Source organism: Pseudophryne corroboree, chromosome 8 (assembly GCF_028390025.1).
Source record: "Pseudophryne corroboree isolate aPseCor3 chromosome 8, aPseCor3.hap2, whole genome shotgun sequence".
Lineage (NCBI taxonomy): Eukaryota > Metazoa > Chordata > Amphibia > Anura > Myobatrachidae > Pseudophryne > Pseudophryne corroboree.
Genome location: NC_086451.1, coordinates 298977745 through 299086995, shown reverse-complemented (window position 1 = coordinate 299086995; position 109251 = coordinate 298977745). Strand labels below are relative to the sequence as shown.

Here is a 109251-nt window from a genome sequence, read left to right as displayed (position 1 = left end):
ATTATAGGCCAAAGCACTGTCCCAGCATACTTTATAGGTTGAATGTTGTCCCACACCCAACCAGTGGTCCCGTGACCGCCGAGTGCATATAGAGGATGTCTTGTCCTCCTCCCTGTCTTCCCCAAATATAGTCAATGGTCTGATTTGCGAAATGCATACATACTTGTGTCTAGGTCACCGATTATGGTATGAAATATTTTTTCTTATGTTAATAATTGATGGCAGTTATTGTTTACTGCCAAAGGGTGGACTGTCAAAGTCAACAAAGAAACTAGTGACTCAATCATGAATGAGAGAGAGACCCCTCCCCCAGAAACTAGTTAACACATTTTGCTGGTCACACAGGAAGGTAGTTCCTGTTTCTTTTGGTCTCAGAGTTAGTTGCTTTTTGGTCTCAGAAGAAGACGAAGTCTCAGCATGATTTTACAGAGGAGAGAGAGAGAGAGAATCATATGGAGACATAAACTTATATGAGAAAGATATTGTATTGTATTGCTGGCATGTAACTGAAACTGCATATAACTGTATGTAATTGTATGTTCTAACTGTTTACTGTGTGAGTTGTATTCATGTAACTATAGGTATTCTGTACTTTGTAATATATATTGAATCCATATCCTTTTAGCAACAAATATATACATCAATGAGCTTTGGAACTCAGATAATGTGTGGGTGTATTGTTTTCTCTTATGGGATACAGTGTTTTGCGATGTACAGTGCACTTTTATCGTATATGGTAGCAAGAGGTGCAGGCATTTACAATATATATTAGAGCGGGCATTTTAAATATTTGTGAGAAATCAATTTGGCATTCTTAGATGAGGGCTCTTACGGGATATCAGGGTCTTAATGATGCACTGTACATTATAAATGTGGCTGTAATTGACCGGGTCCAATGGACGCATTGAGAAGCTGATGAAAATAACATTCACGTTAATGTATTTTTGTGTTATCAGTAAGCCAATGATATGAAATTCAAGGGACAATGCGTTTCTCATAATATTTAAGATGCTAAAATGTATTTTTATTGTTGCAAAACAAGGTTCAAATAAGTCATATTGTGTTTGATTCAGATTGGATTGTTTATCTGTTTAAGTAGGTTTAAAAGTATATTTAAAAGTTGCTGCATAGCCTTGATATAGTGTTTTTTTTAAACTCACGCCTAAAATAACTTCTGATGCTTGAATGATGTGTGATTTCTTTGTGACAAAGGAAGCCGCATGGTCTGTCCTCCATTTTGGACTAACCACATGGCCTGTCCACCATTTTGTGTAACCCTCATGGATGTGGAAGGGGGAGGAGCAGCTGCCATTTTGGGAAGGTCATTTTTCTAAATGGCTGATTTTCAGTCTACTCAGAATAATCAGCTTTCCTTGGTCACATAAAACACCATTTATGAGTTACCAATGCATTTATTTAACCCATGCCATAGTCAATTACAAATAGTTTCAGCTGGGCCTAGTGAAAGTTAATAGTGAGATGAATACTTAGTGTAAGAATTACACATCAGATATAAAAATACGTTTGTTTTTTTTCTTTTACCTCTAGGATTCAGTTAACTCTGCTTGCTAGTTTAGGATAGCCATTGAAATGTTAATTAACCTGTCCCACTACCCTCTTGAACAGGCATATTAAATGCAAATTAGAGACTTTAAAGGAAATGCAATCATTCAGTAGGTGTGTACTGTGTGGGGGTTCTATGAGAGTCAAGTGATATATATTATATAAATATATATTATATATAATATTATTATAATTATGTGTATATTTATATCAATGTATGTTCTGCAAGATGGCTATCCAATCTGAATCATATCATTGAAATTATTGATTATTGCTAGAGTCATTATAGATCTGTGTGAAATAGGATACATTTGTTGCTATATAGGTACATTTATAGGTAAATCTGAAATAACAGTATTTTAAGGAAGTAAGCGTAAAGACACAAACGCAGTTTTGCATAAAAGTTTATACAGAACAAGTTGTGTCTAGTGGGCAATAGTAGTTAGTATTGCTCACATTTATAGAGCTGTGTGATTTATTGCAGACGCAGGGTTTTGTACACGTGTCTCAGACAAAGTACGAAACTACACACACAGCGTAAGAGACACGCACGGTCGTGTGTTTTCGTGCAAAGTGCGTAAGAATGCGGGCGCTAAGTACAAATTATACAATAGTGTCGTTTAGGTCAAAGGTGGGATAGTAGACATTTAATACAATAGCACATAACTATCAGATTTCAAAAGCAGGTTACTCTAAATTTAGTTTAAAAACTGTATTGCCTCTGGGGTAAAGCTGCCTATCTGAATGAATTTAAATTTTCTGTACAGAAAAACCAAAGTGTATTTGAGTGAGTGAAAGCGGAGCGAGTGGAACTGAACCCAGAAACTGAAGTGGTCTGAAGTGGTAACACTGGGTTAGCAGAGGCCCGGTGGCGTAGGGTTCGCTACCCTGCGTTATTAGGAACTGATGTTGTCTGAAGTGGTCTGAAGTGATCCCATACAACTGAAGTGGTCTAAAGTGGTCTGGAGTGGTCTAGGCTAAAGTGGTCTACAGCAATTGTAGGGCATATAGATAACTAGTATCTATAGGCTGTGCTATTGCATCGCATGTCCGTTTGTTCTGCACAGCACAACGTGATACCATTGTGTCATATGCGCTGTGGAAGAGCATACGCCGACGCAATTTTATAGACAAAGGGGGTTTTCTTTGATAACGTCGGGAAATCTCCCTGGTGGGCTTCACTGGAAAGGGTGAAGGATAGTTATCTAATTTCTCTGTTTTTCACCCTACAAACAATTCCAGTTGAAAGATACCGAAAAGGAATTTTTCGCTGCCTCTCTCAGGAAAATATTCCAAACAGAACTTCCACCGAAAGAAATTACGGTGTTGTAAGGTCTGATAGGAGCCCTAGGTTGGGTACATTGCCTTCGCTATTGACAGTGTATGGTAGTACTGGCCAACGTGGGCGGAGAGCGGGTGGAAGCGCTCTGAGAACTTTCACCGTCGCCTTATATTGAGTATTTTGGTGATTGTGGGAAAAGGCCCACAATTATGGGAGCCAGTTGCTCAAGTAAGGGACGTTTAACCAGGGTTCAGGTTGAAGAACCGCGGCCCAGGGGGTCAGCGAAGTTTAAAGGAAAAAGTATTATGTGTGGGAAATATGGTCCACACGCTGAAGACTTTTTGTCTGAATGGGAATGTATGACTGACAAAGATAGGGTACCATTCCCTAAGGTGAGCAGCTTTGAACCAAAGGTATTGCAGAACTTAAGGATAAGAATATGTCTGATAAAATCCCGAAAACAAAGGGTCAGACATACAAATTGTTTAAACCTGTTACAGCAAGAGGGGTTGGTGAGTTTGATCCTAAGGTATTGCAGGTGGTTTGTTTAACCAAAGTCATATAAGACAAGAATGGAAATATAAGAACTGTTTGAACTTATAGCAACAATAAATAAGTAGGAAGAAAAAAAAAAGAGAATGCAAGTACACCGCCCTATGTAGATGTGGAAGCAGTTACGGCCAGCATACAAACTATAGAAAATAATAAAAATATGAAAAAAATGACTGTAACCTATATATGTACTAATGAATGTTGAAGTGTTATTTAGGAGGACAAGGTGACCTAATTGTTTTCAGCCATTTCTCATGCACCCAGAGGAGTATCCAACCGGTAAAAGAAGAGCAGTAGCCTGTGGGGGAAGTGGCTGAGACCAGTGGAACAGGTAAGTATGGTATCATTCGTGTACATATATAGTAAAAAATAAATAAATAAAATAAAAAAATCAAGAAAGTAACGTCAGAAATGGAAAGAAAAAACCTGTCCGCACATTAGTATTTGCCAAGTGGTAAAGCGGACAGAGACAAGGTAACCCCAGGGTATTTCTTTCAGTTACCATATAAGAAGTATTCATTCCTAGTAATGCCCCTAGTAAAGATGAGCTTGGAAATGTTTGTTGAACCATGTACAGACCCTTAGTACGGGATGAGAGGGATTGAATGAAATACTTTGCATGACCTAGAAGCTTGTTAAACTTTTTTTTGTTTTTGTCTCTTGCAGAAATAGAAAAACTCTCCATCAGGATAAGACCACTGGTAAACACTAATTCGGCAAATGGGAGATGGCCGTCTCTGTGCAAATGGACGGGCTCAATAAGGCATTGAGTGTCAGGGTGCAGACTTCCTTGCAAAATTGGAAAGGTCACAGTAGTTAATCTTAGATAGTGTGCTATTAAACATCACAAGAATAATGTTAGGCGCAGAGAACAACAGGTGGAGAGGTTGAGGATGGTAAGTATACTGGCACATACAGGAAAGACCCATCAGTCCAAACCCCAGATCCCAAATGGTCAATAATATGTTACACTTGTAGGAAGGAAGGGCATTTTGCCAGAGATTGTAGGAGTAGTAGGACACATAGTCAATATAGATCCCCTAGACAGAAAACACAAGCCACATTATTAAACACATAGACGGGACCAAGGGACCTATAGTAAGGAATCATAAGCCATATAGAAAACCCAAAATCGGTTAATGGGAAGAACAGAATAAATGCAACTTACTAATGTTACATTTCACTGTTCTAGATGCATGTCCATCACAGGTAGAGGAAATTAACTCACAGATACCGGGTTCCCTATGAACTTAGGATGGACAGGACACTGGATTGATGGCTGGGATAGTCCCAGTAGAGATAAGACACACAGAATTTTTTTTAAGGGGAGTAGACCAAGTAGAGAATCACTTCCCCGTAGTGCCCAATCCAGTTGTCAAATTTTTATAAAATCTTCTTCACCTCTACAAACTCATCTGTCACCAACCTCTATTATGTTTCTCTACAGTTTTCCTCTTCATCTTTTGCGTTCACACAGGGTGGTACAATACATGGACCCAAGTACAGTTCAAACTCCACATGCCTAGGTCCTTCAGAGTATATCTCAACAGCACGATGACACCAGTATTACTGCAGTGTGCCTTGTAATGCACAAAGGGTGGAGAATGGGAATACTGGTGAAGGGAAATTTTGTATAGACACTAATATGTCTGTTGGTGAATGGCAAACCTGACATTTTCTTTTTCCATTTTCTTCTTCCAGATGTTTCTTTTTTCTTTTTTTTTCTTTTTGAGTTATGCTCATGGTACTCTACATTGCAAACACACGATAGTTAAATTAAGATACAAAAATGTGTGTTCCCTGCAGGAAGAGGCAGTCTGGAGGACAAAGGGGTATGGCCAGGAGTCCTCAGGACTGTGGGCAGGTGGACACGGTACGCCAGTAGCCCCCAGAGCATACCTTCCAAGTCTAGCTGAGGTGGCACATGGTCTGAGTCATCTAGGCTGATGAGAGCCTACTGGCGTGCACCAGGATTCTATTCTCATGTAGGTAAGAGAGCAATGACCTGTCTTACTTGCTTGAGTGTGGCTGTAACCTATGCTATGTAGGAAGAACCACGAGATCCCTTCACACAAGGTTTATGGAACACCGTCGTAATATCTTGAAGAATTGCACCACACATAGTGTCTCTCGACACTTTAATGATGCGCACTCCAATAATCCCAGTAGCCTCTCCATTGTATGCTTAGAACATATTGCACCCACAGCTAGAGGGGGGGATCGGTTTAGAAAATTATGTAATAGGGAGGTCTACTGGATGCTGAAGTGTAACTCTTTACACCCTGACGGACTTAATGAGACAATAGAACTCAATTCTGTAATATAAACATTAGAATATGTACCCCCTCCCTTTATCTCCTATTTCTCTCTCTATATATTGTGTCATTATCCAAATAATAATCCCTATATATTGTGATTGATCTTATGTTTTCTACTTCAGAAGAAACACTTGATATGGATAAAACTGTCCCCCTATTGATTTCACTGTGTGATTCCCCTGTGTGACTTGTTATAATGGAAAGTTGATCACCATTCCAGTGATCAATACATTATAATAATATTCTTTAAATACTATTATGTTACCTCATAAGTGAATGATTTATAAACCTTATTGCATGTTCCTAAGAGCATTTACTATTATAAGTACGTTTAGAACTTGTGCACTAAGTAAGAATGATTGCTATAGAGCTACATCTCAGATTGGCAGATCTATTACTATATTGTTCATTTTTTTGCTCTATCTACTTGTTACATGAGATTGTGATTCAGCCGGGTTGGTGCGCGTGCGCGGGCCGCGTTGGTCCGTGCTCACTTTGTTCCGTGCGTCCCGTTGCCATGGTGCAACGCTCGGGCTCCGATCACGTGACTAACCACGTGTTTCGGCGTCGCGTGCCGCGCGGCATGGTGGGGGCTGACGGATAACTACGGTGGGTGCGGGAGTGCGCGCGTCTGACGCATGCGCACCAACAAAGATCAATGACGCTTTGAGTCAGACTAGTCATCTGACGATTAGCAACCAATCACCTACAATAAACAGATCATGTGACGAATGTAGTCACATGACCGGACTGGAGGATGTTTACATTATAATTAAAAGGTACTTCTTAAATACTTTCTACTACTCGTTCTCAGATACAAATTGATATATATACATGTGGGACCAATTGCAATATGAATTGTGTGTTACTTTTATATTTTTGGACGGTTAGGTTTTTGCTGAATAAATTGCTTTTCAGGTGTCTATGATTACATCTAATTGCTCAGGGTTTATAAGGAGCCCAAGGACAGCACTCTAACATTCACTCCTGAGGAAGCTGGGTGTCAACACCAGCGAAACGCGTCGAGTTAGAGGTTACAGGATACATCCTCAAAATCATCCTCAACACTGCTGGACTTTGTCATCATCACCCACACGGCACTAATTGGACAGCATTTCCCTGGACATTTCCATCTGTGGAGAAAATTGGAGGTTTCCCTGTCTGCTTGAAACGCTTGCATTGGTATGCTTAAAAGGGACTTTCTTCACTCCATTGCTTTCATCAACTCTCCCACAATAAGTTTATGGACATAATTCCAGTGGAAGTCCTAGCCGGGGTATGAATTAACATATGTTGAGGAAAGATGTGGATGTACCATTTTACATGACCATTTAAATTCCTAATCATGCTTTATAGGCATCTGTGATTTTATGATATTATTTTTATTAAATTTATTGTATACTTTTTTCAACATAACCTACCGTCCTGAAATTATTTTTAATTAGAATATAATTTTTTACTTTTAATTTTAAAACTTAGCGCTGGTGAATACTATTTATATTGCCTCTATATTTCTTTGGGGAATTACCACCCCCTACACCAGCAGCTTCTTGACAGCGCACTCTATCTCTTTTATACTTACTTGCTTGAGGAAGAATGTTGGCAAAGCAATATCAACAGAACCATCCCATATCCCTCCTGCAGACGGATATTTTCAGGAAATACAAATCGACTTCGTACAGTTAACACCCTTTAGGAATTATTGCTATGTATTGGTGTGCACTGATGTTTTCTCAAACTGGGTAGAGGCATTTCCTGCCACCACGGATGCTGCTGTGTTTACCGCAAAGAAAAAAATTGCGCAGAAATTAGTGTGTAGATAATGGTACCCCTAAAGGTTTAGCAAAGCTTGAAATTGTACTATTGTGATCATAGATACTGCCACTAGTATTATGTAGCTTCGGAACCACTCCCAGATCTTCACTTAACGAATCACCCTCTTCGAAATTTGTTTTTATTTTGGTTTTGGTATTTGTGTCTTTTTTGGTTGTTTTTGGAAGACAACCTCATTTCATGATTGATCCACACAATGATCAGAAATACACCAATGAGGTGACAGTACAGTACCTTGTTGAGATGAGCCAGCATTTGAGAACTTGACAAAAGAACTTGAAACTGTTGATTGCTAGTATGCCAAATGCTAACTGTCTTGAGTGTGAACCAAGAGACTGTGTGATTGTTCTTACGCTTAGGTTGCCTAATAGACAGGTGGGAAGGACCATACCAAGATTTGATGACCGCACTAAAGGTCGCCAAAAGAGAGACTTGGGTCCACTCGTCCCACTGCAAGAAGGTCGCTGACCCGGAGAGAACTCTTGACAAAGTAGTTTATTGCTCACATTCATCGAGTTTGTGTGTTCGAAGTGAACTGTGTGTTAAAAGAGCAAGGTGGAGAGCAAAGTGAACTGTGTGTTCCAAGTGAACTGTGTTTTCAAAGAGCAAGGCAAAGAGATTGCAAAAGTATCACCAGAGACTCTGTTCCATGAAGACTGAAAGGCGGCACTGTTGGACACTACCTGAGCGTACTAAAGGACTGCAGAAAGACCAGTCATTGTAATTGATTTGTTATGAACAAGAGTTGTTTTGTTCTATTTCAATTTTTTCTCTTTCCGCTGACAAACATTTTCTTTCAGGATATTCTATTTTTGCAAGGTTTTTTATGAGGAGTTGAGTGTGGGACTGGAACTGGTTCTGTAGGAAAGAGTGATCTCCTTATAGGATCCCAGGATTAGCCGATCAGTTTGTTAAAGTCAGAGAAAAATCAAAGTTCTAGTAGTTATGGAGTTCAGAGGTAATCAGGAACAGTCAGACAATGGCTATTCACACATTGCAGATAAAGAGCTCATTAATATATGTGGAAGAAAGGTTTATGAGTGGCTCTCCCCGACTCCGAAGGTTTATGTTATTTAGGAAGGACACTACTTATAACCCTTGTTCAATGATTAAACAGACCGAGCATACGTTCCAGAAATGGAAACAATGTTCAGAAAATGATAGGTCATGAAATGTAGATCATGAAAATTTTATATGTCACTGTCACGATTTGTTTGTGTCTTTTTCATCTACCCAGCAGAACCTCAATTGAATCCAAACATCAGTGTACAAAGATGTAGGTACATGTATGTGTGAAATGTTCGTCGCAAATCAGACATTATAGGCCAAAGCACTGTCCCAGCATACTCTATAGGTTGAATGTTGTCCCACACCCAACCAGTGGTCCCGTGACCGCCGAGTGCATATAGAGGATGTCTCGTCCTCCTCCCTGTCTTCCCCAAATATAGTCAAGGGTCTGATTTGCGAAATGCATACATACTTGTGTCTAGGTCACCGATTATGGTATGAAATATTTTTTTCTTGTGTTAATAATTGATGCCAGTTATTGTTTATTGCCAAAGGGTGGACTATTAAAGTCAAAAATATTACATAAAGAGAACATACAAACTACACACATTTAAGTCGCTATACTTGCAAATACGCGCAGCGAGCACAGTCATATATGGTAACACACGCATTTACACGGACATGCCACAGAGATGGATTCGACACTTATTTCATACAGTACATAATTATAATAATATCAAGCGCCAGACATCATGGTGATTTAAAATTATATGTCATGAAGTAATGTCATGTATGTGTATTATTTGAACGAAACCAGATACACCTGTCATGTTTACTATTAAAACAAGCAGATTGGTGTGTAGATTAATTTGATACTTGTTATTAAGTTGTAGGACATTGCAGCGGATAATTATGATTGAATGTATAAAAGCTAAAATCACATTTATTTGAACAATAGAAGTTCCAAACAGGAAACTCATGCCAGCCCCTTTGGACGTCCCCAAGGGCTGAGCATGTTCAGCACATACAAAGAAACTAGTGACTCAATCATGAATGAGAGAGAGACCCCTCCCCCAGAAACTAGTTAACACATTTTACTGGTCACACAGGAAGGTAGTTCCTGTTTCTTTTGGTCTCAGAGTTAGTTGCTTTTTGGTCTCAGTAGAAGATGAAGTCTCAGCATGATTTTACAGAGGAAAGAGAGAGAGAGTCATATGGAGACATAAACTTATATGAGAAAGATATGGTATTATATCGCTGGCATGTAACTGAAACTGCATATAACTGTATGTAATTGTATGTTCTAACTGTTTACTGTGTGAGTTGTATTCATGTAACTATAGGTATTCTGTACTTTGTAATATATATTGAATCCATATCCTTTTAACAACAAATATATACATCAATGAGCTTTGGAACTCAGATAATGTGTGGGTGTTTTGTTTTCTCTTATGGGATACAGTGTTTTGCAATGTACAGCACACTTTTATCGTATATGGTAGTAAGAGGTGCAGGCATTTACAATATATATTAGAGCGGGCATTTTAAATATTTGTGAGAAATCAATTTGGCATTCTTACTTACATAGCGCCCCTGTCGTTTGTCGTATACTGCTAAAGGCATACATGCGGGATAAGCGGTATCAGATAACGTGTGCTGATACCACTTCTCCCCCCATAACAGAGGATCATACATCGGGGCCTTTATCTCTCGCCACTTTATCTCACTCCAAGGCTTAGTACATAAACCTCTTAGCTGGGGTGGACTGACCATCTGGCACTTCTGGCAAATGCCAGCCTAAAATCCTGGCAGAGCAGCTCTGCTCGGCTGCACGGCGCAAAGACAGACAGGAGTGGCTGAGCAGCTGTGTCACAGTGCTCTGCTTAGCTGCCCAGGACACAGAGACAGGTGCTGGGCAAGCAGCTCCACTCCCCAGCGCTCTGTTTAATCGCCCAGCATACAGAGAGATGGCGGAATGTCGCAAGACCAGGCCCCCAAAAGATGTGACCACACCCCCATGAGTCGAGGACACACACCCTTGTGTGCGAGCACCTTTGGCGTGTGCACAGAGCAAAATGCCTCAGTCTGTCCCTGCCCCTTGGTAAGTAAAGTTGGGTACACACTAGGCAATATGCTCCATGAGTGATATCGTATAGCAGAGGTTCCCAAACGCGCTCCTCAAGGCACCCCAACGGTACTGGTTTTAAATGTATCCATTCTTGGACACAGGTGACTTAATTAGCACCTAAGTCAATTTGATTTAACCATCTGTGCTGAGCCATGGATATACCTAAATCCTGGACTGTTGGGGTGCCTTGAGGACCACGTTTGGGAACCTCTGTCGTATAGTGTTTCCCCTCCCATCCCGGGCCGCCGACATAGGGCCTAATTCAGACCTGATCGTAGCAGCAAATTTGTTAGCAGATGGGCAAAACCATGTGCACTGCAGGGAAGGCGGATATAACATGTGCAGAGAGAGTTAGATTTGGGTGGGTTATATTGTTTCTGTGTACTGGCTTATTTATTTTTACACTGCAATTTAGATTTCAGTTTTAGCAGACCCCACCCAAATCTAACTCTCTCTGCACATGTTATATCTGTGACCGTCCGTACCCCCCCCCCACCCCCCGCCTGCCTGCAGTGCGCACGGTTCTGCCTATCTGCTAACAAATTTGCTGGTACGATCAGGGCTGAATTAGGCCCATAGTGCATACACACTCTGTGATATTGCAAACAATATCGAACAGTGACATCATGCCGAGGCCGGCCCGAACTTGCAGCTTCTGACAATATTGTCAGATTGAGCTGCATGTATGGCCGACAGTGGGAGTCATTAACGACCCCTAGGAGCAAGCATCGGGCATCGCTCGTAGCATACACACTGGGCGATATTGTAGACAATAGGGTAAAAATGAGCGATATTGCATACAATGGGGGTAATTCAGAGTTGATCTCAACAGCAAATTTGTTAGCAGTTGGGCAAAACCATGTGCACTACAGGGGGGGGCAGATATAACATTTCCAGAGAGAGTTCGATTTGGGTGGGTTATTTTGTTTCTGTGCAGGGTAAATACTGGCTACTTTATTTTTACACTGCAATTTAGATTTCAGTATGAACACACCCCACCCAAATCTAACTCTCTCTGCAAATGTTATATCTGCCCCCCCTGCAGTGCACATGGTTTTGCCCAATTGTTAACAAATTTGCTGCTGCGATCAACTCTGAATTAGGGGGGTCATTCCGAGTTGATCGCTCGCTAGCTACTTTTAGCAGCCGTGCAAACGCATTGTCGCCACCCACAGGGGAGTGTATTTTCGCTTTGCAAGTGTGCGAACGCCTGTGCAGCCGAGCGGGATGAAAAAGTTTTTGGCAGTTTCTGAGTAGCTCTGGACTTACTCAGCCCTTGTGATCACTTCAGTCTTTTTGGTCCCGGAACTGACGTCAGACACACACCCTGCAAACGCTTGGACATGCCTGCATTTTTCCAAACACTCCCAGAAAACGGTCAGTTGACACCCACAAACGCCCTCCTCCTGTCAATCTCCTTGCGATCACCCGTGCGAATGGATTCTTCGGTAAATCCATCGCCCAGCAACGATCCGCTTTGTACCCGTACGACGCGCGTGTGCATTGCGGTGCATACGCATGCGCAGTAGTAACCTGTTCGCTGCGCTGCGAGAAACGGATCAACTCGAAATTACCCCCATGGCCCCATATCACCTAGTCTGTATGCACCTCAAGTTCTGGACTTTTTAGTGTTAACTTAAGAAGAAAAGTCTTGTTAAGTGAATACAATAACACTGTTAGTTCTGTTCTGTCTGTAGGTATCTATGCAGAAATGAGCAAACAAAAATGTCAAACTATTGATTGATTCTACAATGATTACTAAAAAGAGTATACAGTATAAATGAACTTGCTGCATGTACAGTATATGCTTTATATCATAGTGTGTTTACTCCTCTTTGCAAGATGTACCAGGCTGTAGCTATGCAACAGAGTAGCCTATTGTGACCAACCTCTCAAGGTTTTCCGACTATGCAGTAAAGCTGCCATTGGCTGATGTTCAGGTATCCTTGGTTACAGCTGTGTTCAAACACAGTTCCCTGCAACTCCATACAAGCTGCGACACATGAACAGAGGACACACCATTCACACCCAGTTAGCTGAAATAGCTGGTAGGTATTTATCTCTTATGGCACATTCAGCAGGATAATCTGCTGCTTTGGAAATCTAAGGTTAGGTAGTGCGAATGAGATATAGTATAAAGTAAATACATAATATTTTTTATTTTGCTAGTCTGGAAACACACATTTTCAAATAAACCTAGATTTGTTTATGGCTTTGAGGCCATATGTTGCTTTCCATGATGTTTCATATATTTGAATGAAAGATTTGACGAATAGTGTCATTGTACTTGTACACACTGTGGGGCATATGTATCAAAGCTTGCAGAGAGATAAAATGGAGAGAAATACACTACCAGCCAAGCAGCTCCTAACTGCCATGTTACAGCGTGTGTTTGATAAATGACAGTTAGGGGCTGATTGGTTGGTCTCTTCCCTCTTTATATCTCTCCAAGCTTTGAAACATATGGCGTTATGGCTTTGATGGCTAATTAAGGTATGATTATATAAGGTATCATTATGTTATCTATAGATGGCATTGGCAATAAAATTCCCATTGTTAGCGGTGGCGATACAATCCCCATTGCCGACAATGAGGACCCATCACAGCCTTTCTGGCTTCAGTGGTGCATTTCCAGCATTGCTTGATCATCGCCATGCCCTGCGAGGTTCAGGGATGGCAACTAATCAAAAAGTCGTTGGTAACCATGTTAACATTTATAATATTGACACCATAATGTCATCATAATGCTGACATGGTTCAAACTGTTGACAGGCACTAGGTTGACATTCTCAAACTGTTGACAACATATTTGCCTACTTTTGAAAAAGCATTTCAGGGAGATTGTGAAAGTAACACCTATCAGCGCGGGCGCGTACTGCTACATCGGAGAGGCGTGTCATTAAAATGACTTACATCCAAATGTAAATGAGCCCCAAAGTTAGTAAGATCTATTTGTTGAAGAAAAGACACTTATATTTTGCAGGATTTGTTTGGGTTTTGTGTTTTACAAGAGGTTCCATATACTGTAAGTGGCCACGAGAAACCTTATCTAAAACGCATGTAGCCATAGGGATCATTGTGCCTTATAACCAATGCAGAGACATGGCACTGATGAGCCCATTTGAATGTATGGATCTCTGATTTCTTTCCCCCCAAAAAAATGTAACAGCTGCATAACGGGGTTAAGGTGCAATCAGGGAGATTGCTGGTCTATTCAGGGAGTGAGGGAGATTGCTGCTATTACAGAGAGTCTCCTGCAGAATGAGGGAGGGTAGGCAACTATGGTTCACTGGTTCACAATGACCATGTGAATTGTCAGCAATCTGAGGATGCCGGCGGTTAGGTGTAGGTGCTGCCGGGAGGTTTTGGGTAATGCAGCGGGGGAGGGAGGGGTGATCATGACTGTGTATTGGTCGACATAGTCAATAGGTCGACATGATCAATAGGTCGACATGGTTAATAGGTCAACATGTACAAGGTCAACATGGAAAGAGGTTGACATGAGTTCTTTGTTTTTGGTGTAGTTTTCTTCGTAAAGTGACGGGGAACCCCAATTAGTGCACCGTGTCCCCTCAGCTCGCTCTGCTACCGCTGCGCTCGGCACAGGTTACCGTTCCCAGTTGTAGTCCACAAGAATCGTAAAGTATGAAAAAGTTAAAAAAATGTGAAAAACTCGACCTAAGTGCTAATGACCGTAACTCATACTCACCCTGTAAGAAATAATCAAGAAAGAATAATTGTGAAAAGCGATGGTATTTAGCAAGACAGTGATATTCAGCTGAATTATTTTTGTTTTAGTCTAAAACAAGCTGTTATAACGATACATATATCACAGTCAGTGATTTCTATACAACTAGAACAGTACAAAAATTATTGTTGAAACATTTCCCTATTCCAGGGATACACAGCAGTGACGTGCGGTGGGGTAAGCAGGTCCCGTTGGGACCCGCTTGGCCGGGTGGGGGGTTTTGTGTTCACACGGATCCTGTTCTGCGGGATGCTGCAGAACAGGATCCGGCCAGTGACACACAGGATTTCAATGTAACACAGTCCTGTGTGAACACATACATTGAAATTCACATTCAAATCTGAGATTTGGCGGGATTGTTCACATTGAAATCCCGCCATCCTGCCATCCGGCCCTGCGGTCGGATCCGCCGGCGGCGGGACTGCCGCAGATGTGTGGGCGCCCATATGCAGTCTCCTTCCGGCCAAGCGGATCCCGCTAAACGGGACCTGCTTGGCCGCTATGTGTGGCCATAGCCTATTGCTGCAGTAAATAAAATAGTTAGTTTGGCCAGAAAGTTCGAACAGTTCTGTGTGATTTAATCCATCCCATATGTGGCAGCCAAAATTAACTGATTAGTAACATGCAATTTGTTTTAGAGCTTGTAAAATGTTCAGCAAGAAGGTGGTTAGTATAATTGGTAGCAAGCAGCTTTGACATATATATATATATAGATATAGATATATATAGATATAGATATATATATATATATAGAGAGAGAGAGAGCTTTTGTATGTATTACCCTTTTACATGAAGTTGCTCCGAATCTGAATTCCCAACCACTGGTGCCACAACCCAAAATGGCCTTATCCAGAAGATGAATTGTCCTGAGGAACTTTCCTCTACTCTATTTTGGATGTCCATCAATCTTCAGTATAGAGCATGTGGTTAACAGCAACCGCTGTTATATTGAACTCGTTGCCCCCATGGTAGGTGGGCTCAGAGGGAACTCCGTACTCCAAGCTCTCCGCTGCACAGCATAAATCAGGCTGCTCCCGCTCTGTGGCGTGTATAGCTATCACCTGTAAGGCATGCACAGGCCAGCTCTCAGTTCCAACGTGTGTTGATGATGCATTTCCCCGCCTACGACATCAGCGGCTTCCTTAGATCTACTCTGTTTGAGTCTCTCCGTCCCTTTTATTCTCTCATGTGCACTCAGTATGTAATCTAGACTCCTCTCCCAGCTGTATAAATCACGGGAGAGGAATTTTCTACCTTCTTCCTATGAATCCCTTTATAGCTTTCATATTATTCCATCACAATATATACAAAATATCCACATATAATGACCACACAAATAAAGAAACCATATATATAGCTGAAACCTAGTCTTTTTTATTTATGTTCACACCGTTGTGCAAATCCTACTCTCAAAACAAACAAATTTATACCATATTTATCCAATTTAGTTTTATTTATATTTATATCTTCTTGTCTCTAACGTCCTAGAGGATACTGGGGTTCCATTTAGTACCATGAGGTATAGACGGGTCCATTTGATAGTGTGGACTGGCTCCTCCCTTTATGCCCCTCCTACCAGACTCAGTTTAGAAAATTTGCCCGGAGGAGCCGGTCACGCTTATGGAAGCTCCTGAAGCGTTTTCTGCATTTATTTTATGTTAGTTTCAGGCAGGGCTGGTTGGCACCAGCCTGCCTGCTTTGTGGGACTTAGAATGGGGGGACGGCCCAACCTCTTGAAGGGTTAATGGTCCCGTTCCCCGCTGACAGGGACGCGCAGCTCCTCCGGAGAGACTCCAGATTACCTCAGCGGTTCCAGGAGGTCATAGGGGGGGTGGGGGTCCCCTATCAGTGTACTTAGTCTGCAACCCAGCTAAGCTTTGCATTAGCGATAAGGGCGCGGTGGGGGCTGTGTCTCCCTGAAGGGCTCTTTGTGGGTTAATTGTGCTTAACCTCTTCGTGTGTGTGTGTGTGTGTGTGTGTGTGTGTGTGTGTGCTGTCACATTTACATTATGTCAGGCAAAGAGTGTGTATCTTGTACAGCGGAGTGTTCCTCTTCACCAGGGGGCTCACTGCTGGGTACTCAGGGCAGTGCACCTTCCAAGAATAGCGGGGCTGAAATGGTTTGGGTTACTACCATTAAGGGAATGATCTCAAATATTTCTACAAAGCTATCCCGCAATGAGAAAGAGACGGAATTCTTAAGACAGACTGTGTATGAGTTTATGAATAGAGACTCAGTCCCTAAACCAGCGTCTCAATCCTCTCTCATTTGTCCGCAAAAACTATCTCTGGCCCATATCCTGCAGTCTGACTCTGACGCTGATGGGTCAGACATGGAGGAGGGTGAGGTGGATTTGGAGGGTGGGGGGGATGCTACTCTGTCACAGGGAATTGAGGCTCTTATAGAGGCTATCAGGGATGTTCTGCAAATTCCTGATAAGGTGTCAGAGGAGTGTGAGGAATCTTAGTTTAATGTAAAAAAGAAGTCCTCAGTCACTTTTCCTGCGTCAAAGAAATTGAATACCCTGTTTGAAGAACCGTGGGTTAATCCTGATATGAAATTTCAAATCCCTAAAAGGTTGCTCTCATCTTTTCCTTTTCCCCTAGAGGAAGATCCACCAATAGTGGACGCATCAGTCTCTAGGCTGTCACGTAAAATTGTATTGCCTGTCCCCGGGTTAAAGTGAGCCGGAACGGGGCGGAACTGCGTTCCGTCAGTTCCACTTGGAGACGGAACACAGTTCTACCTCCTCCGGCTCACCTAACCCGATATGTGGCCGGCGCTGCAGGGAGATGCCGGGCGCCCGCTGAGATTGTGTTACCAGCGGGCGCCCGGCTCACTCTCCACATCGGCAGCTGGAAGCAGGAGCTCAATACTGAGCTCCGGCTTCCGGCTCTGTCAGTGTGCGCTATGGGAGAGATGTCATGATGTCTCTCCCATAGTGCCAAGGCTCGGGCGCCAGGAAGACTTCTGGGGTCGGACGCGGGAACGGGGCACGGTGAGTAATGTGATTTTTGTTTTGTTTTTTTCCTTTCTGTAGCGGCGCATCTACTGGGGGCAAATTAAGGGGGGCATTACTACTGAGGGGCGCTACTGCTGTGGGCATTATGTGTATTAGAGGGAACTCCATACTCCAAGCTCTCCGCTGCACAGCATAAATCAGGCTGCTCCCGCTCTGCGACGTGTATAGCTATCACCTGTAAGGCATGCACAGGCCAGCTCTCAGTTCCAACGTGTGTTGATGATGCATTTCCCCGCCTACGACATCAGCGGCTTCCTTAGATCTACTCTGTTTGAGTCTCTCCGTCCCTTTTATTCTCTTGGGACTTGGTGCACATTTGCACTCAGTATGTAATCTAGACTCCTCTCCCAGCTGTATAAATGGGTTCACTACGATCTGCCGGCGGCCGGCCTCCCAGCGACCTGCATACCGGCGCCGGGAGGCCGGCCGCCGGCTTACCGACAGTGTGGCGAGCGCAAATGAGCCCCTTGCGGGCTCGCTGCGCTTGCCACGCTACGGGCACGGTGGAGCGCTACGCGCGCCACACTATTTTATTCTCCCTCCATGGGGGTCGTGGACCCCCACGAGGGAGAATAAGTGTCGGTATGCCGGCTGTCGGGCTCCCGGCGTCGTTATGCTGGTCGCCGGGAGCCCGACCGCCGGCATACTGAAGACCACCCGTATAAATCACGGGAGAGGAATTTTCTACCTTCTTCCTATGAATCCCTTTATAGCTTTCATATTATTCCATCACAATATATACAAAATATCCACATATAATGACCACACAAATAAAAAAAAACATATATGTAGCTGAAACCTAGTCTTTTTTATTTATGTTCACACCGTTGTGCAAATCCTAATCTCAAAACAAACAAATTTATACCATATTTATCCAATTTAGTTTTATTTATATTTATATCTTCTTGTCGCTAACGTCCTAGAGGATATTTAGTACCATGAGGTATAGACGGGTCCATTTGATAGTGTGGGCTGGCTCCTCCCTCTATGCCCCTCCTACCAGACTCAGTTTAGAAAATTTGCCCGGAGGAGCCGGTCACGCTTATGGATGCTCCTGAAGAGTTTTCTTATTTCCCAGGGATACAGGCTGGAGTTCCAAGAGCTCCTACCTCACAGATTCTTCAAATCAGGCTTACCAGCTTCACAAGACGCAAGTATTACTTTACAGCAGGCCATCCAAAAACTGGTATAGACTCAAGTCATTGTTCCAGTTCCACCTCATCTGCACAATAAGGGATACTATTCCAACTTGTTTGTAGTAGCGAAACTGGAAGGGTTCGGTATGACCAATTCTGAACCTCAAGTCGTTGAATCCATTCTTAAAAGTGTTCAAGTTCAAGATGGAATCTCTGAGAGCGGTGATCTCAGGTCTGGAGGAAAGGGAATTCCTTGTGTCTCTGGATATCAAGGATGCGTACCTTCACATTCCAATCTGGCCGCCTCATCAGGCTTATCTACGGTTTGCACTGCAGGACCGTCACTACCAGTTCCAGGCCCTGCCATTTGGTCTCTCCACAGCACCGAGCCTGTTTACCAAAGTGATGGCAAAGATGATGCTTCTACCCCGCAAACAGGGAGTGAACATAATTCCATACCTGGACGATCTTCTGATAAAGGCGCCGTCCAGGGAGAGGTTGCTAGACAGCATTGGTCTCTCAACCAAACTTCTCCATGATCACGGGTGGAATCTGAACCTTTCCGAAATCTCACCTAGAGCCAACTCGAAGTCTCCCATTCCTGGGAATGATTCTGGACACAGAGTCACACAAGGTGTTCCTTCCATTGGAAAAGGCACTGGTAATCCAGTCGATGGTTTGGATGTTTTGAAGCCAACCCGGACATCGGTGCATCTATGCATTCGAATTCTGGGAAAAATTATGGCCTCTTACGAGGCGCTTCAATACGGAAGGTTTCATGCAAGACCCTTCCAGCTCGATCTGTTGGACAAATGGTCCGGATCGCATCTTCACATGCACCAGAGGCTCCGTCTGTCGACAAAAGCCAGAGTCTCCCTTCTGTGGTGGCTACAGATTTCTCACCTCATCGAGGGTCGGGAGTTCGGAATTCAGGACTGGATTGTCACAACTGAGGGCCTGAGCTGACGGGAGGCAGCCTCAGTTGTAGGGGCTGAGATGTAGTGAAACCTGGGAGGTTGTATCAGACCCCTGGAAATGTAAGTTACACGTAGAGAGATTGCCCGAAGGCGTGACCACGACAACCAAGATAAAAGTCAATGATGTTTATTTGACAAACTCCATGCAACACAGCAGTAATAAAAGAGAAACGTAAAATCAGCAGTATTATACACAGTTCCTGGGTACTACAGGATGGCAATGGCCACAGGGCTCTGGTAGTATGAGACAGTTCTTATTATCCTCTAGATGGAAAGTCCTTACCAGGCCCGACTGTAGTAATGGAGATAGCTCAGGATCATATCAGCTGATGTTCCAGGGAAAGCTGGGCTGCTGTAGATAAAATGGCTGCTGTGGGTACTGGTTGGAACCAGACAGATGTAGGCACGGAGTGGATACTGGCTGGAACCAGATAAATGAAGCTTGAGAGCGATGAAATACAGATGGTAAATGAAGCTTGAGAGCGGTGAAATATTAGTACCGGTGGTAAATGGAAATCTGCAGAAATGGTACCGGCACTTTAAGAAGAGCTGATCTCTGCTGGAAGCTAAATGCTGGAAGCAGGTGAATCTGTAGCTGGAAACAGATGAGTCCCAAAGGACTGGAGAGTCAGGCTGCACCGCAGATGGTAGACTGGAGCGGGTCTCTTTAGTGGAAGCTTGGAGACAGGAACTGGAACCTGGAAAACAACCACAGGAGAGAGACAAACTGGAACTAGGTTTGACAACCAAAGCACTGACGCCTTCCTTGCTCAGGCACAGAATACTTATACCTGCAGCAAGGAAGGGATTGGCTAGGCAATTATGCAGATTTCAGTGGAGCAACGGATTGGTGGAAATGGAGCAGGTGACAGAATCCAACATGGCTGCGCCCATGCAGTCACCCGGAGGGAAAGTTGGTTTGATAATCCATGTGGAAACTTAGCAGCAATGGCGGCGCCGGCCACAGAGGACAGGAGACGCCAGACTGATGACTGCACACTAGAACCACGCGGACGACAGCGGAGGCCGCGGCTGGCATGAGGCGCCACACTGACATCCTGTACACTGAAACACAGGAACGGCGGCGGAGGCCGTGGAGGACGGGAGACGCCATTCAGGAAGTAAACATGGCGCCGCTGTGACAGCGTCTCAGGGTGACAGGAGAGGGAAGCAGAATGTGGACATCAGTATCACAGATGAAATCCGGCCCTGGAATGCTGAGCCAGCCTCAGGAGGCATGTGAAAGGCAAGTAATGGCGTCCAGATACCCGGATCGTGACAGCACCCCCCCCCCCCCCCCCTTTAGGAGTGGCCCCAGGACACTTCTTTGGCTTTTGAGGAAACTTAGAGTGGAAATTCCGGACCAAGGCAGGAGCATGGACATCAGAAGCATTGGTCCAAGAACGTTCCTCAGGACCATAGCCCTTCCAGTCAATAAGATACTGTAATTGACCGTAACGGTGACGTGAGTCCAGAATCTTGGCAACTTCATACTCAACTCCCCGTTGAGTTTGGACTTTCGGAGCCGGAGGAAGTGTAGAATGAAACCGATTCAGGATCAGCGGTTTCAACAGGGAAACATGGAATGTCCTGGGTATTTTCAAGAAGGGAGGTAACTGGAGTCTGTAAGCAACAGGATTGATGACTTGTTCAATTTTGAAAGGACCGATGTAACGAGGTGCAAACTTCATGCTGGGAACTCTTAACCTCAAATTCTTCGTGGACAACCATACACGATCACCCACCTTGAGAGCAGGAACCGTTCTACGCTTCTTATCAGCAAACTTTTTGTACCTGAACGATGCTTTGAGCAGAGCCGCTCGTACATTCTTCCAGTTGTTTGCAAACTGACGCAAGGTGATATCCACTGCTGGAACAGAAGTTGCTGGAAGCGGTTGGAATTCTGGAACTTTAGGGTGGAATCCATAGTTAGTGAAGAATGGTGTTGAAGAAGATGAGGAATGATATTGGTTGTTATGACAGAACTCGGCCCAGGGAAGTAGTTGAACCCAGTCATCTTGAGAGGAAGACACATAGATGCGGAGGAAGGCCTCCAAGTCCTGATTCACCCTCTCAGTTTGACCATTGGTCTGAGGATGGTAAGCCGTGGAAAACTTTAGTTTGACTTGGAGGACTTGACACAAACTTCGCCAGAATTTGGCTGTGAATTGTACTCCTCGATCTGAGATAATCTCTTCAGGAAGACCGTGGAGTCGGAAGATCTCTTGTATGAACACTTGAGCCAACTTGGAAGCTGACGGAAGACCGGTGAGAGGTATGAAATGGGCCATCTTGGTGAACCGGTCAACTACCACCCAGATGGTATTAAACTTGTTGCACGTAGGCAGGTCTGTAACAAAGTCCATCGACAAATGGGTCCACGGTCGACGGGGAACAGATAATGGAACCAGTTGCCCCGCAGGCGACTGGCGGGAGACTTTGTGTTGGGCACACTTTGGGCAAGAGGCGATGAACTCCATGACGTCCTTATTCAGAGTTGGCCACCAATAGGACCTAGAGATAAACTTAAGGGTCTTTTGAATGCCTGTATGTCCGGCAAAACGGGAAGCATGGGCCCAATGCATGAGATTCTTCCTTAACACCGGCTTCACAAAACTTTTCCCTGGTGGGGGCGTAGAGTCCATCCCTACCGTGGAGAATGCCAACGGATTAATAATAGGATGCTTGTCTGAAGACTCTGACTCATTTTCTTGCTCCCATGAGCGGGAAAGGGCATCGGCCTTGCGATTCTGAGAGCCCGGACAGAACTGGAGTTTAAAGTCGAACCTGGAAAAGAAAAGTGCCCATCTAGCCTGACGAGGGTTAAGACATTGTGCGCTTTTCAGATATAAAAGATTCTTGTGGTCGGTAAGTATAGTGATTGAATGAGAAGCTCCCTCCAACAGATATCTCCACTCCTCTAGAGCGAGCTTGATGGCTAGCAACTCCTGGTCGCCAATGGCATAGTTGCGTTCAGCTGGGGAGAACTTCCGGGAGAAGAAACTGCAAGGATGTAGATGGCCATCTTTAGCCCTCTGGGATAACACCGCCCCTACTCCAACGGAGGAGGCATCCACCTCTAAGATGAAAGGAGAGTCGATGTCGGGCTGTTTCAGGACTGGTGCAGAGATGAACCGTTGTTTTAATAGATGAAAAGCTTGCATAGCTTCTTCAGACCACTTGGACGGGTTAGCACCCTTCTTAGTCAATGCAGTGATAGGCGCCACAATGGTGGAAAAATCTCGTATAAACTTTCTGTAGTAATTGGCGAACCCTAAGAACCTCTGGACCCCTTTAAGGGTTAAGGGTATCGGCCAATTCTGTATTGCTTGTAGTTTCTCAGGATCCATCTCTAGTCCGGAACCGGACACAATGTAACCTAGAAACGGAATGGATTTGACTTCAAAGACACATTTCTCTAATTTGCAATAGAGATGATTGACACGAAGACGGGACAGAACCTCCTTTACCCAGAAACGATGTTCCTCTAGATTATTGGCAAAGATGAGGATATCATCTAGATAAACCACAACATGGCGGTATAAGATGTCTCTGAAGATCTAATTCACGAAATGCTGGAAGACAGCTGGAGCGTTGCTCAATCCAAAGGGCATGACGAGGTACTCATAATGTCCATCACGGGTGTTAAAGGCGGTCTTCCACTCGTCACCCTCACGGATCCGGATGAGATTGTAGGCACCCCTCAAATCCAACTTTGTAAAGATGGTTGCTCCGCTAACTCTATCGAAGAGCTCTGTAATCAGGGGTAAAGGATATCGGTTCTTGATGGTAATGTCGTTCAAACCTCTGTAGTCGATGCACGGCCGCAGACCACCATCTTTCTTCTTTACGAAAAAGAAGCCTGCGCCAGCTGGAGAAGAGGAAGGTCGGATAAAACCCTTCGCCAGGTTCTCTTTGATGTACTCCTCCATGGAGTGCGTCTCAGGCAGAGACAACGGATAAGTTCGGCCTCGAGGTGGAACCTTCCCTGGAATGAGATCAATTGGGCAGTCCCATTCTCTATGAGGAGGAAGGATATCAGCAGAAGCTTTACTGAACACATCCGTGAAGTCTTGATATGGAGGAGGTGGAACATCAGACGACCTGGAGGAGGGAAGAACAAACAGGAAGTACCTTAAACAAACATGTCTCAGCACAGGAAGGACCCCATGCCAGTATTTGCGTAGTCGTCCAGTCAATCGCTGGATTGTGGAGACAGAGCCATGGAAGGCCCAAAACCACTGGATGTGTGGCTCTTGGAATCACTAAAAAAGAAATAAATTCTGAATGAAGAACTCCCACTCTCAGACGAACTGGTAGAGTCCTTAGAGAAATAACTGCGTCAAAAATCTTACTGCCATCCACTGCAGTCAAGGAAATGGACGAGGGAAGTCTCTCGGTGGGTAGGGACCACCATTTAACATAGGCTTCAGTCATGAAATTCCCAGCTGCTCCGGAATCTAGGAGGGCAATGACGTTCCTATAACGTTGAGCAATTTGAAGCGAGACTGGGAGATTACAATCATGAGGAGGTGGAGAGGAGATCATCACTCCTAGCCGGCCCTCTCCCTGGCGAGCTAGGATTTGAAGTTTCCCGGACGTTTGGGACAGGCATTGATGGTGTGAGAAGGAGCTGCACAGTAAAGACAGAGAGACTCAGAAAGACGTCTTCGGCGCTCAGCAGGAGATAGACGGGAACGACCAATTTGCATGGGCTCATCTTTAGATGGAGACGGTTGACGAGGAGGAGGAGCAGAAGATTTTGGAGCAGATGATCTTCCACGCTCAGTTGCTCTTTCTCTGAACCATAGATCAACTTTCGTGCAGAGTGAGATTAGCTCATCTAACTTAGAAGGCAAGTCTCTGGTAGCTAACTCATCCTTAATACGCTCTGATAAGCCATGCCAGAATGCAGCATACAGGGCCTCGTCGTTCCATGCCAGTTCGGATGCCAGGATCTTGAACTGTATAAGATACTGTCCTACAGTACGCGATCCCTGGCGTAAACGGAGAATCTCAGATGAAGCTGAAGTTACCCGGCCTGGCTCGTCGAAGATACGCCTGAATGTTGTTATAAAATCAGAATAGGAAGACAGCAGGGTATCAGACTTCTCCCATAACGGTGATGCCCAGTCAAGGGCTGAGCCACTGAGAAGAGAAATAATGTAGGCAATTTTTGTACGATCACTGGGGAAATTGCCAGGTTGTAGCTCAAAGTGGATCTCACACTGGTTGAGAAATCCCCTGCAGAATCTTGGAGATCCGTCAAATTTTGCTGGCGTTGGAAGATGAAGACGTGGAGCAGAAATGGGTAAGGTGGGTGGGGTTACAGCTGGAGTCACTGTGGGTGACGCACCGGACGCGCCTGATCCACGGAGGGTTGTCTGAATCCCATCCAGCCGAGTAGAGAGATCCTGGAGACAGCGGATGATGTGGCCCTGTGCAGCCTCCTGATGTTCGAGTCTGGCTGCCAGTTCTTGTACCGGCCTGGCCGCTTGATCCTGGTCTCCGGCTCGATTAATTTGGTCAGTGCTTACTGTCACAACTGAGGGCTTGAGCTGACGGGAGGCAGCCTCAGTTGTAGGGGCTGAGATGTAGTGAAACCTGGGAGGTTGTATCAGACCCCTGGAAATGTAAGTTACACGTAGAGAGATTGCCCGAAGGCGTGACCACGACAACCAAGATAAAAGTCAATGATGTTTATTTGACAAACTCCATGCAACACAGCAGTAATAAAAGAGAAACGTAAAATCAGCAGTATTATACACAGTTCCTGGGTACTACAGGATGGCAATGGCCACAGGGCTCTGGTAGTATGAGACAGTTCTTATTATCCTCTAGATGGAAAGTCCTTACCAGGCCCGACTGTAGTAATGGAGATAGCCCAGGATCATATCAGCTGATGTTCCAGGGAAAGCTGGGCTGCTGTAGATAAAATGGCTGCTGTGGGTACTGGTTGGAACCAGACAGATGTAGGCACGGAGTGGATACTGGCTGGAACCAGTTAAATGAAGCTTGAGAGCGATGAAATACAGATGGTAAATGAAGCTTGAGAGCGGTGAAATATTAGTACCGGTGGTAAATGGAAATCTGCAGAAATGGTACCGGCACTTTAAGAAGAGCTGATCTCTGCTGGAAGCAGGTGAATCTGTAGCTGGAAACAGATGAGTCCCAAAGGACTGGAGAGTCAGGCTGCACCGCAGATGGTAGACTGGAGTGGGTCTCTTTAGTGGAAGCTTGGAGACAGGAACTGGAACCTGGAAAACAACCACAGGAGAGAGACAAACTGGAACTAGGTTTGACAACCAAAGCACTGACGCCTTCCTTGCTCAGGCACAGAATACTTATACCTGCAGCAAGGAAGGGATTGGCTAGGCAATTATGCAGATTTCAGTGGAGCAACGGATTGGTGGAAATGGAGCAGGTGACAGAATCCAACATGGCTGCGCCCATGCAGTCACCCGGAGGGAAAGTTGGTTTGATAATCCATGTGGAAACTTAGCAGCAATGGCGGCGCCGGCCACAGAGGACAGGAGACGCCAGACTGATGACTGCACACTAGAACCACGCGGACGACAGTGGAGGCCGCGGCTGGCATGAGGCGCCACTCTGACATCCTGTACACTGAAACACAGGAACGGCGGCGGAGGCCGCGGAGGACGGGAGACGCCATTCAGGAAGTAAACATGGCGCCGCTGTGACAGCGTCTCAGGGTGACAGGAGAGGGAAGCAGAATGTGGACATCAGTATCACAGATGAAATCTGGCCCTGGAATGCTGAGCCAGCCTCAGGAGGCATCTGAAAGGCAAGTAATGGCGTCCAGATACCCGGATCGTGACATGGATCCTGTTAACCATGGACGCAAGCATCAGAGGTTGGGGAGCAGTCACCCAGGGGGGTGCAGTTTCAAGGAAGATGGTCAAGTCAGGAAGTCACCCTTCCAATCAACATTCTGGAACTCGGAGCCATATACAACAACCTTCTGCAGACCTCTTATCTTCTTCAGGATTGGGCCATTCAGGTCCAGTCAGACAATGTAACGGCAGTGACATACATAAACTGACAGGGCGGAACAAAAAGCAGAGCAGCGATGTCAGAGCTGTCAAGAATTCTCCTCTGGGCAGAAAAAAACGCTGTGTCATTGTCAGCGGTCTTCATTCCGGGAGTAGAAAACTGGGAAGCAGACTTCCTCAGCAGACACGACCTGCACCCGGGGGAGTGGGGCCTTCACCCAGAAGTGTTCAGGTGCTTGACACGTCGGTGGGGATATCCACAAATCGACATGATGGCCTCTCGTCTCAACAAGAAGCTCAAGTGATATTGGCCCTCATTCCGAGTTGATCGCTCGCTAGCTGCTTTTAGCAGCAGTGCAAACGCTAAGCCGCCGCCCTCTTGGAGTGTATCTTAGCTTTGCAGAAGTGCGACCGAAAGGATCGCAAAACGGGGTTACATTTTTTTCAAGCAGTTTCAGAGTAGCTGCAGATCTACTCCTTCCTTGCGATCACTTCAGTCTGTTTAGTTCCTGTTTTGACGTCATGAACACGCCCTGCGTTCGGCCAGCCACTCCCCCGTTTCCCCAGCCACTCCTGCGTTTTTATCTGGCACGCCTTAGTGTTTTCACACACTCCCCGAAAATGGTCAGTTACCTCCCAGAAACACCCACTTCCTGTCAATCACTCAACGATCAGCAGTGCGACTGAAAAGCGTCGCTAGAGCTTGTGTAAAACTGCATCGGCTTTTGTGAAAGTACGTCGCGCGTGCGCAGTGCGCACCATACGCATGCGCAGAAGTGCCGATTTTCAGCCTGATCGCTGTGCTGCGAACAACAGCAGCTAGCGATCAACTCGGAATGACCCCCATTGTTCCAGGTCGAGAGACCCACAGGCAGTGGCGGTAGATGCTCTGACGACTCCATGGGTCTATCAGATGGTGTATGTGTTTCCTCCACTTCATCTGATCCCAAAAATTCTGAAAAGAATAAAAAGGGAAAAAGTTCAAGCAATACTCATTGCTCCAGACTGGCCAAGGAGGGCCTGATACGCGGAACTTCTGAAGATGCTCCTCGAAGATCCGTGGCCTCTACCTCTTCGCAAAGATCTTCTGCAACAGGGCCCGTTCGTCTATCAGGACTTACCGCTGCTATGTTTGACGGCATGGAAGTTGAACGGCTGATACTAGCCAGAAGAGGGCTCCCTAAAAAAAGTTATCCTGACTATGATCCAAGCGAGGAAGGGGGTAACGTCTAAACATTACCACCGTATTTGGAAGAAATACGTTTCTTGGTGTGAAAGCAGACCTTATTCTGCGGTGGAATTTCACCTGGGACGTTTCCTGTTTCTGCAGGCAGGTGTGAATGTGGGCCTAGGTCTGGGATCCATAAGGGTCCAGATTTCTGCCTTTTCCATTTTCTTTCAGAAACAATTGGCTTCTCTCCCTGAGGTCCAGACATTTTTTAAATGTGTTCTGTGCATCCAACCTTCCTTTGTGCCTCCCACCAGTGACGTGCGGTGAGCTTACCAGCTGGGGAGGCACTGGTGGCTAAACACCCCTCCCCCCCATGAGAGAAAAAAACAAGTGCAGTCCCCCCACACACCACTAACACCAGCACCAGGCTGAACCAGCCAGGGGGGGTAATGCCATAGCAGGGGAGACACTCAGTGTGGGGTCCCCCTGCCATGCCATTAAACACCATTACCAGTCAGCCCAGGGCTGGAATTCCTCGGAAAGTGGGGCCCCAAAAAAATAAAAATTGGATCCCCCCTCCTGAGCAACAACTAGCACTGGGCTGATTGCCCAGTGCTATGCCCCGCACCCCTGGTGGCGGTGTGTGCGGGGTTCATTGTTAATATTGTTCTTTACAGGTGGCCTACAGTTCCCAGCAAGCCTGCCCCAGCATGCTGGCACTTGGAGAACCACAACTGCCAGTATGCCCGGACATAAATGGCCCACTGGCACCTGTGGTCCACCTGTATAAAATAGTAATATTGTTCTTTACAGGTGGCCTACAGGTCCCAGCAAGCCTGCCCCAGCATGCTGGCACTAGGAGAACAACAAGTTCCAGGATGCCCAGACATAAAATGCACGCTGGCACCTGTAGTCCACCTGTAAATAAAATATAAAAAAAAAACCTCTACACGTTCTTTAAAAAAGTTTTATTACACTGGGTCTTCACCTGGGGGCGGCGCCCTTTAAGCTCTTTTGCATGGCCGCCGCCTTCCCAGGGCTTCCGGCGTCTTCACCTGGGGGGTGCCACCTCCCCAGGGCTTCCGGCGTCTTCACCTGGGAGGCGGCGGCCTTTAAGCTCTTTTGCATGGCCGCCGTCCCCCCAGGCTTCCAGCATCTTCACCTGGTGGGCGGCTTTTGCATAGCCGCCGCCCATCCAGGACTTCCACGGCGTCTTCCGTCTCCAGGAGCTCTTCACTGCTCCTCCTCCGCCGTCGGACTGACAGCCGCTGCCTCACGCTGACTTATATAAGTCAGCGTGAGGGGGCATGGCGATGACGCGGCGAGCTGTGATTGGCTCGCGGCGGCCATCTTAAATTTAAAAAATGATGCTGAGGCGCCCTGACTGCTGCATCCCGCCGCCGCTACCGCCGCCTGCATCTCCGCCGCATCCCGCCGCCCGCACCTCCGCCGCCCGGCCCGCCGCATCCTGCACCTCCGCCGCCACCGCCGCCCACACAGTGATTGACAGCGTATCCAGTGACGGATCCGCTGGCCAATCACTGTGGCCTCACTCACAGGGGCCTGCTTTCATAGGTTGAAAGCACGTCCCTGTATGAAAGCGGCACCTCTAATGGAGCCGCTTTCCCATGGTATTTCAATGGGCTTTTCCTGCCCATTGCTAGGCCCCGCCCGTGCCCGGCCCCCGCTCCCATATCTTTCCCCATTCAGTACGGGAGCCACCACGATCGGTGCCTCCCAAACACATTTTACACTGTATAATCATGAGTAAAATAATAAAGGAGATACTTATGTGTCATAAGTATCTTCTTTGTATTATTTTACTCATTAATGACAGGGAAGGCACTGCCTCCCCTGACTGCACGTCCCTGCCTCCCACGGCACCTTGGGATCTCAGTTTGGTGCTGCAGTTCCTCCAATCGGACTGGTTTGAACCTTTACAGGAGGTGGACGTAAAATATCTTACGTGGTGTCAAAGTCGAAAAATATCGTTATTCTCATGCCTTGTACTAATCCCATGCGCTTGCCCGCTGCACGTGCACATTCTCTCCCGTGCGTGCGCATATTCACAGTTGCGTGACGGCGCCTCCACGGACATGCACTCAAGCGCGTGGTATGTGCATTTACGGTAGGGTTTGTGTGCATCTGGCGGGCGACTCAATTGTCACATAGTAAATCCAAATAGTGTATTTTGTAGGTTATGGTCTCCTTAATAATATCAGTAAGTTTGTTTAGTGTAACTGGTTCAGGGACAGAGAAATCCATCTTTACATGATACGAAGGGTCAGACAGGTTTTGAGCAGTGGTGTTTGGTATGCAACGGTAGAGTATATTATAAGAAACATTCCGGTATTGGTTTGAGAGAAATTAATCGCTCCTGCGAATAGTTATGTCTATAAGAAGTTTATGGACATTTACTATATTTGCAGTTCATTATCCATGCGGCGGGAATCCTGAGATTCCCTCCCACCTGAGCAGTATGAAATAGTCACAGCCCACCTGTTTGAATCAACCTATGACCTTTTGTTATAATGTGAAGACAGATTCCTGTGTCCAATGAACAATGAGATTGTAGGCCCCTTTGTAGTGTACTGTATGCAGTGTATATAAGGCAGCCAGTTTGGGCCAGCTCAGTCTACTCTCCACAAAAGGTTTTCATCACTGACTAACTTGAGAGCTGGTGACCAGGACTGCGCAGCGATCATTCCCCAGTGTGTAAGTTTTTCTCTGTAACCAACTTGTTCTCTGTTTGTATTTGCCATACTATCTCTCTCTCTCTCTCTCTCTGTTATTGTTACGCTGTTGTATATTGTATATGTGTAGTTATTATGTTTAGATATTGATGTTGGTCTGTAGTGTATAAAATGTTAACTGTATTTTCCCTTTTTACATAACTAAATCTCGTTAGTAAAGGTTTTGGAACCATAGCAAGGTATTGTGTGTTTATTACATTGCTGAGAGTATTCAGAGCGTCTCAATCGCTCAAGAGGCTTTTATATAATAGAGGTTAATTAGCATTGCATTGTGTTCACATTACAAAACCAAGGTTTACAGTATAGGCTCAGCCTTTCATTGTGTTGCATACAAGGTTTACTGTGTGTCATCCTGTGAGCGTCTGCGCCGCTCGTGTTCCTCTTGTGGGCACAGCGTCCGCTACGTTAGTAGCGTAGCATTACGGTACTCGGACCGCCTATAGCGTGCTCGATACCAGCGTGTCGCTCGTGCGTCTCGACCACGGCCTAGCGTCTGCTACGCTAAGTGCGTACCCTTACGGTACCCCGTACGCCCATTGCGTACTGAGTCTCTTACCAATATATAGTGAATGTTATAAGATAAATATTTAGCTTTATCAGTGGAAGACCGTCACACTGTTGGTCCTGGCATCAGCAAAACGTGTGTCGGAGCTGGGGGCTTTGTCTCACAAGAGCCCCTGTTTCATTTTCCATGAAGACAGAGCTGAACTCAGAACTCGTCAGCAATTTCTTCTGAAAGTGGTGTCTGCGTTTCACATCAACCAACCTATCGTGGTTCCGGTTATCACCGACACTTCCGCTACTTCAAAGTCTTTGGATGTTGTGAGGGCTTTGAAGATATATGTAAAAAGGACAGCTCGTCACAGGAAGCCCGACTCACTGTTCGTACTATATGATTCCAATAAAATTGAGTGTCCTGCTTCAAAGCAGATAATTGCTCGCTGGATCAGGCTCACTATCCAGCATGCTTATTCCATGGCAGGTTTGCCGGTTCCAAAATCTGTACAGGCCCACTCTACTAGGTTGGTGGGTTCTTCTTGGACGGCTGCCCGGGGTGTCTCGGCTTTACAGCTCTGCCGACTAGATACTTGGTCTGGTTCGAACACTTTTGCTAAGTTCTACAAGTTCGATACTTTGGCCTCTGAGGATCTTCAGTTTGGTCAGTCAGTTCTGCAGGATCCTCAGCACTCTCCCACCCGGTTTTGGAGCTTTGGTACATCCACATGGTACTAAATGGAACCCCAGTATCCTCTAGGACGTAAGAAAATATAGGATTTTAATTACCTTCTGGTAAATCCTTTTCTCGTAGTCCGTAGAGGACACTGGGCGCCCGCCTGGTGCTTCGTTCTTCCTGCACTATTACTTGGTTAAGTATTGTTGGTTCAGCTGTTGCTGTTCCTGTTTAAAGTTGGGTTAGCATTGCTATCCTCTGTTTGTGTGTGCTGGTTCGGAAACTCACCACTGTCTTTATCTATCCTTCTCTCAAAGTATGTCCGCGTCCTCGGGCACAGTTTCCTAGACTGAGTCTGGTAGGAGGGGCATAGAGGGAGGAGCCAGCCTACACTATCAAATTCTTAAAGTGTCCATGGCTCCTAGTGGATCCGTCTATACCCCATGGTACTAAATGGAACCCCAGTATCCTCTACGGACTACGAGAAAAGTATTTACCGGTAGGTAATTAAAATCCTATTTTCATTTCAGAAGTTTAGCGAAGGAATGGATATGCACAGAAGGGGCCTTATCTAAGAATAACTGCTCATATACCCTCAATGATAATACACTGCTCAAAAAAATAAAAGGAATACTAAAATAACACATCCTAGATCTGAATAAATGAAATATTCTTATTAAATACTTTGTTCTTTACATAGTTGAATGTGCTGACAACAAAATCACACAAAAATTATCAATGGAAATCAATTTATTAACCCATGGAGGTCTGGATTTGGAATCACACTCAAAATTAAAGTGGAAAAACACACTACAGGCTGATCCAACTTTGATGTAATGTCCTTAAAAAAAGTCAAAATGAGGCTCAGTAGTATGTGTGGCCTCCATGTGCCTGTATGACTTCCCTACAATGCCTGGGCATGCTCCTGATGAGGTGGCGGATGGTCTCCTGAGGGATCTCCTCCCAGACCTGGACTAAACCATCCGCCAACTCCTGGACAGTCTGTGGTGCAACGTGGCGTTGGTGGATGGAGCGAGACATGATGTCCTAGATGTGCTCAATTGGATTCAGGTCTGGGGAACGGGCGGGCAGTCCATAGCATCAATGCCTGACACACTCCAGCCACATGAGGTCTAGCATTGTCTTGCATTAGGAGGAACCCAGGGCCAACCGCACCAGCATATGGTCTCACAAGGGGTCTGAGGATCTCATCTCGGTACCTAATGGCAGTCAGGCTACCTCTGGCGAGCACATGGAGGGCTGTGCGGCCCCCAAAGAAATGCCACCCCACGCCATTACTGACCCACTGCCAAACCGGTCATGCTGGAGGATGTTGCAGGCAGCAGAACGTTCTCCTTGGCGTCTCCAGACTCTGTCACGTCTGTCACGTGCTCAGTGAGAGCCTGCTTTCATCTGTGAAGAGCACAGGGCGCCAGTGGTGAATTTGCCAATCTTGGTGTTCTCTGGCAAATGCCAAACGTCCTGCACGGTGTTGGGCTGTAAGCACAACCCCCACCTGTGGACGTCGGGCCCTCATACCACCGTCATGGAGTCTGTTTCTGATCATTTGAGTAGACACATGCACATTTGTGGCTTGCTGGAGGTCATTTTGCAGGGCTCTGGCAGTGCTCCTCCTGTTCCTCCTTGCACAAAGGCGGAGGTAGCGGTCCTGCTGCTGGGTTGTTGCCCTCCTACGGCCTCCTCCACGTCTCCTGATGTACTGGCCTGTCTCCTGGTAGCGCCTCCATGCTCTGGACACTACGCTGACAGACACAGCAAACCTTCTTGTCACAGCTCGCATTGATGTGCCATCCTGGATGAGCTGCACTACCTGAGCCACTTGTGTGGGTTGTAGACTCCGTCTCATGCTACCACTAAAGTGAAAGCACCGCCAGCTTTCAAAAGTGACCAAAACATCAGCCAGAAAGCATAGGAGCTGAGGAGTGGTCAGTGGTCACCACCTGCAGAACAACTCCTTTATTGGGGGTGTCTTGCTAATTGCCTATAATTTCCACCTGTTGTCTATTCCATTTGCACAACAGCATGTGAAATTGATTGTCAATCAGTGTTGCTTCCTAAGTGGACAGTTTGATTTCACAGAAGTGTGATTGACTTGGAGTTACATTGTGTTGTTTAAGTGTTCCCTTTATTTTGTTGAGCAGTGTATATCCAATGTATACAAGGTGTTATAATGATCATATGTCATCTCTGTTTATTTATGCCACATCATATATTTGCAAAAAAACTCACTCCAATTGACCTAATTACAATAGGTGAGCATTAAATAGGGGTTAATTTCCCCATGAGTAAATTTTTGATGCAATGAGAGAGATCATATAAAGCTTATTTTCACCATATAATATATTCTGGCATGATAAATCCCCGCTCCAATCAACCTAATTACAATAGATAGAAATTAAAAGAACTTGCTTTCCTCATAAATAGACTTTAAGTATAATGAGAACTGGCTACAAAAGACATCTCAGGTGCCAAGGAAATCTACAACCAGATCAATGCCCCTCGTATAACACAGACAGTATGTAGGGAGAAATCAGAGGGTTAAATAAAACAAGAAATATAAAGGCATCAACACACATTCCTAGCTACACATTATTTAACTCCACAGTGTCGTTGAGGCCATATGGCACCAAAGTGTACTGTTCAGATGATATATCCAAAAAGCCTCCCTCTTACATAATCTATTAAACCTATTGCGACCCCTATTTGTGCATTTCTATTGCTTTAACTGTGATTTTTCTATTCAAATCTGACTGCTGACACTGGAAGACATGACTCGAGAGAGAATGTGTCTTGATACTTTTATTAATATTACGGAAATGCTCCATAAATCGTATGTGGAATGTGCGTGTTGTTCTCCCGATATATTGTTTATCATGTAAATGACAAACGTGGATCTGCAATTGAGAAAATTCCTTATTTTAAAGGTTTCTGCAGTAGTAAAAGACACAAATTCAATCGTCTTTTTCATTGCATGTATACAAGTATTATACTGGATGGGGTTTTTGGAGTCTGCACTGGACCAGATTGTACATTACTTGATACATAATTATAATACCATTAAAGTAAGAATTTTGACCAACATATAGCTGCCAACTTCGCCTAAAAAAGCTTTTGGGGCAGAACAGGGTTGGCGGTGCTCCCGGACATTATTTCAGAAGAAACTATTTGGAGGTTGTTTTGCAAAGAAGCAAAAGAAAGACTGTTTGGTATGTCTCTCTGGGGCACACTTTATTTAAATTGACTGAATAATGAAGTTATGAAACCATAGATTGTATATGAAACATTAAAACTTAACTTTTAATATATTCTACAGACGAAAAAAATATATAATAATAATAATGTAAGGAAAAAAATTAATTAATTAGTAATGTAAGGAAAAAAGTGTTGCTGTATAAATCAGCAAAATAGGTTAAAACAAGTATTAAATAGCATATGTAGATAACGATATAGTGATATGTCACTCGCTAAGTTAAAAGTGGGTGGCATAATAAAAACAATTTGAAAAAAAAAAAAAAAAGTGGGTGGCAGAAGGTTTGTCTATACACCCACTGGATTTTAAGCGAGTATTACTGTTAGACATTTGTCCAGTGCGAAAATAGAAATTCTTGTTATCTCTATCAATTTATGATTGGATAAACAAATGTATATTTCATATGAGAGATACAAGAAAAAACGGCTTTTATATCACCGGACTCCTATTAAAGTGGTCAGCTGTAATGTGTATTCTGCAATGTTAACTTGCAAATAAGTTTTGCTGATCGACAAAAGGTATATACCTTAATAAGACTACAGTACTGTCACGATCCAGGTAATTCTTTATCAGTATTTACCTTCCAAATGTCTCCTGAGACTGTCCCAGTGTTCCAAGCCTGGATTCCATCTGCACTGTCTGTGTGCAGGACGCTGCATCTCATTGTCTCTAATCTCCTTACTGTGATTCTGGCAGCATCAGGGTTAAGTTTCACATGCAAGTTACAAACAATCTTTCCCTCCAAAAGCTAACATGGGCGCAGCCATGTTTTCCTAATCACATGATACCTTTCAGCCTATCAGCTGCACTCTGCTCTCAGCCTGATTACCCAGCAGCTGCACTCTGGTCTCTGGTTAATCAGCCAGCCAATCCCTGTTTCCCAGCTGGTATAAATATCTTGTTCCTGGGGAGGAAAGATGTCAGTGCTTCTATTGTCTTCAGTGATTCCAGTGTGCAGTTCTTCCATGGACTTTCTCTGCTGTACAGCCTGACTCTGCAGTGTCTACATTGCTCCCTGTGACTGGCAGTTACCTGAGACCGGCTTCCAGCTTCTAGCTTCCAGCGGTGCTCTGCCCTGCCAGTAACCATCGGTGTTCCGCCATCGATCCCCAGTAACCATCGGTGTTCCGCCATCGATCCCAAGTCTCCATCGGTGTTTCGCCATCGATCCCAAGTCACCATCGGTGCTCCGCCATCGATCCCAAGTCTCCATCGGTGCTCCGCCATCGATCCCAAGTCTCCATCGGTGCTCCGCCATCGATCCCAAGTCTCCATCGGTGCTCCGCCATCGATCCCAAGTATCCATCGGTGCTCCGCCATCGATCCCAAGTCACCATCGGTGTTCCATCATCGATCCCAAGTATTTCTCTGAACTGTGATTCCTGTTACCTGTACCAAGTCATCCGTATTCCTCTGAACTGTGTTTAATAAACCTTTGAACTTTCCTTCGTTGTCTTGGTCACGCCTTCGGGCATTTGTTCTAAAGGTTCCCTGCTTGTCTAAGAACCCTGTACTGCCTCCCAGGTACACATATACCTCAGCCCCTACAACTGAGGCTTCCCCCTGGTCAGCACCAGCCCTCGGTTGTGACAAGTACCCAGTATTCCCAGAGGGTCACCCTTTCTGGTACTGACCGGGCCCAATGCTGCTTGGCTTCCAAGATCAGACGAGATCGGGCAGATCCAGCATGGTATGACTGTAGAAAATATAGTAAATACCTCTCAGCATAGGAAATAGCTGCTACTTTAAGCAAGTTGTAGTTCCGTGATCAGGAAAATGGTGTTATCTATAGCCAATTAATGGCCCTAGAGAAAACCCCCCATAATTTTCAGGGGAACCAAAATATGGAGAAATTATTCACAGAGGAAATCCTCCACCTAAGAATTGTGGTGAGGAACACATACAAGATTCACCTCGAACGAATTATGGTGAGGCAAATATAGTAATGGTATGTCACAATTAATGTGATGGAATTGTGGTAGACAATCTTGCAGAATACCATATGATGAATCTTGTATAAAAATTGACATTGATTGTTGTATGAAGCTGTCTAAGCAGCACACTATCTCAATGTAACGAGATACAGTTATTTTTAAATAGTTGCCACAATACAAGGTTGCTAAGTATAATGTGAAAATAATAATTCATGTAACAACATGACAATACACTTGGAATACACCACTTGGGCTGCAAAGGCAGCTAACTGTTCAATCATACAAACAATTTGACATAAAATGTTGCATAAAGATGTCTGAGCAGCACAATGTCTTCTTGTATACAGATGCAATTGTTTTTAAATAGACCACATGGGCTGCAAGAAGCAGCTGACTTCTATCGCTGAAAGATACAATTATTTATATATAATTGTCACAATAACAAATTGCTGAAAATATTGCAGAAATGCTGACTCAAATCTCAACATAAGATTTTTTTAAGAAATTCAATATTAGATCCAGCACATACGCTGCGAAAGCAGCTGATAATCTGTCTACAAATAAATAAATTCATATAGAATCCAATTATGTTTAGAAAATAATCACAGTTAATGAGAACAGATTATCAATAAATAAGCACTGCTCTGTTAATATATGGGTGAAAGCTCTCCTGCAGTCAGGATGCCTGAAATCAAAGATAAATGCCTGACTATATTGGTGAAGCTAGTGATAGAAATAATTAATTATTAGAGTGATTAAAAAGTTATTTGTAGCACCTGTAAATTGACAGCTGACAATACAATTCCCTGCACTGGATAAGTGCCATGTATATGTGCACTGTGTCCAAGGATTAATTTATTGCACTAATTGACAGCTGAAAGATGGTTACCATGCACTGGGTGAATACCCTGTATATGTGTGAGGTAACCAGGGAAACGTCAGGCAATTATTATTCCCGGCATGAGTGTTGCCGGGGAAACGATCCGTGCAACATGCATAGAATAGGGCAGCTTCTCCCTTGTACCTGCGCTGGGCACACAGGGAGAAAACTGACCAGGAGGCTTTGATCCGCTGCAGGGAGCGGTGTTATACTTGCGGCGTGTGCTGGAGGGAGTCCGCCCATCGGAGCCCCGTTGCGTAGGTCCCGGAAGTCAGGTGCCGGACCGGAAGTGACGCGCGTTTCGCTGGGAGGAGCTTGTTCACATGACGATCATGTGAACAAGCTCCTCCCAGCGAAACGCGCATCACTTCCGATGGGCGGACTCCCTCCAGCACACGCCGCAAGTATAACACCGCTCCCTGGAGGTCCTCTAGTCCTCCTACACGGTATACCTGGTTTTCCAGACTAGACTAGTACATGAATATGGAAGATGTATTATTGAGCGCTGGAGACAGATGCTCAGAGTTTATTGCTATGTGGATACCTTGGATAGAATATAAGACCTCTGAGTCATATAAGACTTATATTTCTCTAACGTCCTAGTGGATGCTGGGCACTCCGAAAGGACCATGGGGAATAGCGGGCTCCGAAGGAGGCTGGGCATTCTAGAAAGATTTAGGTCTACCTGGTGTGCACTGGCTCCTCCCACTATGACCCTCCTCCAAGCCTCAGTTAGATTTTGTGCCCGGCCGAGGTTGGATGCACACTAGGGGCTCTCCTGAGCTCTTAGAAGAAAGATAGTCTTAGGTTTATTATTTTCAGTGAGACCTGCTGGCAACAGGCTCTCTGCAGCGAGGGACTAAGGGGAGAAGAAGCGAACTCGCCTGCTTGCAGCCGGATTGGGCTTCTTAGGCTACTGGACACCATTAGCTCCAGAGGGATCGACCGCAGGCCCAGCCTTGATGTTCGGTCCCGGAGCCGCGCCGCCGTCCCCCTTACAGAGCCAGAAGCAAGAAAGATGGTCCGGAAAATCGGCGGCATGAAGACATCAGTCTTCACCAAGGTAGCGCACAGCACTGCAGCTGTGCGCCATTGCTCCTCTCACACTTCACACTCCGGTCACTGAGGGTGCAGGGCGCTGGGGGGGGGGGCGCCCTGAGGCAGCAATAAAAACACCTTGGCTGGCAAAAATACCTCAATATATAGCCCCAGGGGCTATATGTGAGGTAAATACCCCTGCCAGATTCCATAAAAAAGTGGGAGAATAGGCAGCGGAAAAGGGGCGGAGCTATCTCCCTCAGCACACTGGGCGCCATTTTCCCTCACAGTTCCGCTGGAAGGAAGCTCCCTGGCTCTCCCCTGCAGACTACTCTACAGAAAAGGGTAAAAAAGAGAGAGGGGGGGCATTTAATTTGGCACAGTATATAGTTATATTAAAAAGCAGCTATAAGGGACATAACTCAGTTAGTCCCTGCCTTATATAGCGCTCTGGTGTGTGCTGGCATACTCTCACTCTGTCCCCCCAAAGGGCTTTTGTGGGTCCTGTCCTCTATATAGAGCATTCCCTGTGTGTGTGGAGTGTGTCGGTACGGCTGTGTCGACATGTTTGATGAGGATAATGAGGTGGAGGCGGAGCAGATGCCTTTAGAAGGGATGTCACCCCCTGGGGGGCAGACACCTGAGTGGATGTGCTTATGGAAAGAAATTAGTGCACGTATAGACTCATTACATAAGAAATTTGACGACATGCCGACTGCGGGACAGCCGAGTTCTCAGCTCGTGCCTGTCCAGGTGTCTCAAAAGTCATCAGGGGCTCTGAAACGCCCGCTATCTCAGATGGCACAAGTAGATGTCGACACGGATACTGACACCAGTGTCGACGACGATGAGTCAAATTTAATGCCCATTAAGGCCATTCACTGCATGATTGAGGCAATGAAAGAGGTGTTAAATATCTCTGATTTACATCCAGGTACCACAAAAAAGGGTATTATGTTTGGGGAGAAAAAACTACCTGTAGTTTTTCCCCTGTCAGATGAATTAAATGAAGTGTGTGAAGAAGCGTGGGCTTCCCCTGATAAGAAATTGGTAATTCCTAAGAAGGTACTAATGGCGTTCCCTTTCCCGCCAGAGGATAGGTTACGTTGGGAAACACCTCCTAGGGTGGATAAAGCGCTCACACGTTTGTCTAAAAAGGTGGCACTACCGTCTCAGGATACGGCCGCCCTTAAGGAACCTGCTGATAGAAAGCAGGAGGCGATCCTGAAGTCTGTATATACACACTCAGGCATTATACTTAGACCAGCTATTGCGTCAGCATGGATGTGCAGTGCTGCCGCTGCGTGGTCGGATAAACTGTCACCCAGCAGGTGATAATCAAGGTACCCCTACTTCAACAAGGCCGGGGTTACTATTCCACACTATTTGTGGTGCCGAAACCGGACGGTTCGGTGAGACCCATTTTAAATTTGAAATCCTTGAACACATACATAAAAAAATTCAAGTTCAAGATGGAATCGCTCAGGGCGGTTATTGCAAGCCTGGAGGAGGGGGATTACATGGTATCCCTGGACATCAAGGATGCTTACCTGCATGTCCCCATTTACCATCCTCACCAGGAGTACCTCAGATTTGTGGTACAGGATTGCCATTACCAATTCCAGACGCTGCCGTTTGGACTCTCCACGGCACCGAGGGTATTTACCAAGGTTATGGCGGAAATGATGATACTCCTTCGAAAAAAGGGAGTTTTAATTATCCCATACTTGGACGATCTCCTAATAAAGGCACGATCCAAGGAACAGTTGTTAGTGGGAGTGGCACTATCTCAGGAAGTGCTGCGCCAGCACGGCTGGATTCTGAATATCCCAAAGTCACAGCTGGTCCCGACGACACGTCTAATGTTCCTGGGAATGATTCTGGACACAGTCCAGAAAAAAGTGTTTCTCCCGGAGGAGAAAGCCAGGGAGTTGTCTACTCTAGTCAGAGACCTCCTAAAACCAAAACAGGTATCGGTGCATCACTGCACGCGGGTCCTGGGAAAGATGGTAGCTTCTTACGAAGCAATTCCATTCGGCAGATTCCATGCCAGGATTTTTCAGTGGGACCTGTTGGACAAGTGGTCCGGATCGCATCTTCAGATGCATCGCTTGATAACCCTGTCCCCAAGAACCAGGGTGTCTCTTCTGTGGTGGCTGCAGAGTGCTCATCTTTTGGAGGGCCGCAGATTCGGCATACAGGACTGGGTCCTGGTGACCACGGATGCCAGCCTACGAGGCTGGGGGGCAGTCACAAAGGGAAGAAACTTCCAAGGACTATGGTCAAGTCAGGAGACTTCCCTTCACATAAATATTCTGGAACTAAGGGCCATTTACAATGCCCTAAGTCAAGCAAAATCCCTGCTCCTACACCAGCCGGTGCTGATCCAGTCAGACAACATCACGGCAGTCGCCCATGTGAATCGACAGGGCGGCACAAGAAGCAGGATGGCAATGGCAGAAGCCACAAGGATTCTCCGATGGGCGGAAAATCATGTACTAGCACTGTCAGCAGTGTTCATCCCGGGAGTGGACAACTGGGAAGCAGACTTTCTCAGCAGGCACGACCTCCACCCGGGAGAGTGGGGACTTCATCCAGAAGTTTTCCAAATGATTGTAAATCAGTGGGGTCGTCCACAGGTGGACATGATGGCGTCCCGCCTAAACAAAAAACTAGAGAGGTATTGCGCCAGGTCAAGAGACCCTCAGGCGATAGCTGTGGACGCTCTAGTGACACCGTGGGTGTACCAGTCAGTTTATGTGTTCCCTCCTCTACCTCTCATACCAAAGGTATTGAGAATAATAAGAAAGCGAGGTGTAAACACAATTCTCGTGGTTCCGGATTGGCCAAGAAGAGCGTGGTACCCGGAACTTCAAGAGATGATCTCAGAGGACCCGTGGTCTCTGCCGCTCAGACAAGACCTGCTACAGCAGGGGCCCTGTCTGTTAAAAGACTTACCGCGGCTGCGTTTGACGGCATGGCGGTTGAACGCCGGATCCTGAAGGAAAAGGGCATTCCGGAGGAAGTCATTCCTACGCTTATTAAAGCTAGGAAAGAGGTTACAGCAAAGCATTATCACCGCATATGGCGGAAGTATGTTGCATGGTGTGAGGCCGAAAAGGCCCCAACAGAGGAATTTCAACTAGGTCGTTTTCTGCATTTCCTGCAAGCAGGAGTGAATATGGGCCTAAAACTAGGCTCCATTAAAGTACAGATCTCGGCTCTGTCGATTTTCTTTCAAAAAGAACTAGCTTCAGTACCTGAAGTTCAGACATTTGTGAAAGGAGTGCTGCATATTCAGCCCCCATTTGTGCCTCCTGTGGCACCTTGGGATCTCAACGTGATGTTGAGTTTCTTAAAATCACATTGGTTTGAGCCACTAAAAACCGTGGATCTGAAATATCTCACGTGGAAAGTGGTCATGTTATTGGCTTTGGCTTCAGCCAGGCGTGTGTCAGAATTGGCGGCTTTATCATGTAAAAGCCCTTATCTGATTTTCCATATGGATAGGGCAGAATTGAGGACTCGTCCCCAATTTCTCCCAAAGGTGGTGTCAGCGTTTCACCTGAACCAGCCTATTGTGGTGCCTGCGGCTACTAGGGACTTGGAGGACTCCAAGTTGCTAGACGTTGTCAGGGCCCTGAAAATATATGTTTCCAGGACGGCTGGAGTCAGAAAATCTGACTCGCTGTTTATCCTGTATGCACCCAACAAGCTGGGTGCACCTGCTTCTAAGCAGACTATTGCTCGCTGGATTTGTAGTACAATTCAGCTTGCTCATTCTGTGGCAGGCCTGCCACAGCCAAAATCTGTAAATGCCCATTCCACTAGGAAGGTGGGCTCATCTTGGGCGGCTGCCCGAGGGGTCTCGGCTTTACAACTTTGCCGAGCAGCTACTTGGTCAGGGGCAAACACGTTTGCAAAATTCTACAAATTTGATACCCTGGCTGAGGAGGACCTAGAGTTCTCTCATTCGGTGCTGCAGAGTCATCCGCACTCTCCCGCCCGTTTGGGAGCTTTGGTATAATCCCCATGGTCCTTTCGGAGTTCCCAGCATCCACTAGGACGTTAGAGAAAATAAGAATTTACTCACCGGTAATTCTATTTCTCGTAGTCCGTAGTGGATGCTGGGCGCCCATCCCAAGTGGGGTTTATCTGCAATACTTGTACATAGTTATTGTTAACTAAATCGGGTTATTGTTGAGCCATCTGTTGAGAGGCTCAGTTGTTTCATACTGCTAACTGGGATTCATATCACGAGTTGTACGGTGTGATTGGTGTGGCTGGTATGAGTCTTACCCGGGATTCAAAATCCTTCCTTATTGTGTACGCTCGTCCGGGCACAGTGTCCTAACTGAGGCTTGGAGGAGGGTCATAGTGGGAGGAGCCAGTGCACACCAGGTAGTCCTAAATCTTTGTAGAGTGCCCAGCCTCCTTCGGAGCCCGCTATTCCCCATGGTCCTTTTCGGAGTGCCCAGCATCCACTACGGACTACGAGAAATAGAATTACCGGTGAGTAAATTCTTATTTTCCTCTGTGAAATGAAGCGGGTGGTGGGGGTCACTTTGTTGTTCGCTATTTGGCATGGACCCCGGACCAATATGTTTAAATCTATCGGTTCATTACACATATTCTTTCCTCCTTCTTTCAGCATGCTCGGCTCAGTCACCTTTCTCCTCTATTGTTTTCTTTTTCTCGTCCTATATCTATGTTCTATCATGTTTCTTAGTTCAAAAATGTTAGCGCAGACTTTAGACATATTGAACACTCGGCTACTATTTTGTTTATGCTCAAATTTGTCACTTTATTATGCTGTTGATTGATATTTATACGTGTTAACAAGCTGTTATAAGTCTGTATTCGTTTCAATAAAAACAGATTATACAAAAAAAAAAATAACACTGCTCCCTGCAGCGGATCAAAGCCTCCTGGTCAGTTTTCTCCCTGTGTGCCCAGCGCAGGTACAAGGGAGAAGCTGCCCTATTCTGTGCATGTTGCACGGATCGTTTCCCCGGCAACACTCATGCCGGGAATAATAATTGCCTGACGTTTCCCTGGTTACCTCACACATATACAGGGTATTCACCCAGTGCATGGTAACCATCTTTCAGCTGTCAATTAGTGCAATAATTCAATCCTTGCACATATACATGGCACTTATCCAGTGCAGGGAATTGTATTGTCAGCTGTCAATTTACAGGTGCTACAAATAACTTTTTAATCATTCTAATAATTAATTATTTCTATCACTAGCTTCACCAATATAGTCAGGCATTTATCTTTGATTTCAGGCATCCTGACTGCAGGAGAGCTTTCACCCATATATTAACAGAGCAGTGCTTATTTATTGATAATCTGTTCTCATTAACTGTGATTATTTTCTAAACATAATTGGATTCTATATGAATTTATTTATTTGTAAACAGATTATCAGCTGCTTTCACAGCGTATGTGCTGGATCTAATATTGAATTTCTTAAAAAAATCTTATGTTGAGATTTGAGTCAGCATTTCTGCAATATTTTCAGCAATTTGTTATTGTGACAATTATATATAAATAATTGTATCTTTCAGCGATAGAAGTCAGCTGCTTCTTGCAGCCCATGTGGTCTATTTAAAAACAATTGCATCTGTATACAAGAAGACATTGTGCTGCTCAGACATCTTTATGCAACATTTTATGTCAAATTGTTTGTATGATTGAACAGTTAGCTGCCTTTGCAGCCCAAGTGGTGTATTCCAAGTGTATTGTCATGTTGTTACATGAATTATTATTTTCACATTATACTTAGCAACCTTGTATTGTGGCAACTATTTAAAAATAACTGTATCTCGTTACATTGAGATAGTGTGCTGCTTAGACAGCTTCATACAACAATCAATGTCAATTTTTATACAAGATTCATCATATGGTATTCTGCAAGATTGTCTACCACAATTCCATCACATTAATTGTGACATACCATTACTATATTTGCCTCACCATAATTCGTTCGAGGTGAATCTTGTATGTGTTCCTCACCACAATTCTTATGTGGAGGATTTCCTCTGTGAATAATTTCTCCATATTTTGGTTCCCCTGAAAATCATGGGGGGTTTTCTCTAGGGCCATTAATTGGCTATAGATAACACCATTATCCTGATCACGGAAATACAACTTGCTTAAAGTAGCAGCTATTTCTCTGGCTGGGTCCACAGGATTATCCACAGGATAACATTGGGATATTGTCGAGCGACAGCGAAAATGGCACCAACACGGTCACGAGCTTTCTGGCCTCCCAGGATGCATTGGGGCCTCCACTATATAGTCCCGCCCACTGATTCAGTCAGATCAGTTTTTTGCTTGGTGCGGCAGGAAGCCGCATGGTCACAGGGCTGCTGTGAAAGCAGCCTCAAGTTTTCATTACTTTATTTTTATAGACTTACTGTTTTTGTTTGAGCGACTTCTCTTAACAGCGTCTTAAACGTGTATTAGAAAGAGTCGCTCCAACAACTCCCCACCGGGTCGCAACAACGCTTACCTTCGCGGTACAGTGCTGTCTCGACGGGCGTCTGTGTCGGATGTTCTAGCAGGTCCAGCAGACGTTACCAGGCTGTGGCCGGAGCATGGGGAGAGAGTGAGTATATGGACTTCCTCTTACTAGAGGGGTCAGGACACAGCTACGCTGATTTGGTGGAGACTACAAACAGCGTGTTGATGCGCCGAACATCTCGAGTGTGACAGCGCTACGCTCCGGGGATCATAGGCGCCAGGACTAGGTGAGGCCGCGATCCTGGGAGTTTAAGTCAACAGGGGGTTTCAGACGCTCTCCTGGCCGTCCCTCCTCCGAGTTCATGGCCAGTTCCCGCGGGTCTCTCGTTTCATGAACTGAATAACCTCACTTCCGGTTCAGACGCTACCACGAGGGTACTCGGTCGCAGCTTAGACGCTGCGGTTGTGTACACTGGATATAAACCCGCCCAGACCGAGTCGCAGGCCTTTAGTGTCTGCATGCACGTGGAGTCGCTCAGCGTCCGTGTCCGTTGGTGAGCGTCCGTGTCCGTTATCAGTTACCAAGAGCGGCAGTGTACACCAGTAGCGTCTGAATCCACTCAGCGTCTTTCGAGCGTCTTTGCTTGGATATGGAAGTGTGGTGGGTCTCCCTGTATCCCGCTCCCTGGAGGCAGGGTATACAGTACTAAAAATTCCTTCTACTTCTTAGTGTGCACTGTTAATTTTTAGTACCTATTGCATATGAGACCTGTATATTACTGTGTTTTCTGCATGTTATGTTGAAAAAGAACCAGTTAAACAGAAGTACAAATTTCCTACTTATGTATAAGTTATTATGGAGGTTGTATTCTCATATGACAATGTCTAATGCTTTAACATGTGACTGACTGCTAGTATGTGTGCTGACTTTTCTGTGTAATGTCAGTCCTGTTCTGACCCTCAAATCAGGTGCACTGTGGTCAGATTGATTTCACCTCTATATACTGATTATAGGGTGTGGTTCAGTCACAAAATTGTGTAGTCAATATCAGAAAAAATGTCTGTGAGTGGCAAAAGTGATGAGGAGAGTTTGTCAAGCACTCCTACAGCCCTAACATGCTTATCTTGTAAGTCAGGGGTAATTGATATGATTCAATTGGTCACTTATGAGGGTTTGTGTGCAAACTGTTTCGCTTTTCAGCGAAGTAAAAAACAGGAGTTAGTTCAACCTCCAGTAGAGCCACCATGGAATATGTTCGCAAAGACTCTGTCTTCAATAGCGGACAGGTTAGCTCCAGTAGCACCACCTCAGGGGTTAGGTTACACTATGAACCCATACATGCAGCTCCCTTCCTATGGTTTGGTTCCAGTAGCCTCTACAAGCAACCAAGGGGTAGGTAAGACTAAGACAGATACGTCTGTATGGCAGACTACACAAGAGGATACATCGGATGATGATGCGGAAACAATAGATTCAACTCCGTATGATGATCAGTCGCAGAGCTTTAGTTCAGATGATGTAGCTGAACTCATTAATGCAGTAAAGGCTGTGCTTTCTCTGGAAGAACCAGCCAAGACAGCGTTAAAAGCAAAAGCACCTGTATTCAAACGAACAAAGTCAGTGAAAGCTGAATTTCCAGCGTCAGAGGAGTTGACGGAAATGATGGATGAGTCTTGGGCAGCGCCCGGTAAAAAGTATAAGATTCCTAGGAGATGGGATTCTTATTATCCATTTCCTGCTGGAGATTGTTCGAAGAGAGAAGTTCCTCCAAAAGTAGATGCACATGTTCTGCGACTCGTGCACAAATCTGCTTTGCCACTGTCATCTACCTCTTTGAATGATGTCACAGACAGGAGGGTAGAGAGCCTATTGAAAAATATTTTTTCTCTTGTGGGTGCAGTGGTAAGACCTGCTATGGCTTCGGCCTGGGTAGCAAAGGCAATGGGCGAATGGATAGAGGAACTAGAGAATGACATCCCCTCTCCTACTAGGGAGCAAGAGGATCGTCTTTGCCGTTTAAGACAATCTGCCCAGTATTTAGAAGAAGCAGCCATTGATGTAGGCACTGTTGCTTCTAAAGCTTCAGCCCTGGCAGTAGTCGCTCGCAGAGCAGTCTGGCTACGGACCTGGAAGGCAGATGCGGAGTCCAAGAAGGAATTGGAAGCATTGCCTTTCATGGGTAATATATTATTTGGAAAACCTTTATCGGATATCCTAGAGTCAGAGGCTGAATCGAAGAAGGTCAGATTTCCGGCTACCTACAACCCTAAGTCCAAGGGTTTAAAATTTCGCTCATTTCGCTGGCAAAGCAAAGCGAAAGGTAAAGAGGAGCCTAAACAACCCCAGTTTAAAAGGGGTAGGAAGCAGTGGGCTAGCAAAAAGCCAGCTTCCAAACCTGAACAGAAACCCTCAGCCTGAAGAGACGGGCCTCCGCCTGGAGGATTCCAGGGTTGGGGGCCGACTCCTGCAATTTACACACACATGGCAACAGTCAACAACAGATGCCTGGGTGCAGAAGGTAGTATCTCAGGGGTATGGGTTCCCATTCAGGAGGCAGCCTCCTCAAAGATTTTTTTGCACCAGCCCGTCTCGTATAGAGTCGAAGGCCAATGCCCTGCAAGAAGCAGTCCAAAAATTACTGCAGTCAGGTGTGATTGTCCCAGTACCTCCATCACAAAAGGGACAGGGGTATTACTCCAATCTGTTTCTAATCCAGAAACCAAATGGGTCATATCGACCAATTCTAAATCTGAAGATGTTGAATAATTACATATGGATCCCGAAGTTCCACATGGAGACGTTACGCTCCATAATGTTGGCTATGGAACCGGGAGACTATATGGTATCTCTGGATGTGCGGGATGCTTACCTACATGTGCCTATAGCACTATCACATCAGTGTTACCTCAGGTTTGCCATCCTCAAGGAACACTTCCAGTTCCAAGCTCTGCCCTTCGGGCTAGCTACAGCACCCAGGGTGTTTACCAAGATCATGGTGGTTATGGCAGCTTGTCTGCGCAAACAAGGGATAAGGATATTCCCATACCTAGACGACCTATTAATCTTAGCACAGTCGCAAGATTTACTGTTGAGCCATCTCCAACAGACGATAGTTTGTTTACAGAGACACGGGTGGCTCATAAATTGGGAGAAATCGTCCCTGAATCCATCACAGCGGATGGTTCATTTGGGAGCCATATTGGATTCAGACCTACAGAGAGTTCTCTTACCAGAGAAGAAAATAGTCAAGGTGCAGGTCATGGCTCAGGAAGCGTTGCAAGCCCAGACAATGTCAGTCCATGCAGCAATACGGCTGTTGGGTCTGATGGTATCAACGTTCGACATGGTGGAATATGCGCAATTCCACTCCAGACCATTGCAGCATCTCATTTTGACAAAATGGAACGGAAATCATCAAACAATAAAGAAGCAGATGATAAAGATTCCAGTAAATGTAAAAAGGTCTCTAGCATGGTGGCTACAGACAGACCATTTAAACAAGGGGAGACCCTTTTGGATAAAAGAGTGGCAAGTCCTGACGACAGATGCCAGCCTGCAAGGTTGGGGGGCGGTACTCGGAAGCCTATGGTTCCAGGGAAAATGGACCGCAAGGGAAAGTCGCCTGCCGATAAATCTGTTAGAAATAAGAGCCATTTACTTGGCCCTAGTTCAGGCAAAGGACAATCTACAAGGAAGACCAGTCCATATCCGCTCAGACAATGCGACGGCAGTAGCATACCTAAATCATCAAGGAGGGACTCACAGCAAGAGTCTGATGGAGGAAGTAACTCCCATTCTAAAGTGGGCAGAACTCCATCTCCCAGCATTGTCAGCAGTATTTGTCCCGGGTGTACTAAATTGGGAAGCGGATTTTCTCAGTCGGCACACCATTCAGGAAACCGAATGGGCACTACACCCAGAAGTGTTTCAAACACTGGTGAACAGATGGGGTCTACCGGAGATAAACCTTATGGCGTCTCGTCTAAACAACAAAGTTCCGAGGTACGGATCAAGAACAAGGGACCCAGGAGCAGTCCTGGTAGACGCACTGTCAGTAGAATGGAGGTTTCAGCTGGCATATCTGTTCCCTCCAATATCTCTATTACCCACAGTAGTGAGAAAGATAAAACAGGCAAAAGGAGCAAACATTCTAATAGCTCCAGCTTGGCCAAGAAGGCATTGGTACACAGATCTGTGGAGAATGTCCGTGGAAGCACCGATACTGCTCCCTCAACGTTCAGATCTGTTAATGCAGGGTCCTTGTTGTCACAGTCATCTGGATCGCCTGTCTTTGACGGCGTGGCTGTTGAAACCTCTATCTTAGAGGCTAAAGGATTTTCAAAGCAAGTAATCCAAACCATGCTTAGAGCAAGAAAGCCTTCTTCGGCCCGTGTATATCATAGAATATGGCAAGCCTATATTCATTGGTGTTCTGGAAAAAATTACAATCCAAGAGCCTTTAAAGTAGCTAGAATTTTGGATTTTCTGCAGGCAGGATTGGATAAGGGGTTGAAGGTTGCTTCCTTGAGGGTGCAAGTCTCAGCGTTGACTGTATGGTTTCAGCAGAAGATTGCTGACCTACAGGATGTACGTACTTTTTTCCAAGGAGTAGTACATATTCAACCTCCATTTGGTCCTCCTCCTCCTGCAGCTCCCTGGGATTTGAATATAGTTCTTAAATTTCTCCAGGGTCCTTTGTTTGAACCACTTGAGAGAGCAGATCTTAAGTGGTTAACGGTTAAAGTTCTTTTTTTACTGGCAATGGCGTCAGCCAGAAGAGTGTCAGATTTAGGAGCATTATCATGTAAGTCTCCTTTCCTAAGTTTTTTTCCAGACAGAGCAGTTCTCAGAACGAGATCTAGTTATCTTCCAAAGGTGGTGTCAAAGTTTCACCTGAATGAAGAGATTGTAGTCCCAGCTTTTCAGGTATCGGGACTATCTGCGGGAGAAGCGTCACTGGACGTGGTCCGGTCTTTAAAAATCTACATAGATCGTACTAGTGCCATCAGGAAAACAGATTCCCTCTTCATCCTCTACGGATTCCATAGGAGAGGTTGGCCTGCTAGTAAACAGACGCTGGCGAGATGGCTCCGAATGGTAATATCTGAAGCTTATTCTCATGCAGATCTCCCTATTCCGGCTAATGTCTCTGCACACTCTACACGTAAGGTAGGTCCTTCTTGGGCAGCACAACAGGGTGCATCAGCAGAACAGATATGTAAGGCAGCCACATGGTCTTCCATAAACACATTCATCAGACATTATGCCTTGGATACTTTTGCCTCTCATGACGCAGACTTCGGGCGAAAGGTCCTCCTGTGCAATCAGGAGCGTCCCCACCACTAAAATGGCTTTGGGAATCCCAATGTTATCCTGTGGATAATCCTGTGGACCCAGCCAGAGAATTGAACGTTATGGTAAGAACTTACCGTTGATAACGTGATTTCTCTTATGTCCACAGGTATCCACAGGGATCCCACCCGGACGCATCTGATTTGAGGATCTAGACAAACACTAAAAACCTCTTCCTTCTTGTATGGAAGGGTGTGCATGTGTGTTCTTATCGCCTGTACAGGTCTCTACCTAATGTTCCTGCCTATAATCGCTGTGGAAAGAACTGATCTGACTGAATCAGTGGGCGGGACTATATAGTGGAGGCCCCAATGCATCCTGGGAGGCCAGAAAGCTTGTGACCGTGTTGGTGCCATTTTCGCTGTCGCTCGACAATATCCCAATGTTATCCTGTGGATACCTGTGGACATAAGAGAAATCACGTTATCAACGGTAAGTTCTTACCATAACGTTCATTTCCTATGCTGAGAGGTATTTACTATATTTTCTACAGTCATACCATGCTGGATCTGCCCGATCTCGTCTGATCTTGGAAGCCAAGCAGCATTGGGCCCGATCAGTACCAGAAAGGGTGACCCTCTGGGAATACTGGGTACTGTAGTCTTATTAAGGTTTATACCTTTTGTCGATCAGCAAAACTTATTTGCAAGTTAACATTGCAGAATACACATTACAGCTGACCACTTTAATAGGAGTCCGGTGATATAAAAGCCGGTTTTTCTTGTATCTCTCATATGAAATATACATGTGTTTATCCAATCATAAATTGATAGAGATAACAAGAATTTCTATTTTCGCACTGGACAAATGTCTAACAGTAATACTCGCTTAAAATCCAGTGGGTGTATAGACAAACCTTCTGCCACCCACTTTTAACTTAGCGAGTGACATATCACTATATCGTTATCTACATATGCTATTTAATACTTGTTTTAACCTATTTTGCTGATTTATACAGCGACACTTTTTTCCTTACATTACTAATTAATTAATTTTTTCCTTACATTATTATTATATATTTTTTTTCGTCTGTAGAATATATTAAAAGTTAAGTTTTAATGTTTCATATACAATCTATGGTTTCATAACTTCATTATTCAGTCAATTTAAATAAAGTGTGCCCCAGAGAGACATACCAAACAGTCTTTCTTTTGCTTCTTTGCAAAACAACCTCCAAATGTATACAAGTATTACAAGTAGATTTTCCACATACAGTATGTGGAAGCCCTCTGGTTTCCTTGTAATCCACGTATGGCTATTTTCCTTTCTCTTTTGGTAATGACTCTTAACCAAAATAGATTGTAGGTTTTGCGATTTTCTCACCTCCCCGTGTCCCACCAGTAGCCTCTCACCTGTCCCTGTGTCTCTCCAGCAACTTCTCACCTCCCCATGTCCCTCCAGCAGCCTCTCACCTCCCTGTGTCCCACCAGCAGCCCCTCACCTGTCCCTGTGTCTCTCCAGCAGTCTCTCACCTCCCCCTGTGTCTCTCCAGCAACTTCTCACCTCCCCAGGTCCCTCCAGCAGCCTCTCACCTCCCCTGTGTCCCACCAGCAGCCTCTCACCTGTCCCTGTGTCTCTCCAGCAACTTCTCACCTCCCCCTGTGTCCCTCCAGTAGCCTCTCACCTCCCCTGTGTCTCTCCAGCAACTTCTCACCTCCCCATGTCCCTCCAGCTGCCTCTCACCTCCTTGTGTCTCACCAGCAGCCTCTCACCTGTCTCTGTGTCTCTCCAGCAGTCTCTCACCTCCCCCTGTACTTCTCCAGCAACTTCTCACCTCACCATGCCCCTCCAGCAGCCTCTCACCTTCCTGTGTCCCACCAGCAGCCTCTCACCTGTCCCTGTGTCTCTCCAGCAACTTCTCACCTCCCCATGTCCCTCCAGCAGCCTCTCACTTCCCTGTTTCCTACTAGCAGCCTCTCACCTGTCCCTGTGTCTCTCCAGCAGTCTCTCACCTCCCTGTGTCTCTCCAGCAACTTCTCACCCCCCCCCCCTGTGTCCCTCCAGCAGCCTCTCACCTCCCCTGTGTTTCTCCAGCAACTTCTCACCTCCCCATGCCCTTCCAGCAGCCTCTCACCTCCCTCTCCCTATGTCCCACTATCAGCCTCTCACCTGTCCCTGTGTCTCTCCAGCAGTCCCTCACCTCCCCCTGTGTCTCTCCAGCAACTTCTCACCTCCCCATGTCCCTCCAGCAGCCTCTCACCTCCCTGTGTCCCACCAGCAGCCCCTCACCTGTCCCTGTGTCTCTCCAGCAGTCTCTCACCTCCCCCTGTGTCTCTCCAGCAACTTCTCACCTCCCCAGGTCCCTCCAGCAGCCTCTCACCTCCCCTGTGTCCCACCAGCAGCCTCTCACCTGTCCCTGTGTCTCTCCAGCAACTTCTCACCTCCCCCTGTGTCCCTCCAGCAGCCTCTCACCTCCCCTGTGTTTCTCCAGCAACTTCTCATCTCCCCATGTCCCTCCAGCAGCCTCTCACCTCCCCTGTGTCTCACCAGCAGCCTCTCACCTGTCTCTGTGTCTCTCCAGCAGTCTCTCACCTCCCCCTTTGCCTCTCCAGCAACTTCTCACCTCACCATGCCCCTCCAGCAGCCTCTCACCTCCTTGTGTCTCACCAGCAGCCTCTCACCTGTCCCTGTGTCTCTCCAGCAACTTCTCACCTCCCCCTGTGTCCCTCCAGCAGCCTCTCACCTCCCCTGTGTCTCTCCAGCAACTTCTCACCTCACCATGCCCCTCCAGCAGCCTCTCACCTTCCTGTGTCCCACCAGCAGCCTCTCACCTGTCCCTGTGTCTCTCCAGCAACTTCTCACCTCCCCCTGTGTCCCTCCAGCAGCCTCTCACCTCCCCTGTGTCTCTCCAGCAACTTCTCACTTCCCCATGTCCCTCCAGCAGCCTCTCACCTCCTTGTGTCTCACCAGCAGCCTCTCACCTGTCTCTGTGTCTCTCCAGCAGTCTCTCACCTCCCCCTGTGTCTCTCCAGCAACTTCTCACCTCCCTGTGTCCACCAGCAGCCTATCACCTCCCCCTGTGTCTCTCCAGCAGTCTCTCACCTCCCCCTATGTCTATCCAGCAACTTCTCACCTCCCCATGTCCCTCCAGCAGCCCCTCAGCTCCCCCTGTGTCCCTCCAGCAGCTCTCACCTCCCCCTGTGTCCCTCCACCAACCTTTCTCCTCCCAAGGTACCACTCCCTCCAGCAGCCTCTCACCTCCCCCCTGTGTCCCTCCAGTAGATCTCACCTCCTCCCGTGTCCCTCCATCAGCTATCATCTCCCCCTGTGCTCCTCCAGTAGATCTAACACACCCCTTCCCCCGTGTCCCTCCAGCAGCTGTCAACTTCCCCTGTTTAACTCAAGCAACCATTCACCTCCCAAGGTCCCACTCCCTCCAGCACATCTCACCTTGCCATGTCCCTCCAGCAATCTCTCACCTCCCACTGTGTTCCTCCAACAGCCTCTCCCCTCCCTCCTGTGTCCAACCAGCAGCCCCACTCTTCCCCATGCCCCACACCATCCAGCAGCCTCTCACCTTCCCTCCTTTAACCCACCCAGCTGCCTCTCACCTCCCCCTTTGTCCCACCAAGCAGCCTCTCACCTCCCCTGTGTCCAACCCAGCAGCCTCTCACCTCCCCCTTTGTCCCACCAAGCAGCCTCTCACCTCCCTCTGTGTCCCGCCCAGCAACCTTGCACCTCCCCTTGTCCCACTCACTCCAGCAGCCTAAGAAAGAAGCCACAAGACCAGGGGGGGAGGGAAGAGGGGGGGGGGAGGCATAGTGACATAGCACCTCTCTTGTGCTGGATGGTGCAAGGCAGGTCGGGCTCGCTGTTTGACTCTTCTGAGATGAGTCCCTGGTTTGCAGCCAGTGTGGAGGGCTGCGGCAGAGGTAGAAGTAGTTCTGGTTACCATGACTGAACGCATGGGCTCACTGGCTCACTGTGGGTTTTTGATTTTTCCGGGGGAGGCTGTATTTAATATAAACTTAAATGTTTATTTCTCTTACGTCCTAGAGGATGCTGGGGACTCCATAAGGACCATGGGGTATAGACGGGCTCCGCAGGAGACATGGGCACTCTATAGACTTTAGAATGGGTGTGCACTGGCTCCTCCCTCTATGCCCCTCCTCCAGACTTCAGTTAGATCCTGTGCCCAGAGAAGACTGGGTGCACTACAGGGGAGCTCTACTGAGTTGCTCTGAAAAATACTTTTTGTTAGGTTTTTTATTTTCAGGGAGCACTGCTGGCAACAGGCTCCCTGCATCGTGGGACTGAGGGGAGAGAAGCAGACCTACTTAAATGATAGGCTCTGCTTCTTAGGCTACTGGACACCAATAGCTCCAGAGGGTTGGAACACAGGTCTTACCCTCGCCGTTCATCCCGGAGTCACGCCGCCGTCCTCCTCACAGAGCCGGAAGATAGAAGCCGGGTGAGTATGAGAAGACAGAAGACTTCAAAGGTGGCTGAAGACTTCAGATCTTCTATGAGGTAACGCGCAGCGATAACGCTGCGCGCCATTGCTCCCACATTAACACACACACTGGCGGCACTGTATGGGTGCAGGGCGCAGGGGGGGCACCCTGGGCAGCAATTAATAAACCTCTAGGGACACTGGCATAGTTATATACTGCAGAGGCAGTATATTCCAAAAACCCGCCAGTATAACGTTTTGAGCGGGATCGAAGCCCGCCGGTGAGGGGGCGGAGCTTGATTCCTCAGCACTAACCAGCGCCATTTTCTCCACAGCACGCTGCAGAGAAGCTGGCTCCCCGGACTCTCCCCTGCTGAACAACAAGTACAGAGGGCAAAAAGAGGGGGGGGCACATTTATTTGGCGCAGTGAGTATATTTTTATAAAAGCGCTGTACTGACTGGGATTTTATTCCAGTGTCTGGTGGCGCTGGGTGTGTGCTGTCATACTCTCTCTCTGTCTCTCCAAAGGGCCTTATTGGGGGACTGTCTCCATATATATATATATATCCCTGAGTGTGTGGGGGGTGTCGGTACGTGTGTGTCGGCATGTCTGAAGCGGAAGGCTCATCTAAGGAGGAGGTGGAGCAGATGATTGTGGTGTCTCCGTCGGCGACGCCGACACCTGATTGGCTGGATATATGGAATGTTTTAAATGCAAATGTGTCTTTATTACATAAGAGAATGGACAAAGCAGAGTCCAGAGAAAAGAAAGGGAGTCAATCCATGGCTTTGGCTGTATCACAGGGCCCTCCAGGGTCTCAGAAACGTCCCTTGTCCCAAGTAGCAGACACTGATACCGACACGGATTCTGACTCCAGTGTCGACTACGATGATGCGAGGTTACACCCAAGGGTGGCCAAAAGTATTCATTATATGATTATTGCAATAAAAGATTTTTGCATATCACAGATGACCCCTGATAAAGCTAAATATTTATCGTATATAAAACCCTTTAAGAGGCCTAGGAACACTGTACGCTATTGACGTATTAAGTACCATAAGGGTACGCACGTTGCGTAACGATCGCTTAGCCGTAGTCGAGACGCTCAAGCGTCACGTTCGCTTACGGCCAAGAGATCACAGGCAGGCACGCTATTGGCTGCCGACTAACGTAATGGTTCGCTATAGCGTAGCGGACGCTCGGGACCACGAGGAGATCACCAGCGGCGCTGACGCTCACAATGTTAAACCTTTATATCTAAACCATAAACAGTATATTATGCAGTAAAACCTTAGTGTAGTGATAGTGTGTAGATGCAACCTTGTGTAACCTGATTAACTTAGAAGCTGTTTGAGCGTCACCGACGCTCTGAGATTACTTAACACTATATAGAAAATACACGGATACCTGGGCTTAGGGTCTAACGCCTTATATATATATTATGGATATTACTTGCAAAAGAATTAACATAATACAAGTCATACACTACAATATAACATAGACTAACTAACCAGATAACTACACAGGAAATACAATACAATACAATTACGTTTTAAGGGAAAATAAGAGGGAAAGAGGAGAAGAGAGAGAGAGAGAGAAATGGCTCACAATAACAGTAAGAACAATATGATTGTGGAGAAAACTTACGCACAAAGGAAACGATCGCATGCGCCTCTGGACATCCAGCTCCCGATTCTCAGCAATGATAACCGTTGAAGAGTGAGAGCTGGATGTGATCGGCTTGTCTATTTATGCCCCACACACAATACAATTCAATGGTCCCTACAATCTCATTGTTCATTGGACACAGGAATTCCTCCTCGCATTATAACAAAAGGTCATAGGTTGATTCATACAGGTGGGCTGTGACTATTTCCAACAGCTCAGGTGGGAGGGAAACTGGGTTTCTCGCCGCATGGATAATTAAGAGCAAATAATAGTAAATGGACATAAACTTCTTATGTCCATAACTATTCGCACGAGCGATTAATCCGCTCCAAACCAACACCGGAATATTGCTAATTAAATGTTCTTCCGATGGATACTAAACACCACTGTATGACTCCTGTTAGACCCTTCGTACAATACAAAGAGGGATCCCTCCGTCCAGGAACATGCTATATTAACTAAACTTTCAGAATCTATCAAAGGGACCATGATCTACAAAATACATTATATATTGAAAATGTGTAACGATTGAGTCGCACGGTACGAACACATGAACTCTACCGTAAATGCACATACCGCGCGCCCGCGGGTGCCCGCAACAGCGAGTATGCGCACGCACGGGAGAGCGCACGCATGCGCAGCGCAGACCTGTGTGAGGTGCAAATATGGCAGTGTGCATAGAGATATTTTTCTGACTTTGACAGTCCATCCTTTGGCAGTCAACAATAACTGCCACTTCCTAAAACATTTCAAAAGGAGAAAAATATATGTCAGGGGTTAATACATTTACATGGTTGGGTAGGGGAGGAGAGGAGAAGGTAGGAAAAAGGGTATGACCTAGTGAGATAGCAGAAGCATGTGTGTATGAATCTGTGCTTGGGGGTCATGTATCATCGTGCCGTACGTGTTTTAAATCAAGCTTCGAGGTATTGCGAAGTATACATTTGAATTCCTTCTTATCCCGTGGTACGGGTCTGTGGATGGGCTGTCAAACTTTACCGAGCTCTTTTCGGCTGTGGTTGTAACAAAATGGGGGAGCACATTTTAGTTGATGATACATGAATGGGGGAGATATGTGATTGCTGATATCTGTGCCTGTATTCCCTATCGACTATGTGTGTCATTACCTGAGGGTTGTAGAAATGAAGAAAAGACATAATTACGGTAAATGCGGTGGTATTCTATGTCAGGTAAATGTACATTAGTCGATTGAGGTCTTGTTTGGTGTCTGTTGAATGCAGTGTTCTTTGTGCTTTTGCCCATAAGGTGCGAGCAAAAGCTTTGTCAATGTCCATAGATTTACAAAAGTGTTGGGCTAGCATAATTTTAAAATTTCTAGGGAAACTGGGGATCTATGGCAAAGTTCATCAAAAATCTGTGTATCAGGTTGTCAAAACTTCTTCTTTAATCCATCTGTTGTCTGTATATCGGCTCATCAAATTCCTCGTCCAAGTGGGTCTTTTTACCTTGGAGAAAACGGAAAAACAGGTGAAAGAAACGGACCGTAGAAATCGCATTTTCATCACATCATTGTTTCTACATTTGGGTCATAAATCAAATCTATTGGAATTACAATTCCCTCACTCCTTAGACTCATTACCTCAGGTAGTACTTTTCCAATATAACACAATCCTTCAGAGTTTGGGGCAAGCCACTTTATACGCCTTCCTCCCGCATATGAAATATGCATCATCGGGGAGAACATATGGGACGGAGTAGGACATTACCATATTACACACCTTCCATGTGAAATCTCCTAACCCTAATTCTTCCATCTGCTTAGTACACGTATCAGGTTGTACGATATGTGCACAGTATCCTGGTGATACCTCTCCAACTCTCGTAATCCTATTTCCTAAGGTATACCTATATCGGAAAGATTTTCCTCTACTGGCTATGTGGCGTATAAGCTCTGTATCTGTAGGCATTCTATCTGCTCTATGCGAAAAGGTCATGGTTTGGTTACTCCATGACACTTCCCAATTTACCGGCTTTCGGGAATTGGAGATGTTAAAACATAATAGGGACCTATCCACATGGTATTGGTGGAGCTTCAAACTAGGAGGACTGGAGATATTAAACCTCCTGTCCACCGGCCTCCCACCCTTTAGCTCAAGTACCTCCCCTACTGTTAAAGGAAATGGTACTAGCCCTGATTTGCTATGACCTTGAGGTACTTGAGAGCATACCCAACAATCTGTTTGATTTAACACACTACCCACTAAGGAGTGATAGTCACTCAATGGATGCCGGTCCATATGGATATTAAAACTGGATTGGCATTTCTTAATGCACCCATCCTCCACTACATGGTCACAGAGCCTACAGATACAGTTTTCCTTTCAGCTAACAATGTTTACAAATAACATGGCTGCTGGATCGTTTCCGGTACTCGCCTTTTGCTTGGTGGTTGTGTTGCTATTGGAAATTTACACCTCCGTCTCAGTCATCAGAACCTTTCTGGCTCCTTTCTCGACCTCACTGGTACTCTCGCCGGAACAGACTGCTCTGGTCAACATCATGGTCAACAGGAAAATCCATATCACAGTCTCTTTGGGCAAGTCAATCTTACAGGAGGAGAAAAGAAGAAATTTGTAATGGGGGTACAGAAAAACAGTTTGAGGGGGAGAGAAACTTGTCACGATAATTAAGTTCTCTAGTCTTGTTGTTCTTCTTGTTCTGCTGTCATCTCAAAGGTGCTGTCTCTCAGTCTTCCAAACGAACATTCCGGTGATGCAATATTCCCTCCAAACCAGCGATCTTCCTGTAAGGAGCAAAAAAAATCTTGCATCACCATTTGTCTAACTGAGGTGTGACATACCATCTTTAAAACATAAAACATGAGTGAGAAGAGAGAAAACAAAAAAACAAAAGAGAGAGAACAATTCATATATGTATATATCACATAAATCAACAGAGAACAACAACAGGGAAAAAAATATTTTTCAAACATAAACATTTTCTAAAACATTGTCAGATCATCAGGCTGTCATATCTACTTGTCCAATGGTTTCCTTGCGCAGTCCCTCCCCCCAGCACTTCCATATTCCATTGTCTGTATCTGGCCAGAATACATTGGTGCGGATAGGTCATGCTGGGGTTTGGTAGACTTCTGCAAAGACCAAGTATATATGCAATGTTTGAATCCTACCAATAATCGTCAGAGATGGGGAGAGAGAAAAAAAAGAAACATTTCACAGATACATTTACAACGTTTCACCCGGTCATTCCTGTGTCTTCAGGGAATGACCTCCCAATTTATTAACTGTTACCTCAGGCTTACCATCCGTCCTAGTGATCACCTTTCTTGACTACATATTATGGGTGTGGCCCAAAATTTTTCCTATATGATCCCTGATTATGATTTGGTGTGTTATAATTTTGCTCATTTCTTGGTCTAGGGGGTCTAACTTTATGTGGGTTATTACAGTTGCTGGCATAATGCCCTTCTCTTATACAATGATAACAAATCCTTGGCTTTCTCCATGTGCTAGGGGCCTGGGGTTTCCGGTCGACTTGATGCCTCCTCTAGTGCTTGGATGTTCAGTGCCATTAACCGCTCTCCCTGCGCTTCCCTGGTTCTTTGGATATTTAGGTCATGCTCGATAGCGGACTCTCTTAATGCAGCGACCGAGATACCTCTCCAATGAGGTATCGAGGTTTGTACCCTAATTTTTAGTGTGTCTTTTAAGTTGTTCATTAATACAGACACAGCTACCTCTCTGTGGTGTACATTAGTGTCAATGTCATCTATACCCGTGTACCTAGCCATATCCTGCAGAGCCCGGTGAAAATACTCTGATGCGGATTCACCTTCTTTTTGTTTTATTGTAAAGATTTTATTCCACTTTACTACTGTAGGAAAATATTCTTTCAACTGTAGATTAATTCTTTTTACATTATCTTGGTTATACTCGTCTGTTAGTGGCACTTCCTCATCTAGCTTACAATCAGCGATAAATTTCAATGAATCAACATCGGGGGGTAAACATGTCCTCAAAACTGTCCTCCAATCTTTGTTATTTGGCTCTGCAGTATGTCCTAGCACTCTAATGTATTTTTGACAAGCAACTAAGTCTTTCCTGGGATCAGGAAATTCAGACAGAATTGTTCTTAATTCTGTTCGGGAAAAGGGGCAGTACATGGCGATGTTCCTGACGGGAGTGACTCCTGAAGAGTCAGTTTTCCCATTCGGTACTGCAATTACCCTGACAGGATTAAGTCCAGTAACGTCATTCTGAATTGGTTCTACGATATGAGGTACATTTGTTTGTGCGTGATGTATAATACCATACGTACCTGTGGACACGACCTCACCTGACCCTCCGTTAGGGGGTTTGATTACAGTCTTTACCGATTTGGTCGCGTCCACCTGGATGTCTTGTGTGATGGCTTCTGGAAGAGGTGTCGACATCGTTCTGGGCTCACTTTCTTGTTTGTATTCCTGAGGAAAGTTTAACATGGGGTGCGACTTGCATGGGTTAATAGTTGTACATTTAACACTTTCATTTTTATAAACCTTATTACGTTTGTTACATTCAGTCTTAATATAGTTACTAAGTGCACTTTTATCGCACCCCATCGTGCCTTTCTCCGCAACCATAATCCTCTCCATTGCCATGTCTCTCCTCTCAAGATGAAAGTTAGGTATGTAAGTTACATTTCTTTGCATGTCACTTTCCTGTAGCCATATCTGCAAACAATCATCATGTTTAACTCGTTGTTTCCAGTATTTTATGAGACAGATCCTCCGCCTTAAATTATGCAACACCTCTGTGTCAAAACTACCTATCCCGGGAAATGGTGCCTTATCCCCCGCAGTCATTCGTGTCCATTCATCACAAAAGGTCTCAGTGTGAGGACCATATTTCCCCCACATTACTAACCGAGCAGACCCTCGGGGTCTGCAAGCCTCTGGAGTCTGAATCCTGACTGCTGAACGTCTCTGTGTTGTGCACTTGGCTGCCATTGTGGACCTTACACAGAAAAACTTCCTAAAATGCACCAAACACAGAAATTTACGTTGGAAATCCTTAAAGCTCTTCCACTGAACTTCTTCTGCTCCGAGTATCTCCGGTCCGCCTTCTAGCAGACACGTGTAGCCGTTGCAGGCCCTATCTCTAGAGATTTTCCTGAGAAAATTCCCTTCCTTTTTCTTTACACAAATCACGCTTGCATGTGCTCCCTACAACACGTATGAGGGCAAGATTTACGCATGGATATACGACCTCATATCACGTTGCGTTATTGGTCACACATACAACCGTGCGGTCCAATCGTACCACTTATAGACACTTGTTGCCCATAAATGGTAGGATCATTGGAGTCTCCCTACTGTGCCCCAAAACAGCCAGAGCGTAATACAACGAAAACTTTATCACACTCTGTTGCACGTTTTCACTCAGACCGTGCTCATCACGTTCCACCAAAGATCACACAGATCACAAAGTCCACAAAGCGGGATTCAATACCGTTTTATCACACAGATCACAAAGTCCACAAAGCGGGATTCAATACACTCATACCGTTTTCAACCCACTATCATTCTTATAGTTTTCTGATCAGAAAAATCATTTCCCGTAGTCTGATAGCTGTCCCCAGAGGCATTACAGTAAAGTAAGGTATTTAAACTAAGTTTTGGAAAAACTGAAATCAATTTGTGCTATTTATCGCCTTGCGTTATTTACCGCGTTGCGCTATTTATCTCCTTTTAAAAATAACACTTGTGATTTGAGTTACATGGGCGTACACGGACGCTCCATTGCGTAATATACGCTGCGTGCGTCGGCCTCTGGGTTGCGTACGCAAGTCTCAGTCCTTTGTTAGAGACACGTGTACGCAAAGCAAAGATCCACTGTAACACAACTTATACGTTTATCAATGTAGATGATCCTCGATCATGTACCGCGCACCACACTGACCTCCTCGTCTCTCAGGCAAAGCTGTGTGTTTGTCTATACTTTAACTATATTACCTTTACTCAAACTATTGAAATAGCGGCAAATCTCTCTTAGCACTTTTATCAACTATAAAACTGGCAACCAGGAGAGTGATATACGAAAATACACAAATGAAAACGAAATGCAGATATATATATATATGTGCGTGCGTGTGTACGCAAGACAGAAAAATAAACAGTTTTAAAAGACACTAGCGTGTTGTTCTTACCTCCGGTTCCCGGATTCCTTCAGCACCCTTTACTAAGTGAAACAGACGCTTATCCCGTCAGCACTACGAGGAATATAACCTCCCGCCCTTTGCTGATGGATAATGTCTGCTGAATCTACCTAGTGCAGATATGTGAAGGACGGGCGAGCCGCCAATTGATAAAGCTAAATATTTATCGTATATAAAACCCTTTAAGAGGCCTAGGAACACTGTACGCTATTGACGTATTAAGTACCGTAAGGGTACGCACGTTGCGTAACGATCGCTTAGCCGTAGTCGAGACGCTCAAGCGTCACGTTCGCTTACGGCCAAGAGATCACAGGCAGGCACGCTATTGGCTGCCGACTAACGTAATGGTTCGCTATAGCGTAGCGGACGCTCGGGACCACGAGGAGATCACCAGCGGCGCTGACACTCACAATGTTAAACCTTTATATCTAAACCATAAACAGTATATTATGCAGTAAAACCTTAGTGTAGTGATAGTGTGTAGATGCAACCTTGTGTAACCTGATTAACTTAGAAGCTGTTTGAGCGTCACCGACGCTCTGAGATTACTTAACACTATATAGAAAATACACGGATACCTGGGCTTAGGGTCTAACGCCTTATATATATATTATGGATATTACTTGCAAAAGAATTAACATAATACAAGTCATACACTACAATATAACATAGACTAACTAACCAGATAACTACACAGGAAATACAATACAATACAATTACGTTTTAAGGGAAAATAAGAGGGAAAGAGGAGAAGAGAGAGAGAGAGAAATGGCTCACAATAACAGTAAGAACAATATGATTGCGGAGAAAACTTACGCACAAAGGAAACGATCGCATGCGCCTCTGGACATCCAGCTCCCGATTCTCAGCAATGTAAACCGTTGAAGAGTGAGAGCTGGATGTGATCGGCTTGTCTATTTATGCCCCACACACAATACAATTCAATGGTCCCTACAATCTCATTGTTCATTGGACACAGGAATTCCTCCTCGCATTATAACAAAAGGTCATAGGTTGATTCATACAGGTGGGCTGTGACTATTTCCAACAGCTCAGGTGGGAGGGAAACTGGGTTTCCCGCCGCATGGATAATTAAGAGCAAATAATAGTAAATGGACATAAACTTCTTATGTCCATAACTATTCGCACGAGCGATTAATCCGCTCCAAACCAACACCGGAATATTGCTAATTAAATGTTCTTCCGATGGATACTAAACACCACTGTATGACTCCTGTTAGACCCTTCGTACAATACAAAGAGGGATCCCTCCGTCCAGGAACATGCTATATTAACTAAACTTTCAGAATCTATCAAAGGGACCATGATCTACAAAATACATTATATATTGAAAATGTGTAACGATTGAGTCGCACGCTACGAACACATGAACTCTACCGTAAATGCACATACCGCGCGCCCACGGGTGCCCGCAACAGCGAGTATGCGCACGCACGGGAGAGCGCACGCATGCGCAGCGCAGACCTGTGTGAGGTGCAAATATGGCAGTGTGCATAGAGATATTTTTCTGACTTTGACACCCCTCTGTCTCTGACACGAGCGTATGCTTGTTTAAGGAAAAGAAACCTGAGGTAACCTTTCCCCCATCTCATGAGCTGAACGCGTTATTTGAAAAAGCTTGGGAAACTCCAGACAAGAAACTGCAGATTCCCAAGAGAATTCTTATGGCGTATCCTTTCCCTGCACAGGACAGGTTACGGTGGGAATCCTCGCCCAGGGTGGACAAGGCTTTAACGCGCTTGTCCAAAAAGGTGGCGCTACCGTCTCCAGACACGGCAGCCCTCAAGGATCCTGCTGATCGCAGACAGGAAACTACCTAAAAATCAATTTATGCACATACGGGTGCCTTGCTCAGACTGGCAATAGCGTCGGCTTGGGTTTGTAGCGCTGTAGCAGCTTGGGCAGATACCTTGTCAGCTGACATTGATACCCTAGATAGGGATAGCATTTTATTGACCTTGGGTCACATTAAAGACGCAGTCTTATATATGAGAGACGCTTCGAGAGACATTGGGCTGTTAGGTTCAAGAGCCAACGCCATGGCGATTTCTGCTAGGCGAGCCCTGTGGACCCGCCAATGGACGGGTGATGCCGACTCAAAGAGACATATGGAGGTTTTGCCTTACAAGGGTGAGGTTTTGTTTGGGGAAGGTCTCGCGGACCTGGTTTCCACAGCTACCGCGGGTAAATCTACTTTTTTACCTAATGTTCCCCCACAGCAAAAGAAAACACCACAATATCAGATGCAGTCCTTTCGGTCGCATAAGACCAGAAGAGGTCGGGGCTCTTCCTTCCTCGCCAGAGGTAAGGGTAGAGGGAAAAGAATGCCTGCTACGGCTAGTTCCCAGGAGCAGAAGTCCTCCCCGGCTTCTACTAAATCCACCACATAACACTGGGGCTCCACTGAGGGAGTCCGCGCCGGTGGGGGCACGTCTTCGACTCTTCAGCCACGTCTGGGTTCAGTCAGACGTGGATCCTTGGGCGATGGAAATTGTATCCCAAGGCTACAAGCTGGAATTCGAAGAGGTGCCTCCGCGCCGATTTTTCAAGTCGGCTTTACCAGCTTCTCCCCCAGTGAGGGAGATAGTTTTAGCTGCAATTCAAAAGCTGTGTCAACAGCAAGTGATTGTCAAGGTTCCCCTAGTTCAACAGGGGAAGGGGTACTATTCAACCCTGTTTGTGGTTCCGAAACCGGATGGCTCGGTCAGACCCATTCTAAATCTAAAATCCCTAAACCTGTACTTGAAAAAGTTCAAATTCAAGATGGAATCGCTCCGGGCAGTAATCTCCAGCCTGGAAGGGGGGATTTTATGGTGTCACTAGACATAAAGGATGCATACCTTCATGTCCCCATATATCCCCCTCATCAGGCGTACCTGAGATTCGATGTACAGGACTGTCATTACCAGTTTCAGACGTTGCCGATTGGGCTTTCCACGGCCCCGAGGATTTTCACCAAGGTAATGGCGGAAATGATGGTGCTCCTGCGCAGGCAGGGAGTCACAATTATCCCGTACTTGGTTGATCTCCTGATAAAAGAGAGATCAGTTGCTGAAAAGCGTGTCGCTCTCCCTGAGAGTGCTGCAGCAGCATGGCTGGATTCTAAATCTACCAAAGTCACAGTTGGTTCCAACGACTTGGCTATCTTTCTTAGGCATGATTCTGGACACGGAACAAAAGAGGGTTTTTCTCCCAATGGAAAAAGCCCAGGAACTCCAGAACATGGTCAGAGACCTGTTAAAACCGAAAAGAGTGTCAGTCCATCAATGCACTCGAGTACTGGGAAAAATGGTGGCAACCTACGAGGCCATCCCCTTCAGCAGGTTCCATGCGAGGACGTTTCAGTGGGATCTTCTGGACAAGTGGTCGGGGTCCGATCTACAAATACATCAGAAAATAAGCCTGTCCCCCAGGGCCAGGGTGTCTCTCCTGTGATGGCTGCAGAGTGCTCACCTTTTCGAGGGTCGCAAGTTCGGCATTCAAGACTGGGTTCTGGTGACCACGGACGCAAGCCTCCGAGGATGGAGAGCAGTCACACAAGGAAGAAATTTTCAGGGACTATGGTCAAGCCAGGAGACTTGTCTACACATCAACGTACTGGAATTGAGGGCCATATGCAACAGCCTACGATAAGCGGAGAATATTCCTCGCGACCTACCGGTTCTGATTCATTCAGACAACGTCACAGCTGTGGCTCATGTAAACCGCCAAGGCGGGACAAGGAGCAGAGTGGCAATGGCGGAAGCCACCAGGATTCTTCGCTGGGCGGAAAATCACGTAAGCACTCTGTCAGCGGTCTTCATTCCGGGAGTGGACAACTGGGAAGCAGACTTCCTCAGCAGACACGATCTCCATCCAGGAGAGTGGGGAATTCATCAGGAAGTCTTTGCATAGATAACAAGTCAGTGGGGACTTCCACAAATAGACATGATGGCGTTACGCCTCAACAAGAAGCCTCGAAGGTATTGTGCCTGGTCAAGGGACCCTCAGGCAGTAGCGGTGGACGCCCTGGTGACACCATGGGTGTTTCAGTCGGTCTATGTGTTCCCTCCTCTTCTGCTCATCTCAGAAATACTGAGAATCATAAGATGAAAAAGAGTGCAGACAATACTCATTGTTTCAGATTGGCCTCGAAGGGCCTGGTATTCAGATCTTCAGGAAATGCTCACAGAAGATCCGTGGCCTCTTCCTCTCAGGGAAGACCTGTTGCAGCAGGGTCCCTGCGTGTTCCAAGACTTACCGCGGTTACGTTTGACGGCATGGCGGTTGAACACCAAATCCTAGCGGGGAAAGGTATTCCGGAGGAAGTCATCCCTACTCTGACTAAGGCTAGGAAGGAGGAGACGGCGAAACATTATCACTGCATCTGGAGGAAGTATGTATTTTGGTGTGAAGCCAAGAATGCTCCTACTGAAGATTTCCATCTGGGCCCTTTTCTCCACTTATATGGATATGGGCCTAAAGTTAGGCTCCATTAAGGTACAGATTTCGGCCCTATCAATTTTCTTTCAGAAGGAATTGGCTTCTCTCCCAGAAGCCCAGACTTTTGTAAAGGGAGTGCTGCATATCCAGCCTCCTTTTGTGCCCCCAGTGGCACCATGGGACCTTAACGTGGTGTTACAGTTCCTAAAATCTCACTGGTTTGAGCCTCTTCAAACAGTTGAATTAAAATTTCTCACTTGGAAGGTGGTCATGTTGTTGGCCTTGGCATCTGCAAGGTGGGTGTCCGAATTGGCGGCTTTGTCTCACAAGAGCCCCTATCTGATTTTCCATGTGGATAGAGCAGAATTGAGGACTCGTCCTCAATTTTTTGCCAAAGGTGGTTTCATCTTTTCATATGAACCAACCTATTGTGGTGCCTGTGGCTACGGGTGACTTGGAGGATTCCAAGTCCCTTGATGTAGTCAGGGCCTTAAAAATTTATGTAGCCAGGATGGCTTGGGTTAGGAAAACAGAGGCACTGTTTGTCCTGTATGTGTCAGCGTCCGGAGTCTTACCGGTACGCTGGGGCCGCGGGGCTGGCTTCCTTGGCGTTATGCGGGCAGCGGCGGGCTGCTGCGCCGGATCCGTGGGCAGCAGTAGCGGCGGTGATGGGGTCCGCTCGTGGCGGCGGGACGCCGCTACACCGGGTCGCTCTTGCTTGGAGGCCAGGGGCAGTGAGCAATGTGGCTTTGCAAAAAGGTCTGCATTTCTGGGCGCCGCCATGTTGGAGACCAAGTTTTAAGCATAGTTCCTGTTTCCTGTTTCTTCCAGCCAACCCAGGGGAAGCTCTCCCTATAAAAGGGGGCTGGTTTAGGACAGGGATGCCAGTGCTTCAAGTTACAACCCTGTTGTAGGTGCTTTAGCCTGTGCCCCCAGGATTCCTGCTGTATCTTGGTTCCTCCTGATCCTGCTTGGTCGGTTCTCTGTTGCTGCTGCAGCCCTGCCGTTTCTTGCCTGCTACTGCCTGTGGAAGCGCTCCTGGAAAGCCCGGTCCAGTAAGACTCTTTGGGCACAGTCGGCCCCGGGTCTTCTGCCTCGTCTTTCAAGCCACACTCCACAGATCTCCTTCACCAGCCACGCCTTTGTACCACTGACCACAGCCTGCAGATTATCATCTTCAAGCCTCGCTTTCCAAACCACAGTCCACAGTCCTTGTCTCCAGCCACGTTTTCAACTACCATCCACAGTTCCACAGTTCATCATCTACAGTCTCGTCTTTCGAATCACAGTCCGCAGTTCTTCACCTCCAGCCACGTCTTTAACCATTGTGCTTCAGCCTCGGTTCTCTACCTCAGCCCTGTACATAATAAATACTTTCCATTGACTCTCAAACCTCACCTACGTTCTTCATTGCTCCGTGTCCCATGCGAAGGAACTATATCCAGCCCCCTCATCTGGTTCATTCACAGCCTGCTACCTGCTCGGGCAAATCTCAGCTGCCGGATCCTCAAACCCTGCCAGACGTGACAGTATGCAGCCAACAAGGTTGGCGCTCCTGCTTCTAAACAGACTATTGCTCGCTGGATCTGTAACACGATTCAGCAGGCTCATTCTACGGCTGGATTGCCGTTACCAAATTCGGTAAAGGCCCATTCCACTAGGAAGGTGGGCTCTTCTTGGGCGGCTGCCCGAGGCGTCTCGGCGTTATAGCTTTGCCGAGCGGCGACTTGGTCGGGGTTAAACACTTTGGCTAAATTCTACAAGTTTGATACCTTGGCTGAGGAGGACCTCCTGTTTGCTCAATCGGTGCTGCAGAGTCATCCGCACTCTCCCGCCCGGTCTGGAGCTTTGGTATAATCCCCTTGGTCCTTACGGAGTCCACAGCAACCCCTAGGACGTAAGAGAAAATAAGATTTTAAACCTACCGGTAAATCTTTTTCTCCTAGTCCGTAGAGGATGCTGGGCGCCCGTCCCAGTGCGGACTAAATTCTGCAAGACTTGTATATAGTTATTGCTTACATAAGGGTTATGTTACAGTTTTGATCAGTCTCTGGCTAATGCTGTTTTGTTTCATACTGTTAACTGGTTCGTATGTTCCAAGTTGTACGATGTGGATGGTGTGGGCTGGTATGTATCTTGCCCTTAGTTAACAAAAATCCTTTCCTCGTACTATCCGTCTCCTCTGGGCACAGTTCTCTAACTGAGGTCTGGAGGAGGGGCATAGAGGGAGGAGCCAGTGCACACCCATTCTAAAGTCTTTAGAGTGCCCATGTCTCCTGTGGAGCCCGTCTATACCCCATAGTCCTTACGGAGTCCCCAGCATCCTCTACGGACTAGGAGAAAAAGATTTACCGATAGGTTTAAAATCTTATTATTTTTTTTCAAACCAGGGTAAAATGGAATCTGAGGAAACCTACATTGCAGCTCTAGAAGAAAAAGCTTGTGCTCTTGTAGAAACTGCCATAAAAAGTGCACAGGACAGCCTGAGATCCCTAGACACAACACCAGTGGAGGAAAGAGTGAAAGGTAAGGAAAATAGTAAATTTATTACTGTGTTTCTTCTCCTTCAAATACTCCATGGAGGCCATCCACCAGTGGGCTAATGCCTTAAGCAGCTGACTAGAAATAAGAAAAAGAAACACTGGCAGTAGGTATAGTGAGACTCGTAGCAAAACAGAAGCATAAACAGACAACACAATGTAGTATGCAGAACATAGTTACCTACCCTCCCTCATTCTGCAGGAGACTCCCTGAAATAGCAGCAATCTCCCTCACTCCCTGAAAAGTCCAGCAATCTCCCTGATTGCACCTTATCCCCATTATGTAGCTATTACATTATTGGGGGGAAAAGAAATCAGAGCTACATACATTCAAATGGGATCATTAGTGCCATTTCCTTGCATTGGGTATAAGGCACAATGGGGGTCATTCCGAGTTGTTCGCTCGTTATTTTTTTCTCGCAACGGAGCGATTAGTCGCTAATGCGCATGCGCAATGCCCGCAGTGCGACTGCGCCAAGTAAATTTGCTATGCAGTTAGGTATTTTACTCACGGCATTACGAGGTTTTTTCTTCGTTCTGGTGATCGTAAAGTGATTGACAGGAAGTGGGTGTTTCTGGGCGGAAACTGGCCGTTTTATGGGTGTGTGCGAAAAAACGCTACCGTTTCTGGGAAAAACGCGGGAGTGGCTGGAGAAACGGAGGAGTGTCTGGGCGAACGCTGGGTGTGTTTGTGACGTCAAACCAGGAACGACAAGCACTGAACTGATCGCAGATGCCGAGTAAGTGTGGAGCTACTCAGAAACTGCTAAGAAGTGTCTATTCGCAATTTTGCCAAACTTTCGTTCGCAATTTTGATAAGCTAAGATTCACTCCCAGTAGGCGGCGGCTTAGCGTGTGCAAAGCTGCTAAAAGCAGCTTGCGAGCGAACAACTCGGAATGAGGGCCAATGATCCCTATGGCTACATGCATTTTAAATAAGGTTTCTTGTGGCCACTTACAGTATATGGAACCTCTTTTAAAACACAATACACAAACAAATCCTGCAAAATGTCAGTGTCTTTTCTTCAACAAATAGATCTTACTAACTTTGGGGCTCATTTACATTTGGGTGCAAGTCATTTTCATGACCCGCCCCTCCGATGTAGCAGTACGCGCCCGCACTGATAGGTGTTACTTTCACAATCTCCCTGAAATGCTTTTTCAAAAGTAGGCAAGTATGATGCAGAATCGGACCCTGACGAGAATTGTCTGCCAGGGTGGCAGAGGCTTGTACTGTTCCAGAAGCATTCTCCAAGCCATGGACCATGAAACCAAAATGGAAGCGCTGCTATGACTTCTGCTGCTTTGCTCTTGATCTTCTGCAATGAGAGGTACAGTAGGAAACACATACCCTTATTTGGACGTTCCATGGGATTAATAGAGGGAAATAAAATGTAATCACCTTGGAGTTTGAGGATGGTAACATCAAATCTAAATGAGGAAGTCCATACTTCTGCACTGGAGTTGAAAAACCTATTGGAAGTCGCATTCCCTTATACCAGTGTTTTTCAACCACTGTACCGTGGCACACTAGTGTGCCCTGAGCAGTCTCCAGGTGTGCCGCCATAAAAGCACAGCCAGGCCCGTCAGTTTTTTGCCGCTACTGAGGCCCTGGAAAGATCAATACTGGTGGGTTTAGTGGTTGCAGGGCCAGTTCTAATTTTGGGCCTGGGCAGTGTTGGGCTGGCTTTCTCAGATGTGGCTCAGGCGTTACCTATGGAGAAGCTGCAACATGACATCCTAGGACACGCAACTGCACCATGCATCACTATTATATTTGAATGTGCCTTGGCAATATTTAAATATTGTTCAGTGTGCCGCGAGTTGTAAAAGGTTGAAAATCTCTGCCTTATACTATTGCATTCAATACTCATGACATAATTGCTGATATTCTAATAATAAAAGGCTTACTGCTCCTCACCCCTGTTATGTGCACCAGTGGCCACTGGAGGCCGCCACACAGACCAAATGAAAATGAAAGTGATCATGTTACAGCCTGCTGCTAAATATGTAAAAACACTGATCCTGACTGATCTGACTGTTTCACACTTGCTGAATATGGAGTGAGGGCACTGGAGAGGGAGAGTTGGGGTTGGGATAGGTTTTTGGTGTGGCAGTTGCAATTTATAACAACCTTTCATATTCAAAATTGGCCACATTTTCTATCTGTTTATTTTGTTTGATTTTCACTTACGGTTATATTAATCTAACGCTGCTACTCACCTCTGTGGTTTAGGCTGCAGCCAGTGGACACACACACCACCCTATGTGCACTATATACTGCCCCTATATACACACCGCACCCTCATACCCCACATATAGTGCCCCTATATACAGGGCACATCCCTTCTCGGGGGGTCTTCAGTATGCCGACTGACGGGATCCCGGCGCACAGTATACCGGCGCCGGAATCCCGACAGCCGGCATACCGACACTTATTCTCCCTCGTGGAGGTCCACGACCCCCCTGGAGGGAGAATAAAATAGTGTGGCGCGCCACAGTGCCCGTAGTGGGGCGAGCGCACAAGGGGCTCATTTGCGCTCGCCACACTGTCGGTAAGCCGGCGGTCGGGCTCCCGGCGCCGGTATGCTGGTCGACGGGAGCCCGACCGCCGGCATACCATACTGAACCCCCCTCCTCCATATACTGCTTCCACCATACACCGCATACTCTGCACCCCCTCCTCCATATACTATGCTGCAACTCCAGGTTACTTGCCATCCTGGAACTCGGTAACAAATAGCAGCAGTAACCAGGAAACGGATGTAGGAACCACCAGATAGTCCCGCAGCACTCAGAGTGAAGGCACCAGGGACACGTGTGGCCACTTACTGGCAGGGGAAAAGGTGAATCAGTTCGGCAGGAAAGGGTGAGACCCTGTGTGGGGTGAGCAGTGTGGTGACTGGGAGGAGGAGGGGTCGGCGCTGGGACTGCAGATGATGCGGGTGAGGAGGCAGATAATCAGCTCAACTGCCTTATATGTACTGCTCATCGGTGGAGGAGCGGGGTCCTGAAGACACAGCATCAGATCGCCATATGTAACACAGACCCTGGGCTTGGCACACCTACAAAATGGAGTTGGTATGCCCCCGTTTCTTAGAACAATCCCGATCCGTCCGCCAAATGCTGCAGTATGTCAGTCATGCGATGGCTAAGGGGGGACTGCGAGCGTTCACGTAGGACTCGTTCTGCACATGCACAGACCCATAAACATTGCACATATATATACACCATCAGGTTTTTATACAAATCTGAATCAGGCCCGATTTTCAAGTAGAATGCTCAAACATGGGATGTTCTACTAAAACTTTCTTGTTTCAAGAATGTAATCCAGGCTAGGCCGGACCGTGATTCCTTTTTAACCGAGCACTTTTTATCAGTCCCTTAATGCTTTTTCTATCAGTGAAATCTTCAAATAAAAGCCCATTTGTGTCTCGGGAATAGGTGAAATTACTACTTCTGGTAACTGTTCTGTAATGTCTCTAGTTCCACCAGAGAGTACAGATCTTAAGATTTCACTAATAATGGGAACACACTTAAAAGACAAAGTGGCTAACTGGCCTTCATGCCAACCAAGTGACTGATTAGGTAAGCTATACACACTGACCAATCAGCTGCTCAGTATGTCGACCCAGACATCACAACTGAGCTGGCATTTAAATTTGACTGCCCAGTTGTGATATCTGCGTCGGTTGCCTCTGCCAGCAGATCATCCTTACACACATGTAGATGCACTGAAATGTCTGTGAACAACATGCACAGACATATCGGGTGTACACACCCGCCGACCCACTAACGATGTATCATTCGTCGCTCAAGCAAACTATTTATATCATTCAAGTGTGTACCCAGCATTCCACCTGGGTACTGAGTGATGTCCTAGTTTGTATCCTTGGTTTGTGCTGTTACTAGCTCATTAGTTTGCCAGCGTGTATGAGAAAGGCTCATCTTGAGTGGTGAGCATCCAGGATTCCATAGACTTTGATATTCTGCTGCCCAAAGTATTTCATGTGAGTTGGTCTGAACAGTAGTCATGTATTATCATCTTTATTCCTGAAGGTACAAAAAGGCTGTATGAATGTGGTCACACCAAAAATGTCATTTTCCATGCCGGTAACTTGGTGGTTCTCTGCAGTGCTGACCAGCAGATGAGGGAACACTGTCATGTCTCCTTTCCGGTAGCAATCAGCCACAGTGCATTTATTTTAATATTATGTGCAATAATATTTAATATTTTTATATTGTGTGCAATTTTCCATGAAACAAAAAATCTCTAGTAAGTGGAAGTACAGTTAGACAATTCTTTGTCTGTGGCTCTGTCATCCATGGCCGCAACTGTATGCAGTCAAATTGTCAACACCGGAGTGTCAGCATTTATGATGTCGGCATGGTTAAAATGGCAACATCATAAATGTCAACACCTGGAAAATGCCGACATGATCAAAATGTCACATTCGCATTAGGGTTAGGAATTATGGAGAACTACATGTTGACATCTCATCAGTTCCGACACGCTAAGTGGTCAGTGTCGTCAGGATTAACAAGGTGAATGTCGGGCTAATATACTGAACTCTGTTGCAACCATAGGGCTCCTGGTGACTGAAGTTCGAGCCATACTTCTGGATGAGAAATTCTGCCCAGAGATACTTCACAAAGAAATTCAATTATTCTCTTCATTACTTCAATGCTTTGGACTTATTTATCCTTAAATATTTGCGGGGTATTCCATGAAAACAGCCATTTTCATAGGTCCCCCAAATACTAGTATCTCCAGATGTACTGTTGAGCAATCACAGCAGATATTTCCTATATCTGCCAGGTCCCTTCATTTAGGTTTCTATGGGTGCAGTGCTGCCGGATTTACCAAGCCCAGAAATGTGAGAGGTAAGTAATGTTAAATACCAATAGAATATTCATAAGTATCACTGCGATACTAAATGAAATGGCGCTGGTAATAAGTATTTTTAATAAATGTAGCCCTATACCTCCCACCAGAGCCGTCTTAACAGCAGTGTAGGCCCCTGGGCACAGCAATGCACTGGGTCCCCTACCCACCCATCAGTGGTAGGGGTGGGGGGTGCTATCAGCGGCAGCTTTGATGTCCCGCGGGGGGTAGGGCGGTTCTATTTTTCGCTCAGCTTGTAGGACCTGAAGAAATAATTTCTGCTAATTACTCCTTTACTGCATAAATAGGGCAGGAAGGAGAACACTAAACTGTACAAGGGGACATTATGCTGAATGAAGGGGCCCCGGTACATGACTTCCAGGGTGGTGGTGGGTGTTTAATACACAGGGGAGGGGTGGATAGTGGAGGGGGCTTAATATTCATCATTTTCCGGGGGTCAGGGCAGCTTGCTTTACTGCATATATCTACAGTTCCTGGAAATAGAATTCTTAGCTTTAATGGGATACAGAAACAACTAGAGAGTTCCACGTTCAGGAGCTACTGGGGACTTGAAAATCAGACTTCAGGAGCCAGAGCAATCCACCAACAAAAATATAAAACTGCATATTAGGCATGTGGAGCTGGAGCAGGGACCAGCTGCTGGAAGGCTGATATCTCTGGCTCTGGGCATAGTACAGACAAGCTGCCAGTATCCACTGAAAGGGGAAAGTCCCAGTTTTTGGAGTATATCCTCAGAAAAACTCTAAGTAAGACAGAACCCGAGATATTTGGTTGGGAAGAACAATTACCAGGCTTGGATGGGGACCACTGATTTGAAGTCGGATAGCTCCGGTTCCCCACAGCCGATTTTAAAAAATCTGGTACCCCTGGAAAGAGGGGACCCTCAGCTATCAGCCTAGGGCCCTTTTACTCCTCGGGCCCTTGGGCAAGAGCCCATTGAGCCCATACGAAAAGACGGCCCTGCCTCCCAGCGGTGTTTCTTTCTCCTGTCTCTACCCAGATGACTACATTTGTGGATGGCTGCCATGGAGTTTTAAATGTAAACCCTGCTATTTTTCTACATCACTACAATTGTGTTCATTGCAGTAATTTTGTTTAATTATGTTTTGTTCAGAGCAGGAAGATGGAATGAAGAACCTTAAATGGCTTCCTTGTCAGGATTTCACCGTGGAGCTGGGGAAAAAGCAAATTGAAGAATATGTCTCTGTAAGATAACACAATACGAGACTGCCACACTTATGGGGCTCATGTTGAATTAGACTGAACTTGCATGTAAATCCCAAGTGTTAAACGCATGATGAAAAAAAGGTGTATTATGCTTATCTTACAGAGATGGCCCTTATCACAAGATGTGTTCCACTCAGCAAGGACAGTATATGTGCCTGCTTTACTCCTTGAGTGAACAGTGGTATATGCGCCTAGTTTACATCAGAAAATTAGGCTACTTAGTAGATGATAAAATGACAGTACATCATGGTGGGGTGCCAATTGCATGAGCTCTCTCAACTGCCCCCACATGTGCCCTTTTCTCAGCAGGTTTTTACTGTAAGCATTGGTGACCTCTGGCCTTGCCAATTGATAACATGTGGTCAGTACCAACGCCCAACTAGTATGAGCTATTTTGCTTCAGCCACAGGAGATTCTGCCAGGCCATAATAGTCCGCACAGCAGATCTGAATCACCATCTGTCTTGATGAGTCTGCACTTGTATCTGACTCCTTAGCCATAGGCAGAAACTCAAAAGTTCTTTGCCTTCCTACCGCAATTACAGACATACAGCAGCTCCTGTCTCTCCTCCCCCTCTAGTCTCACCATAGGATGGGGTCAAGACTACAGAGGTTTCAGTGTCAAACGCAGGATTTGCATGGGGGGGTTTCCAGAACTGGGCGGAGCCAATCACGGGGGTCGGGACTGAGGTGACCCAGTATATGCTGGGTCCGTAAAACTAGTGTGTCTGTGTGTGTATATATATATCTACACACACACACACACACACACACACACACACACACACACATATATATACATACATACACACACACACACATACATATACACGGGTGGTCTTCAATATGCCGGCGGTCGGGCTCCCGGCGACCAGCATACCGGTGCCGGGAGCCTGACCGCCGGCATACCGACACTTATTCTACCTCGTGGGGGTCCACGACCCCCCTGGAGGGAGAATAGAATAGTGTGGCGTGCGTAGTGTGGCGAGCGCAGCGAGCCCGCAAGGGGCTCATTTGCGCTTGCCACACTGTTGGTAAGCCGGCGGCCGGCCTCCCGGCGCTGGTATGCTGGTCGCCGGGAGGCCGGCCGCCGGGAGATCGTAGTGAACTCATATACACATATACATAGCATATTAAACATGCATACATATATATATATATACACACACACATACAGTACACATATATATATATACACATGTATATATATATATCATATGTGTGTGTGTTTGTATGTATTTATGTATGTATGTATGTATGTATGTATATACATGTGTATATATGTAGGCACATGGATATATATGTACTATAATTAAAATAAAGTAAACTTTTATTGCACTTGCAAGTGCCACCAGGAAGACAGCAGGCTGCAGAGGACGCTAGACAGTCATTAATAATACTCATGCAGCTTAAAAAAAAAAAAAAAAAAAATTTTTTTTTAGTGGAGGGGGGTTTCTGGGTACTCGGAAACCCCCCCTGGGTGCGCCACTGGGTTTTTGGCAAAGCCGCATAGTTGGGCTTTCTGTCATTGCTCCGCACTGCTCAACAATGTAAGTATCATTTTTTTCTGTCCAAAAAATGTTTTGGACAGAGCTGCAGGTAACAGACAATGTCACTGCACATAGGAAGAGCTGAGATCAACATCCATTCAGATAAGAACATCCAGTGAAATACAGCAAAGAAGAAAGGACATAAAAAGGGGGACAAACAAGAGCCAGCAAGGCAAAGCAAAAAAGGGTGTGGTATGGAAGGAAGATAGTAACTAGGTCGACAGTGTCTAGGTCGACCACTATTGGTCGACAGTAACTAGGTCGACAGGGTTTATAGGTCAATATGATCTTTAGGTCGACATGGTCTAGGTCGACAGTTCAAAAGGTCGACATGAGTTTTTTATGGGGGGTTTTGTGTAATTTTCTTTGCAGAGTGACCGGGAACCCCAATTAGTGCACCGCTTTGCTCAACATGCTTCGGGCAAGGTGCCTCGCTTCTCTACCGCTGCGCTCGGCACAGGTTACCGTTCCCAATTGTAGTCCACGTGGATCATTAAGTATGAAAAGGTTCAAAAAAAGAAAAAAATTGTAAAAAACTCATGTCGATTCTTTAACCAGTCGACCTAGAAACCCTGTCGACCTAGTTACTGTCGACCTAGAGACCGGATCCCACCAAAAAATAGGGGGTTAAGGGAAATGGGGTGAAGGGAAGGGGGAGCCAAAAAGGGTCAACCCCCATATGGGGGAAATCATTGGGAAAATCAGATGCGAGTATTAAAGTGTGTGGCCCAAAGGTTACCAGACTTTAATAAGGATCTTGAAGAGTGATAGAGTATGTGAGGGATCCCGCACAAACATACAATAAAACCCATGATGCCTAAATGAAATGCCACAAGACATGCATTGATAGAGGGACAGTCTTGTATGCCTTAAACAAGCAATTGACATGTTTGATAGCAGATGTTCTTTGTATTTTGCGAACAGACTTGGGAATTCCATGAGAGCTGGCTGTACTGTACAGATTTTCTGAAAGAAGAGGAGAAAGAGTTTAGCAAACTCTTTCATTACAGAATGAGATGGAGTATCCCAACCTGCAGGAAACCAATTCCCAGGGCAACTGCCTGTGTCTACTTTACAATAAAGGCCTCCAAAATTAAACCCCCTGTAAGTATTAGTCAATTATTGACCTACTTGTGCTTTAAGAAGGTATTACATGGGCTTTACAATAAAACATATGCTTTAACGTATACACAGCAAAAGCTGATTGTTACCAGGGGAAAGTGCAAGGTTTATGAGAGGTGTAGCTGTGGTGGTAAAAGCTACAGTAGATTATATGAATTAAATTGGGTTTGTCCACTTCTGGAAACCATTTATTAAATACGAGAAACTTCCCTCCCTAGGGAACACCCTGATTCTTTAAGCCTAGAGTTGTCTCCCTTTCCACTTTTTGGTGAACTATTTCTATCCAAAGCTCAAGGCAATGTATGGCCTGCAATGCTCTAGTCTTCATTGCAGTGAAATCAAGTGATAAAGGGCCTAATTCAGAGTTGATCGCAGCAGCAAATTTGTTAGCAGTTGGGCAAAACCATGGTGGTCATTCCGAGTTGATCGCTCGCTGCCGTTTTTCACAGCGCAGCGATCAAGTGAAAAAGGCAAATCTGCGCATGCGCTAAGTACTTTCACACAAAACTTTGTGGTTTTACCCAAGCTCGAGCTACATTTTTCAGTCGCTCGAGCGTTCGTAGTATGATTGACCGGAAATGGGTGTTTCTGGGTGGCAACTCAGCGTTTATAGGGAGTGTGCTAAAAAACGCAGGCGTGCCAGGCAAAAACGCAGGAGTGGCTGGAGAAACGGGGGAGTGGCTGGCCGAACGCAGGGCGTGTTTGTGACGTCAAACCAGGAACTAAACTGACTGCAGTGATCGCAAGATAGGAGAAGGTCTGGAGCTACTCAGAAACGGCATGACATTTTTTAGTAGCAATTCTGCTAATCTTTCGTTCGCACTTCTGCTAAGCTAAGATACACTCCCAGAGGGCGGCGGCCTAGCGTGTCCAATGCTGCTAAAAGCAGCTAGCGAGCGATCAACTCGGAATGAGGGCCCATGTGCACTGCAGGGGAGGCAGATATAACATTTGCAGAGAGAGTTAGATTTGGGTGTGGTGAGTTCAAACTGAAATCTAAATTGCAGTGTGAAAATAAAGCAGCCAGTATTTACCCTGCACAGAAACAAAATAACCGACCCAAATCTAACTCTCTCTGCAAATGTTATATCTGCCACACCTGCAGTGCACATGGGTGGGCATTCCGAGTTGTTCGCTATCTGCATTCGTTCGCTGTGCAGCGTTGAGGCAAAAAACGGCACCTCTGCGCATGCGTATGCGGCCAATGCGCACGTGCAGCGTACTATTACAAAGAATGATGTAGTTTTACACAGGGTCTAGCGATGCTTTTCAGTCGCAGTGGCAGACGCAGAGTGATTGACAGGAAGTGGGCGTTTCTGAGTGTCAACTGACCATTTTCAGGGAGTGTTTGGAAAAACGCAGGCGTGCCTGGAAAAACACAGGCGTGGCTGGGCGAACGCAGGGCGTGTTTGTGACGTCAAATCAGGAACTGAATGGTCTGAAGTGATCGCAAGCGCTGAGTAGGTTTGAAGCTACTCTGAAACTGCACAAAATTATTTTATAGCCGCTCTGCGTTACAATCGTTCACACTTCTGCTAAGCTAAAATACACTCCCAGTGGGAGGCGGCATAGCGTTTGTACGGCTGCTAAAAACTGCTAGCGAGCGATCAACTCGGAATGACCACCATGGTTTTACCCAACTGCTAACAAATTTGCTGCTGCGATCAACTCTGAATCATACTTGCCTACCTAACCCTCTCCATGAGGGAGAAAATGCTCTGTTCCTGGACTTTCCTGGTAATGTATGATTGCCATCACCTGTGGTGAAACACCTTTCTTATCAATTAACTAGCTCACCACAGGTGATGGCAATCATACATTACCAGGAAAGTCCAGGAACAGAGCATTTTCTCCCTCATGGAGGGGGTCAGGTAGGCAAGTATGCTCTGAATTACCCCCAATATACGTAGGTCTTTTTGGCTCTTAGCTTCAGATGTGTGGGGAATTCTACCTTTTGCTATAATTATGGGGAGGTCAAGAACTTTGTACCCATTAAATAGGAATGATCATTAAACAAAGCATAGGATTTGCATGGCTGGGGTTCCACCCTTGTTATTCAGTGTGGTGGTGTTGTTTTACTGTGCATAAATTATAAATAATGTAGACCAGTGGTTCTCAAACTCGGTCCTCAGGACCCAACACAGTGCATGTTTTGCAGGTAACCCAGCAGGTGCACAGGTGTATTAATTACTCACTGACACATTTTAAAAGGTCCACAGGTGGAGCTAATTATTTCACTTGCGATTCTGTGAGGAGACCTGCAAAACATGCACCGTGTGGGGTCCTGAGGACCGAGTTTGAGAACCTGTGCTGTAGACCATAGGTTCTCAAACTCGGTCCTCAGGACCCCACACAGTGCATGTTTTGCAGGTAACCCAGCAGGTGCACAGGTGTATTAATTACTCACTGACACATTTTAAGAGGTCCACAGGTGGAGCTAATTATTTCACTTGTGATTCTCTGAGGAGACCTGCAAAACATGCACTGTGTGGGGTCCTAAGGACCAAGTTTGAGAACCTGTGATGTAGACAAATCAATTATAGCTATACATTTTAACTGTTTAAACCAGGCATTCCCAACCTCGGTCCTCAAGGCACACTAACAGTCCAGGTCTTTGTGATATCCATGCTTGAGCACAGATCACTTAATCAGTACCTCAGTTATTTTGATTTAACCAGCTGTGCTGAAGCCTGGCTATTACTAAAACCTGCACTGTTATGGGCCCTACATATTTAAAGATCCGCCGCCGAGCTGCCCGACGGCGGATACGGGGGGAGTGAAGTTTCTTCACTCCCTCCGTCACCCGGCTCCATTGAAGTGCAGGCAAATATGGACAAGATCGTCCATATTGGCCTGCATGCACAGCCGACAGGGCACCAGCGATGAAAGAGCGCGGGGCCGCGCATCGTTCTTCGCTTGGGCCTCCACACTGAAAGATATGAACGATATCTCGTTCATTCATGAACGAGATCGTTCATACCTTTCAGTGAGATCGACCAGTGTGTAGGGCCTATAAGTGTGCCTTGAGGACCGCGATTGGGAATATCTGGTTTAAACTTAAGATCTTCACCAGACTGGTTGCTTTCTATAGGAAGGTCTCAATGTTTGCCTATTATAAGTATAACTGCTCCATTAACATCTGATGAAAATAAGCTGTAGATTGTAAGCCTCTATGCCCCTTTACAAGATGTCTGGTTTATTTGCACCAATTGGAATTATTTACTTTTTGATTGTCTCAATTATTTGCTGTTTTTCAGAATTTACCAGTGGAAGTATTTTTTATCTTTGAATCAAACAGACTTGTGCACAGGTATGAGAAAATTGCCTGGTTAATGTGTGCAATCTATAAATGTATAATTATAAATGATAAACAAAAACAAACTACAATAAACACATAAGACTATTGCCTATTTTCTTGATACACTAAAACCCCCAACCTAATAGCATTGTTATACTCTGATCATGCAACCATAACCACCAGGTTATAATGAAATGATTTAAAAATAAGAATTTGGGATCCGGTACGGCGCCGATGCGTGCAGCAGCAGCAGTGTGAGCTCCGTGTGCCGCCCCAGCCCGCGCTAGCCCGTACGCTGCACATAGCGTTACAGCCCGCTCCAGAACCGCTCACCTGCCTGTGGGAACACCTCTGGCACCTGATGGAGCGCTTCCTGGCCGCCCCAGAAGCGGCTAAGCCCCTCAAACAACGTCCTGCAAAAACGAAAGGGGAATCCAAGATGGCCGCCGGACAGCAGACACATCCGCAGCAGCAGCAAATACACACAGATCGTGAGTTACATTCCTCCTCTGACTCCTCTGTGAACACAGCTCTCCCTGTACATGCTGCCCCCTCTACACAGAAGTCTAATAAGACTACAGAGCAGGCTGAGGGCCCAATTACATACTCTGACATGGTAAAGGCAATTCAGGACTCCATTAATCCTATTATGGAATCTCATGCTGCCAAAGTCACACAGGCAGTGCATGACATCAAATCACAGTTTAAACAGCTTTCCAAACGGGTGCAGGCTAATGAACAGCGCCTTGGGGAGACATTTCATGACGTTGCCGATTTAAAGGAACAGTGCGCCTTTCTTCAGAAATCCCATTACCAGCTTCTTAATAAGGTCGACGATCTCGAGAATAGATCACGTCGAAATAATCTGAGGGTTGTTGGGCTACCCGAAGCCCTTAAAGGGCCAGCACTCCTTTCCTTCATACAAGACACGCTGCCAGATCTGCTTGATATCCAAGATTCCTGCACGGGTATGATTGTGGAGAGGGCCCATCGCATTGGTCCTGCAAGGCCTACGCAGGATTCCCGACCCCGAGCTGTTATTTTCCGTTGTCTAAATTACATCCACAAAGACACCATCTGGTCTGCGTCTCGCCGTAAGCGGAACTTACAATGGAACGATGTGAAGATTTTTATCTTCCAAGATTATTCGGCAGAGGTGGCCAGGGCACGACGTGAATTCACCCCACTTTGTTCCCGCCTAGCAAAAGCAAATAGAAAATTCGCTCTTATATACCCAGCACGATTACGCCTGTTCAAAGGATCTTCATTTACAGACTTCTCCACCGTGGCTGATGCGGAAGCATATCTACTGGAAGAGGAGAACGGCCGTTCCTCACTGCGCCAGCCCTCAACGGACTCGACTCCTGACTGCTAACCACGGCTATAAAATTCCTTAGCGTGGTTATCTCCTCCTTTACTGGCGATTACTCTATTACTTTGATATATCTGTTTATGTTATAGCTGTTAATCGCTAGAAGTTCTTGAAATTATTGGTGGGAGGAGACGCCTCTCTTACCGGCGTAAATGCTATGGCGGGTGCCATTTCATCATTAATCCCATTCTGAATGGGATCCTTCTTTTAAGGCGCCTTCCACCTAAAGTTTTCCACATATTATTCTAAGTTATGTTTTGTTTATGCCATATATAAGCTATGCTTATTATTTCTCAGTACCAGGGCTGGGGCAAGCCTGGAGTTCTTATCTGGTTCTCCAATTGGCGAACTATAGGTCAATTTAGATTATCTTTGTACCTGAAGTGCTCTTTTGATGCTAATCCTTTGATCCATTCTTTTCTGGATCCTTTGCTTTACTTTCCCCCACTTTTTCTACCCATTGTTCTCTCCTCTCTGTGTCTTGTCCTGTTGGTTTTCTGTGTCCATGATAGCAATGTATTTTGTAGATATGATATTATCGGTTTTATTTATTGCCATGAACCATACCTTTCTTCAGCAGAATGATGACCAGTTTAAAAATTTGCACATATAATGTAGGTGGCTTCCACTCCCCCATAAAGAGGAAGAAAATCTTACTTTACTTATCTAAACTACATGTAGATGTTGCATTCCTCCAGGAGTCTCATCTCCTTCCCCCTGAGATTGACAAGCTCAATTGCCTGGGCTGGAGAGTGCTGGCGTCCGCCCCATTTACTGCCAAGGCCCGTGGGGTACTCATTTTGATTAGACGCTCCGTCCAAGTAGACCTTCACTCCTCCCAATCTGATACTGAAGGCAGATACCTCATTGTAGACGCCACTCTAGATGACTCACGCTTTCTACTGTGTAATGTATACGCCCCCAATATCGATCCCCAACCCTTTTTTCTGTCCATTGCCGCTAAACTGCACCCACACTCTCATAAACAGGTGATACTCGCAGGTGACTTTAACTCTACTGTATCCAATGCTCTTGATAGGAACACCAAATCCAGATCTAGCCGTTATACTCCCAAATATGGTTTACCATATTTAATGTCACAGCTGCACTTGGTGGACGTGTGGCGAGCCTGTCATCCAGTCGACCGTGAATACACTTGTTTATCGGCTGCTCATGGTACACTGTCGAGAATCGATTATCTGCTCATCTCGGCTTCTATGTTTACCAGGGTGCAAACTTCTGAAATTGAACCGGTGTCCTTGTCGGATCATGCGGTCTGCTGGATGGCTCTCGCCACCTTCCCCAATAGAGGCCCTGTCAGACAATGGCGCTTCCCATCCCACCTGACCAATTCCATTCAATTTAGAAATATGCTGGAGGCATCATGGGCTGACTTCACACATTGTAATATAACTGCAGAGAAGGAATCACCGCTCCTGTTCTGGCAGACGTCTAAGACAGTACTAAGAGGTGCTATCATCTCCTTCACCTCCAAACATAAGAAAGACACACAAGCTCTGTACCTTGATGCTCAATCTAAACTTACTGACGCCTACCAAGCGTTCACGCGGTCCCCCACCCCAATTACCAGAAAACTCTACCATGAACAGAAATCCCTTTTTGACAAACTCTTAACCCAAACCGAATCTAAATTAACATTTATGTCTCAATGTAGATTTCATAAATTCGGCAATCGATCTAGTCGATTGCTTTCAAATCTCCTGAAAGGTCAACATCCCCCAACACTTATCCATGCTCTAACTAGGGCTGACGGCACTGTGGTACATGATTGTGACCAGGTGTCTGAGGTTCTGCAGTCTTTTTATTCCTCACTATATTCTGAACCCTCTATTGATTACCAACAACAACACTCTTTCTGGTCTTCCCTTACGCTTCCCTCTCTATCTTCTACCTCATCCCAACCCCTACTGAACCCCATTACTGAGGAGGAGGTGCTCCATGCAATTCACTGTTTGAAACCAAACAAAACCCCTGGACCTGACGGTCTAACCAATGAATACTATAAAATACTGGCCCCTCAATTGGTCAAACCCCTTTGTAAACTATTCAACTTGCTGTTGTCCGGAACACCTCCTCCACTATACTTCAACGCTGCGATTCTAAAAATCCTCCATAAACCAGGGAGAAACCCCCTGCTTCCCAGTTCATATAGACCTATATCCTTATTGAATACGGATTACAAGATATATACCAAGATCTTGGCAGACCGGGTAAAGCTTCTCTTGCCCTCTCTGATCCAGGAAGACCAGACAGGGTTTATTTGGGGGCGCCACTCTACGGTGAATGTGCGTAAGATACTGACTGTCATGCAGTGGTTGGAGACCTCGGGAGACCAGAACCCCTATGCCCTTCTCTCCCTTGATGCTGAGAAGGCTTTTGACCTAGTCACATGGGATCACCTTTTTGACACCATGCACAGGTTTGGATTCCCGGAGGCCTTCATCCATGCAGTACGTCTTCTCTATCATGACTCTTCCTCTCAAATCCTCTCTAACAATTATATGTCCTCTCCCATCCCCCTCCATAGAGGGACCAGACAAGGTTGCCCCCTTTCACCTCTTCTATTTGCTATAGCTATAGAACCCCTAGCCACTGCACTGCGCATGTCTCTAGAATATACTGGTATTGGTGTTGGGTCGACTGAAGTGAAACTCAGTCTATTTGCCGATGACATGCTTTTATTTATCTCTAACCCCCAATTTTCCATCCCTGCTATAAAGCACATTATAGATAATTTTAGCTCTTTCTCGGGATTTCGCGTGAACTATGACAAGTCACGCCTCCTCCCTCTAGGCCCTGGTCACTCCACAAACCTTCTATCCCCCACGCTGACACAATTCACAATTTGCCGCTCTCCACTTAAATACTTAGGCATCATGATTCCCCCTAATCTGGACGCCCTATACTCTGCTAATTTCCACCAGATATACTCCTCGGCGGAGAAATTATTGAACGGATGGATGGATTTACCTCTATCATTGTCTGGTAGGGTAGTGGTTATTAAAAGCTTTATTTTCCCCAAATTATCCTATGTCCTCCAAATGCTTCCCTTGCAACTTTCCAAGTCAGATATCCAACGATTTGACTCCCTGTTTACAAGATTTATCTGGGCAAAAAAGAAATCTAGGGTATCCCGCCATATTTTGCGACTGCCGAGGCCGGAGGGTGGTTTTGGGATGCCAGACATCTCTGCTTTTTCAAATGCAGCTATGTATCGATACATGGTGGATTGGTTTTCTGGTGGTTCCGTATATACTCTCCCCAACATAGAGGAACACCTTTTCCATCCTTTCTCCCCAGCTGCTCTCCTTCATGCACCTACCTCACTGATTCCTTCCCATATAAAATCCAACATACTCTTTCATGACACTTATAAAGCCTGGAAATCTATCAATAAACGATTGCACAGGAATTCCTCTAACTCCCCTTACACCACCTTTTGGGGCAACCCACAATTTCCTCCTGGTTTGGACGGCCGTGCTTACTTGACGTGGAAAGAGAAGGGCATCTCGTGCATTCGAGATATCTTTGACCCTGGGGGTAAGCTCTACTCTTTCTCTGCATTATCAGATAGATATGGTCTACCCAACTCCCAATTTTATATGTACCTCCAATCCCGTCATTTTGCACAGTCGTTACCACCTGGAATGGCCCTTGATACGGCCATTGACCCTCTTACCCCTCTCTTGCGTTTTAATCTGACCATAGGATATAGGCTGCGTAATTTATATTCTATTCTCATAGACTCAGGGAAAACACCCTTGCAAAGTGCTCTCCACTCGCGCTGGCAGCGGGACATACCTGATTTCCCGGCTATGTCGGTACTTATGTCCAAACTGTCCCCCACATTTAAATATTTAAAATCCGCAGCTTTGCAGGAAACGCACCTCAAATTCTTAAATAGAGCCTACATCTCCCCGAAACAGCATTCCTATTTCACCCTGGCCTCTACGGGTCGATGTTTTAAATGTGGGATGGCTGAGGCCACATACTATCATAACTTCTGGGACTGCAGGAAAATAAGAACTTTCTGGGACAAACTGATAAACCATGTTAATGATATCTTTTCAGTTCGAATCACCAAGCTCCCTACCGCATGTCTATTTTACTGCTTTTCAGATTGGGACCTGGGACCACACAAACAGAAGATTATACCTGCCCTGACAGTTATCCTCACTATCGCTAAAAAATTAATCCTCACCCATTGGTTACACAGACAACCTCCATCTATTACAGAAATGAGAACCTCTCTGCTAAACAACATATTTTACGAGCGACAGGCTCTAGTACCGGATATAGAGTCAGGGGCCCCTAGATTCTATAGGAAATGGGAAACTGTTATACAAAGCTTTGATAATGCCACTCAGCTCAGAATCCAGAAAATTTTCGAACCCACCACTTGGTATTTGTATAGACAGATTGATTAATGTTATTAACTATGTTAAGCTTGAAATGTGTTGAGCCGGTAAATAATGTCTACTTATCGCAGTCCACAGGACATATATCCAACCCGACAACCTTATGGTATGGTTTTCCCTTTAGAGAACGATGCTGTATGTTGTCCTGTCTTCATGTCTTGTCCACCCCCCCCCCCCCTTCCCTTCCATCTCCCACCCCCTCTTTTTCTTTCTTTCTCCTCTCATTTCTCCTCCCTCTACAATCTATACGAATTCGATTTTCCTACCTAACCAATCTTCTTTATAAAATAGAAAATTATTTGAAGAAGGGTTATTATCTCTTCACTTTCTGTTTTCTTTCTCCTTGTCTGTAGTGGTCTCTCAGCTGCTAAGGGTCTATATGGTCAGATACTGAGGCTTATTACAAGTCTTTACTTCCACTAGATACCTTCATGTCTCTTTAATACCAGATCTCACATTTCACTAAGCAAAATGGTAACCCTAGACAATAGGAGTGGAATATATCCTATAGATATCATTTATTACCAAATTCTTACATGTACTATATGTAATTATGCATGTATTTTCCACATACCGAGACTTTATTGTATGACCCTGACCTACCTCGTATTTCTGTTATTTGTACCTCTCCACTATGAATCCAGACATGGAATTTTGTACATCTATCTCTACCTTTCTTCAATAAACATTGTTTTGAAAAAAAAAAAAAAATAAGAATTTACTTACCGATAATTCTATTTCTCGTAGTCCGTAGTGGATGCTGGGAACTCCGTAAGGACCATGGGGAATAGCGGCTCCGCAGGAGACTGGGCACAAAAGTAAAGCTTTAGGACTACCTGGTGTGCACTGGCTCCTCCCCCTATGACCCTCCTCCAAGCCTCAGTTAGGATACTGTGCCCGGACGAGCGTACACAATAAGGAAGGATTTTGAATCCCGGGTAAGACTCATACCAGCCACACCAATCACACCGTACAACCTGTGATCTGAACCCAGTTAACAGCATGATAACAGAGGAGCCTCTGAAAAGATGGCTCACAACAATAATAACCCGAGTTTTGTAACAATAACTATGTACAAGTATTGCAGACAATCCGCACTTGGGATGGGCGCCCAGCATCCACTACGAACTACGAGAAATAGAATTATCGGTAAGTAAATTCTTATTTTCTCTGACGTCCTAGTGGATGCTGGGAACTCCGTAAGGACCATGGGGATTATACCAAAGCTCCCAAACGGGCGGGAGAGTGCGGATGACTCTGCAGCACCGAATGAGAGAACTCCAGGTCCTCTGTAGCCAGGGTATCAAATTTGTAGAATTTAGCAAACGTGTTTGCCCCTGACCAAGTAGCTGCTCGGCAAAGTTGTAAAGCCGAGACCCCTCGGGCAGCCGCCCAAGATGAGCCCACCTTCCTTGTGGAATGGGCTTTTACAGATTTTGGCTGTGGCAGGCCTGCCACAGAATGTGCAAGCTGCATTGTACTACAAATCCAACGAGCAATAGTCTGCTTAGAAGCAGGAGCACCCAGCTTGTTGGGTGCATACAGGATAAACAGCGAGTCAGATTTTCTGACTCCAGCCGTCCTGGAAACATATATTTTCAGGGCCCTGACTACGTCCAGCAACTTGGAGTCCTCCAAGTCCCTAGAAGCCGCAGGTACCACAATAGGCTGGTTCAAGTGAAACGCTGAAACCACCTTAGGGAGAAATTGAGGACGAGTCCTCAATTCTGCCCTGTCCGTATGAAAAATTAGGTAAGGGCTTTTATAGGATAAAGCCGCCAATTCTGAGACACGCCTGGCTGAAGCCAGGGCCAACAGCATTACCACTTTCCATGTGAGATATTTTAAGTCCACAGTGGTGAGTGGTTCAAACCAATGTGATTTTAGGAACCCCAAAACTACATTGAGATCCCAAGGTGCCACTGGAGGCACAAAAGGAGGCTGTATATGCAGTACCCCCTTGACAAACGTCTGAACTTCAGGAACTGAAGCCAGTTCTTTCTGGAAGAAAATCGACAGGGCCGAAATTTGAACCTTAATGGACCCTAATTTTAGGCCCATAGACAGTCCTGTTTGCAGGAAATGCAGGAAACGACCCAGTTGAAATTCCTCTGTAGGGGCCTTCCTGGCCTCGCACCACGCAACATATATACGCCAAATACGGTGATAATGCTGTACGGTTACATCCTTCTTGGCTTTGATCAGGGTAGGGATGACTTCATCCGGAATGCCTTTTTCCTTCAGGATCCGGCGTTCAACCGCCATGCCGTCAAACGCAGCCGCGGTAAGTCTTGGAACAGACAGGGTCCCTGCTGGAGCAGGTCCCTTCTTAGAGGTAGAGGCCACGGGTCCTCTGTGAGCATCTCTTGAAGTTCCGGGTACCAAGTCCTTCTTGGCCAATCCGGAGCCACGAGTATAGTCCTTACTCCTCTCCTTCTTATGATTCTCAGTACCTTGGGTATGAGAGGCAGAGGAGGGAACACATACACTGACTGGTACACCCACGGTGTTACCAGAGCGTCCACAGCTATTGCCTGAGGGTCCCTTGACCTGGCGCAATACCTGTCTAGTTTTTTGTTGAGGCGGGACGCCATCATGTCCACCTTTGGTTTTTCCCAACGGTTCACAATCATGTGGAAGACTTCTGGGTGAAGTCCCCACTCTCCCGGGTGGAGGTCGTGTCTGCTGAGGAAGTCTGCTTCCCAGTTGTCCACTCCCGGAATGAACACTGCTGACAGTGCTATCACATGATTTTCCGCCCAGCGAAGAATCCTTGCAACTTCTGCCATTGCCCTCCTGCTTCTTGTGCCGCCCTGTCTGTTTACGTGGGCGACTGCCGTGATGTTGTCTGACTGGATCAGCACCGGCTGACCTTGAAGCAGAGGTCTTGCTAGGCTTAGAGCATTGTAGATGGCCCTTAGCTCCAGGATATTTATGTGAAGTGATGTCTCCAGGCTTGACCACAAGCCCTGGAAATTTCTTCCCTGTGTGACTGCTCCCCAGCCTCTCAGGCTGGCATCCGTGGTCACCAGGACCCAGTCCTGAATGCCGAATCTGCGGCCCTCTAGAAGATGAGCACTCTGCAACCACCACAGGAGAGACACCCTTGTCCTTGGTGACAAGATTATCCGCTGATGCATCTGAAGATGCGACCCGGACCATTTGTCTAGCAGATCCCACTGGAAGGTTCTTGCGTGGAATCTGCCGAATGGGATTGCTTCGTAAGAAGCCACCATCTTTCCCAGGACCCTTGTGCATTGATGCACTGAGACTTGGCCTGGTTTTAGGAGATTTCTGACTAGTTCGGATAACTCCCTGGCTTTCTCCTCCGGGAGAAACACCTTTTTCTGGACTGTGTCCAGGATCATCCCTAGGAATAGAAGTCGTGTCGTCGGGATCAGCTGCGATTTTGGAATATTGAGAATCCAACCGTGCTGGCGCAGCACTATCTGAGATAGTGCTACTCCGACTTCCAACTGTTCCCTGGATCTTGCCCTTATCAGGAGATCGTCCAAGTAAGGGATAACTAAAACTCCCTTCCTTCGAAGGAGTATCATCATTTCGGCCATTACCTTGGTAAAGACCCGGGGTGCCGTGGACAATCCAAACGGCAGCGTCTGAAACTGATAGTGACAGTTCTGTACCACAAACCTGAGGTACCCTTGGTGAGAAGGGTAAATTGGGACATGTAGGTAAGCATCTTTGATGTCCAGAGACACCATATAGTCCCCTTCTTCCAGGTTTGCAATCACTGCTCTGAGTGACTCCATCTTGAATTTGAACCTTTGTATGTAAGTGTTCAAGGATTTTAGGTTTAAAATTGGTCTCACCGAGCCGTCCGGCTTCGGTACCACAAATAGTGTGGAATAGTACCCCTTTTCCTGTTGTAGGAGGGGTACCTTGATTATCACCTGCTGGGAATATAGCTTGTGAATGGCTTCCAATACTGCCTCCCTGTCTGAGGGAGACGTCGGTAAAGCAGACTTTAGAAAACGGCGAGGGGGAGACGTCTCGAATTCCAATTTGTACCCCTGAGATACCACCTGAAGGATCCAGGGGTCCACTTGCGAGTGGGCCCACTGCGCACTGAACTTCTGGAGACGGGCCCCCACCGTGCCTGAGTCCGCTTGTAAAGCCCCAGCGTCATGCTGAGGACTTTGCGGAGGCGGGAGAGGGCTTTTGTTCCTGGGAACTGGCTGTTTGTTGCAGCCTTTTTCCTCTCCCTCTGCCACGGGGCAGAAATGAGGCGCCTTTTGCCCGCTTGCCCTTATGGGGCCGAAAGGACTGCGCCTGATAATACGGCGTCTTCTTAGGTTGAGAAGCTACCTGGGGTAAAAATGTGGATTTTCCAGCAGTTGCCGTGGCTACCAGGTCTGATAGACCTACCCCAAATAACTCCTCCCCCTTATAAGGCAATACTTCCATGTGCCTTTTAGAATCCGCATCACCTGACCACTGCCGCGTCCATAAACCTCTTCTTGCAGAAATGGACAGCGCGCTAACTCTTGATGCCAGTCGGCAAATATCCCTCTGTGCATCACGCATATATAGAAATGCATCCTTCAAATGCTCTATAGTCAGTAATATACTGTCCCTATCTAGGGTATCAATATTTTCAGTCAGGGAATCCGACCACGCCAGGCCCGCACTGCACATCCAGGCTGAGGCGATTACTGGTCGCAGTATAACACCCGTGTGAGTGTATATACATTTTAGGATATTCTCCAGCTTTCTATCGGCAGGTTCCTTTAGGGCGGCCGTATCAGGAGAGGGTAGTGCTACCTGTTTAGACAAGCGTGTGAGCGCTTTATCCACCCTAGGGGGTGTTTCCCAACGTGCCCTATCCTCTGGCGGGAAAGGGTACGATGCCAATAACCTTTTAGGAATTATCAGTTTTTTATCGGGGGAAACCCACGCCTCATCACACACTTCATTTAATTCCTCGGATACAGGAAAAACTACAGGCAGTTTTTTCTCACCAAACATAATACCCTTTTTAGTGGTACTTGTATTATCAAAGATATGCAATACATTTTTCATTGCTTCAATCATGTAACGTGTGGCCCTAGTGGAAGTCACGTTTGTCTCCTCATCATCGACACTGGAGTCAGTATCCGTGCCTGTGTCTGCCATTTGAGGTAACGGGCGTTTTAAAGCCCCTGATGGCGTTTGAGACCCCTGGACAGGCACAAGCTGAGTAGCCGGCTGTCTCATGTCGTCAACTGTCTGTCGTAAAGAGCTGACACTGTCACGCAATTCCTTCCATAAGCTCATCCACTCAGGTGTCGACTCCCTAGGGGGTGACAACTCTATAATAGGCAATTGCTCCGCCTCCATCTCATTTTCCTCCTCAAACATGTCGACACAATCGTACCAACACACCGCACACACACAGGGAATGCTCTGATAGAGGACAGGACCCCACTAGCCCTTTGGGGAGACAGAGGGAGAGTATGCCAGCACACACCAGAGCGCTATATATAGACAGGAATACCACTATAAAATGTGCTTTTCCCTTTATAGCTGCTGTTAGTATCAAAACTGCGCCAAATTAGTGCCCCCCTCTCTTTTTTACCCTTTTCTGTAGTGCAGGACTGCAGGGGAGAGTCAGGGAGACGTCCTTCCAGCGGAGCTGTGATGGAAAATGGCGCCAGTGTGCTGAGGAGATAGGCTCCGCCCCCTTCTCGCCGGCCCTTTTCTCCCGCTTTTTGGTGAGTTCTGGCAGGGGTTAAAATACATCCATATAGCCCTGGGGGTTATATGTGGTGTATTTATGCCAGCCAAGGTGTTTACATTGCTGCTCAGGGCGCCCCCCCCCTAGCGCCCTGCACCCTCAGTGACCTCAGTGTGAAGTGTGCCTGAGTAACAATGGCGCACAGCTGCAGTGCTGTGCGCTACCGTGTTGAAGACTGATGTCTTCTGCCGCCGATTTTTCCGGACCTCTTCTTGCTTCTGGCTCTGTAAGGGGGCTGGCGGCGCGGCTCTGGGACCGAGCTCCGAGGCTGGGCCTGTGTTCGGTCCCTCTGGAGCTAATGGTGTCCAGTAGCCTAAGAAGCCCAAGCTGGCTGCAAGCAGGCAGGTTCGCTTCTTCTCCCCTTAGTCCCTCGATGCAGTGAGCCTGTTGCCAGCAGGTCTCACTGAAAATAAAAAACCTAAAACTAAACTTTCACTAAGAAGCTCAGGAGAGCCCCTAGTGTGCACCCTTCTCGGCCGGGCACAAAAATCTAACTGAGGCTTGGAGGAGGGTCATAGGGGGAGGAGCCAGTGCACACCAGGTAGTCCTAAAGCTTTACTTTTGTGCCCAGTCTCCTGCGGAGCCGCTATTCCCTATGGTCCTTACGGAGTTCCCAGCATCCACTAGGACGTCAGAGAAAATACATTAAGTCATAGTCATATCTGTTGTGGTATGGATGAAAAGCAACATTAAAATGTACTCGTTCCTCCACTGCAATAAGGTTTATATCCCTGGCACACAGGGCCACAGTGGCTGTAGACATAACTGCACTGCCTGATGTGTGGCATTATCAGTAGCGGATCTTGCCACGGGCAAGCAGGACTTTTGCCCGGGGTGCCACCTTCCGGAGGGAGCCGGCGCCATCCGGAGGGCGCCACACCATGGCAAGATCCGCCACTGTGCCCACCGCAGTGCCCCGCTGTGCCCCCCGCTTTGAAGGGAACCAGACGCGTAGCGTCTAGTTTCCCTTCATGGAGAGGACGTTTGCTGTGCGGTGCGCGATGACGTCATCGCGCACCGCACAGCATAGTGGCACAGACACTAGGGGTCATAATTGACCTCTAGTGTCGATGCTGTTCTATGGGAGAGACGTAATAACGTCTCTCCCATAGATCGAGGAGAGAAGAGCGGCGCCAGCGGAGGAGGTCTGCAGCGGTCTGGATCAGGAACGGGGATAGTAAGTATACTTTTTTTGATTTTATTTTTTCTTTCAGCGGCGCTACAGGGGGCATAAATGGGGGCGTAACTGACCACGCCCCCATTTGAAGCCACGCCTCTATACTTTGCCCGGGGCGCCACAAGGGCAAGAACCGGCCCTGTGCATTATATGGTGGATAGTGACACCTGTTTTCATCTCTTGCAATATGCTAATGGATAAGGATATCCAGGTTTATGGAGCGTAGTCACGCAGTATAGTTATTACGATAAGAGGAATAAACCACAATGGCTGACATCAGCATCAGACAAAATGTAGACCAAAATAATCCTGCATAGGAGAACACAAATAGGTTGAACTTGATGGACAAATTGTCTTTTTTTCAACCTTAGATACTATGTTACTAATAATTTGCAGTAAGTGGTATACCAAGTTGTTGTTTTTTTTGTAAACTGTATATAGCCTAATGGAAGTGCACACTGTTTGGACTGTATATTGCAAGTACCAGTGAGCAAGTAGCTCCCATAAGTTTTATATGCAGTGTCTGTGACACTCCATCATCCACTGTACTTCCTCTAAGTTAGAAGGCACGATGTAGAACATAGGAAGCCCCTGACATGATGACTCCTTAAGCACTGCCCCCGCCCCCCTTTCGGGTCCGAGCATCAGCAACTGTGATGGGAGTTCCCAACCCCATTTGAGCTCCTGCTGTGCTCGGGAAGAGCTCCCTTACCACAATAAATATGCTGTATCCTAGATTTTCCTGCACTGAACAGCGAGGCTACCATTTCTGTACGTATTATCATTACTATGCTAAATGCACATTGTTGTTGCTTTGGCAACACTATGCTCTAAACAAGGAGAGTGATGGTAGACTTACCATGGTTAACTCTCTATCTGCAAGGTACATTGGGTTCCACAGGGAAACATCAGGGTGTAGAGTGGATCTTGATCCAGAAGCACCAATAGGCTAAAGCTTTAGGCTGTCCCAGGATGCATTGGGGCCTCCTCTATAAATCCCGTCTCCAGGCACTGGAGCTCAGTTTCGTTAACCAGTCAAATGCAGGAGCAGGCAAGAGAGACGGCAGATGTTAGTCACATAGAACCACATTCTCACAACAGGAGAAGGGACCAGCGGCTAATGCCATACAAAACCATAGAAGCTAGGTGCGTCAGGGTGGGTGCCCTGTGGAACCCAATGTACCACGCAGAAAGAGTTAACCATGGTAAGTCTACCATAACTCTCCTTTTCTGCAGCATGGTACATTGTGTTCCACAGGGAGACATCGGGGATGTCCAAAAGCAGTTCCTCAAGGGAGGGGACGTACTTTAGCGGGTATGAAAACCCAGCGTCCAAAGGAAGCATCCTGGGAGGTGGAAGAATCAAAGGCATAGAACCTAATGAACTTGTTCACCGAGGACCACGTAGCTGCCTTGCACAATTGTTCTGCAGACGCGCCACGGTGGGCCACCCAAGAAGGTCAAACAGACCGAGTAGAATGGGCTTTAATAGCAGCAGGAGCTTGGAGTCCAGCCTGCGCATAAGCTTGTGCAATCACCATTCTAATCCATCTGGCCAAGGTTTCCTTATTCGCAGGCCAGCCACGTTTGTGAAAACCAAACAAGACAAAAAGGAATCTGACCTCCTGATAGAGGTAGTCCTCTCCACATATATACGGAGAGCCCTTACCACATCCAAAGACCGCTCTTTGGAGGACAAATCAGAAGAGATAAAGGCCGGAACCACAATCTCTTGGTTAAGGTGAAAAGATGATACCACCTTAGGTAAATAACCTGGGCGAGTTCTAAGATCTGCCCAGTCACGATGAAATATCAGAAAGGGTAGATGACAGGACAATGGGGCTAATTCAGACCTGATCGCTGCTGTGTGTTTTTGCACAGCGGGCGATCAGGTCTGAACTGCGCATGCACCGCAATGAGCAGGCATGATGGTCCGCAGCGCCGGGGAGTGCCGGGATGGTGCAATAAAAACGATCCCACAGGCAAGAAGATCGCAAGAAGATTGACAGGAAGAGTGCGTTTGTGTGTGGCAACTGACCGTGGAGTGTCCGGAAAAACGCAGGAGGGACCCGCAGTTTTGTGACGTCAGCTCCGGCCCCGATCATCGCAGTGGCTGAGTAAGACCTGGGCTGTGCTGAGACTGCACAAACTTCTGTTTTGTGCAGTTCTCCTGCACATGCGATCGCACACCTGCACAACGAATTCCCTCTCCCTCTGTAGGCAGCGATTACCTGATCGCAGGGATGCAAAAAACGTACCCTAGTGATCAGGTCTGAATTACCCCCTAGGCCCCTAAGTCCAACACCCTTCTAGCAGAGGCAATAGCCAGTAAAAACAAGACCTTGGCTGTTAGCCATTTAAGGTCCACCGACTCAAGAGGTTCAAATGGAGACTCTTGCAGGGCATTCAGGACAACAGATAGATCCCATAGAGCCACAGGAGGGACATAGGAAAGCTGAATCCGTAAGACACCCTGAGTGAATGTATGAACGTCAGGTATAGATGCAATTTTCTCTGAAACCAAACCAACAAGGCAGATATATGAACCTTGAGGGAGGCCAGAAGAAGGCCTAAATCCAGGCCGCGTTGCAGAAAAGCCAGAATTCTGGAAGTTCTGAATCTGTATGCATCATAATTCTTATCAGCACATCAGGTGAAGTAAAAATTCCAGACCCTGTAATAAATCCAGGCAGATGCCGGTTTGCGGGCTTTCAACATAGTTTGGAGGACCGCCTCAGAGAATCCTTTGGCCCTCAGGAGTGATGCTTCAAGAGCCACATCATCAAAGCGAGTCTGGCCAGGTCTGGATAAAGACAAGGGCCCTGTACGAAGAGGTCTGGCCGCTCTGTCGTCTGACCCTGCAGGTCTGAGAACCAATGCCTTTGAAGCCACGCTGGAGCGACAAGAAGTAGTATTCCTCCTTTTTGTTTGAACTTCCGCAGGACCCTGGGCAAAAGTGACACTGGAGGGAACACGTAGGGCAGCCGAAAGTTTAATGAAATTTCTAGTGCGTCCACGAACGCTGCTTGAGGATCCCTGGTCCTTAATCCGAAGACCGGAACCTTGTGATAGTGTTGAGACGCCATCAGGTCTACATATGGTAGGCCCCACTTGTCCACTAGGAGTTGAAAGACTTCCAGATGAAGACTCCACTCTCCGGCGTGCACGTTCTGGCAACTGAGGAAGTCCGCTTCCCAGTTTAGGATGCCCAGAATGAACACTGCCGATATTGCTGGCAGCTGGCGTTCCACCCAACAAAGGATTTTTGACACTTCCATCAAAGCCATGCGGCTTCGAGTGCCGCTTTGATGGTTTATGTATGCCACCATGGTGGCGTTGTCTGACCGTACTTGAACAGGCCTGTTCTTTAACAGAGGCAGGGCGAGAGACAAAGCATTTAACACTGCCCGCAATTCCAGAATGTTTATCGGGAGGAGTGATTCCTCCTTGGTCCAACGACCCTGAAAAGAGTGTTGCTCCGACACCGTACCCCATCCCCTCAGACTGGCTTCCGTTGTCAGCAGGACCCAGTCGGGGATCCAGAAGGGACAGCCCCTGCTCAGTTGTTGGTCCTGTAGCCACCAGTTCAGCGACAGACGAACCTCCGGAGTCAAAGTGATCATGTGAGATCTGATCCGATGAGGTAGGCCATCCCACTTGGAAAGGATTAACCTCTGCAGAGGGTGGGAATGAAATTGAGCGTACTCTACAATGCCGAATGCTGACACCATCAGTGAGGATTTCTTTCAATTGTTGAGCTACCCGTGGCAAGGATTCTGACTCCCTAGCAACGGAGATGGGTCATCATTAACGGCCATGACCTTGGTGAAGATCCGAGGAGCCGTAGCCAGTCCAAATAGCAGAGCCTAGAACTGTTAGTGGAGGTTGCCAATAGCAAACCACAGATACTGCTGATGCGACATTGCAATAGGTATATGCAGGCACGCATCCTGTATATCCAGGCATACCATATAGTCTCCGGGTTCCATAGCCAGTACAATTGAGCGCAGTGTTTCCATACAGAACATGGACACTCACAAACTTGTTCAGCGATTTGAGATTGAGTATAGGCCAGAAAGACCCATTGGGTTTTGGAACTAGAAACAGTAGTAACCTCTGCCTCTGTGGGACAGAGGTACCGGCACTACCAGTCCTGTATTCAGGAGGGAACTGACAACCTTTTGCAGAGCTTGCACCTTTAACGAATCCGAAAGGATAACAGTGTTGCAAAAACTGGCGAGGGGGACATCTCTTGAATGAGACTGCGTACCCATGAGAGATAACTTCCCGCACCCATGCATCTGAAGTGGTCTTTAACATGTCCTGGGGGAACTGCAAAAGTCGGCCTCTCACCCAGGGGGAGCCCCATCCCATCATGCGGCAGGCTTGACTTGTTTAGAAGCAGGGTGAGGGGCCACCCAGGATTGTTTAGCCTTGGGCTTTGCGGTTTTGGGACCATGAGACTGTCTTGGGTGTGCCTGACCTTTTGCTTTCCTTTGAGGCCGAAAGGAACAAAAGGTGGTACCTTTTGCCTTCTGTGCAGATGGATTAGTATTTGGGAGAAATGCAGTCTTAGCAGCTGCTAACTCAGCCACAATTTGATTTAGGTCTTCCCCAAACAAAATGTCCCCCTTAAAGGGGCGTACCTCCAAGGTCTTTTTGGAGTCCAGGTCCACCTTCCATGACCTCAACCACAGAATACGGCATGCCAGGACAGACGTAGTTGACGCCTTGGCTGCCAACAAACCCGCCTCAGAGGACGCCTCCTGAATGTAATAGGTGGCGGTGGTAATGTGAGACAGGTATTGTCTGGCATTTTCAGATATATCCTCAGGCATCTCTTCCTCTAATGCCTGAACCCATGCTTCAATACCTTTTGCAGTCCAAGAGGCTGCGATAGTGGGTCTATGTATAGCACCTGTAAGAGAGTAAATAGATTTCAGGCATCCTTCAACACGCTTATCTGTCGGTTCCTTCAGTGAAGTGACAGTGGTGACAGGCAGAGTGGATGACACCACTAGGTTGGTGACATGAGAATCCACCAGCGGTGGATTTACCCACTTGTTACATAACTCTGCAGGGAGAGGATAGCAGGCCAAGTCACGTTTAGACAGAAATTTCTTCCCTGGATTAGACCAGGGTTCCTGCCTGATGTCCACCAAATGGTCAGAATGCGGTAATAGATTTTTAATCACCTTCTGCCGTTTAAACATATCAGTTTCTTAGCCACACTAGTGGAATCCTCATCATCAGTGATTTGTAGGATCTGCTTAATAGCAACCACTAAGGTAGTGACATCAATTTGCAATGGAGGCTCCTCATCAGAAACACATCATTCAGTGTCTGACAGGACAGTATGCTCCCCCTCTTCTTCAGATGAAACATCTAAGAGATTCATGGATTGTGAGGAGGAAGCAGCCCGCTTAGATGACCCAGAGACACGGGAGTGACCTGGAGTAGGTTTTTGTCTGACCAAGGATTTTTTTAATTTCTGCAACTGGTTAGACAAATTTTCTGCCCAAGGTGGATTAACCATAGGGACAATTTGTGGCTGTAGTGGCACAGGTGGTCCCATAGGGGGCGTAAGGCGTTCCACCAGAGTACCTAGTAGGTTTGTGAACGCAGCCCAGGGTGGTTTCCGGATTGGTTACAGGAGCTGAGGACTGACTGTGAGATATACAACACACAGTACACAGACCATCATACAAAACACTTCCTTCTCTAGTAAATCCTTGGCGCATCCTCTGCAAGATGCAGGAGCGTCCACAGACTTATTGGCCTTCGTGTTAGACATTGTGCACAAATGCAACAACAGGGCAGTTTAGTACGATAAAGCCAGACAGAGTACAATACTTGCGAATAAATCTGTTAGTATGTGACTGGATACACAGTATACAACACCTGCGGATAAATCCGGTATTATGTGACTGACTACACAGTAGAATACACGATATGGGTAAATACTGGGACGCACTATATATATGACCCAGATGCACCTAGTCCCTTAGGGTATAGAATATAGTGATAGATATATCTGGGAAACACTGAAAGTGAAACAACACAGCAGATACAGGACAAACACCACCACAAGCCTGAACTATTGTTACAGTCAGGTTGGATCCATTAAGTCATCTTGTTTACACAAAATCCTGTCCCTACTATCTGCATGCTACACCAGAAATCTAGATTGTCACCTGAACCACTCGTCATACTCCAATGGTTTCTCATTTCACCCACAAAACTGCCATTCACTGGATGTTCTTTTGTTTTGCGTCACGTGTGTGTGGTCTAAACAACAACTGAATCTCTTGGCTACAGTTGCATGCTTTTATGCATTCCAATACTGCCACATGATTGGCTGATTAGATAATTATATCTAACTAATTAATTGCTCACTAAGTGTATTATGCAGTAGTTACATATTTGGTAAACAACAAACATTGCTAACTTACTGAATTACATATGTTTTTGCCTCAGTGAAAGTAAGTCAAGTGAGAGTCAAACATTGGAGAAATCTGATCTAATCATATTTTAAACCCAGCCCAACTGATTGCTGTTTGTCAAGTTTCTCTGCTCTGGAAATGAAACATCTCTACTGCAGCTTTAAAATATATTTTTTATGAAAAAGCCCAGTGTTCTGTTATTTTCTCATTCACTGATGTACAGTAGACTGGAGTTAAAACAGAAAGAGGCATACTGTGTGTACTGATTGCTTTTTCTACTTGTCTCTCTTATAGACCTGGACAGACACGATTCAGAGAAAAATGGCTGAAGGATATAATTGAAAGCAAGATTATAATGATGGACCATGTAACATTTTAATTGTACAGCTCTCAGTAAAAAGTGATCTCTCACTTCAAAGAATGATTTCTAACAACTTTTTTTCACAAAGGAAATCTTGAAGCAAAAAATGTGAAACTATGTATAACCGATTTATGGTCAAACTAATCAATCTGTTCTGTTATCAATTATGGTACATCAGCAACTACAACCCAGTAATGCAGTGATAAAGATGTAAGTGTTCAACCTCATCAGAAGGATGTAAATTGCTCTAATAGGCAAACTGCTCTCAAGTCTTTAAATTACATCTAAAATTGGTTTATTCCGGGAAATATAATACAACAAAAACATTTGGCATTCTGGGATAATTAAATACAGCATCACATGCTGATACCTGAGGGTTCCAGGTTACCAACAGCTTTTATACATATACGTCAATTTAATAACTGAAACATTACTGTATGTACAGATTCAACATCATGTCATCATTACTGTATTAAAGAGCCTATCTGTCTGGCGGTAAATCTAAATAAGAGAACCAAAGTCTCAAGATTGAGAGCATGTTGGAATGTAATATGACTTTGTATTTACTATGTATTATGTATTGTAGAATGTCTTCTTTGGGTCAGTACATATGTACACTTTATACTGTAACTTGCTCACTATAAACTATACCCACGCATTTTACAGGCAGTCATAAGGACAGACATCGCTAGGCGATAACATCTATTAGATGTAAGACACTCATATCTGGTAAGCTATTTTTTGTATCTTGAAGTAAATTTCATTGTATTGTATTTCACCTATAAGTAGCAAAGTGTTGTGCTGTAAAATTGCACTGACAGATGTTTTCTTGTACTCCTGTGTCCATGGGGGTCATTCTGAGTTGATCGCTCGCTAGCTATTTTTTGCAGCGCTGCGATCAGATAGTCGCCGCCTATGGGGGAGTGTATTTTTTGCTTGCAAGTGTGCGAACGCCTGTGCAGCCGAGCTCTGCAAAAACATTTTGTGCACTTTTTAAGTAGGTCTGAACTTACTCAGCCCTTGCGATCACTTCAGCCTGTCTGGTACCGGAATTGACGTCAGACACCAGCCCTGCAAACGCTTGGACACGCCTGCTTTTTTCCAAACACTCCATGAAAACGGTCAGTTTACACACAAACGCCCTCTTCCTGTCAATCTTCTTGCAATCGTCTGTGCGAATGGATTCTTCGTTAAATCCATCGCCCAGCACCGATCCGCTTTGTACCCGTACGACGCGCCTGCGCATTGTGGTGCATACGCAGTTTTGCCAAGTTGTGACCTGATCGCAGCACTGCAAAAAATAGCTAGCGTGCGATCAGATCGGAATGACCCCCCATGTCTCCTGACTTGTTCTCTTTGTTACCTATAATTACTTCCTATACACTGTATTTGTGTGTCTGCTCCAACTTTATAGGTTGCCTGATGCTGCATGTTCTTTTCTCGGATATGCATTGTTATATATGCTCTACTTCACCACTGTTCGGCGCTGATATAAGCTATCTCTTATGTGCATCCCATTTTACATATGCACTTACTGTAGCAGTATAGCCATGACTTTCTGTACAACTTGCAGACAGCCGCTTAGATAATTCCATATTACATTAGCAACTATAGCAGAACCGTTTTATTAAAAGAAACTTGATGCATTGTTAACAGTCAACAAATAAGTGTCCCATGTAAAAATACTAATTCTTTGCATTTCTTTCACTTTCCCAAAAATAAATACAGTAAATTATGATAAATTTTTAACATGTCTGCAAATTTGAAACATAATTCTTGGTGAGGACCCAATAGCGAAAAGTTTTCCATAAGGGAATTGACAGCCTCAATTAGGTTTTAAAAACACACAAAACAACAAAACAACAAAAACAAAAAACACACACACCTTAATATGTACAAATGTGGATTGTTGGTAGATTTATAGCATTTTCCAAATTGATAAGATAAAACAAGTATTTCTCTTCTCCTTAAAAATTTAATTTATACATTGTACATTAAGCTAGTCAGAAAATAACGACTTGTTGGTCATAAGAAAAGGTATCAATCCACTGGTTTGCGATTTGTCATTGTCGTCAGATACAACAAAGCTGGGGTATCTGAAGATGGCAGTGGGCTGCCCAACACTAGAGTTTTCCCACTTATGCTGCACTTGAAAGCCAACGTGGCCTTTGTGCGCAAAACATTTGCTGGACAATGATATAGAACATTTTGAAAGATTAGGTCCTATATCTGGTGTGCACTGGCTCCTCCCTCTATGCCCCTTCTCCAGACCTCAGTTAGGGAAACTGTGCCCGGAAGAGCTGACATTACTAGGAAAGGATTTGGAATCCAGGGTAAGACTCATACCAGCCACACCAATCACACCGTACAACTTGTGATAACTATACCCAGTTAACAGTATGAACAATAACGGAGCCTCATTCAACAGATGGCTCATAACAATAACCCTTTAGTTAAGCAATAACTATATACAAGCCAAGGCCAACAGCATGACCACCTTCCACGTGAGATATTTTAACTCCACGGTCTTAAGTGGCTCAAACCAATGTGATTTTAGGAAATCCAACACAACGTTGAGATCCCAAGGTGCCACTGGGGGCACAAAAGGGGGATGAATATGCAGCACTCCCTTAACAAACGTCTGAACTTCAGGCAGTGAAGCCAGTTCTTTTTGAAAGAAAATAGACAGGGCCGAAATCTGGACTTTTATGGATCCCAATTTTAGGCCCATAGTCACTCCTGACTGTAGGAAGTGCAGAAATCGACCCAGCTGAAATTCCTCTGTTGGGGCCTTCCTGGCCTCACACCAAGCAACATATTTTCGCCATATGCGGTGATAATGTTGTGCTGTCACATCCTTCCTAGCCTTTATCAGCGTAGGAATGACTTCATCCGGAATGCCCTTTTCCATTAGGATCCGGCGTTCAACCGCCATGCCGTCAAACGTAGCCGCGGTAAGTCTTGGAAGAGACAGGGCCCCTGCTGCAGCAGGTCCTGTCGGAGCGGCAGAGGCCATGGGTCCTCTGAGATCATTTCTTGAAGTTCCGGGTACCAAGTTCTTCTTGGCCAGTCCGAAACGATGAGTATAGTTCTTACTCCTCTCTTTCTTATTATCCTCAGTACCTTGGGTATGAGAGGAAGAGGAGGGAACACATAAACCGACTGGTACACCCACGGTGTCACTAGAGCGTCCACAGCTATCGTCTGAGGGTCCCTTGACCTGGCGCAATATCTTTTTAGTTTTTTGTTGAGGCGGGACGCCATCATGTCCACCTGTGGTCGTTCCCAACGGTTTACAATCAGCTGGAAGACTTCTGGATGAAGTCCCCACTCTCCCGGGTGGAGGTCGTGTCTGCTGAGGAAGTCCGCTTCCCAGTTGTCCACTCCCGGAACGAACACCGCTGACAGTGCTAGCACGTGATTCTCCGCCCATCGAAGAATCCTTGTGGCTTCTGCCATTGCCATCCTGCTTCTTGTGGCGCCCTGTCGGTTTACATGGGCGACCGCCGTGATGTTGTCTGACTGAATCAGCACCGGTTGGTTTTGAAGCAGGGATTCTGCTTGACTCAGGGCATTGTAAATGGCCCTTAGTTCCAGAATATTTATGTGTAGGGAAGTTTCCTGACTCGACCATTGTCCTTGGAAATTTCTTCCCTGAGTGACTGCCCCCCAACCTCGGAGGCTTGCATCCGTGGTCACCAGGACCCAGTCCTGTATGCCGAATCTGCGGCCTTCGAGAAGATGCGCACTCTGCAGCCACCACAACAGAGACACCCTGGCCCTCGGGGACAGGGTGATCAACCGATGCATCTGAAGATGCGATCCGGACCACTTGTCCAATAGATCCCACTGGAATATCCTTGCATGGAACCTGCCAAAGGGAATTGCTTCGTAAGAAGCTACCATCTTTCCCAGGATTCGCGTGCAGTGATGCACCGATACCTGTTTTGGTTTGAGGAGTTCCCTGACCAGGGATGATAATTCCTGGGCCTTCTCCTCCGGGAGAAACACTTTCTTCTGTTCTGTGTCCAGAATCATGCCCAGGAACAGCAGACGCGTTGCAGGAATCAGCTGTGACTTTGGGATATTCAGAATCCAGCCGTGCTGATGCAGCACTTCCTGAGATAGTGCTACACTGACTAGCAACTGCTCTTTGGACCTCACCTTTATCAGGAGATCGTCCAAGTACGGGATAATTATAACTCCCTTCTTTCTGAGGAGTATCATCATTTCGGCCTTGGTAAATACCCTCGGTGCCGTGGACAGACCAAACGGCAACGTCTGGAATTGGTAATGACAGTCTTGTACCACAAACCTGAGGTACTCCTCCTGGTGAGGTGGGTAAATGGGGACATGCAGGTATGCATCCTTGATGTCCAATGACACCATAAAATCCCCCTCTTCCAGGCTTGCAATAACCGCCCTGAGCGATTCCATCTTGAACTTCCTTATATAAGTGTTCAAGGATTTTAAATTTAGGATGGGTCTCACCGAACCGTCCGGTTTCGGTACCACAAACATTGTGGAATAGTAACCCCGCCCCTGTTGAAGGGGGGGTACCTTGATTATCACCTGCTGGAGGTACAGCTTGTGAATAGCTGCCAGTACTACCTCCCTTTCTTTGGGAGCAGCTGGCAAGGCTGATTTGAGGTAACGGCGAGGGGGAGTGGCCTCGAACTCCAGCTTGTATCCCTGAGATACCACTTGCAGAACCCAGAGATCCACCTGTGAGCGAACCCACTGGTCGCTGAAGTTCCGGAGACACGCCCCCACCGCACCTGGCTCCGCCAGTGGAGCCCCAGCGTCATGCGGTGGACTTAGAGGAAGCGGGGGAGGATTTTTGTTCCTGGGAACTGGCTGCCTGGTGTAGCTTTTTCCCCCTTCCCTTGCCTCTGGGCAGAAAGGAAGCGCCTCTGACCCGCTTGCCTTTTTGGGGCCGAAAGGACTGTACCTGATAATACGGTGCTTTCTTAGGCTGTGAGGAAACCTGAGGTAAAAATGTCGACTTCCCAGCTGTTGCTGTGGATACGAGGTCCAAGAGACCATTCCCAAACAATTCCTCACCCTTATAAGGCAAAACCTCCATGTGCCTTTTAGAATCAGCATCACCTGTCCACTGCCGGGTCCATAATACTCTCCTGGCAGAAATGGACATTGCATTAATTCTAGATGCCAGCCGGCAAATATCCCTCTGTGCATCCCTCATATATAAGACGTCTTTAATATGCTCTATGGTTAGCAAAATAGTATCCCTATCGAGGGTATCAATATTATCTGACAGGGTATCGGACCAAGCTGCTGCAGCACTACACATCCATGCTGAAGCAATTGCAGGTCTCAGTATAGTACCTGAGTGTGTATATACAGACTTCAGGATAGCCTCCTGCTTTCTATCAGCAGGCTCCTTTAAGGCGGCCGTATCCTGAGACGGCAGTGCCACCTTTTTTGATAAGCGTGTGAGCGCCTTATCCACCCTAGGGGATGTTTCCCAACGTAACCTGTCCTCTGGCGGGAAGGGGTACGCGATTATTAACCTATTAGAAATCACTAGTTTCTTATCTGGGGAACCCCACGCTTCTTCACACACTTCATTCAACTCATCAGATGGGGGAAAAGTCACTGGTTGCTTTTTCTCCCCAAACATAATACCCTTTTTTGTGGTAACCGGGTTAATGTCAGAAATGTGCAACACATTTTTCATTGCCGTAATCATACAACGGATGGCCCTTGTGGATTGTACATTTGTCTCATCCTCGTCTACACTGGAGTCGGACTCCGTGTCGACATCTGTGTCTGCCATCTGAGGTAGCGGGCGTTTTTGAGCCCCTGATGGCCTATGAGACGCCTGGGCTGAGAAGCCGGCTGTCCCACTGCTGTTACGTCATCAAACCTTTTATGTAAGGAGTTGACACTGTCGGTTAATACCTTCCACATATCCACCCACTCTGGTGTCGGCCCCGCAGGGGGTGACATCACACTTATCGGCACCTGCTCCGCCTCCACATAAGCTTCCTCATCAAACATGTCGACACAGCCGTACCGACACCGCACACACACAGGGAATGCTCTGACTGAGGACAGGACCCCACCAAGTCCTTTGGGGAGACAGAGAGAGAGTACGCCAGCACACACCACAGCGCTATATAATGCAGGGATGTACACTATACAGAGTGATTTTTCCCCTATAGCAGCTTATATACACAGTTTTGCGCCTAAATTTATGTGCCCCCCCTCTCTTTTTTACCCTAGAAGTCTGGAACTGCAGGGGAGAGCCTGGGGAGCGTCCTTCCAGCGGAGCTGTGAAGAGAAAATGGCGCTGGTGTGCGGAGGAAGATAGCCCCGCCCCTTCATCGGCGGGCTTCTCCCGCATTTTTAAATGTATAATGGCGGGGGTTAATGCACATATACAGTTTATTAGACTGTATTATGTGCTTTTTGCCATGTAAGGTAATCTAATTGCTGCCCAGGGCGCCCCCCAGCGCCCTGCACCCATCAGTGACCGGAGTGTGTGGTGTGCTAAGGGAGCAATGGCGCACAGCTGCAGTGCTGTGCGCTACCTTAATGAAGACCGGAGTCTTCAGCCGCCGATTTTCAACTTCTCTTCGTTCTTCTGGCTCTGCAAGGGGAACGGCGGCGCGGCTCCGGGACCGGACGACCGAGGCTGGGCCTGTGTTCGATCCCTCTGGAGCTAATGGTGTCCAGTAGCCTTAGAAGCCCAAGCTAGCTGCAAGCAGGTAGGTTCGCTTCTCTCCCCTCAGTCCCACGAAGCAGTGAGTCTGTTGCCAGCAGATCTCACTGAAAATAAAAAACCTAACAAATACTTTCTTTTCTAGGAAGCTCAGGAGAGCCCCTAGAGTGCATCCAGCTCTGGTCGGGCACAGATACTAACTGAGGTCTGGAGGAAGGGCATAGAGGAAGGAGCCAGTGCACACCAGATATAGGACCTAATCTTTCTTTTATGAGTGCCCAGTCTCCCGCGGAGCCCGTCTATACCCCATGGTCCTTACGGAGTACCCAGCATCCACTAGGACGTCAGAGAAAAAAGGTTTAAACACTGAAAAAAAAATGACATATTTATGAAGCATTGCCCTCAAACATGCACACTTTGGTATAGCTGCTTTAATAAAAGGGATGGGGCATAAACCGCAGCTGGACAAATACCGTCTGATTACCAGAATGAAGCGGACTAATCATTTTGAAGACTGATCCCTGCCAATTACAGCACAGTGATATCATATGATGTACTATTGTGGAAATGGCAGTGTTTGACTAAGTATTTCATTACAGAGGAGTTTCTCAGACTGCTGTAAAGCATGTTATAAAAGGTCCCATGCACACCTGGCCTGTTCAGATGTAATTGGAGGGAGTAAAGCTGCTGCTTAATTGGAAGCAGCAGCAGTGCTCAGATATGTTAATGTAGCAGGAGGCGTCTGGTATAAGTAAACACCTCCTTCATGCATGTGTGATCCAGTGCTACGCCCGAGGACGCAACATCCAACCACTTGCGACTCAATCGGCCATCTAAGTGTCCCACGAGGTCATGCAGGCTGGCCACCGCAACCTCCTTCCAAGAGGCCAGAAAATCTACATCAGAAGACACAGATCCTGGCCTCGGCACAGAGCAAACACACCCCCATTATGTGAAACGGAGACCATTGCTGCCCCCTAGCGGCTGCAGACTATCAATCACTTGATGTCCACAGCCGTTCTGCTTCAGACGACACAATCCATACTGTACGTACACAGTACAGGTCCTGCATATGTGCAAAGTACAGAA

General features: G+C 46.2%; 1 protein-coding gene and 2 pseudogenes across 1 annotated transcript; 2 read left to right on the top strand and 1 right to left on the bottom strand.

The window, feature by feature from the left end:
• The first annotated feature begins 12630 nt into the window (after positions 1 to 12630).
• AKAP14 (A-kinase anchoring protein 14) lies at positions 12631 to 103223 on the top strand. Its single transcript, XM_063937332.1, has 6 exons — positions 12631 to 12732; positions 69697 to 69832; positions 75867 to 75958; positions 78453 to 78632; positions 81908 to 81960; positions 101408 to 103223. The coding sequence occupies exons 2-6, from the start codon at positions 69703 to 69705 to the stop codon at positions 101490 to 101492; spliced, it is 540 nt and encodes a 179-aa protein (XP_063793402.1). The 5' UTR covers positions 12631 to 12732; positions 69697 to 69702; the 3' UTR covers positions 101493 to 103223.
• Positions 36532 to 36651, bottom strand: LOC134950027 (5S ribosomal RNA; annotated as a pseudogene).
• Positions 51109 to 51227, top strand: LOC134950210 (5S ribosomal RNA; annotated as a pseudogene).
• Positions 103224 to 109251: the final 6028 nt, after the last annotated feature.

Bases quoted from the DNA above. Each gene is read 5' to 3' on its own strand.
- AKAP14 (XM_063937332.1), top strand. From the start codon at position 69,703: ATGGAATCTGAGGAAACCTACATTGCAGCTCTAGAAGAAAAAGCTTGT. The intron at 78,633-81,907 runs GTAAGTATTAGT...GCTGTTTTTCAG, and splicing joins CCTCCAAAATTAAACCCCCT to AATTTACCAGTGGAAGTATT. The intron at 81,961-101,407 runs GTATGAGAAAAT...TCTCTCTTATAG, and splicing joins TCAAACAGACTTGTGCACAG to ACCTGGACAGACACGATTCA.